The sequence below is a fragment of the Anabrus simplex genome, chromosome 4 (assembly GCF_040414725.1).
Source record: "Anabrus simplex isolate iqAnaSimp1 chromosome 4, ASM4041472v1, whole genome shotgun sequence".
NCBI lineage: Eukaryota > Metazoa > Arthropoda > Insecta > Orthoptera > Tettigoniidae > Anabrus > Anabrus simplex.
The window spans coordinates 131,791,307-131,935,485 of record NC_090268.1 but is presented as its reverse complement, the minus strand read 5'-3'; positions in this window follow the sequence as shown (position 1 = coordinate 131,935,485).

Below are 144,179 nucleotides of genomic sequence, written 5' to 3'. Positions count from 1 at the left end.
GCTCATAAACGTTACCGTCGACAGCCTACTGTGGCCAACTTGGTAACATTTAAGAAACTCCGCGCTAAGGCGCGAGTTCTTATTCGACAAAGTAAGAAGGCTTCATGGGAGAGATATGTGTCGTCCATGACGTCACATACTCCATCATCTCAAGTGTGGACGAAACTTCGACGAATTTCGGGTATTCAAGGATCATCTGCTGTACCGGGAATTTCCATTGCAGGCAGTGTCGCCACTGATCCCCTCGCGATTGCTAATCATCTCGCTAGTCATTTCGCGGATGTCTCTGGCTCCGGGAATTACAATCCTGATTTCCTCCCTCTGAAGCGTGAGGCAGAACGTCATCACCTTAGTTTTGCCACCCATGATTCAGAGGACTACAACGTGCCCTTTACGGAGTGGGAACTCCGCAGCGCCTTAGCGCTTTGCAAGGACACGTCTCCTGGACCGGACAACATCCATAACCAGATGTTGAAACACCTTAGTGATGATAGTTTACTATATCTCCTTCGTGTGTTCAACCGAATCTGGACAGAGGGTGATTTTCCGTCTCAGTGGCGAGAGGGCATAGTCATCCCTGTCCTCAAGCCTGACAAAGATCCTAAGTATGCAGGAAGTTACAGACCGATTTGTCTTACAAATTGCCTGTGTAAGCTATTTGAGAGGATGGTAAATCGCAGACTCGTGTGGTGTCTGGAGAAACAAGGACTTTTGTCCGAGTACCAATGTGGATTTCGAGCCGCTCGATCCACTACAGACCACTTGGTACGCCTGGAGAGCTCTATCCAGGATGCGTTTCTCCGCAAACACCACTTGGTAGCTGTCTTCTTTGACTTGGAGAAGGCCTACGACACCACCTGGCGATATGGCATCCTTTCAGTCCTGCATCAATGGAGATTCCGAGGTAACTTGCCGGTATTTATTGCGAATTTTTTGTCCCTCCGTCTATTCCGTGTCCGAGTAGGGAGGACATATTCGCAATACCACGTTCAAGAAAACGGAGTCCCACAGGGATCGGTTCTTAGTGTCACTCTGTTCGCGATTGCCATAAACGGTATTGTCGCTGCTGCTGGTCCAGCCGTAATACCGTCCCTATATGTGGATGATTTTGCTCTGCACTATAGCTCGTGCAGTATGGCAGTCGCAGAGCGACAGTTACAGCAAGCTATTAGGAGGGTGGAGAAGTGGACCTTAGAACATGGCTTTCGGTTTTCTGCCGCAAAGACCTCCGTTGTCCACTTTTGTCGTCAACGTACTCTTCACCCTCATCCTGAGCTTTATCTAGGAAATGTCGTTCTTCCAGTTGTTGACACCTACCGATTTCTTGGGCTCCTTTTTGACAGTAAATTATCGTGGGAGCCACACGTGCGGGAGCTAAAAGTGCAATGCACCAAGAGGCTTAACCTCTTGAAGTTTCTTAGCAGCACTAATTGGGGGGCTGACCGCGTGGTGCTCCTGCGATTCTATCGGGCACACCTTTTATCCCGGTTAGACTACGGCAGTGCAGCATATGGCTCCGCAAGACCAAGCGTTCTTGCGAAGCTGAACAGTATCCACCACAGCGGGGTTAGGTTGGCGACGGGAGCTTTTCGTACTAGCCCCATCGCTAGCCTGCTCGCTGAGTCTGGTGTGCTGCCTCTACACCTGAGGCGCCAGCAACTACTACTTACATATGCTGCAAATTTGCGACAGATGCCACTTCATCCGAGCTATCCCTGCGTGTTCAACAATGGCAACCGCTTGTTGTACGTTGCTCATCCACGTGCGACGCGGCCGGTTGGGATACGCTTGGATAGCAGTTATGAATTGTTTGACGTACCTTCGATTCCTTGCCTTGTCAGACAACCAAGTTGGGTACCTCCGTGGGTTGTGCGACGACCTGAAATCATCCTGGACTTGCACACTGGCCCGAAAGGAGACACGGACCCTTCGATTTATCGGAGGATCTACCTGTCCGTTCTTGGCCGCTATCCAGGTTCAGTCGTCGTTTACACGGATGGTTCACGGACAGATACGAAGGTGGGCTGTGCGTTCGTTGTCGACAATGATCGGTTTCTTTTTGCTCTCCCGGATACCTGTAGTGTGTACACGGCAGAGCTCTATGCTATCTGTGAGGCTCTGCGGTACGCATTAGACAATGAGCGCCGACACTTTCTTGTGTGTACTGACTCCTTGAGTTCGCTTCAGTCTATTGATACCTGTTTCCCTCGACACCCTCTGGTGCAGCGGATCCAAGACCTGCTGGCCGGGTGTTCGGATGCCGGCACCAGAATTACGTTTGTGTGGCTCCCCAGCCACATGGGCATAGAGGGAAACGAGTTAGCAGATCAGGCTGCCAAGGAGGCAGTTACACTGCCCCCGTTGCCTTTCAAGGTTCCAGCAAGTGATATTCGCTCTCAGCTGAGACATCTGGTTATGTCTCATTGGGAGATGGAGTGGCAGGCCATCCCACTTCACAATAAGCTGAGAGCGATAAAAGGAACAACGAAGGTATGGAGGACTTCCCTGCGGGCTTCGCGGAGGGAAGCCGTGGTATTATGTCGCCTTCGGATCGGCCACGGTATCTTGACGCACTCCCATCTACTGAAAGGAGAACCCCCTCCGGTGTGTACCTGCGGCGACCATCTTACCGTGGTACACATCCTTACGGAGTGCGTGGACCTGGTCGATCTGCGCCGTAGTATTAACCTTCCGAGTACTATCTCCCTTATCTTGCGCGATGACGAGCAGTCAGCAGACCTCGTCATCCGCTTTATGAGGGATAGCGGTCTGTTTTATCGTGTGTGATGTTGTCCTTTGTCCTAGTGTTGTTTATGTCAGTTGCGCTTTTATTTCATTGACTTCATTTTATTTTGTGTTGCGCATTTTAATGTGTTATTTGAACGTCTAACGTAAATTATGTGTTAATATCTGTATTACTGGGCAATGCCTTATTCCTTCAATTTCCTGTCCTTTCTCTTATTTTAATAGAACATAAGGCATTGCGTATTAGATCCACTGACTGTTTTAATCTCACCCTCATTTTTCTTCATCACCATTCTTTTTTAACTCTAGTCAGTGGATACTTTTTAAAATTTTAACTTCATGTCTCATGTCATTCATTTCGTTCCATTAGGGGCCGATGACCTTCGATGTTAGGCCCCTTAAAACAACAAGCATCATCATCAGCAACCTTTCTTTCCCCTTGTTTTGAATTTAGCCAATCCCGAATTTCTTTAATTAATTTATGACCAATCAGGTGTATCTTCTCCAAAGGGGATATATTGCTTAACCCTAGCCAATAAAGTTTTTGTGGGAGGGTGTTCTCATTCCTGAAACGCCTCGAACTTACCGCGAGAGTATATAAACTGCTTATTTTCGGGTCTCCGCGCCACTTCAGTAACATCTGTCAGTGTGTAAAGTACGTAGCAGGGGGCGGGAAGCGCCTCTTTCTTCGGGCAGCAGTTCATCCACAAGGTAATGGCCTTTTAATAACTTCTTTTCTTGCTAGCTCAGCAGTTTAACTCTCGGGGCAGGTCCGAAGCCTTTTCCATGTAACTTTCCTTTAATAATGTAAAGACACTCGGTGTCAATTCTTTCTGTTTTAACTACATATTGGGATAGAGAGTGCTTAACCCTCTCGAGCTCCCACTCATATTGTATTGAGGTGAACTTATTTTCTCAACCGGTTCTTCCTTAACGTAATGTAAATTGTTTCCTTCTAAAAGTCACCTCTTTAGTATGGGATTAGCCCTTGCATTAACGGCCTAGTGCCAAGTAGGTTTTAAACAAATGTATTAGGAGTGCAGATCGCCTCCTCTCAAATTGGTATTTTAGAGGCCATGTAATTAACCTTTTCTCACTTAATAGGCCTCAGTAGGTTGGGTATTTTACCCCTGTGTTTACGTCCTTAGAGGACAGCTTGAAGGTGGATTTTGGTGTGGCCTTTGACAGGCTCAAATTTTGAGAGCGAGTTGCTCTTTCTTGAAAATTTTGTTTTCTGCGCGCCTCAAGGAGGCTTTACTGTGTAATTTGGAGCAAGTGCTCCTGGGCATGAATGGGGTTTTCTGCCCCTCTGTTGAAACTTGTTTTGGGGTAAAGTTGGGCTAATTGCTCAAGAATTGTGTGTCTGGCTCTCGGAGCCCAAATCCTGTAACTCTGTAATTGTACATTCTTGAACAGTGGCTTTGCTACTCTGTACCTGCCATGCTTGTTATTTCTTGATTTTGAAAAGAAAATATAACCTTGTTAAATTTTATCTTAACGTTAATTTCGTATTATGAGGCCCGTTCACCCCCGCACCTTCTTTCACCTCTGCTGTTCCATAGATACCTCGGAACACTAGCAATTGTACCCGTGCTTCGCTACGGTATTCCAGATTGTATACGGATATCGAAGTAAATTACTGTACATGAAGTTAATAATAATTTTTAAATTGCATGTAAATTGGCGTTATCCGAGAAAAAGCATAGGGAGGTCCGCAGACGATGTTTCCAATGTAAAGTGCGAGTTGTGGAGTTGTGATGATAACGACAGGTGCACTTGTCTACCACAATTCATTATGTTTTAGAGACGTTGAATAGGGTGAAATTTGTGTAAGATTTTCACACAGTGCATTACTTTTCTGATACTTATGCGACAGCTTCAAACATAGAATTTGGCTCACATATGGCTACTGGGTGGGCCAATATTCGTGTAGAACTTGATGATCCCATCTTTCCTATAAGTGAATCAAACCATCAATTGTACGTGTACAAAGTGCAAAATTTAGGTAAATCCAGAAATAGAGAAACATTTAATGTATAAGGGATAGAGATACGACGAAAGGTCATTGTGCCATCCATTTTGTGATACGACTTACCGTTTAGCCACAAAATACATCGAAAGGAAGGACTGCACCGTAATTAAAATTGCCTCCATATTTCGATACTTTTCGGGGGTAAAAAAATAAAATTTGTTAGCATCTCGTAAATTTTCCGTCGGTTACATCCTAAAGCTATAATTTTGCAAAATTTCAGTTTTCTAACTGGTCTTGGAGATTGTGCTGCGATCTTGATATGGGGGAGTGGGTTAAAAATCAAGACTTTAAGGAAACTTTTAAGCCTATGAAACCTGTAGGTTCTGGATAAATATCACCGACTGTGCTCTTATGCAAGTTTGAAATTCCCAGCATGTATCCCTCAGAGAATTATGAGAATTTGAGATTTTTCTAGGGATCCTGAAGTCATCAGGTTGTCTGGTACCAAGTTTTAAATTTCTAAGATGCCTAGAATGGTCTCACTAATTTACGTCTGTTTTCATTTTTATGTCTTAATTTATATATATATAGATCGCGCCAAACAGACTTCCATTTATTAGTGTGGATAATATTTTACCCGCTTCCCTAGTGGTTCTAAGGGCGTCTTACTCCCACAGTACGTTTTCCAGTTAGTACACTAAGTCATACTAAAGTCATACAGGAACATACACACGTCCATTATCTCGGTCATTTCTGACAATTTATTTTTTCACCCTTTCTCACCCCCTATGCCAAAGGGGGCTGAAGTTAGACTTTAAACATCCGGAATGTTACTATTCATCTCAGCGACCCGGAAAACTATGGATTCGGCAGTATATTCGATTACTCTTATACCTCACTCACCCTTCCCCCACCCTGTCGGGGGCTAAACTTTGAGTTTAAAAATCGGAATGTTACTATTCATCTCAGCGACCCCGAAAAGTATGGATTCGTCACTACTTTCGGTGATTTGTATATCTCAGTCCCCTTGCCCCTCCCCCCCGCCCCTAAGGGTTCCTGGGGTGTTTTGCTCCCATGTGGTTTGTCTCCTGATACTAAAAATTCAGAGTGTCACTATTCGCCTCAGCGACTATGTATTCGACACTATTATTTCTATATATCATTATTATTTCTATATATCACACTCTCATCGCCCCCCACCACGAAGGGGGCTGAACGTGGACTTCAAAAAATTCCGGAGTGTCACTGTTCATCTCAGCGACCCCATGAAATATAGATTCGACACTATTTTCGATGATTTTTATATCTCAGCCCCTCGCCCCCCCTGCCCCTAAGGGTTCCTGGGCTGTCTTACCCCCACGTGGTTTGTCTCTTGATACTAAAAATCCGGAGTGTACAATTCACTTCGGCGACCCCGAAAACTATGTATTCGACACTATTTTCGTTTAATTTTATCTATCACTCCCCCCTCGCCCCCCATGCGAAAGGGAGCTGAACTTTGACATTTGAAAAATGGGGAGTGTCACTGTTCATCTCAGCGACCCCGAATGTGGATTCGGCACTTTTTTCGATTATTTTTATACCTTGCCCCCCTGACCCCCCACCCCTAAGGGAGCTACGGATGGCTTTACCCCCACAGTGCTCGTCTCCAGATAGTAAGTCATAAGTGTACCAAGTTTGAATGAAATTGCTCCAGTGGTTTAGGAGATGTGTCATTTACACACACGCATACATCGATTTTTATATATAGTAAGAAGAAGAAGATTATGCTTGCTTTCTTACTACATAGAGAAATATTATTTTGGACACTAGAGAGATCTAAACTTAAACTGTATATCCGAAGAAATTATTCGAATCCGAGGAATGAATATTACTTCGCTCACGGCATGCCCAATCATGAGAATGGCTTCAATAATATTAGTCATCAGTTTCAGAGTCCCACGAACCTGCTACGAAGGCGTAGCAGTGGGAGAGGTGATACTCCCACGTGGCGCGTCCCAGGTGGCGGATAGGGGGGTCCTAACCGGCTTGCCGGCGGACTTGAGGGAAATAAAATACCTCTCGCGGACCAAACACACTACCCCCTGCGGGTGGGGGACGCACATGTAGAATACACCCGCAGTACCCCCTGCCTGTCGTATGAGTCGACTAAAAGGGGTGACCTAGGCGCGGACATGGATTGCGGTTTGGTATAACGTGTTGGACCTCCTGTGGATGGGAGGGGTCGAGTACATTCACAGGTAATCCCTGCCTGTCGTAGAAGGCGACTTAAAGGGTCATGTGGCCATGGTCCCCTCTTTATTTTATTATTATTTTTCCGAGGGTCAGATGTAGACCATTCTAAATTTTGATGTGCGTGCTGCCCGGAGATGGGCCTCTTACGTGTGCGATTACGCCCAAAAGCCCGCAAATGTCCACCCAGGACCATTGCGTGGTGGGAGCGCCATGTACCTTGGCAGTGGTATCCGCCTGACAACACAGGTCCCCGCACAGCCGAATGCCAGAAGGACATATTATTATTAATTATTTTTATTTTTTCTCTATATTTAGTGCTCTGTAAACGCTATGGGGTACATGCTATTGCGGGTGACTGGAGGAAGGGAGTCTTAGTGCTCATTGCCTCAGTCATGCCGTATTAGGCATCGTTCAACATCGGACCCCGGGCAGTACCTGCTATGACCAGGTGGGTATTGCCTTGGCTGCTTGGTTCGGCTACAGAGACCCCTGATCGCAGTGGGTGGCATTCGGGGAGGATGCTATCGGGCATGGCTTCCAAACGAAGTCTGCTCTCTCAAGGTGGTCCCCCACCTAAGTCTTTAACTTTTGCTTCCCTGAGAGGTTCAACTCCCTGGGAACATGCGCAGCGTGAAGGAATGGGATCCAGCTTCCCTAGGTTTCTGGTCGCTACCAGAACCGATGGGCACGATTTTAAGCTGGTGAAGTCGATCCTTTTTAGTCGGCACATCGAAGGCGTCTATGGCGAACTGGAGGAACTTAAGAAAATGCGCAACGGTAGTTTGCTTATGAAGACTCGTACAGCACTGCAAGCTGATCAGTTGCTTAAGTGCGAGCACTTTGGCGAAATCCCCGTCAAATTGGAGGAGCATAAGTCCTTGAAACTGGTTCGCGGAGTCATCTTTCACCGCGACCTTATTTTGAACACTGACGACGAGTTGATGGAAGACATGAAGAACCGTGGCGTGACACACGTCCGGCGCATTACGCGCAAGGTCAACGGTGAAGACGTTGCCACTGGTGCCTTCATTATCTCTTTCAAGTTGTCAGTGTTACCAGAGAAAGTCAAGGTAACAACTTATCGTTGCGATGTGAGGCCGTACATCCCGCCCCCTATGCGATGCTATCAATGCCAGCGATTCGGACATATGGTATCTCGCTGTTCGAATCAGGCTGTATGTGGTACATGTGGACGAGTAGCTCACGGCGCGGAGGAGTGCACACCTCCATACAAGTGCACTAACCGCTCCGGTTTTCATTCTCCTCGGGATCGGAATTGTCCGACATACCTGAGTGAGAAGAAGATCCAGGAGATCAAGACCCTGGATGGTCTTTTCTACCAGGAAGCGCGCCGTAAGTTTCATTCTACGAATACACCTGCCCGTACACTCGACTATAGCTTGATAGCTCAGAGTCTTCCAGGTTCGTCATTTACGACCAAGACACCTGTCCAGACCGCTGCGCCCAAGGCGACTGTTGCTGCTCCCAGCAACGTCGCAAATAGTCAAAGCTCGACGGGGGGGACCACCCCCCTTCGACCAATCAGAAGTCTGTGCAGGCTGGCAGTTGCCAGCCGGCACAGCAAGGGGGGAAGACCAAGTCTCCCCCCCCCCCTAGGAGGTCGACGAAAGTCGTGCCCCAGCCGGCGGAGGCGGCATCGTCGACCAGAGCTGGGAAACCATCTCCCAGCCCGTCTAAACCTGAAAAAAAGAAGGGGAAGAAGAGCGCCCGTTCTGAGCGCTCTCGGACTTCCCCTGCGAAGGAGAAGTCATGCCCCCCATCTGGGGGATATGAGTCTGCGCCGGGAGGCACTCCTGCTCCCAAACCTGCGCGCTCTCCTCGTAGGGGACCCCCTCGCGCCCGAAAAGTGTCGAAGTTCTGGGCGGCACCCCTGCCATCTTTTGATGACGGGATGGATGTCGCACTGTCCTCTACATCTACGGATGTTGAATTAGATAGTGTTTAGGCTAACGAGCATTTTTTCGCTCATAACCTAACACTCCTTTTATAGTCCACACTATGACACTGTTACAGTGGAATTGTAATGGTTATGACAGGCATCTTGCTGAGTTACGTCAGCTCATTAGTGAGTACGCAGCGAGTATAGTCTGTATTCAGGAGACCAACTTCAGACCTGGTCATCATACGGTCTTGAGAAATTTCAGACTATCCTCGACAGAACGGTACTATGCTCACCGGGCGTCCGGTGGTGTTGGGATTTTTGTACGTTCTGATACCTACAGCGAAGAGGTTCCATTAAGAACTCCCCTCGAGGCTGTAGCTGTTCGCGTTCCGCTGCCTGTCATAACAACAGTGTGTAATGTTTATTTTCCACCAGGTCACGCTCTTAACATAACTGATGTCACTGATCTTATAGATCAGCTTCCACCTCCCTTCCTCTTGTTGGGAGATTTTAACGCCCATCACCCTATCTGGGGCTCTGAGACGCCTTGCCCCAGGGGGAGAGAGCTGGAAGCATTAGTTACCGTGCTGGATTTATGTATTTTGAACATGGGGGAACCAACTCACTTTAGTGTGTGTTACGGCACATATTCTCGCATAGACGTAAGTCTATGCAGCCGAACGTTGGTTCCACTGTTTCGGTGGCATACACACGATGATCTCTGTGACAGGGACCATTTTCCCATCATTCTTACTTTGATGAACCAAAAATCCGTCGAGGCTCCCCCTCGATGGATTTTGAAACATGCTGATTGGCCAAAGTACACATCATTAGCTGCCTTTAACGATGATATCAGGCAGACCGTCGGCGAGGAAATAACTTATATCACCCGAGTTATTCTTGCTGCTGCTGCGGAGTCCATTCCGTTGTATTCGGGGACTCCTCGCCGAAAGCTCGTTCCTTGGTGGAACGAAGAAATAGCAGCAGCTATCAAAGAACGCCGTCGCGCTCACAAACGTTACCGTCGACAGCCTACTGCGGCCAACTTGATTACATTCAAGAAACTCCGCGCTAAGGCGCGAGTTCTTATTCGTCAAAGTAAGAAGGCTTCATGGGAGAGATATGTGTCGTCTATGACGTCACATACTCCATCATCTCAAGTGTGGACTAAGCTTCGACGTATTTCGGGTATCCATGGATCATCTTCTGTACCGGGAATTTCCATTGCAGGCAATATTGTCACTGAATCCCTCCTGATTGCTGACCATCTAGCCAGTCATTTCGCGGATGTCTCTGGCTCCGGGAATTACCATCCTGATTTCCTCGCTCTGAAGCGAGAGGCAGAACGGCATCACCTTAGTTTTGCCTCTCAAGCTTCAGAGGACTACAACGTGCCCTTTACGGAGTGGGAACTCCGCAGCGCCCTAGCGCTTTGCAAGGACACGTCTCCTGGACCGGACAACATCCACAACCAGATGTTGAAACACCTTAGTGATGATAGTCTCCTATATCTCCTTCGTGTATTCAACCGAATCTGGACAGAGGGTGATTTTCCATCTCAGTGGCGAGAGGGCATATTTATCCCTGTCCTCAAGCCTGACAAAGATCCTAAGTATGCAGGAAGTTACAGACCGATTTGTCTTACATATTGCCTGTGTAAGCTATTTGAGAGGATGGTAAATTGCAGACTCGTGTGGTGTCTGGAGAAACAAGGACTCTTGTCCGAGTACCAATGTGGATTCCGAGCCGCTCGATCCACCACAGACCACTTGGTACGCCTGGAGAGCTCTATCCAGGATGCGTTTCTCCGCAAACAGCACTTGGTAGCTGTCTTCTTTGACTTGGAGAAGGCCTACGACACCACCTGGCGATATGGCATCCTTTCAGTCCTGCATCAATGGAGATTCCGAGGTAACTTGCCGGTATTTATTGCGAATTCTTTGTCCCTCCGTCTATTCCGTGTCCGAGTAGGGAGGACATATTCGCAATACCACGTTCAAGAAAATGGAGTCCCACAGGGATCGGTTCTTAGTGTCACTCTGTTCGCGATTGCCATAAACGGTATTGTCGCTGCTGCTGGTCCAGCCGTAATACCGTCCCTATATGTGGATGACTTTGCTCTGCACTATAGCTCGTGCAGTATGGCAGTCGCAGAGCGACAGTTACAGCAAGCTATTAGGAGGGTGGAGAAGTGGACCTTAGAACATGGCTTTCGGTTTTCTGCCGCAAAGACCTCCGTTGTCCACTTTTGTCGTCAACGTACCCTCATCCTGAGCTTTATCTAAGAAATGTCGTTCTTCCAGTTGTTGACACCTACCGATTTCTTGGGCTCCTTTTTGACAGTAAATTATCGTGGGAGCCACACGTGCGGGAGATAAAAGTGCAATGCACCAAGAGGCTTAACCTCTTGAAGTTTCTTAGCAGCACTAATTGGGGAGCTGACCGCGTGGTGCTCCTGCGATTCTACCGGGCACACATTTTATCCCGGTTAGACTACGGCAGTGCAGCATATGGCTCCGCAAGACCAAGCGTTCTTGCGAAGCTGAACAGTATCCACCACAGCGGGGTTAGGTTGGCGACGGGAGCTTTTCGTACTAGCCCCATCGCTAGCCTGCTCGCTGAGTCTGGTGTGCCGCCTTTACACCTGAGGCGCCAGCAACTTCTACTTACATATGCTGCAAATTTGCGACAGATGCCACTTCATCCGAGCTATCCCTGCGTGTTCAATCATGGCAACCGTTTGTTGTACGCTGCTCATCCTCGTGCGACGCGGCCGGTTGGGATACGCTTGGATAGCAGTTATGAATTGTTTGACGTACCTTCGATTCCTTGCCTTGTCAGACAACCAAGTGGGGTACATCCGTGGGTTGTACGACGACCTGAAATCATCCTGGATTTACACACTGGTCCGAAAGGAGACACGGACCCTTCGATTTATCGGAGGCTCTACCTGTCCGTTGTTGGCCGCTATCCAGGTTCAGTCGTCGTTTACACGGATGGTTCAAGGACAGATACGAAGGTGGGCTGTGCGTTCGTTGTCGGAAATGATCGGTTTCTTTTTGCTCTCCCGGAAACCTGTAGTGTGTACACAGCGGTGCTTTATGCTATCTGTGGCGCTCTGCGGTACGCACTGTACAATGAACGCCGACACTTTCTCGTGTGTACTGACTCTTTGAGCTCGCTCCAGTCTATTGATACCTGTTTCCCTCGGCACCCTCTGGTGCAGCGGATCCAGGACCTGCTGGCCGGGTGTTCGGATGCCGGCACCAGAATTACGTTTGTGTGGCTACCCAGCCACATGGGCATAGAGGGAAACGAGTTAGCAGATCAGTCTGCCAAGGAGGCAGTTACACTGCCCCCGTTGCCTTTCAAGGTTCCAGCAAGTGATATTCGCTCTCAGCTGAGACATCTGGTTATGTCTCATTGGGAGATGGAGTGGCAGGCCATCCCACTTCCCAATAAGCTGAGAGCGATAAAAGGAACAACGAAGGTATGGAGGACTTCCCTTCGGGCTTCGCGGAGGGAAGCCGTGGTATTATGTCGTCTTCGGATCGGCCACGGTATCTTGACGCACTCCCATCTACTGAAAGGAGAACCCCCTCCGGTGTGTACCTGCGGCAACCATCTTACCGTGGTACACATCCTTACGGAGTGTGTGGACCTGGTCGATCTGCGCCGTAGTCTTAACCTTCCGAGTACAATCTCCCTTATCTTGCGCGATGACGAGCAGTCAGCAGACCTCGTCATCCGCTTTATGAGGGATAGCGGTTTGTTTTATCGTGTTTGATGATGTCCTTTTTCCTAGTGTTGTTTATGTCAGTTGCGCTTTTATCTCATTGACTTCATTTTAGTTTGTGTTGCGCATTTTAATGTGTTATTTTAACCTCTAACGTAAATTATGTGTTAATATCTGTACTACTGGACAATGCCTTATTCTTTCGATTTCCTGTACTTCCTCTTCTTTTAAGAGAACATAAGGCATTGCGTATTAGATCCACTGATTGTTTTAATCTCACCCTCATTTTTCTTCATCACCACTCTTTTTTAACTCTAGTCAGTGGATACGTTTTAAAATTTTAACTTCATGTCTCATGTCATTAATTTCGTTCCATTAGGGGCCGATGACCTTCGATGTTAGGCCCCTTAAAACAACAAGCATCATCATCATCATCATCATCAGTTTCAGAGTCGTGTTCATTGCACAGGGCGGGATTCTTATTCTTAAGAAGGATAATTGGTGCCACAATCGTCCGCTCTAAGATATTCGAGCGTACTCCAGGTGACTCCAAGTCTTTCGAAGCACTGCCGTGTAGTCGATAGACTTGTAACTGTGTAGAACATCGGGTAATTCTTGTAAAAGTTGCTTGTTGAAAGAAATGAATGACATGATATATATGATAGCAAGAATGAAGAGGATGAAACCCGGCGCCGGCACATATGCCACTCCTCTCGAATAGCTCAAAACTTAACGTCCCCATCCTATGGACGAATCATCATCAACACCGTCATATGCCCTCACACCATATAATACCAAGAACAGCTTGCTACGTCCTGGACGTAAAATGGCTCCTTGCATATTGTGTTCTCTACCTATCTTATGTAGGTTGCCTAGCGACAGCGACTCTATGCATTTAATCTTTGTAACAGCACGTTGGATTGTCATATCCCAATGCACGTTTTCCGATGGTTTTTCGTTCATAACTCACCAACAAAAGCGAAAATGAAAATTCCGGCTTCGAGGCGCATTCGGACCCCTTTCCATCTACAGATGTTCAAAATTTCAGATCTCTACGTGCTGTAGATTTTGCTGGGCATCGCGCACAGACAGACAGACAGACAGACAGACAGACAGACAGACAGACAGACAGACAGACAGACAGACAGACACTTCCTTTTATAATTATAGAGATAAGATGCTTAATATTCAAGCTCCTTTATCTTCGTCCTTATGTGAATCATAATGTTCCTGTAAAAGAAAAGTTAGAACACATTTTCAGTTTTAATTTGTTCTCAGAAAATCTCCTTTCAGTTCGAGTTTATAAAATCAGTAGGGCTAATATTGGTATTTAAAATGAGAATAGTATGAGAGGGAATTTTGCAACCTAAATGAGATATGTTTCCTCTCTTAAATTTAACCAACTGGTAAAACTATATTTAATTCAGAGAAACTTAAACTAAGTTAGGTATTCTTTTCATTGTTAGATACATTTAGAATTATGAGGTAGAGTAGCACTAGTGTAATGAGTTTTTTCAGGAAGAATGTTTTCAAAATGTAAAATAATGTAGTGAAATGTGAATGATTGCTGGCTCCACCGCTCTGTTATGAAATATATCACATGAGGTTCTGTTTATAAAGCAGAAGAATATATTATGATAAATCACTGGGAGAATGTTCTGTCATTGTACCAGGAATGGTTGGGGAAAAAGGAGGAGATAGAAATATATACACATCTTTGATTTCGAATACATAGCTTTTAGTTTTAGACATATTGCTTACAGATTTCCATTGAATAAGCCTGAACTTCTGTCGAAGTGGCTTGTTGCGGTTGAAAGAGACAAGTTTGTTCCAACTTATTCGCATAGACTATGTTCAATTCACTTCACAGAAGTAAGGTTTTGGCAATCTGAAGGGAACAAAATTCTGAAAGATGATGCAGTGCCAACACTGTTTGACTTTCAAGATCATCTAAAAAAAGGTACTTTTAGTTCAAGTAATTTGGATTAGATATTGTATTACTTCATTTTATTTTTTATTTTTTATCAATGATAACGTTTTGCTTATGGTAGACCCAATAGGCCTATGTATTTTTAGATTTTCAGACTGAAAAGGCTTCCTGTAGGATTTTAAAAAAGGAAGTTAAATTTTTGAGAGACAAATCCACAGAATAACACCATAGATCCCAGTCCATGTAGCAGTTCAGTCAGTACTGTTACACAGTTCATTTCATCTGAGCACAATTATTTTAGTGCAGAAAGCCCCAGAAAACATAAAAATCTCAGTGTATCTCAGTAGATTTTAGATAACTATTTTCCAAACCATACAGAAATCATAATTAAAGGTATACTCATCCTGGTGTACTATTTCACATCCTGGAAATGATAAAGAAAGAAAAATATCATTCAGATGGAAATTAGTAAGGTAAGTATTGTTACTTGTGGTGAACACTGGGCATAGCTTAATTTTTTACAGATTTCTGCAGTCATGTACCTTTTTAACAATCTGTTCATAGTAATGAATAACACCTGCTGTGATTACTCATCAGAAAGAAAAGATCTGCTACGTAACTTTCATAGAAAACATTCTATTTCACAGGTTTTCTTTTTGTCAATATTACAGATTCTTGCTTTTGATACAACTGTTTGTGAAAACTGTAAACATTGAAAGAATTGATGGATTACTGATGTTCTCCAGTCTCCTAAGTCACAGGTAAAAGATTGTTTTTCTCCTCATGATCTGGAAATCATACTGAAGTTGTAAACTGCTGTGATTTGGAAATATCTTGGTATTTTCATAAAAGCTTAACTACCGGGCGAGTTGGCCGTGTGCGTAGAGGCGCGCGGCTGTGAGCTTGCATCCGGGAGATAGTAGGTTCGAATCCCACTATCGGCAGCCCTGAAAATGGTTTTCCGTGGTTTCCCATTTTCACACCAGGCAAATGCTGGGGCTGTACCTTAATTAAGGCCACGGCCGCTTCCTCCCAACTCCTAAGCCTTTCCTATCCCATCGTCGCCATAAGACCTATCTGTGTCGGTGCGACGTAAAGCCCCTAGCAAAAAAAAAAAAAAAAAGCTTAACTGCTGAGTGTAGGATTTAATTGCATGTGTCTATTCCGAATATACAAACAAATCATTTACAAACATGATCATAATAGTATGCTGCAAATTTGCGACAGATGCCATTTCATCCAAGCTATCCTTGCGTGTTCAACAATGGCAACCGTTTGCTGTACGCTGCTCGTCCTCGAGCGACGCGGCCGGTTGGGATACGCTTGGATAGCAGTTACGAATTGTTTGATGTACCTTCGGTTCCTTGCCTTGTCAGACAACCAAGTGCGGTACCTCCGTGGGTCGTACGACGACCTGAAATAATCCTGGATCTGCACACTGGCCCAAAGGGAAACACGGACCCTTCGATTTATCGGAGGCTCTTCCTGTCCGTTGTTGGCCGCTATCGAGGTTCAGTCGTCGTCTACACGGATGGTTCAAGGACAGAAACGAAGGTGGGCTCTGCGTTCGGTTTCGACAATGATAGGTTCCTTTTTGCTCTTCCGGCAACCTGTAGTGTGTACACAGTAGAGCTCTATGCTATCTGTGAGGCTCTGCGGTACGCACTGTACAATGAACGCCGACACTATCTTCTGTGTACTGACTCCTTGAGTTCGCTCCAGTCTATAGATACCTGTTTCCCTCGGCACCCTCTGGTGCAGCTAATCCAGGACCTGCTGGCCGGGTTTTGGGATGCTGGCACCAGAATCACGTTTCTGTGGCTCCCAAACCACATGGGCATAGGAAACGAGTTAGTAGATCAGGCTGCCAAGGAGGCAGTTACACTGCCCCCGTTGCCTTTCAAGGTTCCAGCAAGTGATATTCGCTCCCAGCTGAGACATCGTGTTATGTCCCATTGGGAGATGGAGTGGCAGGCCATTCCACTTCCTAATAAGCTGAGAGCGATAAAGGGAACAAGGAATGTATGGAGGAATTCCCTTCGGGTTTCGCGGAGGGAAGCCGTGGTATTATGTCGTCTTCGGATCGGCCACGGTATCTTGACTCACTCGCATCTTTTGAAAGGAGAACCCCCTCCGGTGTGTACCTGCGGCGACCATCTTACCGTGGTGCACATCCTTACGGAGTGTATGGACCTGGTCGATCTGCGCCGTAGTCTTAACCTTCCGAGTACAATCTCCCTTATCTTGCGTGATGACGAGCAGTCAGCAGACCTCGTCGTCCGCTTTATGAGGGATAGTGGACTGTTTTCTCGTGTGTGATGCTGTCCTTTGTCCTAGTGTGTTTTGTGTCACTTGCGCTTTTATCCCATTGACTTCATTTTAGTTTGTGTTGCGTAGTTTAATGTGTTATTTTAACGTCTCACGTAAATTGTGTACTACCAGGCAATGCCTTATTCCTTAGTTTTCCTATATATTCTCTTATTTTAGTAGAAAATAAGGCATTGCGTATTAGATCCACTGATTGTTTTAATCTCACCCTCATTTTTCTTCATCATTTTTTTTAAACTCTAGTCAGTGAATATTTTTTTTTTAAATTTTAACTTCATCTCTCATGTCATTTATCTCGTTCCATTAGGGGCCGATGAACTTCGATGTTAGGCCCCTTTAAACAACAAGCATCATCATCATCATCATCATCAAAATCTGGAATAAAATTTGTGGTTGCTTTACAAATATTGTGTCGTTCCCGTCTTAGAAAATTATACCGGCGCCGTCGGTGAGCTGCGTGTTAACGGTTCGTAAAGAAAAACTAGGGCGATAAATAATCCAATATCTAAGGACATGAATATCATGGATATATGAACTGGTAAGAGCAACACATGTACGTGAATAATAAGCAAAATAGGCGGTAAGATGGATTTATTAACTAAGATCATTATCGGCAATTCATTCTACATTCGAAATAAACAAATAAAAACGCTTGAAATAGGCTAAAATAAATTCCAAAGAAATAAAATGTGCTGAGCACTTCATAAGCAAATTAAATACAAAATACATGGAAAGTCGGGCAACGTCCCGCATATAAGGTAAAATATAGGCTACACAAATTGAATCTTGGAGAACACTACACTTTGCTTTGAATCGGCGTAGTTAAGCTCAATATGTCTAATATCCCGCATGGGTTTAGTTTCAGATAAACGTCCTTTAAGTCATACCACGACAGAAGAAAACTATACTAGATCCGATCCATAATTACATACGTATTTACACAACAGTTACCAACAAATCAAGTGTATCCAGCGGTCCCTATCTTATCACTACACTGAATTTACAGACAGACCGTTCTGTCGCAAATTGGACAGCATGAAACCAACATCCCCTTAAAAATTAGCTTCGGGCTAATATTTAAAATGCAAATATTTAAACAACGTTGAAACAATGAGACATTGACATCAATAAAATAACTTGACACAATCAAACATAAACACAAAATCACTTAATTAAACCTGTGAATAAAAATGCAAAACCCAAGGAGAAAATCACTGTGTATCCGTGTAATTGAAATAAATAAACATGAGATAGTGCACTTCTTCTTATCGAGGCCACTGGGAAATCCTGACTCAGTTACATTCACGTCGAGACTAGATTACATCACCGGGCTCATCATGGCATATTTCCGCATTCACTATCATACTACTCCCAGCTGTAAGTCAACCTGCCTAGCAAAAGAATGACATCAGCTAATGATGCTATTCGCTGCTTGCTTGAGAGATACTATCACATTGCGGTTCTACATTTAACGCTGCAACTTTCTGCTCTGTTCATCGTAAAATAACTAGGCCTCTGCTCAATCTCAATGCTCTTCACTATGCATTAATAAGGCATCAGTCACACATTTCTATCAAACACAGCTACATTATAAGACACACGGCACCTCCGGCCTTCTTCCTCGCGGTACAGGAGTTCGACTTCTTGTTGTACCAATGAACAACTTAGGCAATTCAAGCCCTTCTGTATTTACGCAACTATAACACATAACTTCCCCTTTATTGAATTTTCACAGGCATCTCAGTCCTGTCTTAACACTCCTGTAATACATATGTCTCTCACGCTATTCCTGCCTTCCTCTCGTATTTCTCATACACCACATTCCAGTTTAGCTTGTCCTCTTTGCATGGTTGAAAGACACTATCTGTAGAACGTCGCACGTTCATACTGGATACATCTGCCATGTAAAGACACCTGTAAAGCACGCTTCATGCATTAAAAAATAATCTATTCCCTACTGAAATACGTTCCCTATCAATCTGAGGGCTGCAGAGCCTCCGCATTAAAGAATCTATCATTTGTCTCATGCCACATAATGCAATACACTGAAATAACATATCAGACACACACTCCTAACTATATCTAAAAATTTCCCTCTTTCTCATCTAATAAAAAGGAAATACAATAAAAGAAAAAAACAAGGGCTCATACAGGCATATCCCCTGGAATCAACCACCACATTACTTAAAATTAAAACCCAGCTCAGCCCCAAAAAGGCTGACACTTAACATTAATTCAATATTTAAAAAGGATCGAACTAGGTTAATTCTTCTATCTAAGGCATGCTTATAACTTAAGATATCTTGAACTTAAATTGTGCCGGTCTCTGCTTTCATAACGGTCACCAGATCGCTACGTCTCATCGTCTAACCCATCATTGCAACACACTCATTGCAACACACTGCATGACGTTAGAAAACACACTGCTGGTCCTGGTTGCTGTCATCACCGTCTTTGAAATGTGGTGCTCCTATAATGAAAATGTTGTTAGGTTCTCTTCTCCGCTCAAAGTACAGTACACGTATACTTATGCATATGCCTAAAAGAATGGCTGGATTTAAGTAAGAGCATATATATGAAATGGTCCCGTTTGCACACCGTTAGTTCAGGGTTCGAGTCCTAGGCATAGAAATATACCTAGCGGTAAGAAATGAAACGCACTCGCAATTCTCGCGACCACGATACGCGAATCGATTATAGTTTATGCATCGCACGAATGCAAAATAAATCAACGGGATTTTTAATGCCGATAATATATACCGTCTTATACCGTCTTTCACAGTTAATTGTTCCCGTGCCAACCCTGCACTTTGCCATTACCGTCACGTAACACACATAGCAGAGGCAACTGCATCATAAATTGTACTTTTCACTCCCGTATTTAAATAAGTTCAATTGCACAGGGATAATGCATATTAATTAGTCTGAAAATAAGTCTCACAATTATCGAAACATAGTTCTTTACGCCTAGCTTGAATAAGGCGTTACTTGTAAAACTACAAAGCACAAGATGGAACTGGCGCATCGACTGCCTACCAGCACAACCGAGAATCAGAAGTAGAATGAGGCTGAGGACGCGTCCCCCGCTACGCGCTCTTCTGAAGACTTCCAGGCTTCCATCAAACGCGGGGAACTCCCACGATACACTGTCTCGACTATCCAACCGTCTACTGGGGACAAAGCGCTGATTCGTTAACAAGTGTTATTTCTTTACTAGAATCAAAATTAATCAATATTCATGCATACAAGTTGTTGTAAATTTATAAATTCATAACTAACTCCTTGGACATATCAAAACCGTGGGGTGTGTCTTGATGACAGATTTCATACGTAAAATGATGATGGTCCAGCACTGCAGAAATCGAAGTTGGTAGATTTGGATTCATTTGTTCTGGGGATCCCTGCCGCCAGTACCTCCACCTCCAAGCTCGCGATTGGTCTCTTTCAAATGTGCCGCACACAAACGATCTCGTGCCATTCCCAGCTAACTTATTTGAAATATTCAAACTGAACGCTGTTACTAGGCAAGATACCGGCTGGTCTCCAACTTCGCGCGGTCCAGAAAGCTTCCGTTGTGTAACTTCCTCCTACACCAAGCCATCCCTCTTACAATGAGCCCACAGTGTTACGTAATATTGCACGTGATATTCGTGGGGCATATATGATATATCACAATATGCTGTCTGAAAACAGTGCCGAACTCAGAGCTAGTGTAGTTGATGGAATCAATTTTGTATTCCAGAAATTTGACTGTATTGGTTTCCAAACAGTCACATAAACTTCCCCAGTAATTACTCTATGTATGGGGACATGTTGTTACTCTCCATAAAAATGAAGCACCGTAATGGTGAGTCTGATCGTCTCTTTTTAAAAAAATAAGAGGAGAAATGGGAATGTATTTTATATAATAAGAGGAAAGTAGTGCAATTCATTACACCATAATTTTAACAGTAAAACTGTAGATCTCCCCCCTCCCCCAAAGAATGATGTAATCAACAAATTTTTTAATATTGATATTTCATCGGAAATAGGGTGTATTGTCACGCCTCTATGCTGTGTTGTCATCTTATGTCTTACATTTGAAATTCAAGCTAGTTTACAGAAAGCAGAACTTCGTCCTCCGTATTGTAAGGATGAAATATTAGTCTAGATAGTGGACAATGCTTATGTTGGTTCATCATCGGGTGTAATAGATTACGTTATTTAAATAAAGGCCGTAGACGAATAACATAAACATTTTGAAATATTTTCTTGACTTCATTTGTTATTGTTGTTACCCCATGTGGGTGGGGTACGAAGACGAATACACCCACGATATATCTGCCTGTCGTAAGAGGCGACTAAAAGGGGTGACCAAGGGATGATTGTATTAGAACCATGAAACTACTTGTAATTAGTACCATTACGTGAGGAACACCATGGGTCACCTTCACTTGCGCGTAGTACCACTATGTTAGGTAAAAATATGTTTGTGATTAGTAGCAACAGAAGGTGAGTCTGTATGGGTTTTCCAGTACCCGTGATTAGTACCATTGTGAGAAACACCACGGGTCTGGGCGTTGCCTGTGATTAGTACCACTCTATCAGCGACAGCGTGTGTCTGCGTTGCCTGTGATTAGTAGACCTACCCACTATATGAGGAACACCACGGGAATACCTGCGCCCGTGATTAGTACACCTAGGTGAGGAACACCATGGGTTTGCGTTGCGTTTGAGTGGCACCATTATGTGAGAAACACCATAGGTCTGCGTTACCTGTGCGACGTGCATTACTTGTGAGTAGTATAATGTGCGGAATACCGCGAGTCTACGCTACTTTTGATTTGTATTGCGACGTGACAAATACCATGGTTTTACTTTACTAGCGTTAAGTACCGTTATGAGGAGCCTTTTACTTGGATTTTGGAACCCTTTAGGCAACAAGCAATTTCGATTCAGGATTGTGCTGAAGAAGCCGTCCCTAGGTCAGTAATACTATTATTTATGATAGTTTCTGCGTCAGACCTACTGATTGTTTTAAATTTATATCCATCCATTCTTTTCATCATCACGTTCCTTTACTCTGATTAGTGGATAATTTTGAACTTTTGAATTATCATGACATTTCGTCTCATTTCGTACCATTAGGGGCTGATGACCTAGATGTTAGGCCCTTTAAACAACGAGCATCATCATGATCATCAACTAATTAGGTTAACTGAATCTAGAGGTAGAAAGAGAGTGGCCATGGCCTATCTTAGGTTCCATCCCAACTTTCACTCGGAGTAGAAGTGACAAACCATATATAATAATACTGGCATGGCCGAGAATGGGATTTGAACCCATTTTCTGCTCTAAAATCTTACTCATTTTGAACACATACTATTACAGACAATCAAATTGACCTTAAATAGAAATGAAATAAGAGACAGTACGAAACGAAAAGGAAAAAAGGGAGAAAAAGTGGATACACAACGTTATATGTTCATTGATTTATTTTCATGACTACTTTAAAGTGGTGAAGTTAGGACACCTGGATCTCTATCTGTTACACTTAACAACATTTTCTGGCAATAATAATAATAATAATAATAATAATAATAATAATGGCGTATGGCCTCCGGAGAGGCCTGGTACAGGTCTTCTTCTAGAAGACAGCCTATAGGCGACTTGCATATCTGAGGATAGGGCCCTAAAGAAGATGATATGAAGATGGCACACACACACACACCCAGCTCATGGGCCAGACGAAATAACCAATTAAAGTCAGAATGCACGACATGGCTGGGAATCGAACCCGCAGCCGCCTGGACCGAATGTCAGATCGCCAACCATTTTCCCTTTTTTACAAATTGCTTTACATTGCACCGACACAGATAGGGCTTATGGCAACGGTGGTATATGGACGGGCTATGAGTGGGAAGAAAGTGGCCGTAGCCTTAATTAAGATACAGTCTGAGCATTTGCTTGGTTTGAAAATGGAAAACCATCTTCAGATCTGCCGACATTGGGGTTAGAACTCACTATCTCCCGAATGCAAGGCCACGAACCTACTACGATGGCGTAGCAGGGGGAGAGGTGATACTCCCACGTGGCGCGTCCCAGGTGGCGGATAGGGGGGTCCTAACCGGCTTGCCGGCGGACTTGAGGGAAATAAAATACCTCTCGCGGACCAAACACACTACCCCCTGCGGGTGGGGGACACACATGCAGAATACACCCGCGGTATCCCCTGCCTGTCGTAAGAGGCGACAAAAAGGGGCGACCTTGGCGCGGACATGGATTGCGGTTGGTATAATGTGATGGACCTCCTGTGGATGGGAGAGGCTGAATACATCCATAGGTTATCCCTGCCTGTCGTAGAAGGCGACTTAAAGGGTCATGTGGCCATGGTCCCCTCTTTATTTTTTATGATTTTTCTGAGGGTCAGATGTAGACCATTCAAAATTTGATGTGCGTGCTGCCCGGCGATGGAGCTCCTATGTGTGCGACTACGCTCGAAAGCCCGTGCCAGCAACCACCCAGGACGCGGCGGGTGGGAGTATCATGTACCCGGGCAGTGGTATCCGCCTGACAACGCAGGTCCCCGCACAGCCGAATGCCAGAAGGACATATTATTATTAATTATTTTTATTTATTTTTTTCTATTGTTAGTGCTCTGTAAACGCTATGGGGTACATGCTATTGCGGGTGACCGGAGGAAGGGAGTCCTAGTGCTCATTGCCTCAGTCATCCCGTATTAGGCATCGTTCAACATCGGACCCCGGGCAATACCTGCTACGACCAGGTGGGTATTGCCTTGGCTGCTTGGTTCGGCTACAGAGACCCCTGATCGGAGTGGGTGGCATTCGGGGAGGATGCTATCGGGCATGGCTTCCAAACGAAGTCGGCTCTCACAAGGTGGTCGCCCACCTAAGTCTTTAACTTTTGCTTCCCTGAGAGGTTCAACTCCCTGGGAACATGCGCAGCGTGAAGGAATGGGATCCAGCTTCCCTAGGTTTCTGGTCGCTACCAGAACCGATGGGCAGGATTTTAAGCTGGTGAAGTCGATCCTGTTTAGTAGACACATCGAAGGCGTCTATGGCGAACTGGAGGAACTTAAGAAAATGCGCAACGGTAGTTTGCTTCTAAAGACTCGTACAGCACTGCAAGCTGATCAGTTGCTTAAGTGCGAGCACTTTGGCGAAATCCCCGTCAAAGTGGAGGAGCATAAATCCTTGAACCTGGTTCGCGGAGTCATCTTTCACCGCGACCTTATTTTGAACACTGACGACGAGTTGATGGAAGACATGAAGAACCGTGGCGTGACACACGTCCGGCGCATTACGCGCAAGGTCAACGGTGAAGACGTTGCCACTGGTGCCTTCATTGTCTCTTTCAAGTTGTCAGTGTTACCAGAGAAAGTCAAGGTAACCACTTATCGTTGCGATGTGAGGCCGTACATCCCGCCTCCTATGCGATGCTATCAATGCCAGCGATTCGGACATATGGTATCTCGCTGTTCGAATCAGGCTGTATGTGGTACATGTGGACGAGTAGCTCACGGCGCGGAGGAGTGCACAACTCCATACAAGTGCACTAACTGCTCCGGTTTTCATTCTCCTCGGGATCGGAATTGTCCGACATACCTGAGTGAGAAGAAGATCCAGGAGATCAAGACCCTGGATGGTCTTTCCTACCAGGAAGCGCGCCGTAAGTTTCATTCTATGAATACACCTGCCCGTACACTCACCTATAGCTTGATACCTCAGAGTCTTCCAGGTTCGTCATTTACGACCAAGACACCTGTCCAGACCGCTGCGCCCAAGGCGACTGTTGCTGCTCCCAGCAACGTCGCAAATAGTCAAAGCTCGAAGGGGGGGACCACCCCACCTTCGACCAACCAGAAGTCTGTGCCGGCTGGGAATTCCCAGCCGGCACAGCAAGGGGGGAAGACTAAGTCTCCCCCCCCTAGGAGGTCGACGAAAGTCGTGCCCCAGCCGGCGGAGGCGGCTTCGTTGACCAGGGCTGGGAAACCATCTCCCAGCCCGTCTAAACCTGAAAAAAAGAAGGGGAAGAAGAGCGCCCGTTCTGAGCGCTCTCGGCCTTCCCCTGCGAAGGAGAAGTCATGCCCCCCATCTGGAGGGTATGAGTCTGCGCCAGGAGGCACTCCTGCTCCCAAACCTGCGCGCTCTCCTCGTAGGGGACCCCCTCGCGCCCGAAATTTGTCGAAGTTCTGGGCGGCACCCCTGCCATCTTTTGATGACGGGATGGATGTCGCGCTGTCCTCTACATCTACGGATGTAGAATTAGATAGTGTTTAGGCTAACGAGCATTTTTCGCTCATAACCTAACACTCCTTTTACAGTCCACACTATGGCACTGTTACAGTGGAATTGTAATGGTTATGACAGGCATCTTGCTGAGTTACGTCAGCTTATTAGTGAGTACGCAGCGAGTATAGTCTGTATTCAGGAGACCAATTTCAGACCTGGTCATCATACGGTCTTGAGGAATTTCAAACTATACTCGACAGAACGATACTATGCTCACCGGGCTTCCGGAGGCGTTGGCATTTTTGTACGTTCTGATAGCTACAGCGAAGAGGTTCCATTACGAACCCCTCTAGAGGCTGTAGCTGTTCGCGTCTCGCTGCCTGTCATAGCAACAGTGTGTAATGTTTATCTTCCACCAGGCCAGCATCTGAACATCAATGATGTCGCTGATCTTATAGATCAGCTTCCACCACCCTTCCTCTTATTGGGCGATTTTAACGCCCATCACCCCATATGGGGCTCTGAGACGCCTTGTCCCCGAGGAAGAGAGTTGGAAACACTTCTAACAGATCTGGATTTATGTATTTTGAACACAGGGGAACCAACTCACTTTAGTGTACGTTACGGCACCTACTCTCGCATAGACGTAAGTCTATGCAGCCGAACGTTGGTTCCACTGTTTCGGTGGAATGCACACGATGATCTCTGTGACAGTGACCATTTTCCCATTATTCTTACTTTGTTGAAACATAAACCCGTCGAGGCTCCCCCTCGATGGATTCTTAAACATGCTGATTGGCCAAAGTACACATCACTAGCTGTCTTTCACGATGATGTCAGGCGGACCGTCGGCGAGGAAATAACTTACGTCACCCAAGTTATTCTTGCTGCTGCTGAGGAGTCCATTCCGTTTTTCTCGGGGGCTCCTCGCCGAAAACTCGTTCCTTGGTGGAACGATGAAATAGCAGCAGCCATCAAAGAACGCCGTCGCGCTCATAAACGTTACCGTCGACAGCCTACTGTGGCCAACTTGGTAACATTTAAGAAACTCCGCGCTAAGGCGCGAGTTCTTATTCGACAAAGTAAGAAGGCTTCATGGGAGAGATATGTGTCGTCCATGACGTCGCATACTCCATCATCTCATGTGTGGACGAAACTTCGACGAATTTCGGGTATTCAAGGATCATCTGCTGTACCGGGAATTTCCATTGCAGGCAGTGTCGCCACTGATCCCCTCGCGATTGCTAATCATCTCGCTAGTCATTTCGCGGATGTCTCTGGCTCCGGGAATTACAATCCTGATTTCCTCCCTCTGAAGCGGGAGGCAGAACGTCATCACCTAAGTTTTGCCACCCCAGCTTCAGAGGACTACAACGTGCCCTTTACGGAGTGGGAACTCCGCAGCGCCTTAGCGCTTTGCAAGGACACGTCTCCTGGACCGGACAACATCCATAACCAGATGTTGAAACACCTTAGTGATGATAGTTTACTATATCTCCTTCGTGTGTTCAACCGAATCTGGACAGAGGGTGATTTTCCGTCTCAGTGGCGAGAGGGCATAGTCATCCCTGTCCTCAAGCCTGACAAAGATCCTAAGTATGCAGGAAGTTACAGACCGATTTGTCTTACAAATTGCCTGTGTAAGCTCTTTGAGAGGATGGTAAATCGCAGACTCGTGTGGTGTCTGGAGAAACAAGGACTCTTGTCCGAGTACCAATGTGGATTTCGAGCCGCTCGATCCACCGCAGACCACTTGGTACGCCTGGAGAGCTCTATCCAGGATGCGTTTCTCCGCAAACAGCACTTGGTAGCTGTCTTCTTTGACTTGGAGAAGGCCTACGACACCACCTGGCGATATGGCATCCTTTCAGTCCTGCATCAATGGAGATTCCGAGGTAACTTGCCGGTATTTATTGCGAATTTTTTGTCCCTCCGTCTATTCCGTGTCCGAGTAGGGAGGACATATTCGCCATACCACGTTCAAGAAAATGGAGTACCACAGGGATCGGTTCTTAGTGTCACTCTGTTCGCGATTGCCATAAACGGTATTGTTGCGGCTGCTGGTCCAGCCGTAATACCGTCCCTATATGTGGATGATTTTGCTCTGCACTATAGCTCGTGCAGTATGGCAGTCGCAGAGCGACAGTTACAGCAAGCTATTAGGAGGGTGGAGAAGTGGACCTTAGAACATGGCTTTCGGTTTTCTGCCGCAAAGACCTCCGTTGTCCACTTTTGTCGTCAACGTACACTTCACCCTCATCCTGAGCTTTATCTAGGTAATGTTGTTCTTCCAGTTGTTGACACCTACCGATTTCTTGGGCTCCTTTTTGACAGTAAATTATCGTGGGAGCCACACGTGTGGCAGTTAAAAGTGCAATGCACTAGGAAGCTTAATATCCTTAAGTTTCTTAGCAGCACTTCTTGGGGGGCTGACCGCACGGTGCTCCTGCGATTCTATCGGGCACACATTTTATCCCGGTTAGACTACGGCAGTGCAGCATATGGCTCCGCAAGACCAAGCGTTCTTGCGAAGCTGAACAGTATCCACCACAGCGGGGTTAGGTTGGCGACGGGAGCTTTTCGTACAAGCCCCATCGCTAGCCTGCTCGCTGAGTCTGGTGTGCCGCCTTTACACCTGAGGCGCCAGCAACTTCTACTTACATATGCTGCAAATTTGCGACAGATGCCACTTCATCCAAGCTATCCTTGCGTGTTCAACAATGGCAACTGTTTGCTGTACGCTGCTCGTCCTCGAGCGACGCGGCCGGTTGGGATACGCTTGGATAACATTTCCGAATTGTTTGACGTACCTTCGGTTCCTTGCCTTGTCAGACAACCAAGTGGGGTACCTCCGTGGGTCGTACGACGACCTGAAGTAATCCTGGATCTGCACACTGGTCCAAAGGAAAACACGGACCCTTCGATTTATCGGAGGCTCTTCCTGTCCGTTGTTGGCCGCTATCCAGGTTCAGTCGTCGTCTACACGGATGGTTCAAGGTCAGATACGAAGGTGGGCTGTGCGTTCGTTGTTAACAATGATAGGTTCCTTTTTGCTCTTCCGGCAACCTGTAGTGTTTACACAGCAGAGCTCTATGCTATCTATGAGGCTCTGCGGTACGCACTGTACAATGAGCGCCGACACTTTCTTCTGTGTACCGACTCCTTGAGTTCGCTCCAGTCTATAGATACCTGTTTCCCTCGGCACCCTCTGGTGCAGCTAATCCAGGACCTGCTGGCCGGGTGTTGGGATGCTGGCACCAGAATCACATTTCTGTGGCTCCCAAGCCACATGGGCATAGAGGGAAACGAGTTAGTAGATCAGGCTGCCAAGGAGGCAGTTACACTGCCCACGTTGCCTTTCCAGGTTCCAGTAAGTGATATTCGCTCCCAGCTGAGACATCTTGTTATGTCCCATTGGGAGATGGAGTGGCAGGCCATTCCACTTCCCAATAAGCTGAGAGCGATAAAAGGAACAACGAAGGTATGGAGGACTTCCCTTCGGGCTTCGCGGAGGGAAGCCGTGGTATTATGTCGTCTTCGGATCGGCCACGGTATCTTGACTCACTCGCATCTTTTGAAAGGAGAACCCCCTCCGGTGTGTACCTGCGGCGACCATCTTACCGTGGTGCACATCCTTACGGAGTGTGTGGACCTGGTCGATCTGCGCCGTAGTCTTAACCTTCCGAGTACTATCTCCCTTATCTTGCGTGATGACGAGCAGTCAGCAGACCTCGTCATCCGCTTTATGAGGGGTAGTGGACTGTTTTCTCGTGTGTAATGCTGTCCTTTGTCCTAGTGTGTTTTGTGTCACTTTCGCTTTTATCCTATTGACTTAATTTTAGTTTGTTTTGCGTATTTTAATGTGTTATTTTAACGTCTCTCGTAAATTATGTACTACCAGGCAATGCTTTATTCTTTTGTTTTCCTGTAGTTTCTCTTATTTTATTAGAAAATAAGGCATTGCGTATTAGATCCACTGATTGTTTTAATCTCACCCTCATTTTTCTCCATCATTTTTTTAAACTCTAGTCAGTGGATATGTTTTTAAAATTTTAACATCATCTCTCATGTCGTTTATCACGTTCCATTAGGGGCCGATGACCTTCGATGTTAGGCCCCTTTAAACAACAAGCATCATCATCATCATCACCGAATGCAAGGTCACAGTTCCGCGACCCTAACCCCACGGCCAATTCGTTAACCATGTAGTCATGGAACTGGACAGATTATCAGGTGTCTAGACTTAAAACTTGGACCTACAAACAGAACACTTACTCTTTTGAACTTTTCAGAATGATTGATACATATAACTAATTTACAGTTGGGTAGAATAATTCAAAAGTCGCTTAAGAACATGATGAAAATTTTAACGTGAGGAACATCGTCATGCTGTCTCCTAAAGAGAGAGAACAGAATTTGCAATGCAAATACTTTATCAAACACAGATGTTGTTTCGCCTTGCACGATGAAAATTTCATGTGAAGTATCGGATATTGGGTGAAAATAAAGTTATTCTAACAAACAACGAGGGGTTGCTAATATAGGCTGTAATCGAACAGCGCTCTCACAATGCTGTATTTATTCGTAGCAGCCCTCGAGATTTTTACTGTCAATACTGGAGTTTATTAAGGTGATGGTCTGTCTGAAATACTGTCTAATACTCTGTTCGAAAATGCATTAAGGAAAGTTGGGAATCTTACTTTGATATCAAATTGCATTATTACTACTTGTATGCCACTGTGATTGGAGGCGGTAGATTAACACACACGGTAGCCCCTGCTTGTCGCGAGAGGCGACTAAAAGGGAGCCCAGGGCCTCTAAATTTGGGAGCGTAGTTTGGCGACCACGTGTCCATACCTAAGTCCTGGCATTGCTTCTACTTATTTGTGTCAGGCTCCTCACTTTCATCCACGAACCTGCTACGCAGGCGTAGCAGGGGGAGAGGTGATACTCCCACGTGGCGCGTCCCAGGTGGCGGATAGGGGGGTCCTAACCGGCTTGCCGGCGGACTTGAGGGAAATAAAATACCTCTCGCGGAACAAACACACTACCCCCTGCGGGTGGGGGACGCACATGTAGAATACACCCGCGGTATCCCCTGCCTGTCGTAAGAGGCGACTAAAAGGGGCGACCAAGGGCTGACTGAATTAGAACCATGAAACTAATTTTGAATCGTACCATCACCCGGGGAACACCATAGGTTGCCTGTACTTGCGAGTAGTACCACTGTATTAGGTATGAAATAAGTTTGTGATTAGTAGCAGCTGGAGGGGGTTCTCCTGTGGGTTTCCAGTACCCGTGCGTCGTACTCATGTGAGCAACACCGCGGGTCTGGGCGTTGCCTGTGAGTTGTACCACTGTATGAGCGACACCGTGGGTCTGCGTTGGCTGTGATTGGTACCCACTCTGTGAGGAATACCACGGGATGTGTGGTTAGTACACCTAGGTGAGGAACCTTATCGGTCTGCGTTGGCTATGAGTGGCGCCATTGTGTGAGAAACACCATAGGTCTGCGTTCCCTGTACGAAGTGCAAACCTTGTGAGTAGTACCTTCTTGTGTGGAACACCGTGAGTCTTCGCTGCTTTTGATTAGTACCCCGACATGACTAATACCATGGTTCTACTTTACTCGCGACATGTACCATTCTGTGGGGCCTTAGACATGGATTTTGCACCCCTTTAGACATCAAGCATCCTGATGCTTTATAAGTGGTCCCTTGGTCAGTAATACTATTATTTTCGATCTTTTTTTTAAAGTCTGATCCACTGTTTTGTTTGTTTGTTTGTTTGTTTGTTTGTTTGTTTGGTTGGTTGGTTGGTTGGTTGCTTGCTTGCTTGCTTGCTTTTTGTTGGGTTCATGTCCATCAAATCATTGTTCATGACAATTTTTATTTTATTTTGGTCAGTGGATGTATTTGACCTTTTTGTTATTTCATTTCGTACCATTAGGGGCCGATGACCTCGATGTTAGATCCCTTTAAACAACAAGCATCATCATCATCATCCTCACTTTCATCTATCCTATCTGACCTCCCTTGGTCAGCTATATTAGGTTGCGAGGGCTAAGGCGTCTTTCATTTCACGCCCTTCGCGGCCCTCATATTTCTTTGGCTAATACCTTCGTTTTTCGAAGTGTCGGATCCCTTCCTTTTTTTCCCTCTGATCAGTGTCATATAGAGGACGGCTGCCTAGTTGTACTTCCTCTTAAAACTATAATGACCACCACCATCAGCACTCACTGCTTATAATGACGACATACCACTGTTGGCTAATAGTGAAGAGAACCTGGTGGATATCTTGATAATTTTTTTTGCTAGGGGCTTTACGTCGCACCGACACAGATAGGTCTTATGGCGAAGATGGGATAGGAAAGGCCTAGGAGTTGGAAGGAAGCGGCCGTGGCCTTAATTAAGGTACAGCCCCAGCATTTGCCTGGTGTGAAAATGGGAAACCATGGAAAACCATCTTCAGGGCTGCCGATAGTGGGATTCGAACCTACTATCTCCCGGATGCAAGCTCACAGCCGCGCGCCTCTACGCGCACGGCCTACTCGCCCGGTGATATCTTGATTAAAGAAACTGAATGTTTAGATCTGAAGACCAATAACAAAACAAAAATAAAGTTCATGCACTTCAGTGGGAATTGTATTCTAGAAGATTAACGAATATCCTTTGAGGTACGTATTAAACGTCTCATTTGAATCGAACACGCCTTTACCACCTGGACTAGACATTCTCTGATAATTATTTAAGGTAGGAGTAGAAGTTACGGAGAGCAAAGAAGAAGAAGAAGAAGCAGAAGAAGAAGAAGGAGGAGGGAGAGAAGAAGACTACTTCAAATGTGCACTCGCAAATGGTGAAAGAAATGCTTTTTTACATTTAAGAAGTTACTAAGCTCAAAATTATCTAGAAGTATAAAATACAGTATTAACAATACAATTATTATATACTGTAGTTGTGTCAATTTCCTTGTTAACGACCGGCGACTCAATCGTTAAGCAGTACGAGTATCGACAGTAACCAGATTTGTAACTGTCTACAATCGCCTCTGTTGTGACCAATAGCAGATGGATCTTGACCAATAGCATGATTACTTTGTCAGTGCCACGAACGTGCTACACTGGCTTAGCAGGGGGAGAGGTGATACTACCACGTGGCGCGTCCCAGGTGGCGGACCACGAACCTGCTACGCAGGGGTAGCAGGGGGAGAGGTGATACTCCCACGTGCGCGTCCCAGGTGGCGGATAGGGGGATCCTAACCGGCTTGCCGGTGGACTTGAGGGAAATAAAATACCTCTCGCGGGCCAAACACACACCCCCTGTGGGTGGGAGAGGCAGACGAAGAATTCACCCACGGTATCCTCTGCCTGTCGTAAGAGGCGACTAAAAGGGGCGACCAAGGGATGATCCAATTAGAACCATGAAACTACTTTTGATTCGTACCATCACGCGGGGAACACCATAGGTTGTCTGTACTTGCGAATAGTACCACTATATTAGGTACAAAATAGGTTTGTGATTAGTAGCAGCAGAGAGTGGTTCCCCTGTGGGTTTCCAGTACCCGTGCGTCGTACCCATGTGAGCAACACCGCGGGTCTGGGCGTTGCCTGTGAGTTGTACCACTATATGAGCGACACCGTGGGTCTGCGTTGCCTGTGATTAGTATCCACTATGTGAGGAACACCATGGGGCCCGTGGGACCGGCACCCGTGCCTAGTACACCTAGGTGAGGAAACTCATCGGTTTGCGTTGGCTATGGGTGGCGCCATTGTGTGGGAAACACCATAGGTCTGCGTTACCTGTACGAAGTACAATACTTGTGAGTAGTACCATCTTGTGTGGAACACCGTGAGTATTCGCTACTTTTGATTAGTAGTACCCCAACATGACAAGTACCATGGTTCTACTTCTCTAGCGATAAGTACCACTTTGAGGGGCCTTAGACCTGGATTTTGAACCCCTCTAAACATCAAGCATACTCGATTCAGGATTGCGCTTTTTAAGTGGTCCCTTGGTCAGTAATATTGCTTTTCATGATCTTTTTTTGCGTTGGATACACTGTTTTTGTTTGTTTTTTTGTTTTTCTTGGTTTCATGTCCATCCGTTCATTCTTCATGACATTTTTCTTATCTTGGTCAGTTGATGATTTTGAACGTTTTGTTGTAATTTCATTTCGTACCATTAGGGGCCGATAACCTCTATGTTAGGCCCCTTTAAGCAACAAGCATTATCATCATCACCAAGTGGCGGATAGGGGGGTCCTAACCGGCTTGCCGGCGGATTTGAGGGAAATAAAATACCTCTCGTGGACCAAACACACACCCCCTGTGGGTGGGGGAGGCAGACGAATGATACATCCACGGTATCCCCTGCCGGTCATGAGAGGTGACTAAAAGGGGCGACCAAGGGATGATTGGATTAGAACCATGAAACTAATTTTGATTAGTACCATCACGCGCGGAACACCATCGGTCGCTTTTACTTGCGAGTAGTACCACTCTGTAAGGCACTCCATATTTTTGTGATTCGTAGCACTCGAGGGGGGGTTCAGTGTGGGTTTCCAGTACCCGTGAGTCGTGCCCGTGTGTGCAACACCACGCGTCTGGGCGTAGCCTGTGAGTTGTACCACTGTACGAGCGACACCGTAGGTCTGCGTTGCCAGTGATTAGTACCCACTATGTGAGGAACACCACGGGAATGTCGGCGCCCGTGATTAGTACACCTAGGTGAGGAACCTCATCGGTTTGCGTTGGCTGTGTGTGGCGCCATTTTGTGAGAAGCACCATAGGTCTGCGTTACCTGTACGAAGTACAATACTTGTGAGTAGTACCGTCTTGTGTGGAACACCGTGAGTTTCGCTACTTTTGATTAGTACCCCAACATGCCAATACCATGGTTCTACTTTACTCGTGACATGTACCATTCTGTGGGGCTTTAGACATGGATTTTGCACCCCTTTCGACATCAAGCATCATCGTGCTTTATGAGTGGTCCCTTGGTCAGTAATCAATTATGTATGATCTTTGAGTCTGATCCACTGTATTTTGGTTGTTTGTTTCCTTTCTTTTTTTTGGTTTGTTTTGTTGGGTTCATGTCCATCCATTCATTCTTCATGACGACATTATTTTTTTTGGTCATTGGATGATTTTGACATTTTTGTTGTTTCATTTCGTACCATTAGGGGCCGATGACCTCGATGTTAGGCCCCTTTAAACAACAAGCATCATCAAAATAGGAAACCACGGGAACAATCTTCAGGGCTACCAACAGTAGGGTTCGAACCCAGTATCTCCCGAATGCAAACTGATATCTACGCGACCCAAACCGCGCAGCTCGATGAAGAGGAAATTAAAGTGATTCAGGAGTGAAATAGAACAAATCGTTTCTCTGCCAGCGAGAATACGGGAAAATCTTTCTAATACTGTAAAATAAAGGAGAAAGTACACTTAAGTTTCTGAGTGTCATGTTTAGCGATAAGCGAGTGTGTTTCCACTTGCTTCTGGAACTCTCCAGATGCTGTTCTCGTCGTTATCTGATAGCGACGGTCTAGGGTGACTACTAAGAGGTTACTTGCCCATTGTAGAGAGCACGCGCCTCATTACTTCATGGAAACTGGGTCATACCACACACGTTGACAGAGCGCAGGAATACAGTGCACCTACCCTATATTACCTTTATTTTACTTTATGAGTAGCTATAAAACACCGGTATACGATTCTACGCTTCTTGACAACAGCTATGTAAATTATCAAAAAATGTTTGCAAAGACCTAGGGGAAGAAATTACTCTGTGGTTTTTAAACCTGGTTTAAGGAGTAGAGTAGGTGTACCCACCGTCGTAATGGAATCCTAGATATCATTCGCAGCAATCCAATCCAAGGAATTGATAGGCGCTGCAGGGGAAGAGGTGATACTCCCAAGTGGCGGATAGTGGGGCCCTAACCGGCTTGCCGGCGGATTTGAGCGAAATAAAATAGCTCTCGCGGACCAAACACACAACCCCCTGTGGGTGAGGGACGCAGACGAAGAATACACACACGGTATCCCCTGTCTGTTGTAAGAGGCGGCTAAAAGGGGCAACCAAGGGATGATCAAATTAGAGTCATTATGTTCGTGGATTGGCCGTCTTGTGTCGCAGTAGTGCACTATGGTGGAGAGTTTGCACCACACGATGTTTCCATGACAGTTCTTCGATATCTCCCTGTATTTTCTCTTATTTTATTAGAAAATAAGGCATTGCGAATTAGATCCACTGCTGTTTTAATCTCATACTCATTTTCTCATCACAATTTTTAATTTTTTAAAACTCTTGTCAGTGGATACATTTTAAAATTTTAAATATCATGTATCATGTCGTCCATCACGTTCCATTAGGGGCCGATGACCTTTGATGTTAGGCTCCTTAAAACAACAAGCATCATCATCATGATGTTCTTCGATAGCCCAGCAAGAGGCAGTTGCTTGCATGCAGTATAAACAGAACTACGGTCTCTGTTGTGAAGGGTAGTTGAATGTCAACGGCAGAACTTGAGCAACGGGAAAATTTCAATTTCTTTCAAAAATTAGGCAAATCTACTAGTGAAACATTTGAGATGATCAAGTTAAAATATCCCACATCACCACGACGGGGAAAGGACAGGTGAAAGGACTATGTGATCCTTGACCTGTTAGCGCCAGTCCACGAACTTAGTGCTGGGTTGAGTGGCTCAGACGGTTGAGGCGCTGCCCTTCTAACCGCAACTTGTCAGGTTCGATCCTGGTTCAGTCCAGTGGTATTTGAAGGTGCTCAAATACGTCAGCCTCGTGTCGCTAGATTTACCGGCACCTTAAAGTACTCCTGCGTGACTAAATTCCGGCACTTAGGGGTTTCCGAAAACCATAAAAGTAGTTAGTGGGACGTAAAACCATTATTATTATTATTATTATTATTATTATTATTATTATTATTATTTACCAACTAATCGACTGTAGTCACCCCCTGTGGGTGGGCGACGCAGACGAAAAACACACCCACGATATCCTCTGCCTGTCGTAAGAGGCGACTAAGAGGGGCGACCAAGGGATTATCAAATTAGAACCATGAGACTACTTGTAATTAGTTCCACCACGCAGGGAACACCATGGGTCGCTTTTACTTGCGCGTAGTACCGCTATGTTTTTTTCTTGTCAGTTGCTTTACGTCGCACAGTCACAGATAGGTCTTTTGGCGACGATGGGACAGGGAAGGACTAGGAGTGGGGAGGAAGCGGCCGTGGCCTTAATTAAGGTACAGCCCCAGCATTTGCATGGTGTGAAAATGGGAAACCACGGAAAACCATTTTCAGGGCTGCCGACAGTGGGGTTCGAACCTACTATCTCCCGAATACTGGATACCGGCCGCACTTAAGCGACTGCAGCTATCGAACTAGGTACCACTATGTTAGATACAAAGTAGGTGTGTGATTACTAGCGACAGTATGTGCTCAGGATACATTTCACAGTACCTGAGATTCGTACACTACATGAGCGACACCATGGGTGAGCCACACCATGGTTCTGGCATGCCTATATGAGGAACACCACGGGGTAGTACGAGTCCCTGTGGTTAGTAGACTTATGTGATGAACACCATAGGTTTGCGTTGCCTGTAAATAGTGCCGCAATGTGCGAAACACTATAAGTCTATGTTACATCACCTGTGACTAGGACCATAATGTGTGGAATACCGCGAGTCTACGCTACTTTTGATCAGTACCGCAACATGACAAATAGCATGGTCATTTTCTAGCGATAAGTACCATTATGAGGCGCCGGTGATCTGGATTTTGGACCCGGTTCGACTACAAGCATCATCGACTCAGTATTGTGCTTTAGAAGCAGTCCTTGTTCAGTTCCTAGTTCCTGGGAATGTGGGGCATTGCGGGTCGGATCCCATCGCAGGAAACACAAAGTCACGGCCGCTTCCATCCCATTCCTAAGCCTTTCCTATCCCATCGTCGCCATAAGACGGATCTGTGTCGGTGTGACGTAAAATAAATAGCAAAGAAAAAAAAGAACGTTCCTGAGAAATGCGTAATGGATAAGAAAACAATTCACAGTTCCTACCATAGTCTACAATAAGCAATTGTAATGTCCTATAATGATCATTTTTTAACTCTAGTGAGTTCGGATTTTCCACTGGTACATACCTAACATAGACCTATAGTGTACAAGACCCGATTTTGAAATATTCTTCCTTTCCCTGATAATTGCATTCTTTCATGAATGTGTAAATAATGAATTGTACAGCATAAAGGTGAAGATTATTTGGTCAGGAATAAGTACTATTGATCTAAAGACGTGGATAAAGTTGAACTTCTCTTTTCTTTCAATAAAACGCAGCCTGAAGGTTGAAAGGTGGTGATGCAATAAAGAAGTAAAACAGTCACATGCACACGTAATGAGATTCGGGAGCCTGATATTTGCACAAGCAAAAGGATTTGCTAGACTCACCTTCACACGTTATGAATACTAAACTATTTTCCCCAGAGAGCCAGAAATGAAATGTGGGAACGTTCTTCAGTCAAGAGGGACTCCAGAGGTGAAAAGAGAATTCGTGCTCTAGGATTCGTAAGGCAGGGATATTTTTTAGTTGAAGAGGTCTATAGACACTAGAAGATTCGGTTCAGGGTGATTGATCATGGATCGAGTTTTTATTGTACCTGATATATATGCGTAAATTAATGGTTCTGATTACAACAGTATAGTATATTTATACATTGAAACCAATATACTAGACTTCTCTCAGACGGCCGCACGGATTATTTAGAAATATAAGCTATGAGCTGTTTACCCGCCGTTGATGGGTTAGGTTTGTATTATAGTCCTATTATCATCTAGGGAAAATGGGTGGTAACAGAAGAAATAGAACACATTTCAACTAACTAGAGATAGTACGTCAGTACAATGTTATTTCATACAATAATTTTCTGAAGCTTAGAACTCACTGTGAGTGGGGGACGCAGACGAAGACTACACCCATGGTATTCCCTGCGTGTCGTAAGAGGTGACTATAAGGGGTGACCAAGGGAGAACCATGAAACTACTTATGATTTGTACCATTACGTGCGGAACACCATGGGTCGACGTTACTTGCGACTAATACCACCTTGCGAGGAAAAGGATGAGTCTACGTTACATACAAGCAGTACCATTATATGAGGAACACTACGGGTCTGGGCGTTGCTTGTGATAAGTGTGCATTCCGTCGGTCGGTTGCAATGTGTTCAAAATGGGTCTGCGTTACCTATGAGTAGTGCCACTTTATGAGAAACACCATGGGTATACGCTGCCTGTGATTTGTGTCACTATGTGAGGAAAACCATGGGTTTGGCTGGCGTCCGTGATTTGTGTCACTATGTGAGAAACACCATAGGTTTGGCTGGCGTCCGTGATTTGTGACACTATGTGAGGAAAACCATGGGTTTGAGTTGCCTGAGAGTAGTGTCATTATGTGAGGAACACTATGGGTTTGTGTTGCCTGTGGGTGTTACCATATTGTGTGATACACCGTGGGTCTACATTGCCTATGGTTAGCAGCACTATGTGAGCAACACCATGAGTATACGTGGCCTGTGATTAATTCCAATAAGTGAGAAACGCAACGGGAATACCGAAGCCTGTGATTAGTCTCACTATTTGAGGAACAGTACGGATCTGCGTTGCTTGTGAGTTGTGCCGCTATGTGCGAAACACCATGAGTTTGTGTTACCTGTGAGTGGTACCACTGTGCTTGACATGCAACGGGTCTACATTGCCTGTGATTAGTACCACCACGCGAGAAGCACCATGAGTCTACGTTACCTGTGTTCAGTATCACTGTAGGAGGAATGCATTGGTTCTGCTTTATCAGTGATTAGTACCATTATGAAGGTCCAGTGACCTGGGTTTTGGATCCCTTTAGACAAATATCATCCCGGTAATTATGGCATTTCGAATTGGATCCACTGATTGTTTTTCTTTCACGATCATATTTCCATTATCATTCGTTTCATATTCTAGTCAGGGGATATATTTTGAAGTGAGGAACCTTATCGGTTTGCGTTGGCTATGAGTGGCGCCATTGTGTGAGAAACACCATAGGTCTGCGTTCCCTGTACGAAGTGCAATACTTGTGAGTAGTAACATCTTGTGTGGAACACCGTGAGTCTTCGCTACTTTTGATTAGTACCCCAACATGACAAATACCATTGTTCTACTTTACTCGCGACATGTACCATTCTGTGGGGCCTTAGACGTGGATTTTGCACCCCTTTAGACATCAAGCATCATTGTGCTTTATAAGTGGTCCCTTGGTCCGTAATATTATTATCTACGATCTGTTTTTGAGTATTATCCATTGTTTTGTTGTTTTTTTGTTTTTTGTTGGGTTCATGTCCATCCATTCATTCTTCAGGACATTTTTTGTTTTATTTTGGTCAGTGGATGAATTTGAACTTCTTGTTATTTCATTTCGTACCATTAGGGCCCGATGACCTCGATGTTAGGCCCCTTTAAACAACAAGCATCATCATCATCATCACCATTTTCACACCAGGAAAATGCTGGGTCTGTACCTTATATAAGGCTGCGACCGCTTCCTAAACACTCCTAGACCTTTCCCATTCCATCGTCACTGTAAGACTTATCTGTTTCGGTGTAACGTAAAATGAATTGTTAAAACAGTTTTCTTTCAATTAATAAATATAAGAAAATAAAACTGACTATTTATATTGATCGAAGTATAAATCAAACCGGAATATCGTGAAATGTTTAGATTTTTTGTTCCGATTATAGTTTTATTTTGAATAATGTACCCCCGAATAGCATTTCGCTGGGGAGTAGAGGAGAGCTTCGTACCCACAATCGAAATTCAATGCACCCTCGCTTTCTTACAAAGTGTATTCGTTTTCTTGCTTCACAGTGACGTTTGCTTGCTGCGTAAGCTGCCCGCATTTAACGTCAGGTCAGCCGGGCCGCACTGGGCTAACCTCAACGGGCACCCAGCTGAGCACCTCTGACGTAGCCTGTACGCTAAATACTATCAACGTGTGAGACGTGTATAAGTACCGTGCGAACCATCTTAGCCTAGCATCATTTTTACTTACTTGTGTCCTGTTCTTCTTTTCCATCTGGCGTAGCCGACACCTTTTGGTTACTTCTTGTTATCTCCTGATTCCGGCGGTAGTGCAATTGATGAGTGTTTGTTCAAGAGGTGCTATTTCCACTTCGAAGAAGTACATCAGTATGTCATCCACATCCATTAGAGTAACTGAATATTATCAATTGCTATGAACAATCCAGACCAGACAGAGGTAATTTCTTAAAAGTTGTAGCAAACCACGTTCCACGTGCCTTTTATTTTTCATTTCTTCTGCTTTTTACACAAATTTCTTTGGGTGGAAATAACACGTTTTGAATAAATACTCCTCAATTGTGAGAACGTGGCGTATTTAATTTTCCCACCTTTCTCATTCTTAGATAAAATCTCTTCTTCTTTGGATTTCTTTCGCTATTTGACTCCTACTATCAAAACCTGTATATACATTCTAAGACCCCAATTCCTCCATTAGCCGGAAGAGACCATATTGCTTACCTTGTCATCTTCGTTGATCTCAGAAACCTAGTTCCAATCCCACTTGTCAATGACCTCTGGGTGTATAGTCAACCCATCGTGCACTCTGTTTGGTGGGACCTCTTAAACCTGGGCCTTTCAGGGTGCATGCACCAGTGCATTGCACTGTGCACGGTGCAAAAGACGACTTCGTTTGGTAGACCAGAGTACAGACCCCCACTCCTCGATTTGGAGGAATAGCACTGTCTCCCTCTTTCCCCACGCTTGTCTCGCTCGCTCCGCCTGTCCCCCCTTCCTTATTTGCTCCATAGTGCACAGGAAGTCTGCGCCTCAGTTTGCACGCGTGAGATTTTAATGCGAGGAAAGGAACATTTTATGATTTTTTTTATGTAGTTCCTCCGTACTTGTATAGCTCCCTGTCAATGTAGTAGTCTATTTCCTGTATTACTATCTGTAGTTTTTTCCTCCGTGGGTTGATAAATTGATGCTCCCTGGAGGTTTACCGCCTGGCAGTTTGAGGCCTGCTCATCGTGTCCTTTCTTTTCCTACTGCAGTTTCGTTAAATAATTTCTATTGTCTCCCTCTCTTTTGTAGCCGTCCTGAGAGTAAATTGTTCTTCTTCCAACAAGTAATACAAGTGAATGGCCCCATAATTTTCTTCCCGGTTGTGTGAGAGGTGGGTAAGTGGAATTGAGTAAGCTGATCGCCATGCTGCTATCGTTCTATACTCCAAGTGAACCGCCTGAACGTTACGATGTTCATAAATTTCTACTTTATGCTGCGATATAAAATTACTATTCTCTTTGTCTCTCATTTTAACATTGCACTTCCTTGCTTCAAACAAGCGAGCAAGTTTGTACTCTCGTGTGACTGTTAATATCATGAAATATCGAGCGAGTTGTCTGTGCGATTAAGGTCGGGTAGCTGTGAAATTGCATTCGGTAGATGGTGAGGTTGAATCACACCATCGGCAGCTCTGAAGGTGCTTTTCCGTAGTTTCCCATTTGCACAACAGGCAACCGAACCATAATTAAAGCCACGGCCGCTACCTTCCCAGTCCTGTCACTTTCCCATCCTTCCGTCGCCGAAAGCCTTCGAACTGTTAGTGCGACGTTAAAACACTAGCAGCCGGGCTGAGGTGACCAGACGGCTCCCACCTGTGGGTGGCGGCAGTAGAATAACACCCACGGTATCCCCTGCCCGTCGTAAGAGGCGACTAAAAGGGGCCCCAGGGGCTCTGAACTTTGGAGCGTGGGTTGGCGACCACGGGTCCCTTAGCTGAGTCGCTGCATTGCTTCCACTTACTTGTGCCGGGCTCCTCACTTTAGTCTATCCTATCCGACCTCCCTTGGTCAACTCTTGTTCTTTTCCGACCCCGACGCTATCAGGTTTGCGAGGGCTAGGGAGTCTTTCATTTTCATGCCCTTCGTGGTCCTTGTCTTCATTTTTCGAAGTGTCGGATCCCTTTCGTTTTTCTCTCTGATTAGTGTTAGATAGAGGATGGTTGCCTAGTTGTACTTCCTCTTAAAACAATAATCACCACCACCTGATCAGACGGCTGAGGCGGTGGTCTTCTCACCCCAACTTGGCAGATTCAATCCTGACTCAGGCCGGTGGTATTTGAAGCTGCTCAAATACGTCAGCCTCGTGTCGGTATATTTACTGGCACATACAAGAACTCCTGCGGGACTAAATTACGGCACCTCGGCGTCTCCGAAAACCGTAGAAGTATTTAGTGGGACGTAAAGCAAAAATAATATTATTATTGGCAATATCCAAACACCAATATCCAAGATACCATCTATCCTGGTACATATCCAAAACTGCGTTCGAATAGGCCGATCTTTATTATTCATAAATGAAAGGGTTGATGAATGGATGGTATTAGCTTGAAGTATTCAGATGAATGGTTGTTAATAATCAATGGTGATATATTGCATAACTCCACTGAAGAGGATATAATGGCCGTAGTGTAAGATGTATAAAATATTAATAACCATTTCAATTAATGCACTGCATTACCGTGATGTTCAGCATTGCCAGCATTAACAAAACGAAATTATTAACTATTCTCAGATGAAAAATCTAAATAATTAAAACAGAAAAAAACATGAATGAATAAATGTTATTTACTATTGTAGACCACCAATTATATATAGACTGGATATCAGTAATGAATGATGAGATTACGAGCAGTGGAATTCTCAAACTTCCATACTGAAAAGAACTTTATGGCCTGAATAGAAATGGCTTTATAGTCAGTCTTCTTGGGTGAACCGTCAGCGTCATGGTCCTAGGTTCAGAGGATCTGGGTTCTATTCCCGCTCGGGATAGAGATTATTGTCAAGTCTGGGTAATTCCTCTAGTTTGAATACTACCGGGCGAGTTGGCCGTGCGGTTAGGAGCGCGCAGCTGTGAGCTCGCATCTGAGAGATAGTGGGTTTTCCGTGGTTTCCCATTTTCACACAAGGCAAATGCTGGGGTTGTACCTTAATTAAGGCCTTGGCCGCTTCCTTCCCATTCCTAGGCCTTTCCTGTCCCATCGTCGCCATAAGACCTATCTGTGTCGGAGCGACGTAAAGCAACTAGCAAAAAGGAAAAAAAAAGTAAGAATATTGAGTCTTTGTGTTTGTTTTAAATACATATCATTCCTCTTCATATGCACAGCACGCTAACGACCACAGAGAAACACGTAATAGTGAATAAATCTTTCCGCATCAAGAAGGGTATCTAACCGTAAAACAGGCCCAAGTCTACATGTGTGACGAAGATAGCACCCATGAACCCACAGCGGAGTTGGTCAAGTGGTGGAAGAAGAAGATTGAGATGGCTGCTTTGTGGTATGTTATGCACAGTCTTCTTTACATTCACCAATCAACCAAACACGAGGCATGCACCACGAACCTACTACGCTGTCGTAGCAGGGGGAGAGGTGATACTCCCACGTGGCGCGTCCCAGGTGGCGGATAGGGGGGTCCTAACCGGCTTGCCGGCGGACTTGAGGGAAATAAAATACCTCTCGCGGACCAAACACACTACCCCCTGCGGGTGGGGGACGCACATGTAGAATACACCCGCGGTACCCCCTGCCTGTCGTAACAGGCGACAACAAGGGGCGACCTTGGCGCGGACATGGATTGCGGTTTGGTATAATGTGTTGGACCTCCTGTGGATGGGAGAGGTTGAATACATCCATAGGTAATCCCTGCCTGTCGTAGAAGGCGACTTAAAGGGTCATGTGGCCATGGTCCCCACTTTATTTTTTATTATTTTTCCGAGGGTCAGATGTAGACCATTTCAAAATTTTGATGTGCGTGCTGCCCGGAGATGGGCTTCTTACGTGTGCGATTACGCCCAAAAGCCGGCAACTGTCCACCCAGGACCATTGCGTGGTGGGAGCGCCATGTACCTTGGCAGTAGTATCCGCCTGGCAACACAGGTCCCCGCACAGACGAATGCCAGAAGGACATATTATTATTAATTATTTTTATTTTTTTCTATATTTAGTGCTCTGTAAACGCTATGGGGTACATGCTATTGCGGGTGACTGGAGGAAGGGAGTCTTAGTGCTCATTGCCTCGGTCATCCCGTATTAGGCATCGTTCATCATCGGAACCCGGGCAGTTCCTGCTATGACCAGGTGGGTATTGCCTTGGCTGCTTGGTTTGGCTACAGAGACCCCTGATCGGAGTGGGTGGCATTCGGGGAGGATGCTATCGGGCATGGCTTCCAAACGAAGTCGGCTCTCTCAAGGTGGTCCCCCACCTAAGATTTTAACTTTTGCTTCCCTGAGAGGTTCAACTCACTGAGAACATGCGCAGCGTGAAGGAATGGGATCCAGCTTCCCTAGGTTACTGGTCGCTACCAGAACCTATGGGCACGATTTTAAGCTGGTGAAGTCGATCCTTTTTAGTCGGCACATCGAAGGTGTCTATGGCGAACTGGAGGAACTTAAGAAATGCGCAACGGTAGTTTGCTTCTAAAGACTCGTACAGCACTGCAAGCTGATCAGTTGATTAAGTGCGATCACTTTGGCGAAATCCCCGTCAAAGTGGAGGAGCATAAGCCCTTGAACCTGGTTCACGGAGTCATCTTTCACCGCGACCTTATTTTGAACACTGACGATGAGTTGATGGAAGATAAGAAGAACCGTGGCGTGACACACGTCCGGCGCATTCCGCGCAAGGTCAACGGTGAAGACGTTGCCACTGGTGCCTTCATTGTCTCTTTCAAGTTGTCAGTGTTACCAGAGAAAGTCAAGGTAACAACTGATCGTTGCGATGTGAGGCCGTACATCCCGCCTCCTATGCGATGCTATCAATGCCAGCGATTCGGACATATGGTCTCTCGCTGCTCGAATCAGCCTGTATGTAGTACATGTGGACGAGTAGCTCACGGCGCGGAGGAGTGCACAACTCCATACAAGTGCACTAACTGCTCCGGTTTTCATTCTCCTCGGGATCGGAATTGTCCGACATACCTGAGTGAGAAGAAGATCCAGGAGATCAAGACCCTGGATGGTCTTTCCTATCAGGAAGCGCGCCGTAAGTTTCATTCTACGAACACACCTGCCCGTAACACACCTGCCAGCAACGTCGCAAATAGTCAAAGCTCGACGTGGGGACCACCCCTCCTTCGACCAACCAGAAGCCTGTGCAAACTGGTAGTTCCCAGCCTGCACAGCAAGGGGGGGAAGACTAAGTCTCCCCACCCTAGTATCCCCCCCCCCCCTAGGAGGTCGGCAAAAGCCGTGCCCCTGCCGGCGGAGGCGACATCGTCGACCAGGGCTGGGAAACCGTCTCCCAGCCCGTCTAAACTCGAAAAGAAGAAGGCGAAGAAGAGCGCCCGTGCTGAGCGCTCTCGGACTTCCCCTGCGAAGGAGAAGTCATGCCCCCCACCTGGAGGGTATGAGTCTGCGCCAGGAGGCACTCCTGCTCCCAAAACTGCGCGCTCTCCTCCTAGGGGACCTTCTCGCTCCAGAAAAGCGTCGAAGTTCTGGGCGGCATCCCTGCCATGTTTTGATGACGGGATGGATGTCGCGCTGTCCTCTACATCTACGGATGTAGAAGTAGATAGTGTATAGGCTTACGAGCATTTCGTCGCTCATAACCTAACACTCCTTTTATAGTCCACACTATGGCACTGTTACAGTGGAATTGTAACGGTTATGACAGGCATCTTGCTGAGTTACGTCAGCTCATTAGTGAGTACGCAGCGAGTATAGTCTGTATTCAGGAGACCAACTTCAGACCTGATCATCATACGGTCTTGAAAAATTTCAGATTATACTCGACAGAACGGTACTATGCTCACCGGGCTTCCGGTGGCGTTGGCATTTTTGTACGTTCTGATACCTACAGCGAAGAGGTTCCATTAAGAACTCCCTTCGAGGCTGTAGCTGTTCGCGTTCCGCTGCCTGTCATAACAACAGTGAGTAATGTTTATTTTCCAGCGGGTCAAGCTCTTAACATAACTGATGTCACTGATCTTATAGATCAGCTTCCACATCCCTTCCTCTTATTGGACGATTTTAACGCCCATCACCCCATATGGGGCTCTGAGACGATTTGCCCCAGGTGGAGAGAGCTGGACACATTAGTAACAGAGCTGGATTTATGTACTTTGAACACGGGGGAACCAACTCACTTTAGTGTGCATTACGGCACATATTCTCGCATAGACGTAAGTCTATGCAGCCGAACGTTGGTTCCACTGTTTCGGTGGCATACACATGATGATCTCTGTGACAGTGACCATTTTCCCATCATCCTTCCTTTGTGAAACATAAATCCGTCGAGGCTCCCCCTCGATGGATACTTAAACATGCTGATTGGCCAAAGTACACATCACTAGCTGTCTTTAATGACGATATCAGGCGGACCGTCGGCGAAGAAATAACTTACGTCACCCAAGTTATTCTTGCTGCTGCTGAGGAGTCCATTCCGTTCTTCTCGGGGACTCCTCGTCGAAAACTCGTTCCTTGGTGGAACGATGGAGTAGCAGCAGCCATCAAAGAACGCCGCCGTGCTCATAAACGTTACCGTCGACAGCCTACTGTGGCCAACTTGGTAACATTTAAGAAACTCCGCGCTAAGGCGCGAGTTCTTATACGACAAAGTAAGAAGGCTTCATGGGAGAGATATGTGTCGTCTATGACGTCATATGCTCCATCATCTCAAGTGTGGACGAAACTTCGACGAATTTCGAGTATTCAAGGATCACCTGCTGTACCGGGAATTTCCATTGCAGGCACTGTCGCCACTGATCCCCTTGCGATTGCTAACCATCTCGCCAGTCATTTCGCGGATGTCTCTGGCTCCGTGAATTATCATCCTGATTTCCTCCCTTTGAAGCGGGAGGCAGAACGCCATCACCTTAGTTTTGCCACCCAAGCTTCAGAGGACTACAATGTGCCTGTTACGGAGTGGGAACTCCGCAGCGCCTTAGCGCTTTGCAAGGACACGTCTCCTGGACCGGACACCATCCATAACCAGATGTTGAAACACCTTAGTGATGATAGTTTACTATATCTCCTTCGTGTGTTCAACCGAATCTGGATAGAGGGTGGTTTTCCGTCTCAGTGGCGAGAGGGCATAGTCATCCCTGTCCTCCAGCCTGACAAAGATCCTAAGTATGCAGGAAGTTACAGACCGATTTGTCTTAAAAACTGCCTGTGTAAGCTATTTGAGAGGTTGGCAAATCGCAGGCTCGTGTGGTGTCTGGAGAAACAAGGACTCTTGTCCGAGTACCAATGTGGTTTTCGAGCCGCTCGATCCACCACAGATCACTTGGTACGCCTGGGAAGCTCTATCCAGGATGCGTTTCTCCGCAAACAGCACTTGGTAGCTGTCTGCTTTGACTTGGAGAAGGCCTACGACACCACCTGGCGATATGGCATCCTTTCAGTCCTGCATCAATGGAGATTCCGAGGTAACTTGCCGGTATTTATTGCGAATTTTTTGTCCCTCCGTCTATTCCGTGTCCGAGTAGGGAGGACATATTCGCAATACCACGTTCAAGAAAATGGAGTCCCACAGGGATCGGTTCTTAGTGTCACTCCGTTTGCGATTGCCATAAACGGTATTGTCGCTGCTGCTGGTCCAGCCGTAATACCGTCCTTGTATGTGGACGATTTTGCTCTGCACTATAGCTCGTGCAGTATGGCAGTCGCAGAGCGACAGTTACAACAAGCTATTAGGAGGGTAGAGCAGTGGACCTTAGAACGTGGCTCTCGTTTTTCCACCACAAAGATCTGTGTTGTCCACTTTTGTCGCCAACGTTCTCTTCATCCCCCTCCTGAACTTTATTTAGGAAATGTAGCTATACCTGTAGTTGAAACTTACCGATTTCTTTTCGATAATAAATTATCGTGGGAGCCACATGTGCGGCAGTTGAAAGTGCAATGTGCTAAGAAGCTTAATATCATGATGTTTCTTAGCAGCACTTCTTGGGGGGCTGACCGAGCGGTGCTCCTACGATTCTATAGGGCACATATTTTATCTCGCCTAGACTACGGCAGTGCAGCATATGGCTCAGCAAGACCAAGCGTTCTTGAGAAGCTAAACAGCATTCACCACTGCGGGGTTCGGTTGTCGACGGGAGCCTTTCGTACAAGCCCTATAGCTAGCCTGCTCGCCTTTACACCTGAGGCGCCAACAACTGCTTCTTACCTATGCTGCTAATTTGCGACAGATGCCACTTCATCCAAGCTATTCTAGCGTTTTCAACAATGGCAACCATTTGCTGTACGCCGCTCGTCCCCGAGCAACGCGGCGGTTGGAATACGTTTAGATATCAGTTACAGATTGTTTGACGTACCTTCGGTTCCTTGCCTTGTCAGACAACCAAGTGGGGTACCTCCGTGGATAGTACGGTGACCTGAAATAATCCTGGACCTACACACTGGCCCGAAGGAGAACACGGACCCTTCGATTTATCGGAGGCTCTTCCTGTCCGTCGTTGGCCGCTATCCAGAAGACTGAGTCGTCGTCTACACGGATGGTTCAAGGATGGACACGAAGGTGGGCTGTGCGTTCGTTGTCGACAATGATAGGTTTCTTTTCGCTCTCCTGGAAACCTGTAGTATGTACACAGCAGAGCTCTATGCTATCTGTAGAGCTTTGCGGTACGCACTGTACAATGAACGCCGTCACTTTCTCGGGTGTAATGACTCCTTGAGTTCATTCCAGTCTATTGATACCTGTTTCCCTCGGCACCCTCTGGTGCAGCGCATCCAGGACCTGCTGGCCGGGTGTTCGGATGCCGGCACCAGAATTACGTTTGTGTGGCTCCCAAGCCACATGGGCATAGAGGGAAACGAGTTAGCAGATCGGGCTGCCAAGGAGGCACTGCCCCCGTTGCCTTTCAAGGTTCCAGCAAGTGATATCCGCTCTGAGCTGAGACATCTGGTCATGTCTCATTGGGAGATGGAGTGGCAGGCTATTCCACTTCCCAATAAGCTGAGAGCGATAAAAGGAACAACGAAGGTATGGAGGACTTCCCTTCGGGCTTCGCGAAGGGAAGCCGTGGTATTATGTCGTCTTCGGATCGGCCACGGTATCGTAACTCACTCGCATCTTTTGAAAGGAGAACCCCCTCCGGTGTGTACCTGCGGCGACCATCTTACCGTGGTACACATCCTTACGGAGTGTATGGACCTGGTCGATCTTCGCCGTAGTCTTAACCTTCCGGGTACCATCTCCCTTATCTTGCGAGATGACGAGCAGTCAGCATATATATATATGCACCACCAGGCAATGCCTTATTCCTTTTCTCCTTATTTTATTAGAAATAAGGCATTGCGAATTAGATCCGCTGCTGTTTTAATCTAATACTCATTTTTTCAACACCATATTTTCTAACTCTTGTCAGTGGATACATTTTAAAATTTTAAATATCATGTATCATGTCGTCCATCACATTCCATTAGGGGCTGATGACCTTCGATGTTAGGCCCCTTAAAACAACAAGCATCATCATCAGCAGCACGAGGCATGCATTGCATTTTTGGGGTTTTTGATCTGTCGAGACCCAGGTGCCTAGCATTGGTATTTTGGAGTGCCACGATGTCAGCGTCACGACTTTCTAAATCGTACTGCTTGGCTTTCGTAAACGTAACCGAGGTACTGGTCAGTTCATTAGAAGATTAAGAGAAAGAAATTGTTTCGAATTTTATGAGGAACAGTGCTCCGTTTTATCGTATATAAACGTAGTGGTTCGTAGTAGTCTTTATATTATTGTTCACTACGTTTTTTTAATTTGACTCATTTTTAGTTTGCGTTTGTCTATTTTAACGAGTTTTTAAAATATTAATGTGCATGATATATTATTGCATTTTAAGACAATGTCTATTGTACCATAATCTATCATCTATTATTTTGTCGAAAATAAGGCATTGCGAATTAACTCCACTGATTATTTTAAATTCACAGTCATTGTTCATCTTCATTTGTTTTAAATTCTAGCCAGTGGATACTTTTTAAAAGTTTAATCATCATATCATGTCGTCCATCTTGTACCATTAGGGGCCGATGACGTTAGATGTTAGGCCCCTTTAAAGAACAAGCATCATCATCATCATCATCATCATCATCATCATCATCATCATCACCTTTAGCAAAATCAAATGATCATAAATATGTCTTCAATAAATGAAACTCTAATTGATGATTAATGTGTTTGCATCTAACGAGTCGTTTTCCTGACACATCCGTATAGAATTTAGGGTCGACAAGTATAGGACTCAGTGCATCGGAGAGAACTGATTCCTATGAAAATATCACTAATGAATCAGTTCTCTACAGTATGAAGAGATGAGGCCTTTGATAAAATGTGGCCTATATGTCTCTCAGTCATGGCCATTCATCAATACTTCATATCACAGCCTGCACGGTTGCTAGGTAACAACACTAATATTTTAACTCAAATTTTAAAATGACCCCCAGCAATAAAACACATTTATGCCAAAATGATGCACTGATCGGTCGAAAATAAATCTTTCTTGAATTCGTCACAAGGGCTAAATTTCGGGAGTTCATTGGCCGGACAACTACTGCGTTGGGTGTGTGTGTTTAGTTTATCTCTGACGGATTTCTCTTTGTTCTTAGGATGGGTTAATTTGAACATTTATGCAGTCAAGAATGAATAACATAAGCAGCATGATGAATGGATAGGAAAGTTAACAAAAAAACGTACAAAGAAAGTAACAGTTTAGGCCCCTTCCCCTAGACTATCATTTCATGCCGCGTGCATAAAATTATGTATAGCCTAGACTGTAGCGCCTTATTCCCCGAATTAGCATGCTGATTTTTATTAAATTCTGTTCACCCATTCTCTCGTCGCTCGGCGTTAATCTGGACTTAGCAACAAAAATCGAAATTCATGAATTTCTCAGTTATGATAGCCGGTATAGTAAAAATGTATAAGGCAAAAATGGTCGTAAATTTTATTCTATATAACTTTTTAATGTATTATTTAACAGTAGGGCCTCTAATAACATACAGTATATATTTCAGGATTACATTTTACGCCTTCATCTAATCTACCATTTCACTCAGCGTGAATTAACTTTTTACAGCCTAGATTATAGTGTATCATTCCCCGACTTTCCATACCGATTTTCCGACAGACAGACAGACAGACAGACAGACAGACAGACAGACAGACAGACAGACAGACAGACAGACAGACAGACAGACAGACAGACAGACAGACAGACAGACAGACAGACAGACAGACAGACAGACAGACAGACAGACAGACAGACAGACAGACAGACATTTAAAAAGTGCATTTCCTTGTTGCAGTGGACATGACCCATAGAGAAATACCATTCTTTTTAAATAATTCTGAGCAGTGTATACACAAAACTTTTCTTTTGTGTATATGTAGATAGATTACGCTTATGAGTAGATCTACAAGTTAACCCCACGAAAATCTAGTTCCTGTAGAAGGAACCTGAATTTAAGTTGCCGCTTTATATACGTATAAGCAATCTTTAAATTTCATTTAGTGTGTATTGTTTGACTAGCCACATGCCATAGCATCTTAATGGTACTGCGAATCGCAATCTTGAGTAGCCGCTGTTTAAAATCCTACTTTAGGCTACTTCGCAACAGTCAGCAAGCTGTTGACAGTACGGGGTTGTGTCTAAGTTTGGCTGTTCATGGCTGGCTGGCTTGGTTAAGCCCTGGCCAGATTTTGCAGCTTTATTCAAGGACAGGCATCAGTTGGTGAGGACATGTTTGGTGCTATCAATATGATAGAGAAACTTGAAGAGAATGCAATATTGAAAACGGTAAAGGAAACTTACGAACTTCTCTTCAATACGAATTTGTAAGTATCCAAAATGAGAATATTCCATATGAAGGTCTAATATGGCTGTTTTTGAAACACAGACTTGTAGATGCAGATAAAATATAGTTACATTGGTCGACCCGAAGTAGTTTGCGCACGTTATCCTGTACCTCGAGTAATCGATAACTCGAAGCGATTTAAGGCTCCACAAGCACTTAGATATCGAAGTTCGACTGTATTTAATAAATTTATATCCAGAATATATTAATAAAACATTTCTAAGACGCTTCTTTTGTATTCTGTATTATAATTATACTTGTAAGGAAATGATCCTATCGTTAATACTCGTAGTTCGTTCATAATACTTCTGCAAACAATGAAGTATCCAAAAAATATTCCACAGTATATTCAACATTTAATACAATTAAGAAATTGAACTGAGGAAAATGATATTGCGCAGAGATGAATATCTCAAACAACTTCATTTCATATTAATTCAACAATTTTTAAAAGTACTCATTTTTTGCTATATGTTCTCACACGGAATGCTGTGTATAAACATAAAATGAGATAACCGGATAAGTATTGCAGTGCCATACTCAACTCATGTCCACGTTCTGCTTTGTTATGACGTAACTGCTCTCATATTCGAGCTATATTTGCCATTTGCACGATCGTTTGTTTCTCTTCATTACCATAAACTTAACAGCACATTCTCCGCTATGCCCTTTTTATGTATGGATTTATCACGAAGTCTTTTATAGAGTTTCTTGGAATTCTCTACAGGCTTATTCTAAAGAATGAAGTCACAGCTGAGGCTTGAGCTTATCGTGGATTTTCTAAAAATTGTATGTTTCAAGTTAATTCGTCCAGAGACGCAGAAGGGAAACCAACGTCGCGTGCTTCGAACGTTGCGTGCTTCTGCCACGTGGAATGGGCCTTTATTGAAACTACATATATAATACCCTTAGTTAGTGAAAAATACATTGCTACGAATGTTCATCTTCTGACACTGCCCGACTCGTTGTCTGAATGGTCAGCGTACCGGCCTTCGGTTCAGGGGGTATTGGTTAATTCCAATGGCTCGGGGGGGTGGGTGTCTGTGCAGTCCCCAACATCCCTGCTTCTCACACACCACTTATAACACTATCCTCCACCACAATAACACGCACTTACATACACAAGGCAGATGCCCCCACCCTCATCGGAGGGTCTGTCTTACAAGGGCTGCATCAGCTAGAAATAGCCACAAGAAACTGTCTTCTGACACAGGGAAGTCACCTTCGCACTGTGTTCGTACTGAGCAGGTATTTAATTAATTATAGTTTCACACAGTAAATTTACGTGGTACCCGTTTTCTGAATCACGGTCTGGCTCCATGGCTAAATGGTTAGCGTGCTGGCCTTTTGTCACAGTGGTCCCGGGCTCGATTCCAGGTAGGGTCGGGAATTTTAACCAACATTGGTTTTAAAAAACGGGCGCTGGGTGTAAGTGTCGTCTTTATCATAATTTCATCCTCATCACGACGGGCAGGTCGCCTACGGCGTCAAATCGAAAGACCTGCACCTGGCGAGCCGAAGTCCTCGGACACCTCCCGGCCATTTCATTTATTTTAATCAATCACTTCCGGCGAATACTTGACGAACGAGTGCAGTTGACTGAAGTGTTCTGTTTGGGAGGCTGTGGGTGGGGGATGCAGACGAAGAATACACCCAAGGTATCCCCTGTCTGCCGTAAGAGGCGACTAAAAGGGGCGACCAAGGGATGATCAAATTAGAACCATGAGACTACTTGTGCTTTGTACCACCACGCGGGGAACACCATGGGTCGCTTTTACTTGTGCGTAGTAGCACTATGTTAGGTACCATATATGTTTGTGATTAGTAGCAATAGAGTACGTTGGCGGCTTCTACAGTACCTGTGATTCGTACCCCTATATGAGCTACACCATGGTTCTGCCTTGCCTATGCTTAGTACCCACTATGTGAGGAACACCCGGGATAGCGCGGGTCCCTGTGGTTAGTCCAATTTTTTTAGGAACATCATAGGTTTGCGTTGCATGTAAATAGCGCCGCAGTGTGCGAAACACCATAGGTCTGTATTCCCTGTGCAAGTAGAGTACCGCAAAATGACAAATGCCATGGTTCTACTTTCCTAACGTTAAGTACCATTATGAGAGGCCGATGACTTGGATTTTGGACCATTTTGGACTAACAGCGTTGTCAATTTCGTATTATGCTATAGACGCAGTCCCTTGGTCAGTAATACTATTGTTTCACGCCAGTTTTTGTGAATGCGAGACTTTGCGTGTCGGATCCACTGATTGTTTTAAATTCATCTCCATCCATGCATTCTTCGCCCTAATGTTTTGAATTCTGGTCAGTGGAGGCTTTTGGACTTTTAATTTATCATTTCATTTCGTCTCATTTCGTACCATTAGGTGCCGATGACCTCGATGTTAGGCCCCTTTATACAACAAGCATCATCATCATCATCTTTATCTTTTTGGGAGGAGATCCTATGTGCGCGATTGTACACGTAAGCAAACCGTTCACCAGGTCACATCGTATGCATCGGATGGATCGGGTCGGGCTGGAAGTAAAAATAAATTAATATAATGAATTAATGACAAACAAGTGTACTATCGTTCACTTCATCGTACCCCACACACCACTTCACAGGGAATCTCAATAAGATGGTCGAGATAAGCATGAGCGGTTTTAACTTTACGGGATGTTTGAAAATAAGTTGGTACCGGGCGAGTTGGCCGTGCGGTTAGGGGCGCGCAGCTGTGAGCTGCATCCGAGAGATAGTGGGTTCTAACCTCGATTTATCGGATGCTCTTCCTGTCCGTTGTTGGCCAGTATCCAGATTCAGTCATCGTTTACACGAATGGTTCGAGGGCAGAAACGAAAGCGGGCTGTGCGTTCGTTGTCGACAGTGAGAGAATTCCTTTTCCTTTCCCGGAAACCTGTAGTGTGTACACAGCAGAGCTCTATGCTATCTGTGAAGATCTGGGGTACACGCTGTCCGATGAGGACCGACACTTTCTACTGTGTACCGACTCCTTGAGCTCGCTACAATTTATTGATACATGTTGTCCTCGGCACCCTGTAGTGCAGCGGATCCAAGACCTGCTGGCCGGGTGTTAGGATGCTGGCACCAGAACCACGTTTCTGTGGCTCCCAAGCCACATGGGTGTAGAGGGAGGCTGCCAAGGAGACTATTACATTGCCTCCGTTGCCTTACAAGGTTCCAGCAAGTGATATTCGCGCTCAGCTGAGACAATTGGTTATATCCCAATGGGAGGCCACTCCGCTGTCAAATATTCTGAGAGCGATAAAAGGAACAATGAAGGTGTGGAGGACCTTCTTTCGGGCTTTTCGGAGGGAAGCAATGGTATTATGTCGTCTTCGGTTCGGCCACGGTAAAGTAAGGCACTTCTATTTACTGAAAGGAGAACCCTCTCCGGTGTGTACTTGCGGCGATCATCTTACCGTGGTACACATCCTTACTGAGTGCGTGGACCCGGCCTATCTGCGCCGTAGTCTAAAACTCCCGAGTTCCATCTCCCTCATTCACGAGATGGCGAGCAGTCAGCAGACCTCGTCATCCGTTTTATGATGGACATTGGTTTGTTTTCTCGGATATAAATGTAGTGTTTCGTATTAATCTTTGTATTATTGTTTACTATGTTTTATTAAATTGACTCTATTTTAGTTTGTGTTTGTATATTTTAATGTGTTTTTAAATGAATAATTTGCATGGTATATTGTTGCATTTTAAGACGATGTTTTATTCTACTGTGCTATAATCTAATCATCTTACCGAAAATAAGGCACTGCGAATTAGATCCAATGATTATTTTAAACTCATAATCATTGTTCATCATCATTTGTTTTAAATTCTAGTGAGTGGATCCTTTTTAGGAATGTAATTATCAGCATCTCGTCCACCTCGTACTATTAGGGGCCGATGACCAAGATGTTAGGCCGCTTTAAACAACAAGCATCGTCATCGATAGTGGGTTCGAGTCCCACCATCGGCAGCCCTGAAGATGGTTTTCCGTGGTTTCCCCATTTTCACACCAGGCAAATGCCGGGGCTGTACCTTAATTAGGCCACGGCCGCTTCCTTTCCACTCCTAGCCCTTTCCTATCTCATCGTCGCCATAAGACTTATCTGTGTCGGTGTGACGTAAACAAATGTAAAAAAGAAAAGAAAAAAGTTGGTTAGCCATTTTATTGTGGCGGGTCCACAGTTATTGAAGTGATCGAGAAATTCAGGATAGATTTCGCCGAATCCCGGAGGCCTTTCAGGAGTAGGATTGTCTTCATGTTGCTTGAGTGTTCGGTTATTCTCTTCACTCCATTCGCGGATGTATTCTAAACGTAGCCTATGGAGAGATAATTCACCCTTAATCATCATCAATGAATCTATCACACTTCTCACAAGATAGCTTGATCCACCCGATAGTGGTATCTGTTTGATTTGCAAGTTCAGCCCAGTTAGCCTTCTTTAAGTTCCATCTTGGTCTGGGGCGTGATTGTATTACAGGTATGCATGTTGAGCGTGTTGGTAATGGGGGAAGCTGTTGAGTACTGAATGGTGATCCTGGCAGTGAGAGTTTTGAATCTGGATCACAAAGCACAGGTCTGGAGTGTATCCCCGAGTCCAGCGAGCGAGAGTGAAAAGCAGATAGGTCTTTAGGACCGTAAATGAATTTGAGGTTTTCATTCTCCATCTAGTCGGAAGCCCTCCAACTGGTGACCATGTTACTTAAAGCGTTAAGTCTATATGGTCGGACACCATGGTTAGGCGTTTCGAATCGCGTTGTTAGAAAAATGTCACCGTTAGAATGTTGGCTGGCAAGATTTACAATTTCTAATCACTAGATCACGTACCAAAAGTCTGTATTCATTTACAATCCCATCTTGATTGTTCATATGGAGTGAGGCCATATGACGCTGTTGATCGTGTTTCATCCGTCGAATGGAGACGTTAAGCCTTGAGCTGATCCTTAGTGCTTGGCGCTATACGAATAGGCTATGTGCCGCCATTGCGTCTCACCCTCTCCCTTCCGTCCGTCATATATCACGTGATTCATTTCATCTCATTAATCCACGAACCTACTACGCTGGCGTAGCAGGGGCAGAGGTGATACTCCCACGTGGCGCGCCCCAGGTGGCGGATAGGAGGGTCCTAACCGGCTTGCCGGTGGACTTGAGGGAAACAAAATACCTCTCGCGGACCAAACACACTATCCCCTGCGGGTGGGGGACGCTCATGCAGAATACACCCGCGGTATCCCCTGCCTGTCATAAGAGGCGACTAACAGGGGCCCAAGGGGCTCCCAACTTTGGAGTGTAGATTGATGACCACGGGGTCCTTAGCTGAGTTTTGGCATTGCTTGCACTTACTTGTGCCAGGCTCATCACTTTCGTCTATCCTGTCCGATCTCCCTTGGTCAACTCTTGATCTTTTCCGACCCCGACGGTATTAGAGCATTGAGGCCTAGGGAGTCTTTCATTTCATACCCCTCGTGGCCCTTGCCTTTCTTCGTCCGTTACTTCATCTTTCGAAGTGACGGATCCCTTCTTTCTTCCTCTTTTCCCTCTCTCCTTACCCCCTGTGGGTGGGGGACGTAAATGTAGAATACACCCGCGGTATCCCCTGCCTGTCGTGAGAGGCGACTAAAAGGGGCGACAAGGGATGATTGAATTAGAACAATGAAACAACTTGTGATTAGAACAATCACGCGGTGAGCACCATGGACCGCCTTTATTTGTGATTAGTACCACTATATTTGGTACACGATAGGTTTGTGATTAGTAGCAGCAGAGATTGGTTCACTGTGGGTTTCCAGTACCCGTGATTAGTACCATTGTGAGAAACACCACGGGTCTGGGCGTCGCCTGTGATTAGTATCCACTATGTGAGGAAAACCACGGGGCCCGTGGGACCGGCACCCGTGACTAGTACACCTAGGTGAGGAAACTCATCGGTTTGCGTTGACTGTGTGTGGCGCCATTGTGTGAGAAACACCATAGGTCTGCGTTACTTTTACGACGTACAATACTTGTGAGTAGTACCTTAATGTTTGGAATACCGTGAGTTTACGCTACCTTTGATTATTACCGCAGCTTGAGCAATATCATGGTTCTACTTTACTCGCGACATGTACCATACTGAGGGGCCTTAGACCTGGTTTTTGGACCCCTTTAGACATCAAGCATAATCGCTTCAGGACTGTGCTTTATCAGTGGTCCCTTGGTCAATAATACTATTATTTTTGACCGTTTTTGAGTCGGATCCACTGTTTTTTTTTGTTTGTTTCTTGTTTTCTTTGGGTTCATGTCCATCCATTCATTTTTCATGACATTTTTATTTATTTTGGTCAGTGGATTTTTTGAACTTTTTGTTGTCATTTCATTTCGTACCATTAGGGACCGATGACCTCGATGTTAGGCTCCTTTAAACAGCAAGCATCATCATCATCACCAATTTTCAAATTTCGTGGCAGAGCTGCGAATCGAACCTGCAATTCCGAGGTGGCAGCTAATCACGCTAACCACTACACCACAAAGGCGGACCAGCATATACTTTTACAAATCTGAATTTGGCCTATTTGTAAAGAGAACATTATTACTTCACTCATTATATGTGCATTTCAGTACACAGAATAAATATCTGATAATACGATAATTTTTGAAATAGAAATTATGGACTTGATACATAATTCATATGGACTGAAAATTATTACAAACCATTCAGTACAAAATATATTTTCATTTGAAGTTTGTAATTGACAAAATGCATCTTAAAACTACATCATTCCAATGTTTCCAATCGCAGTTCTTGTATTGATTATACCGGGCGAGTTGCCCGTAGGGTTAGGGGTGCGTGGCTGTGAGCTTGCGTCCGGGAGATAATGGGTTCGAATCCCACTGTCGGCAGCCTTGAAGATGGTTTTCTGTGGTTTCCCCATTTTCACACGAAGCAATGCTGGGACTGTACCTTATTTAAGGCCACGGTCGCTTCCTTCCAACTCCTAGGCCTTTCCTATCCCATCGTCGCCATAAGACCTATCTGTGTCGGTGCGACGTAAAGCCGCTAGCAACAAAAAATAAAAATGTATTGATCACATTTCTTTACACATTCACACATAGATCAATCCGTCATTGTCTTAAGCACCTACGTCTTTTTGAACAAGCATAACATTAATCTGAAAAATTAGTTGCATCTAATTTAAAATTCTCCCTAGCCTGAGCAGTTCTTATTAAGTGCATTTTTCTTTCCTGTTTAAAAGACATCAGTTTACCTTTATTGTGTTCCAACCCCCTGCGGGTGCGAGACGCAGATGAAGAATACACCCACGGTATCCCATACCTGTCCTAAGAGGAGAATACAAGGGGCTCAAGGGGCTCTCAACTTGGGAGCGTAGGATGGCGACCACGGGTCCCATAGCTGAGTCCTGGCATTGCTCCCACTTACTTGTGCCAGGCTCGTCGCATTCGTCTATCCTGTCCGAACTTCCTTGATCAACTCTTGTTCTTTTCCGATCCCGACGGTATTACAGCATTCGAGGCCTAGGGAGTCTTTCATTTTCACGCCCTTCGTGGGCCTTGCCTTTCTTCGTCCGTTACTTCATTTTTCCAAGTGACGGATCCCTGCTTTTTACTTATTTTTTCTCTCTCTCTCTACCCCCTGTGGGTGGGGGATGCAGACAGACGAAGAATATACCCACGGTATCCTCTGCCTGTCGTGAGAGGCGACTACAAGGGGCGACCAAGGGATGATTGAATTAGAACCATGAAACTACTTGTGATTAGTACCATCACGCGGGGAACACCATGGGTCGCCTTTACTTGCGAGTAGTACCACTATATTAGACACACCAGAGGTTTGTGGTTAGTAGCAGCAGAGATTGGTTCACTGTGGGTTTCCAGTACCCGTGGTTAGTACCATTGTGAGAAACACCACGGGTCTGGGCGCCGCCTATGATTAGTTCCCACTATACGAGGAACACCACTGGAATACCGGCGCCCGTGATTAGTACACCTAGGTGAGGAACCTGATTGGTTTCCACGTACCTGCTGCGCAGGCGTAGCAGGGGGAGAGGTGATACTCCCACGTGGCGCGTCCCAGGTGGCGGATAGGGGCGTCCTAACCGGCTTGCCGGCGGACTTGAGGGAAATAAAATACCTCTCGCGGACCAAACACACCACTCCCTGCGGGTGGGGGACGCACATGTAGAATACACCCGCGGTATCCCCTGCCTGTTGTAAGAGGCGACCACAACGGGCGACCAAGGGATGATTGAATTAGAACCATGACACTACTCTTGATTCGTACCATCATGCGGGGAACACCATGGGTTGCATGTACTTGCGAGTAGTATCACTAACTTGGTACGAAATAGGTTTGTGATTAGTTGCAGTAAAAAGCCATGCACCCGTGACTAGTACACCTAGGTGAGGAAACTCATCGGTTTCCGTTGGCTATGAGTGGCGCCATTATGTAAGAAACACCATAGGTCTGCGTTCCAGTACGACGTACAATACTTGTGAGTAATACCTTAATGTTTGGAACACCGTGAGTCTACGCTACTTTTGATTAGTACTTCAACTTGACAAATACCATGGTTCTACTTTACTAGCGACAAGTACCATTATGAGGGACCGTTGACCGGATTTTGGATCCGTTTAGACAATACGCATCCTCGATTCAGGATTGTGCTTTAGAAGTGGTCCCTTGGTCAGTAATACTATTTTTTATGATAGTTTTTGGGTCGGGTCCACTGATTATTTTAAATTCATATCCATCCATTTATTCTTCATGGCGTTTTTTATTTTGGTCAGTGGATGATTTTGAACTTTTGATTTGTCATTTAATTTCGTACCATTAGGGGCCTATCATCTAGATGTTAGGCCCCTTTAAACAACAAGCATCATCATCATCATCATCATCATCATCATCATCATCATTCTGTTCCACTGAAATCCTGATGTTAATGGCGATGAAATCTGTTCGCGAAAACATAGAATTTTTGTTTAACTGGTGTTTTCTATTCTTCTTTACATTCCTGCACGTACATATTGTCCATTTTACAGACACAAATCTGGGTATAATATTTTTTACATTTTTTTGTTTCAAGTGTAATGACTCTGATAGGCAGGAAGTGATTTCATATGATTAATAACATGTTTTGAAACTTACCTTAATTTTCTTCCGAACACTCTTCTCTGTCCATAATAATGATTAACTGGTGTTATAGTAACTGAACATCAAAACGCGACATGGAGTGGGGACTTGCTTCACTTTTATTCTGAAATAATGAACACCTCCTTCAGTGATCGTGTAAAATGCTGCCACCTGGAGAAAACCAATTCACCTATGAACTTCATTCACTAGTCCTCTGAAAGAGCCCCGTACTGGGCTGTAGAAAACGCTTCTGTTCTCAAAAAACAATAATTTTTGGAATTACACTACTTGTATTCTAAAAAAATCCAAACCCCATGGCACTACAGCCCTTGAAGGGCCTTGGCCTACCAAGCGACTGCTGCTCAGCCCGAAGGCCTGCAGATTACGAGGTGTCGTGTGGTCAACACGACGAATCCTCTCCGTCGTTATTCTTGGCTTCCTAGACCGGACTTGTATTCTGAGCGCCTCATATATAATGCGAACGACCAATCTTATCTTGTGTTAATATTTTCTGGGTAGACTTCGCTTTTCATCCACCCCAAGAGTACGGCTCCATGGCTAAATGATTGGCGTATTGGCCTTTGGTCACAGGAGTGCCGGGTTCGATTCCCGGTAGGGTCGGAAATTTTAACCATAATTGGTTTATTTCGCTGACACGGGGGCTAGGTGTATGTGTCGTCTCCATCATTTTATTCTCATCACGACGCGCAGGTCACCTACGGGAGTCAAACCAAAAGACCTGCACCTGGCGAGCCGAACTTGTCCTTGGATACTCCCGGCACTAAAAGCCATACGCCATTTCATTTCATTCCATCCACCCCAAGAGAACATAAGATTTGTAGGTACATCAGTAAGTCATTAATGTGTCTAATAATTGCTATAACATTGTTCTTACGCGTGCTACACAAACAGCTGTAATTCCAATCACATCGAAAATTGTACGCAAGTTATATGATTTTTCTTACACTAATCAGTCCAAACTAATTCCTCTCGACCACGAACTTACTACGCTGGCGTAGCAGGGGGAGAGGTGATACTCCCACGTGGCGCGTCCCAGGTGGCGGATAGGGGTGTCCTAACCGGCTTGCCGGCTGACTTGAGGGAAATAAAATACCTCTCGCGGAACAAACACACTGTCCCCTGCGGGTGGGGGACGCACATGTAGAATACACCCGCGGTATCCCCTGCCTGTCGTAAGTGGCGACTAAAAGGGCCCAAGGTGCTCTCAACTTGGGAGTGTGGATTGGCGACCAGGGGGCCGTTAGCTGAGTCTTGGTATTGCTTCCACTTACTTGTGCCAGGCTCCTCACTTTCGTCTATCCTGTCCGACCTTCCTTGGTCAACTCTTGTTCTTTTCCGACCCCGACGGTATTAGAGCATTCGAGGCCTAGGGAGTCTTTCATTTTCACGCCCTTTGTGGCCCTTGCCTCTCATCGTCCGTTACTTCATTTTTCGAAGTGACGGATCCCTTCTTTCTTCTTTTTTCTCTCTCTCTACCCCCTGTGGGTGGGGGATGCAGACGAAAAATACACGCGCGGTATCCGCTGCCTGTCGTGAGAGGCGACTAAAAGGGGCGACCAAGGGATGATTGTCAGAGAACCATGAAAGTACTTTTGATTCGTACCATCACGTGGGGAACACCATGGAATGCCTGTACTTGCGAGTAGTACCACTATATTAGGTACGAAATAGGTTTGTGATTAATAGCAGCAGAGAGTGGTTCACTGTAGGTTTCCAGTACCCGTGAGGCGTACCCACGTGAGCAACACGACGGGTCTGGGCGTTGCCTGTGATTAGTACCACTACATGAGCGGCGCCGTGGGTCTCCGTTGCCTGCGCTTAGTACTCACTATATAGAAACACCACGGGATTACCCTCGCCCGTGATTAGTACACCTAAGTGAGAAAGACCATCGGTTTGCGTTGCCTATGTGTGGCGCCATTATGTGAGAAACACCATAGGTCTGCGTTACCTGTACGACGTCCAATACTTGTGTGCAGTACCATCATATGTGGAACACCGTGAGTCTACGCTACTTTTGATTAGTACCCCAACATGACAAATACCATGGTTCTACTTTACTAGTGATAAGTACTATTATGAGGGGCCGTTAACCTGGATTTTGGACCCCTTTAGACAATATGCATCATCATCATCATCATCAGGATTGTGCTTTAGAAGTGGTCCCTTTTCGGTAATGCTGTTTCTTTATGGTAGTTTTTGGGTAGGATCCAGTGATTGTTTAGGGTTCATGTCCAACCATCCATTCTTCATGCCATTGTTTATATTGGTCAGTGGATGATTTAACATTTTTGTTTTGTCATTTCATTTCGTACCATCAGGGGCCGATGACCTAGATGTTACGCCATGAAAACAACAAGCGTCATCATCATCAATTCCTCTCGACATATGTACTATTCCGGAGAAATGTCCTTTATATCATCTTATTATTTTACCGAGTGAGTGTGGGCGTGAGATTAGGGGCGTACATCTGTGAGCTTGCATTCAGGAGATAAGGGGTTCGGACCCCACCGTCGGTACCGTTGAAGATGGTTTTAAATGGTTTGCCATTTCACACCAGGCAAATGCTAGGACAGTACCTTAATTAAAGCCACGGCCTCTTCCTTCCCACTCCTAGGCCTTTCCTATCCCATCGCCGTCGTAAGACCTATCTGTGTCGGTATGACGTAATGCAACCTGTACAAAAAACCCACACAACCACCACCTTCCTATTTAGAAGCAGATACAATTCGATTCACATCACCCATTTTCATTGTTTGCGTATGTACAAGTTTTCCCATTAGCAGCTAAAGTTGTTTGACCCTTGCAATGATATCAGCAACACGAGCTTTCGCGACCTCAAATTGTAATGGGCTCTTCGTACGGACTTATGTTTAAAATGGACAAACTAACTTCCAGTAATAAGACGTGACATGTTGGTTTATTTCTCGCTGTGAGTAACAGGCGTGATTTACTGCATGAATAGTTACTGGAGGTTTGGCTCATGATACGTAATTAGTTCTCACAAAAACATTGTCACCGAAGAATTGCTTCCATTTACATTCCACACTTCTCGAATATATCACTTATTTAACAGCGCCGGGCCTTCCAACGTCCTGCAAAAGACAAGACGCGCCATCCACATTTGTCTAACATACTGAAAGGAGAATTGAATTGCGATGGTATTACTCTAATTAATCATGCTGACCATGTTTGGCGGGGGCAGATCAATGAACACAGAAACTGGTAGCGTTAAGCATCAAGGAACACCACGGGATAGTACGAGTCCCTGTGGTTAGTACACCCAGGTGAGGAAACTTATCGGTTTGCGTTGGCTATGAGTGGCGTCTGTGTGTGAGAAACAACATAGGTTTGCGTTACCTGTACGAAGTACAATACTTGTGAGTAGTACCATCGTGTGTGGAACACCGTGAGTCTTTGCTACTTTTGATTAGTACCCCCAACATGACAAATACCATGGTTCTACTTTACACGCGACATGTACCATTCTGAGGGGCCTTAGACCTGGATTTTGGACCCCTTTGGACATCAAGCATCCCCGATTCAGGACTGTGCTTTGTAAATGGTCCCTTAGTCAGTAATACTATTATTTATGGCCTTTTTTTGAGTCGGATCCACTGTTTTTGTTTGTTTCTTGTTTTTTGGGTCATGTCCATCCATTCATATTTCATGATTTTTTTAAATTTTGGTTAGTGGATTTTTGAACTTTTGTTGTAATTTCATTTCGTACCATTAGGGGATGATGACCTCGATGTTAGGCCCCTTTAAACAACAATCATCATCATCATCATCATCATCATCATCATCAGAACCATGAGATTACTTGTGATTAGTACCATTACGTGCGGAACCCCATGGGTCAACGTTACCTGCGACCAGTACCACATTGCGAGGGTCTACGTTATATAGCAGCAGTGCCATTCTGTGCAGAACATTATGGATCTGAGTTTTGCTTGTGAAAGAGATCGTCATGTGTATTCCACTGGTCCTTTCCACTGTGTTCAGTATGGTCTACGTTACCTATAAGTAGTACCAGTCTATGTACAACGCCATGCGTCTACGTTGCCTGCGGTTAGTACTACTATGTGAGAAACACCACGGATATAGTGGTGCCCGTGATTAGTACCACAATTTGAGGAAAACCATTGGTCTGCGCTGTCAGAGAGTAGTAGTACTGTGTGAGGAACACCATGGGATTGTGTTTCCTGTGAGCTATACCATAAGGTGTGATGCACGGTGAGTCTCCATTGCCCACGAATCTTCTACGCTGGCGTAGCAATGGTAGAGGTGATACTCCCACGTGGCGCGTCCCAGGTGGCGGATAGGGGGTTCTACCCGGGTTGCCGGCGGATTTGAGGGAAATAAAATACCTCTCACGGACCAAACACACAACCCCGTGTGTGCGGGGGACACAGAAGAACAATACACCCACAGTATCCCCTGACTGTCGTAAGAGGCGACTAAACGGGGCGACCAAGGGATGATTGAATTAGAACCATGAAACTACTTGTGATTAGTACCACCACGCGAGGAACACCACGGGTCGCTTTTACTTGCGCGTAGTACCACTATGTTATGTACCAAATAGGTTTGTGAGTAGTAGCGAAAGAGTACGGTGCCGGCTTTTACAGTACCTGTGATTAATACCACTATTTGAGCGATACCATGGAATGAGCGAAACCATGGTTCTGGCTTGCCTATGATTAGTACCAACTATATGAGGATCACCACGGGATAGTGCGAGTCCCTGTGGTTAGTACACTTATGTGATGAACACGATAGGTTTGCGTTGTCTGTAAATGGCGCCGCAATGTGCGAAACACCATAGGCCCGCATTACATGTGCGAATTTCATTACCTGTGAGTAGTACCGTACTGTGTGGAATACCGCGAGTCTACGCTACTTTCGATTAGTACCGCACCATGACAAATACCATGGTTCTACTTTCCAAGCGATAAGTACCATTATGAGGGGCCGATGATAAGGATTTTGGACTCCTTTAAACTAAAATTATCATCGATTCAGTATCATCTGCGCTAAGGCGCAAGTTCTTATTCGCCAAAGTAAGAAGGCTTCATGGGAGAGATATGTGTCGTCTATGACGTCACATACTCCACCATCTCAAGTGTGGACTAAGCTTCGACGAATTTCGGGTATCCCAGGATCATCTCCTGTACCGGGAATCTCCATTGCAGGCAGTGTCGCCACCGAACCTCTCGCGATAGCGAACCATCTAGCTCGTCATTTCGCGGATGTTTCTGGCTCCGGGAATTATCATCCTGACTTCCTCGCTCTGAAGCGAGAGGCAGAACGCAGTCATCTTAGTTTTGCCACTCAAGCTTCAGAGGACTACAACGTGCCCTTTACGGAGTGGGAACTCCGCAGCGCATTAGCGCTTTGCAAGGACACGTCTCCTGGACCAGACAACATCCATAACCAGATGTTGAAACACCTTAGTGATGATAGTTTACTATATCTCCTCCGTGTGTTCAACCGAATCTGGATAGAGGGTGATTTTCCGTCTCAGTGGCGAGAGGGCATAGTCAATCCAGTCCTCAAGCCTGACAAAGATCCTAAATATGCAGGAAGTTACAGACCGATTTGTCTTAAAACTGTCTATGTAAGCTTTTTGAGAGGATGGTCAATCACCGACTTTTGTGGTGTCTGGAGAAACAAGGACTCTTGTCCGAATATCAGTGTGGTTTTCGATCCGCTCGATCCACCATTGACTACTTGGTCCGCCTGGAGAGCTCTATCCAGGATGCGTTTCTCCGTAAACAGCACCTGGTAGCTGTTTTCTTTGACTTAGAGAAGGCCTACGACACCACATGGCGATATGGTATCCTTTCAGTCCTGCATCAATGGAGATTCCGAGGTAACTTGCCGGTATTTATTGCGAATTTTTTGTCCCTCCGTCTATTCCGTGTCCGAGTAGGTAGGACATATTCGCAATATCACGTTCAAGAAAATGGAGTCCCACAGGGATCGGTCCTTAGTGTCACTCTGTTCGCGATTGCCATAAACGGTATTGTTGCTGCTGCTGGTCGAGCAGTAATACCGTCGCTATAAGTGGACGATTTTGCTCTGCACTATAGGTCGTGCAGTATGGCAGTCGCAGAGCGACAATTACGGCAAGCAATTAGGAGGGTGGAGAAGTGAACCTTAGAACATAGCTTTCGGTTTTCTGCCGCAAAGACCTCCGTTGTCCACTTTTGTCGTCACCGTACTCTTCACCCACATCCTGAGCTTTATTTAGGAAATGTCGTTCTTCCAGTTGTTGACACTTACCGATTCCTTGGGCTCCTTTTTGACAGTAAATTATCGTGGGAGCCACACGTGCGGGAGCTAAAAGTGCAATGCACCAAGAGGCTTAACCTCTTGAAGTTTCTTAGCAGCACTAATTGGGGAGCTGACCGCGTGGTGCTCCTCCGATTTTATCGGGCACACCTTTTATCCAGGTTAGACTACGGCAGTGCAGCATATGGCTCAGCAAGGCCAAGCCCACGAACCTGCTACGCAGGCGTAGCAGGGGGAGAGGTGATACTCCCACGTGGCGCGTCCCAGGTGGCGGATAGGGGGGTCCTAACCGGCTTGCCGGCGGACTTGAGGGAAATAAAATACCTCTCGCGGACCAAACACACACCCCCTGTGGGTGGGGGAGGCTGACGAATAATACACCCACGGTATCCCCTGCCTGTCGTGCGAGGTGACTAAAAGGGGCGACCAAGGGATGAATGAATTAGAACCATGAAACGACTCTTGATTCGTACCATCATGCGGGGAACACCATAGGTTGCATGTACTTGCGAGTAGTATCACCAACATGGTACGAAGTATGTTTGTGATTCGTTGCAGTAAAAAGCCTCACCTGGTGGATTCCAGTACCCGTGCGATGTACCCATGTGGGCAACACCGCGGGTCTGGGCGTAGCCTGTGAGTTGTGCCACTATATGAGCGACATTGTGGGTCTGCGTTGCCTGTGATTAGTACTCACTATGTGCGGAACACCACGGGGCCCTTGGGACCGGCACCCGTGACTAGTACCCTACGTGAGGAAACTCATCGGTTTGCGTTGGCTGTGGGTGGCGCCATTGTGTGCGAAACACCATAGGTCTGCGTTACCTGTACGAAGTACAATACTTGTGAGTAGTACCATCTTTTGTGGAACACCGTGAGTCCTCGCTACTTCTGATTAATACCCCAACGTGACACATACCATGGTTCTATTTTACTCGCGACATGTACCATTCTGTGGGGCCTTAGACGTGGATTTTGCACCCCCTTTAGACACCAAGCATCATTGTGCTTTATGAGTGGTTCCTTGGTCGGTAATAATGTTATTTTCGTTCTCTGTTGAATCCGATCCACTGGTTTTTGTTTTTGTTTGTTTGTTTTGTGTTTTGTTAGGTTCATGTCCATCCATTCATTCTTCATGACATTTTTTATTTTTATTTTGGTCAGTGGATGCCTTTGTAATTTTTGTTCTTTCATTTCGTACCATTAGGGGCCGATGACCTTCGATGTTAGGCCCCTTAAAACAACATATAAAAAAAAGCAAGGCCAAGCGTGCTTGGGACGCTGAACAGCATCCACCACAGCGGGGTTAGGTTGGCGACGGGAGCTTTCCGTACTAGCCCCATCGCTAGCCTGCTCGCTGAGTCTGGTATGCCGCCTTTACATCGGACGCGTCAGCATATGCTTCTTTCGTATGCTGCAAGTTTGCGACAGATGCCACTTCATCCAAGGTATCCTTGAGTGTTCAACAATGCCAACCGTTTGCTGTACGCTGCTTGTCCCCGATCAACGCGGCCGGTTGGAATACGTTTAGTTAGCAGTTACAGATTGTTTGGCGTACCTTCGGTTCCTTGCCTTGTCAGGCAACCAAGTGGGGTACCTACTTGAGTAGTACGGCGACCTGAAATAATCCTGGACCTACACACTGGCCCGAAGGAAAACACGGACCCTTCGATTTATCGGAGGCTCTTCCTGTCCGTTGTTGGCCGCTATCCAGGTTCAGTCGTCGTCTACACGGATGGTTCGAGGACAGATACGAAGGTGGGCTGTGCGTTCGTTGTCGACAATGATAGGTTTCTTTTTGCTCTCCCGGAAACCTGTAGTGTGTACACAGCAGAGCTCTATGCTATCCGCGAAGCTCTGCGGTACGCACTGTACAATGAGCGCCGACACTTTCTCGTGTGTACTGACTCCTTGAGTTCGCTCCAGTCTATTGATACTTGTTTCCCTCGGCACCCTCTGGTGCAGCGGATCCAGGGCCTGCTGGCCGGGTGTTCGGATGCCGGCACCAGAATCACGTTTCTGTGGCTTCCAAGCCACATGGGCATAGAGTGAAATGAATTAGCAGATAAGGCTGCCAAGGAGGCAGTTACACTGCCCCCGTTGCCTTTCAAGGTTCCAGCCAGTGATTTTCGCTCTCAGGTGAGACATCTGGTTATGTCCTATTGGGAGATGGAGTGGCAGGCCATTCCACTTCCCAATAAGCTGCGAGCGATAAAAGGAACAACGAAGGTTTGGGGGACTTCCCTTCGGACTTCGCGGTGGGAAGCCGTGGTATTATGTCGTCTTCGGATCGGCCATGGTATCGTGACTCACTCGCATCTTTTGAAAGGGGAACCGCCTCCGATGTGTACCTGCGGCGAACACCTTACCGTGGTTCACATCCTTACGGAGTGTGTGGACCTGATCCATCTGCGCCGTAGTCTTAACCTTCCGAGTACAATCTCCTTTATCTTGCGAGATGCCGAGCAGTCAGCAGACCTCGTCATTCGCTTTATGAGGGATAGCGGTCTGTTTCATCGTGTGTGATGATGTCCTTTGTCCTAGTGTTTTTGTGTCAATAGGGCTTTTATCCCATTGACTTCATTTTAGTTTGCGTTTCGCATTTTAATGTGTTCTTTTAATGTCTAATGTTAAGTACGTATATATATCTGTCCTAGCAAGCAATGCCTTATTTTTTATCTACTGTATTTTCTCTTTTTTTATTACAAAATAAGGCATTGCGCATCAGATCAACTGATTGTTTTAATCTTATGCTCATTTTGCATTCCCATTTTTTAAACTCAAGTCAGTGGATACTTTTTAAAAGTTTAACTGTCGTGTATCCTGTCGTCCATCTCGTTCCATTAGGGGCCGATGACCTTCGCTGTTAGGCCCCTTAAAACAACAAGCATCGTCATCATCAATCTGTTCGCGATTGCCATAAACGGTATTGTTGCTGCTGCTGGTCCAGCAGTAACACCGTCCCTATATGTGGACGATTTTGCTCTGCACTATAGCTCGTGCAGTATGGCAATCGCAGAGCGACAATTACAGCAATCTATTCGGAGGGTGGAGCAGTGGACCTTAGAATATGGCTTTCGGTTTTCTGCCGCAAGGACTTCTGTTGTCCACTTTTGTCGTCAACGTACTCTTCACCCGCATCCTGAGCTTTATTTAGACAATGTCGTTCTTCCAGTTGTTGATACCGATTTCTTGGGCTCCTTTTTGACAGTAAATTATCGTATGAGCCACACTTGCGGCAGTTAAAGGTGCAATGCATTAAGAAGCTTAATCTCATGAAGTTTCTTAGCAGCACTTCTTGGGGGGCTGACCGCACGGTGCTCCTACGATTCTATAGGGCACATATTTTATCTCGCCTAGACACGGCAGTGCAGCATATGGCTCAGCAAGACCAAGCGTTCTTGCGAAGCTGAACAGTATCCACCACAGCGGGGTTCGGTTTGCGACGGGAGCCTTTCGAACAAGCCCCATAGCCAGCCTGGTCGCTGAGTCTGGTGTGCCGCCTTTACACCTGAGGCGCCAGCAACTGCTTCTTACATATCTGCTAATTTGCGACAGATGTCACTTCATCCAAGCTATCCTTGCGTTTTCAACAATGGCAATCGTTTCCTGTACGCCGCTCGTCCCCGAGCAACGCGGCCGGTTGGAATACGTTTAGATAGCAGTTAGAGATTGTTTGACGTACCTTCGGTTCCTTGCCTTGTCAGGCAACCATGTGGGGTACCTCCGTGGGTAGTACGGCGACCTGAAATAATCCTGGACCCACACTCTGGTCCGAAGGAAAACACGGACCCTTCGATTTATCGGAGGCTCTTCCAGTCCGTTGTTGGCCGCTATCCAGGTTCAGTCGTCGTCTACACGGATGGGTCGAGGACAGACACGAAGGTGGGCTGTGCGTTCGTTGTTGACAATAATAGGTTTCTTTTTGCTCTCCCGGAAACCTGTAGTGTGTACACAGCAGAGCTCTATGCTATCTGTAGAGCATTGCGGTACGCACTGTACAATGAACGCCGACACATTCTTGTGTGTACTGACTCCTTGAGTTCACTCCAGTCTATTGATACCTGTTTCCCTCGGCACCCTCTGGTGCAGCGGATCCAGGACCTGCTGGCCGGGAGTTTGGACGCCGGTACCAGAAATCACGTTTCTGTGGCTCCCAAGCCACATGGACCACGAACCTGCTACGCAGGCGTAGCAGGGGGAGAGGTGATACTCCCACGTGGCGCGTCCCAGGTGGCGGATAGGGGGGTCCTAACCGGCTTGCCGGTGGACTTGAGGGAAATAAAATACCTCTCGTGGACCAAACACACACCCCCTGTGGGTGGGGGAGGCTGACGAATAATACACCCACGGCATCCCCTGCCTGTCGTGAGAGGCGACTAAAAGGGGCGACCAAGGAATGATTGTACTAGAACCATGAAACTACTTGTGATTAGTACCACCACGCGGAGAACACCAAAGGTTGCTTTTACTTGTGCGTAGTACCGCTACATTGGGTACGAAATTGGTTTGTGATTAGTAGCACACAGGAGCACCGCGCGGTCGGCTTTTGCAGTACCTGTGAATAGTACCACCATATGAGCAGGACCTTGGGATGATAGCTACCATGGTTCTGCCTTGCCTATGATTAGTACCCACTATATGAGGAACACCACGGGATAGGGAGAGGTCCCTGTGGTTAGTACTCTTCTGTGATGAACACCATAGGTTTGCGTTGCCTGTAAATGGCGTTGCAAAGTGGGAAAACATAGGTCTGTATTAAATGTCGAATTTCATAAGCTCTGAGTAGTACAATAATGTGTGGAATGCCTCAAGTCTCTGCTACTTTTGATTAGTACCGTAACAGGACAGCTACCATGGTTCTATTTTGATAGCGATCAGTACCGTTATGAGGGGCCGATAACTGCGATTTAGGACCCCCTTTTGACTGCACGCATAATCGATTGTGTTATGCTATAGCAGTAGTCCCTTGGTCAGTAATACGATATTGTCACGTCTGTTTATGTGAATGTGAGACATTGCGGGTCGTAACCACTGATTGTTTTAAATTCATGTCCATCCATTCATTCTTCGTTGTCACATTTTTGAATTCTGGTCAGTGGAGAATTTTAGACTTTTAATATGTCATTTCATTTCGTCTCATTTCGTACCATTAGGGGCCGATGACCTAGATGTTAGGCCCCTTTAAACAACAATCATCAATCAATCAATCAAGCCACATGGACATCGAGGGAAACGAGTTAGCAGATGAGGCTGCCAAGGAGGCAGTTACACTGCCCCCGTTGCCTTTCAAGGTTCCAGCCAGTGATATTCGCTCTCAGCTGAGACATCTGGTTATGTCCCATTGGGAGATGGAGAGGCAGGCCATTCCACTTCCCAATAAGCTGAGAGCGATAAAAGGAACAACGAAGGTATGTAGGACTTCCCTTCGGGCTTCGCGAAAGGAAGCCGTGGTATTATGTCGTCTTCGGATCGGCCACGGTATCGAAACTCACTCGCATCTTTTGAAAGGAGGACCCCATCCGGTGTGTACCTGCGGTGCCATCTTACCGTGGTACACATCCTTACGGAGTTTATGGACCTGGTCGATCTTCGCCGTAGTCTTAACCTTCCGGATACCATCTCCCTTATCTTGCGAGATGACGAGCAATCAGCAGACCTCGTCATCCGCTTTATGAGGGATAGTGGTCTGTTTTATCGTGTCTAGTGATGTCCTTTGTTTTCGTGTATTTGTTTCAGTTGCGCTTTTATCCCATTGACTTCTTTTTAGTTTGTGTTGCGTATTTTAATGTGTTATTTTAACGTCTAATGTAAATGAAGTCTTTATTTTCTCTTATTTTATTAGAAATAAGGCATTGCGAATTAGATCCACTGCTGTTTTAATGTCATACTCATTTTTTCATCACCATATTTTTTAACTCGTGTCACTGGATACATTTTAAAATTTTAAATATCAAGAGTCATTGTCGTCCATTACGTTCCATTAGGGGCCGATGACCTTCGATGTTATGCCCCTTAAAACAACAAGCATCATCATCATCATCAGTATCATCTATAGAGGCAGTCCCTTGGTCAGTAATACTATTATTTCACGTCAGTTTCTGTGAATGTGAGACATTGCGTGTCGGATCCACTGATTGTTTTAAATTCATATCCATCCATTCTTTCTTCGTCCTCACGTTTTGAATTCTGGTCTGTGGAGGATTTTGTACTTTTAATTTGTCATTCCATTTCGTTTCATTTCTTACCATTAGGGGCCGATGACCTAGATGTTTTGCCCCTTTAAACAACAAGCCTCATTATCATCATCTGCGGTCTGCATTGCCTATGATTAGTACCACTATGTGAGAAAACCCTTGAGTATACGTGTCCTGTGATTAGTTCCACCAAGTGAGGAAGACCACGGGAATACCGGCGTCCGTGATTAGTACACTTAGGCGAGGAGCACCATGGGTCTGCGTTGGTTGTGAGTGGTGCCCTTATGGGTGAAACGCTATGGGTTTGTGCTACCTGCGAGTGCTGCCATTGTGTGTGACATACCATGGGTCTACATTACCTGTTATTAGTACTACCATGCGAGAAACATCATCAGCCTACGTTACCTGTAATTTGTACCACTGTAGGAGAAACACCATGGTTCTGTTTTACTAGTGATTATACCATTGTGAGGGGCCGGTGATGTAGATATCGGACCGCTTTAGATAATAAACATCATACCAGTTATTAAGACATTGTGAATTGTTTCTGTTTCACGATCATTTTCTCATCACCATTCGTTTTAGATTTTAGTCAGTGGATACATTTCGAAGTTTTAATTTAATTTCGTTTCACCTCGTACCATTAGGGGCCAGTGACCTAGCTTTTAGACCCCTTTAAACAACAAACATCATCATTGTCATCATCATAACTTACCACTGGAAGTTTCGTTCTGGACCAGAGGTGGTCACGTTGGACATTTTGTGGCGCGGGCGCACAGCACTGTAAGCGGGTGGGCAGGCAGACAGGCGATGAGCGTATTCTATTCAGCCACAGTGACGTTGCGATAACGTCACAGGTCGTAAAGGTTGGGAAAAGATATCTCAGGCACTCTCGATCAGTGCAGCGATACCCGAGTTTTAAATGGAGGCAGAAAATAACGAAAAAATGAGGCCAGAAATCCACGTCCTTTTCAATTTAATTTTGTAAGAAATAAATTATTTATGTTCATTGAAGTATATGTATTTTGACTGGATCCAATAAAGAGTTAGGCCTATAACTTCAAATATTTTTTTACTGTGTTTAATGAATTTCAATTTTTAGAATGCTTTAGAAATATTTCTTATATAATACGGAGTTAAGGTGGATAAGCTCTGGCTTGTGGTTGCTTTGGTTTAAATTATCTGATAATCCCACCAACAATCCAATCATGCTTATCGGGAATAATATCAGTTAGGTTATTTATTTGTTTGGTCCACGAACCTGCTAAACAGGCGTAGCAGGGGGAGAGGTGATACTCCCACGTGGCGCGTCCCAGGTGGCGGATAGGGGGGTCCTAACCGGCTTGCCGGCGGATTTGAGGGAAATAAAATACCTCTCGCGGACCAAACACACTACCCCCTGCGGGTGGGGGACGCACATGTAGAAATGAAACTACTCTTGATTCGTACCATCATGCGGGGAACACCATGGGTTGCATGTACTTGCGAGTAGTATCACTAAATTGGTACAAAATAGGTTTGTGATTAGTTGCAGTAAAAAGCCTGGCCTGGTGGATTCCAGTACCCGTGCGTCGTACCCATGTGAGCAACACCGCGGGTCTGGGCGTAGCCTGTGAGTTGTATCGCTATATGAGCGGCACCGTGGGTCTGCGTTGCCTGTCATTGGTACCCACTATGTGAGGAACACCACGGGAATACCGGCGCCCGTGACTAGTACACCGAGGTGAGGAGCCTTACCGGTTTGCGTTGGCTATGAGTGGCGCCATTGTGTGAGAAACACCATAGGTCTGCGTTCCCTGTACGAATTGCAATACTTGTGAGTAGTACCATCTTGTGTGAACCACCGTGAGTCTTCGCTACTTTTGATTAATACCCCAACATTACAATTTTTTTTGCTAGTGGCTTTACGTCGCACCGACACAGATAGGTCTTATGGCGACGATGGGATAGGAAATGCCTAGGAGTTGAAAGGAAGCGGCCGTGGCCTTAATTAAGGTACAGCCCCAGCATTCGCCTGGTGTGAAATTGGGAAACCACGGAAAACCATCTTCAGGGCTGCCGATAGTGGGATTCGAACCTACTATCTCCCGGATGCAAGCTCACAGCCGCGCGCCTCTACGCGCATGGCCAACTCGCCCGGTAATATGAAAAAAATGGCATGGTTCTACTTTACTCGCGACATGTACCATTCTGTGGGGCCTTAGACGTGAATTTAGCACCCCTTCATACATCAAGCATCATTGTGCTTTATAAATGGTCCCTTGGTCAGTAATACTCTAATTAAGTACCTTCTTTTTGAGTCTGATCCACTGTTTCTGTTTGTTTGTTTGTTGTTTTTTTTTTTTTGTAGGGTTTATGTCCATCCATTCATTCTTCATGACATTTTGTATTTTATTTTAGTCAGTGGATGAATTTGAATTTTTGTTATTTCAATTCGTACAATTAGGGGCCGATGACCTCGATGTTAGGCCCCTTTAAACAACAAGCATCATCATCATCATCATCATCAAATATCTTTTTATTGTGCTTAATGAATTACAATTTTTAGAATGCTTTAGAGACATTTCTTATATAATACGGAGTTAAGGAGGATAAGCTGTGACTTGTGGTTGCTTTGGTTTAAGTTATCTGATAATCCTACTAACAATCCAATCATGCTTACCGGGAATAATATCAGTTCGGTTATTTATTTGAAGGCATACTGTACATCTGTTTGGTGGATACATTTACATTATTGTTGTACTTTAAATTTGGATAGTAAATATCTGTATTCTCACACGCGATGAAACTCCCTCACCATTAAGAGACAAGCTTTTATCATAGGACGCCTGATAAGTTTTAAATATTATTTTCAGAAAATTCGGCGGGGAGGGAAATTCAGATAACACTACAACACTGCAAAATCAAGCAGTAAAGTTGTTGAATCATTAAATATATTACGTTTTTTTGAATTAATCACGAGAGGTGATACTCCCACGAGGCGCGTCCCAGGTGGCGGATAGGGGGTGTCCTAACCGGCTTGTCGGCGGACTTGAGGGAAGTAAAATACCTCTCGCGGACCAAACACAGACCCCCTGTGCGTGGGGGAGGCAGACGAATAATACACCCGCGGTATCCCTTGCCTGTCGTGAGAGGCGACTAAAATGGGCGACCAAGGGATGATTGTACTAGAACCATAAAACTACTTTTGATTCGTACCATCACGCGGGCAACACCATGGGTCGCCTTTACTTGCGAGTAGTACCACTCTGTTAGGTACTGAATAGTTTTGTGATTCGTAGCACTCAAGCGGGTTTCATTGTGGGTTTCCAGTACCCGTGAGTCGTACCCATGTGAGCAACAGCACGGGTCTGTGCGTAGCCTGTGAGTTGTACCACTATATGAGCGACACCGTGGGTCTGCGTTGCCAGTGATTAGTACCCACTATGTGAGGAACACCACGCGAATACCGGCGCCCGTGATTAATACACCTAGGCGAGGAACCTCATCGGTTTGCGTTGGCTATGGGTGGCGCCATTGTGTGAGAAACACCATAGGTATGCGTTACCTTTACGACGTACAATACTTGTGACTAGTACCTTACTGTTTGGAACACCGTGAGTTTACGCTACCTTTGATTAGTACCGCAGCTTGAGAAATACCATGGTTCTCCTTTACTAGCGATAAGTGCCATTATGCGGGATCGTTGACGTAGATAATTTCCCATTTACACAAGCATCAACGATTCAGGATTGGGCTTTGGGAGCAGTCACTTGGTCAGTAATATTGTTTCTGGGAATGTTAGGCATTGCGCGTCTTATCCACTGATTGTTTTAAATTCATATTCATCAATTCATTCCTCATCATCACGTTTTGAATTCGGGTCAGTGGATGAATTTTGTACTTTTAAATTGTAATTCCATTTCGTCTCATTTCGTACCGTAAGGGCCGATGACCTAGATGTTAGGCCCCTCTAAACAACAAGCATCATCATCATCATCATCATCATCATCATCATCATCATCATCATCATCATCATCATTGTTGAATTAATAACAGGAATTTTACTTGGTTAAATTGAAATACTGTCATTGACATCCAAGGATTTGTAAATAGTAGCATGCACGCTACACAAAAATTGTGACGTCTCAGTTCTTTTTGAATGCATAAACACTGACTGTTTATATCGAGCGCAGTATAAATCAAACAGGAATATCTTGAAAAGGTAAGTTTCCTTGCGATAGTAGCGTATTTAAAAAAAATACTATCCCCCAATCAGTATTTTGCTGAGTCGCGGAGGAGATCTTCGTCATCACAATCGAAGGTCACTGCTCCCTTCGCTGCTAATAATGTGTTCGCCCTCTCGCTTCACTGTGACATATAGTATGCTTGCCCGGCCTCACTGGGCTAGCCTCATCGGGCGCCCAGGGGAGCACCTCAGGTCTGGACGTTTTGACGCAAGCACAACAGAAAATTTGTAAGGATGCAGATGCAAGTCCTTTTTGAATATGTTTCGACACGACAGTCTCTTAATTCTCACTTGTACAGATAAAGTCTGGACATTAAGTTTTGAATGCTGACTTGTAAAAATCACATACTTATTTAAGAAATATGTATTTATATGTACTTATAATGTATCCTTGTGTTGCCACGAACCTACTACGATGGCGTAGCAGGGGGAGAGGTGATACTCCCACGTGGCGCGTCCCAGGTGGCGGATAGGGGGGTCCTAACCGGCTTGCCGGCGGACTTGAGGGAAATAAAATACCTCTCGCGGACCAAACACACTACCCCCTGCGGGTGGGGGACACACATGTAGAATACACAAGCGGTATCCCCTGCCTGTCGTAAGAGGCGACAAAAAGGGGCGACCTTGGCGTGGACATGGATTGCGGTTGGTATAATGTGATGGACCTCCTGTGGATGGGAGAGGCTGAATACATCCATAGGTAATCCCTGCCTGTCGTAGAAGGCGACTTAAAGGGTCATGTGGCCATGGTCCCCTCTTTATTTTTTTATTATTTTTCCGAGGGTCAGATGTAGACCATTCAAAATTTGATGTGCGTGCTGCCCGGCGATGGAGCTCCTATGTGTGCGACTACGCTCGAAAGCCCGTGCCAGCAACCACCCAGGACGCGGCGGGTGGGAGTATCATGTACCCGGGCAGTGGTATCCGCCTGACAACGCAGGTCCCCGCACAGCCGAATGCCAGAAGGACATATTATTATTAATTATTTTTATTTATTTTTCCTATTGTTAGTGCTCTGTACACGCTATGGGGTACATGCTATTGCGGGTGACTGGAGGAAGGGAGTCCTAGTGCTCATTGCCTCAGTCATCCCGTATTAGGCATCGTTCAACATCGGACCCCGGGCAATACCTGCTACGACCAGGTGGGTATTGCCTTGGCTGCTTGGTTCGGCTACAGAGACCCCTGATCGGAGTGGGTGGCATTCGGGGAGGATGCTATCGGGCATGGCTTCCAAACGAAGTCGGCTCTCCCAAGGTGGTCGCCCACCTAAGTCTTTAACTTTTGCTTCCCTGAGAGGTTCAACTCCCTGGGAACATGCGCAGCGTGAAGGAATGGGATCCAGCTTCCCTAGGTTTCTGGTCGCTACCAGAACCGATGGGCACGATTTTAAGCTGGTGAAGTCGATCCTGTTTAGTAGACACATCGAAGGCGTCTATGGCGAACTGGAGGAACTAAAGAAAATGCGCAACGGTAGTTTGCTTCTAAAAACTCGTACAGCACTGCAAGCTGATCAGTTGCTTAAGTGCGAGCACTTTGGCGACATCCCCGTCAAAGTGGAGGAGCATAAGTCCTTGAACCTGGTTCGCGGAGTCATCTTTCACCGCGACCTTATTTTGAACACTGACGACGAGTTGATGGAAGACATGAAGAACCGTGGCGTGACACACGTCCGGCGCATTATGCGCAAAGTCAACGGTGAAGACGTTGCCACTGGTGCCTTCATTGTCTCTTTCAAGTTGTCAGTGTTACCAGAGAAAGTCAAGGTAACAACTTATCGTTGCGATGTGAGGCCGTACATCCCGCCTCCTATGCGATGCTATCAATGCCAGCGATTCGGACATATGGTCTCTCGCTGTTCGAATCAGGCTGTATGTGGTACATGTGGACGAGTAGCTCACGGCGCGGAGGAGTGCACAACTCCATACAAGTGCACTAACTGCTCCGGTTTTCATTCTCCTCGGGATCGGAACTGTCCGACATACCTGAGTGAGAAGAAGATCCAGGAGATCAAGACCCTGGATGGTCTTTCCTACCAGGAAGCGCGCCGTAAGTTTAATTCTACGAATACACCTGCCCGTACACTCGACTATAGCTTGATAGCTCAGAGTCTTCCAGGTTCGTCATTTACGACCAAGACACCTGTCCAGACCGCTGCGCCCAAGGCGACTGTTGCTGCTCCCAGCAACGTCGCAAATAGTCAAAGCTCGAAGGGGGGGAACACCCCACCTTCGACCAACCAGAAGTCTGTGCCGGCTGGGAACTGCCAGCCGGCACAGCAAGGGGGGAAGACTAAGTCTCCCCCCCCTAGGAGGTCGACGAAAGTCGTGCCCCAGCCGGCGGAGGCGGCTTCGTTGACCAGGGCTGGGAAACCATCTCCCAGCCCGTCTAAACTTGAAAAGAAAAAGGGGAAGAAGAGCGCCCGTCCTGAGCGCTCTCGGACTTCCCCTGCGAAGGAGAAGTCATGCCCTCCACCTGGGGGATATGAATCTGCGCCGGGAGGCACTCCTGCTCCCAAACCTGCGCGCTCTCCTCGTAGGGGACCCCCTCGCGCCCGAAAAGCGTCGAAGTTCTGGGCGGCACCCCTGCCATCTTTTGATGACGGGATGGATGTCGCGCTGTCCTCTACATCTACGGATGTAGAACTAGATAGTGTTTAGGCTTACGAGCATTTTGTCGCTCATAACCTAACACTCCTTTTATAGTCCACACTATGGCACTGTTACAGTGGAATTGTAACGGTTATGACAGGCATCTTGCTGAGTTACGTCAGCTTATTAGTGAGTACGCAGCGAGTATAGTCTGTATTCAGGAGACCAATTTCCGACCTGGTCATCACACGGTCTTGAGGAATTTCAAACTATACTCGACAGAACGATACTATGCTCACCGGGCTTCCGGAGGCGTTGGCATTTTTGTACGTTCTGATAGCTACAGCGAAGAGGTTCCATTAAGAACCCCTCTTGAGGCTGTAGCTGTTCGCGTCTCGCTGCCTGTCATAGCAACAGTGTGTAATGTTTATCTTCCACCAGGCCAGCATCTGAACATCAATGATGTCGCTGATCTTATGGATCAGCTTCCACCACCCTTCCTCTTATTGGGCGATTTTAACGCCCATCACCCCATATGGGGCTCTGAGACGCCTTGCCCCCGAGGAAGAGAGCTGGAAACACTTCTATCAGATCTGGATTTATGTGTTTTGAACACAGGGGAACCAACTCACTTTAGTGTACGTTGCGGCACATATTCTCGCATAGACGTTAGTCTATGCAGCCGAACGTTGGTTCCACTGTTTCGGTGGAATGCACACGATGATCTCTGTGACAGTGACCATTTTCCCATCGTTCTTACTTTGTTGAATCATAAACCCGTCGAGGCTCCCCCTCGATGGATTCTTAAACATGCTGATTGGCCAAAGTACACATCACTAGCTGTCTTTAACGATGATGTCAGGCGGACCGTCGGCGAGGAAATAACTTACATCACCCAAGTTATTCTTGCTGCTGCTGAGGAGTCCATTCCGTTTTTCTCGGGGACCCCTCGCCGAAAACTCGTTCCTTGGTGGAACGATGAAATAGCAGCAGCCATCAAAGAACGCCGTCGCGCTCATAAGCGTTACCGTAGACAGCCTACTGTGGCCAACTTGGTAGCATTTAAGAAACTCCGCGCTAAGGCGCGAGTTCTTATTCGACAAAGTAAGAAGGCTTCATGGGAGAGATATGTGTCGTCCATGACGTCACATACTCCATCATCTCAAGTGTGGACGAAACTTCGACGATTTTCGGGTATTCAAGGATCATCTGCTGTACCGGGAATTTCCATTGCAGGCAGTGTCGCCACTGATCCCCTCGCGATTGCTAACCATCTTGCTAGTCATTTCGCGGATGTCTCCGGCTCCGGGAATTACAATCCTGATTTCCTCGCTGTGAAGCGAGAGGCAGAACGTCATCACCTTAGTTTTGCCTCTCAAGCTTCAGAGGACTACAACGTGCCCTTTACGGAGTGGGAACTCCGCAGCGCCCTAGCGCTTTGCAAGGACACGTCTCCTGGACCGGACAACATCCACAACCAGATGTTGAAGCACCTTAGTGATGATAGTCTACTCTATCTCCTTCGTGTGTTCAACCGTATCTGGATGGAGGGTAATTTTCCGTCTCAGTGGCGAGAGGGCATAGTCATTCCTGTCCTCAAGCCTGACAAAGATCCTAAGTATGCAGGAAGTTACAGGCCGATTTGTCTTACCAACTGCCTGTGTAAGCTATTTGAGAGGATGGTAAATCGCAGACTCGTGTGGTGTCTGGAGAAACAAGGACTCTTGTCCGAGTACCAATGTGGATTTCGAGCCGCTCGATCCACCACAGACCACTTGGTACGCCTGGAGAGTTCTATCCAGGATGCGTTTCTCCGCAAACAGCACTTGGTAGCTGTCTTCTTTGACTTGGAGAAGGCCTACGACACCACCTGGCGATATGGCATCCTTTCAGTCCTGCATCAATGGAGATTCCGAGGTAACTTGCCGGTATTTATTGCGAATTTTTTGTCCCTCCGTCTATTCCGTGTCCGAGTAGGGAGGACATATTCGCAATACTACGTTCAAGAAAATGGAGTCCCACAGGGATCGGTTCTTAGTGTCACTCTGTTCGCGATTGCCATAAACGGTATTGTCGCTGCTGCTGGTCCAGCCGTAATACCGTCCCTATATGTGGATGATTTTGCTCTGCACTATAGCTCGTGCAGTATGGCAGTCGCAGAGCGACAGTTACAGCAAGCTATTAGGAGGGTGGAGAAGTGGACCTTAGAACATGGCTTTCGGTTTTCTGCCGTAAAGACCTCCGTTGTCCACTTTTGTCGTCAACGTACACTTCACCCTCATCCTGAGCTTTATCTAGGTAATGTCGTTCTTCCAGTTGTTGACACCTACCGATTTCTTGGGCTCCTTTTTGACAGTAAATTATCGTGGGAGCCACACGTGCGGGAGCTAAAAGTGCAATGCACCAAGAGGCTTAACCTCTTGAAGTTTCTTAGCAGCACTAATTGGGGAGCTGACCGCGTGGTGCTCCTGCGATTCTATCGGGCACACATTTTATCTCGGTTAGACTACGGCAGTGCAGCATATGGCTCCGCAAGACCAAGCGTTCTTGCGAAGCTGAACAGTATCCACCACAGCGGGGTTAGGTTGGCGACGGGAGCTTTTCGTACTAGCCCCATCGCTAGCCTGCTCGCTGAGTCTGGTGTGCCGCCTTTACACCTGAGGCGCCAGCAAATGCTTTTTTCGTATGCTGCAAATTTGCGACAGATGCCACTTCATCCGAGCTATCCCTGCGTATTCAGCAATGGCAACCGTTTGTTGTACGTTGTTCATCCTCGTGCGACGCGGCCGGTTGGGATACGCTTGGATAGCAGTTATGAATTGTTTGACGTACCTTCGATTCCTTGCCTTGTCAGACAACCAAGTGGGGTACCTCCGTGGGTTGTACGACGACCTGAAATCATCCTGGATTTGCACACTGGCCCGAAAGGAGACACGGACCCTTCGATTTATCGGAGGATCTATCTGTCCGTTCTTGGCCGCTATCCAGGTTCAGTCGTCGTTTACACGGATGGTTCAAGGACAGATACGAAGGTGGGCTGTGCGTTCGTTGTCGACAATGATCGGTTTCTTTTTGCTCTTCCGGACACCTGTAGTGTGTACACGGCAGAGCTCTATGCTATCTGTGAGGCTCTGCGGTACGCACTGTACAATGAGCGCCGACACTTTCTCGTATGTACTGACTCCTTGAGTTCGCTTCAGGCTATTGATACCTGTTTCCCTCGACACCCTCTGGTGCAGCGGATCCAGGACCTGCTGGCCGGGTGTTCGGATGCCGGCACCAGAATTACGTTTGTGTGGCTCCCCAGCCACATGGGCATAGAGGGAAACGAGTTAGCAGATCAGGCTGCCAAGGAGGCAGTTACACTGCCCCCGTTGCCTTTCAAGGTTCCAGCAAGTGATATTCGCTCTCAGCTGAGACATCTGGTTATGTCTCATTGGGAGATGGAGTGGCAGGCCATCCCACTTCCCAATAAGCTGAGAGCGATAAAAGGAACAACGAAGGTATGGAGGACTTCCCTTCGGGCTTCGCGGAGGGAAGCCGTGGTATTATGTCGCCTTCGGATCGGCCACGGTATCTTGACGCACTCCCATCTACTGAAAGGAGAACCCCCTCCGGTGTGTACCTGCGGCGACCATCTTACCGTGGTACACATCCTTACGGAGTGCGTGGACCTGGTCGATCTGCGCCGTAGTCTTAACCTTCCGAGTACTATCTCCCTTATCTTGCGCGATGACGAGCAGTCAGCAGACCTCGTCATCCGCTTTATGAGGGATAGCGGTCTGTTTTATCGTGTGTAATGATGTCCTTTGTGCTTGTATCTTTGTGTCAATTACGCTCTTATCCTATTGACTTCATTTTAGTTTGTGTTGCGTATTTTAATGTGTTCTTTTAACGTCTGATGTAAAGTATGTATATATATCTGTACTAGCAAGCAATGCCTTATTCCATTATCTCCTGTAATTTTTCTTCTTTTGTTCCAAAATAAGGCATTGCGAATTAGATCCACTGATTGTTTTAATTTCATACTCATTTTTCATCGCATTTTTTTTAAAAACTCTAATCAGTGGCTACGTTTTAAATTTTAACTATCATATGTCATTTCGTCCATCTCGTTCCATTAGGGGCCGATGACCTTCGATGTTAGGCCCCTTTAAACAACAAGCATCATCATCATCATCCTTGTTTTGCCATACGTAATAATAATAATAATAACGGCGTTGAGATTTCTTCGGACTTCGTTCCAGCCTTTCCTTCATTCAAGCAATTTTTTCTGGTGTTCAAACTCTGTTCGGATAGTTACGGCTTTTTGTTTTCTCCACACAGCCCGTTTCACGCCATTTTGCCACTAAGTTTTGCATTGCAGACTTTGTTGGAAGTTTTGCCAAAACACTTCCAGTCTTAAACTCTTGCGCAAACATTTCCGCACATGTTTTCCACGAATTGTTCTTCGCATAACACTCGACAATGTACACGCGCTGTTTTATCGTGAACACCATTTTGTGTTGCATTCAAATGATCTCTAAACACCTGTGCTCCTCTCAATCACTCACGCGTAATGACACAGCGACGCACTCGGGAGATGGGCACGCGCACACATGTGACAGCAACCGGCTGATGCATTGAAATCATTGTTTCCAGCATTTCCTGTAATGAGCAATTCTGTTCAACAAGGGTCAGTTCTGCGCCAGTCTTGTAAATATATTCCGGGTCAGTTTTAATTTGCCCACTCTGTATTTTCGCAACACAATATGACACACTTGCAGACTCTTAAAATTAAATTCCTGGAGATATACTCAGCAAAAATTTCTTTCCAAACATCCGCTTTCCTTTTGGTAGCGACGCTGTCGGATTTTTCATTCTCCGTTACTGCTTTATGCATGGGAGCAGGATCGATTAACATTTCTCCCCCATCTTTTCTGAAGTTCGCTGTACGCAATCTTTTGTTCGCCATTCTTTATTTTGTTTATGCGGAACTACTGTACGTAATTGAGATATACAAAAATCAAAGACCATCGAAATCTGCAGAGTGGTCGCGCATGATAATGCACTGCGGCTATGGAGTCAAACTCTTGATTTGAGAGGCGAATGGGATCGAACCTCACCGTCGACTGTCCTGAGAATGGTTTTCCGTGGTTTCTGCTTTTCACTTCCAGACATATGCCGGGAGAATTCCTATTTATAGCCCACAGCCGTTTCCTTCCGCCTCATCACTAAATTTTATTCAACTTCATTCATTTCATCCACATGTCCGACTACACCTGTGGGTGGGGGACACCGACGAAGAATACACCCACGGTATCCCCTGCCTGTCGTAAGAGGCGATTAAAAGGGGAGACCAAGGGATGATTGTCTTGGAACCATGAAACTACTTGTGATTAGTACCATCACGCGGAGAACATCATGGGTCGCTTTTACTTGCGCGTAGTACCACTATATTATGTACCAAATAGGTTCGTGATCAGTGGCACACAGGTGCACCGTGCGGTCGGCTTTTGCAGTACCTGTGATTAGTACCCACTATATGAGGAACACCACGGGATAGTGGAAGGTGCCTGTGGTTAGTACTCTTGTGTGATGAACACCATAGGTTTGCGTTGCCTGTAAATGGCGCCGCAAAGTGAGAAAAGCATAGGTCTGTATTATATGTCGAATTTCATAACCTCTGAGTAGTACAATAATGTGTGGAATACCGCAAGTCTCTGCTACTTTTGATTAGTACCGCAACAGGACAAATACCATGGTTCTACTTTCCTAGCGATCAGTACCGTTATGAGGGGCCGATAACTTGGATTTTGGACCCCCTTTAGCCTGCAAGCATCATCGTTTCAGTGTTATCCTATAGCAGCAGTCCCTTGGTCAGTAATCCTATTCTTTTACGACAGCCGGGCTGAGTGGCTCAGACGGTTAAGGCGCTGGCCTTCTAACCCCAACTTGGCAGGTTCGATCCTGGCTCAGTCCGGTGGTATTTGAAGGTGCTCAAATTCGACAGCCCCGTGTCGGTAGATTTACTGGCACGTAAAAGAACTCCTGCGGGACTAAATTCCGGCACCTCGGCGTCTCCGAAGACCTTAAAAAGTAGTTAGTGGGACGTAAAACAAATAACATTATTATTATTACTTTTACGTCAGTTTGTGTGAATGTAAAGCATTGCGGGTCGCATCCACTGATTGTTTTAAATTCATGTCCAACCATTCATTCTTCGTTCTCATGCTTCGAATTCTGGTCAGTGGAGAATTTTAGACTTTTAATTTGTCATTCCATTTCGTTTCATTTCGTACCATTAGTGGCCGATGACCTCGTCATCATCAACATGTCCGACTCATTGGCTGAATGGTCAGCGAACTAGCCTTCAGTTCAGAGGGTACCGGGTTTGATTCCCGGCCGCGTCGAGGATTTTAACCTTTATTGGTTAATTCCAATGGCCCGGGAGCTGGGAGTTTGTGCTGTTCCCAATATCTCTGCAACTGAAACACCACATATAACACTACCTTCCACCACAATAACACGCAGTTACCTACACATGGCAGATGCCACCCACCCTCATCGGAGGGTGTGCCTTACACGGGCTGCCCTCGGCTGTAAATTATTATCATTTCATCCCCATCAGTTCCTCAACTGAGATTGGTGTCTGGAGGGGCATCCAGCCGTAAAATGTGACAAAATATGACCTCTCGTCACCACAAAACCTGTATCACTTAGGGGGAGTAATGACTTAAATGTTGCGAGTTTTGTCCAAAGAATGGAATTTTCAATTTTAACCTTAAAAATTTCTCCAATTCTTTCAAATCCTTTTATCAGTTTTCCCTAATCCATTTTTAAAACTCTAAATACTGCATTGAAATGGTAGTGAATCGGCGTATGTAGATCAACCCCACGACCCTTTCGCTCACGCTTGAGCTTAACCCAGCCCCGAGACAGAGGAATTAACCAATGAAAGTTAAAATCCCAGACCTATCCGGGAATCGAATCCAGGACCTGTCGGGCCAAGGACCAGCGTGCTAACTATTTAGCCATGGAGCTGAATTATTACGACGAATAAAAACACGTTAATGAAAAGGATATTGAAATACATGTGTCAGAGAAAGTCAGCATCCTAGATTCAACAGGTCAGGAAAGATTTGAAACGAAGTAATATAAGAAAAAGTCAAAAAATAGTTACCTGGACTTCTAGAGATCAAATATGGAAGGATTCAAAGGCAAAAAGGAAAATAAAATTGGAAGAGAGAAAGACGATACACAACGAAAGGATAAAGGAGTATTAGGAAGAAATTAAGACGTAACATCAAAAGTTGAGTAACTGAAATTGGCATGAGGTCCCTAGCAGGCCACAACGATAATAATAATAATAATAATTGTACCGGGCGGTACACCTCCACGCCGCTAATTCAAAAAGTGCGCCAGTTGAAACTCCTCTGCTGGAGGAAGTCTGAACTTTATTGACGGTATTAATTTTCTACTTTCTCAGAAGATGTCACTACCTGGAAATTTTGGAGTTTTTGAACTGTGTCATTTTCGACGTATTTTTGTTTTGCTTGTAGTAAGAAGTGTGAACTTTCTCTTCTAGAGGACACTACTGAAGAACTACAATGGTGCACCCTAGTGTGAAGTGAAAGAACTATGCTTTTGGAGAAATTTTGAATTCATAAGTTTGTTCTTTGTTAAATTTCTTTCAGTCATTGTTTAAGTTGGCAATATTAACCCTTTCTTTCCCCTTCTTTTGAATTTAGCCAATCCCGAATTTCTTGAATTAATTTTCCACCAATTATGTGTTTCTTCTTCATATTGTGTAGGGGTTTTCTTGGTTAGCCAATAAAGTTTTTGTGGGAGGGTGTTCTCATTCCCCAAACGCCTCGAACTTTCCGCGAGAGTATATAAACTGCTGATTTTAGGGTCTCCGGGCCACTTCTGTTCCATCTTTCGGTGTGTAAAGTACATAGCAGGGGGCGGGAAGCGCCTCTTTCTTCGGCGGCAGTCAACAACCAGGTAATGGCCGATTAATTACTTCTTTTATTGCTTGCTCAGCAGTTTAACTCTCGGGGCGGGTCCGAAGTTTTTCCATTATGTAACCTTCCTTAAAATGTAAAGAAACTTGTATCTATTCTATCTTTTAAACTACATATTGGGATAGAGAGTGCTTAACCCTCTCGAGCTCCCACTCATATTGTTTTGAGGTGAACTTATTTTCTCAACCTATTCTTCCTTAACATTATGTAAATTTGTTTCTTTTCTAAAGTCACCTCCGTAGTATGGGATTAGCCCTTGCATCAGTGGCCTAGAGCCAAATTAGGTTTTGAAACAAAGCGTATTAGGAGCGCAAGTTCGCCTCCCCTCAAATTGTTATTTTAGAGGTCATGTAATTAATCTTTTTCTCACTTAATAGACCTCAGTAGGTTGGGTATTTTACCCCTGTGTCTATGTCCAGAGAGGACAACTTGAAGGTGGAGTTTGGTGTGGCCTTTGAGAGGCTTAAAGTTTGAGAGCGAGCGGCTCTTTCTTGAAAATTGTGTGTTGTATGCCTCGAGGAGGCTTTTCTGTGTAATTTGGAGCAAGTGCTCCTGAGCATGAATGGGGTTTTCTGCCCCTCTGTTAAAACTTATTTTGAAGTAAGATTGGGCTGATTGCCCAAGCATTGTGAAGTCGGGGCGCGAAGCCCAAATCCAGTAAATATTGTAACTACATTTTGTTGACTTGCTACTCTGTATCTGCCATGCTATTTATTTCTTTATTTTGAAAAGAAAATATAACCTTGTTAATTTTACATGAACTCTAATTTCGTAGCTTGAGACCCGTTCACACCCGCACCTTCTTTCAACTCTAACTACCGCAAAAACACGGTAATAATAATAATAATAATAATAATAATAATAATAATAATAATAATAATAATAATAATAATAATGTTTTTCGGAGACACCGGAATGTTGTCCCACAAGAGTTATTTTACGTGCCAGTAAATCTACCGACGTGGCTGGCGTGTTTGAGCACCTTCAAATATCACCAGGGATTGAATCCGCCAACTGCCAACACCCTACCGCCGGAGCTACTCAGCGTAGGCATTGTACACAAAAGATAAAGCGGAAAGGAATGAAATGTAACCTGAGACATACCTTCCAGCCTCTGGCTGTCCACTAATATATATGACGGAGATTTCCTACTAGAGTTCTCGAGCGTTCTTTAACCTATAAATGTATTTTTCCTTCATCCATTTCGATCTATATCTTCAGCCAACTCATTCACAACTACTTAACTTGCAGACCGCTTTTTTCTTTGCTCACTAGTAAAACTGCTAAACCTTGATTTGCTCGCTGGAGAAGAAAGCCTGCCCATTTCTTATGCACATTTCTTATGCAATAAGAGAAGTAAAGCAGAATAACCCAATTCTCTCGTCCGCCATCTACACCCTACCACTTAGCCGCATTCAGTCGATAAATAATGGATCTCGAAGGAAAAGTACTTCTCGATGACTGACTCCAGAAGTTAAATGCTTGGTAATATTTTCATTCTCTCCGCACTCTTTTCGCAACTCGTCATAATATTTGACGTCAGGCAGAAGGATCTTTGAGTTAATGCAACCGTACGGAGCGAATTCAACGGGGTCCACTCAGCCTCGGGAGATCACCTGAGTAGAGAGGGGTTCGAGTCCCACCTCAGCCATCCTTGAAGTAGTATTCCGTGGTTTCCCACTTCTCCTCCATGCAAATGCAGGGATGGTACCTAACTTAAGGCCACGGCTGCTTCCTTCCCTTTTCCTTGTCTAGCCCTTCCAATCTTCCCATCCCCCAACAATGCCCCTTTACTGCATAGCAGGTGAGGCGTCCTGGGCAAGGTACTGGTCCTCCCTCCCAGTTCTATTCCCCAAACCAAAGTCTCACGCTCCAAGACACTGACCCTGAGGCGGTAGAGGTGGAAACCCTCGCTGAGACCGAGGGAGAAACCAACCATGGAGGGTAAATAGATTAAGAAAGAAAGAGGGAACGAACTCTGTAATTCGCATGTGATAGAACACATATGGTGCAAGTTTGGTGAAGTTAGTTTAGACTTCTCAACGGTCGGAGTATAATACAATACATAGATCCGTGTAAAGAAATGCAGAATCTTAGTCCTCACGTTTCCACCTATTTTCGGAATTTTTACAAAAAATTTAAACGTCAATGGTAATACGCCGTATTGTTTCGGCTGTTAGTGAAGGGAGAGAGTCTCTATCAGGTGGTAGTGATTATTCTTTTAAGAGGAAGTACAACTAGGCAACCATTCTCTATCCAACACTAATCAGAGAGAAAAATTGGAAGGGGTCCGATACTTCGAAACATGAAGGTTCGGCCAAGGAAAGACAAGGGCCAGGAAGGGCGTGAAAATTAGACTCCCTAGGTCTCGAATGCTCTAATACCGGCAGGGTTGGAAAAAAGACAGGAGTTGACCAAGGGAGGACGGACAGGATATGTGAAAGTGAAGAGCGTGCCACATAAAAGTGGAAGTGTTGGCACAACTCAGCTGAGGAACCCGTGGATCAACCCACGCTCCCAAGTTAAGAGCCCCTGTGGCCCCGTTTTGTCACCTCTTACGACAAGCCGGGGATATCGCGGATGTTATTCTGCCACCAACACCCACAGGGGGATTGTAGGCAGATCCTCTGACGACAGTGGGCTGCATCTACCGAATATGGGAAACTGCGTGTTACTGTGGTGGAGTTTGGTGCTGTTCGTGAGTCGCAGGGATATTGAGAACAGCACAGATACCCATTCCCCAAGCCAAGAGAATTAGCCATTTTATATTAAAAAAAACCCTTATCCAACCGGAAATCGAACCCGGGGTCCTCCGAACCGAAGGGCACTACATTGACATTTCAGCCAAGGTGTTGGATGGTACTCGAATGAAAATTGGCTCCTATGTTAACCGAAGGTACGAGCTAAAACCTTGCCAAATTTGAGCTTGATTGATCATTTCCTCATTCGTTTTCAGTTGAAAGAAAGTAAGAAAGAAAGAAAGAAAGAAAGAAAGAAAGAAAGAAAGAAAGAAAGGAAGGAAGGAAGAAAGTAAGTTAAAGTCGTGTCATCATTCCGAGGTGAGGCAGCTCTTTTCATGCACATCTCCAATGGCGGTGTGCTGTGTATAGCATTTTAACCATACACCAGCCCTCCTGCCTATCTTAAAATCTCTGGCAATACCATAAATTGAACTCGTGCCACCGCGGACGGCAGCTAATAATACTATTACGCTAAGGAGACAGACAGACAGACAGACAGACAGACAGACAGACAGACAGACAGACAGACAGACAGACAAATTTATAGGTATACTAGTTGTAATACCCGGCTCTACTCGGGTACGTACTTGAATGTTTAATTTTACCATTTGAATGACCTTTTTAAAGTGAATTTCTCTTTTTGACTGATACTTTACAAGCACTTATTTATTGTTATTGTTATCCACGAACCTGCTACGCAGGCGTAGCAGGGGGAGAGGTGATACTCCCACGTGGCTCGTCCCAGGTGGCGGATAGGGGGGTCCTAACCGGCTTGCCGGCGGACTTGAGGGAAATAAAATACCTCTCGCGGACCAAACACACACCCCCTGTGGGTGGGGGAGGCAGACGAATAATACACCCACGGTATCCCCTGCCTGTTGTGAGAGCCGACTAAAAGGGGCGACCAAGGGATGGTTGTATTCGAACCATGCAACTACATGTGATTAGTACCACCACGCGGAGAACACCAAGGGTTGCTTTTACTTGTGCGTAGTACCACGATATCAGGTACGAAATAGGTTTGTGATTAGTAGCACACAGGAGCACCGCGCGGTCGGCTTTTGCAGTACCTGTGATTAGTACCACCATATGAGCGGGACCATGGGATGATAGCTACCATGGACCTGCCTTACCTGTGATTAGTACCCACTATATGAGGAACACCACAGGATAGGGAGAGGTCCCTGTGGTTAGTACTCTTATGTGATGAACATCATAGGTTTGCGTTGCCTGTGAATGGCGCCGCAGGGTGAGAAAAACATAGGTCTGTATTAATGTCGAATTTCATAAGCTTTGAGTAGTACAATAATGTGTGGAATACCGCAAGTCTCTGCTACCATTGATTAGTACCGCAACAGGACAGATACCATGGTTCTACATTACTAGCGATAAGTATCATTCTGAGGGCCTTTGACTTGTATTTTGGACTCATTTTGCCACGAACCTACTGCGATGGCGTAGCAGGGGGAGAGGTGATACTCCCACGTGGCGCGTCCCAGGTGGCGGATAGGGGGGTCCTAACCGGCTTGCCGGCGGACTTGAGGGAAATAAAATACCTCTCGCGGACCAAACACACTACCCACTGCGGGTGGGGGACACATGCAGAATACACCCGCGGTATCCCCTGCCTGTCGTAAGAGGCGACAAAAAGGGGCGACCTTGGCGCGGACATGGATTGCGGTTTGGTATAATGTGATGGACCTCCTGTGGATGGGAGAGGCTGAATACATCCATAGGTAATCCCTGCCTGTCGTAGAAGGCGACTTAAAGGGTCATGTGGCCATGGTCCCCTCTTTATTTTTTATTCTTTTTCCGAGGGTCAGATGTAGACCATTCAAAATTTGATGTGCGTGCTGCCCGGCGATGGAGCTCCTATGTGTGCGACTACGCTCGAAAGCCCGTGCCAGCAACCACCCAGGACGCGGCGGGTGGGAGTGTCATGTACCCGGGCAGTGGTATCCGCCTGACAACGCAGGTCCCCGCACAGCCGAATGCCAGAAGGACATATTATTATTAATTATTTTTATTTATTTTTTCTATATTTAGTGCTCTGTATACGCTATGGGGTACATGCTATTGCGGGTGACTGGAGGAAGGGAGTCCTAGTGCTCATTGCCTCAGTCATCCCGTATTAGGCATCGTTCAACATCGGACCCCGGGCAATACCTGCTATGACCAGGTGGGTATTGCCTTGGCTGCTTGGTTCGGCTACAGAGACCCCTGATCGGAGTGGGTGGCATTCGGGGAGGATATTTTCGGGATGGCGTCGAAACAACTTCCGCCAGCAACCTCGGGTAGTTCGCTACCCAAGTCTTTAACTTTGGATTCTCTAAGGGGGGCAACCCCTTGGGAACAGGCGCAGCGATTGAATTTGGGATCCAGCTTCCCTAGGTTCCTGGTTGCTACCAGAACCGATGGGCAGGACTTCAAGCTGGTTAAATCCATTCTATTCAGTAAGTACATCGAAGGTGTATATGGCGAACTTGCGGACCTGAAGAAAATGCGCAATGGTGGTTTGCTACTGAAGACGAGCACTGCGCTCCAGGCCGATCAATTGCTTAAGTGCGACCATTTTGGCGACATCCCCGTCAAAGTGGAAGAGCACAAAACATTGAATCTGGTTCGTGGAGTTATTTTCCACCGTGATCTCGTCCTGAACACTGACGATGAATTGATGGAAGACATGAAGCACCGTGGCGTGACCCACGTCCGGCGAATCACACGCAAAGTCAACGGTGAAGACGTTGCCACGGGTGCGTTCATAGTCTCCTTCAAATTGTCAGTGTTGCCCGAGAAAGTCAAGGTAACAACCTATCGTTGCGATGTGAGGCCGTACATCCCGCCTCCTATGCGATGCTATCAATGCCAGAGATTCGGACACATGGTATCTCGTTGTTCGAATCCGTCAGTGTGTGGTACATGTGGGAAAGTAGCTCACGGCGCGGAGGAGTGTACACCTCCGTTCAAGTGCACTAACTGCTCTGGTCTTCATTCTCCTCGGGATCGGAATTGTCCGACCTATCTGAGCGAGAAGAAGATCCAGGAGATCAAGACCCTGGATGGTCTTTCCTACCAGGAAGCGCGCCGTAGGTTTAATTCTCTGAATGCACCGGCCAAGACACTTGACTTCAGCTTGATAGCACAGTCCCTGCCAGGTTCCTCATTTTCAACTGGAACACCTGCCCAGAAGATCGCTGCGCCCAAGCCAAAGAGAACCAGCTCGAAGGTGGGTCCGTCCCGGCCTTCGACCACCAACATACCTGTGCCGGCTAGGAAACCTACGCCGGCACAAAAGGGGAAGGAGACAACGTCTCCTTCCCTCCCGAGGTCGGCGACAGCCGAGCCCAAGCCGGCGGAGGCGGCATCGTCGACCAGGGCTGGGAAACCACCTCCCAGCCCGTCTCAACAAGAATCGACTGTGGGGAAGAAGAGCGACCTTAGCAGGCGTTCTTCCACTTCTCCTACGAATGGGGCTTCACGCCCTCCACCCGGAGGGCCTGATTCCACGCCAGCGGGTCTTCCTCCTCGAAGACCTGCGCGCTCCCCTCGTAAGAGGAAACCCCACCCCAAAACAACGTCGAAGAAATTGAAGGCATGCTTCACCTCGTCTAGTGGCGGGGAGATGCACGTGGAGCATGAATCTCTATCCTCGGATGGGGAGGTGAGTGTAGGTTAGGTTAGGTGGCATTACGCTGCTCCTAACCTAAACCACAATAGTCCACACTTACATTATGGCACTGTTACAATGGAATTGTAACGGTTATGATAGGCATCTTGCCGAGTTGCGCCAGCTCATTAGCGAATATTCGGCGAGTATAGTCTGTATTCAGGAAACAAATTTCCGACCTGGTCATCATACGGTACTGAGAAATTTTCGACTATACTCGACAGAACATTATGCTCACCGGGCTTCCGGTGGCGTTGGCATTTTTGTCCGTTCTGATACCTACAGCGAGGAGGTTCCAATACGAACCTCGCTGGAGGCAGTAGCTGTTCGCGTACCGCTGCCTGTCATAACTACAGTGTGTAATGTTTATTTTCCACCAGGTGAGGCTCTTAACATCAATGATGTCACTGATCTTCTAGATCAGCTTCCACCTCCCTTCCTCTTGTTGGGCGATTTCAACGCCCATCACCCCATCTGGGGCTCTGAGTCGCCTTGCCCCCGGGGAAGAGAGCTGGAAACATTAGTAACAGAGCTGGATTTATGTATTTTGAACACAGGGGAACCAACACACTTCAGTGTACGTTACGGCACTTATTCTCGCATAGACGTAAGTCTGTGCAGCCGAACGTTGGTTCCGCTGTTTCGGTGGAACACACACGACGATCTTTGTGACAGTGACCATTTTCCCATAATTCTTACTTTGCTGAACCACAAATCCGTCGAGGCTCCCCCTCGATGGATTTTTAAACATGCTGATTGGCCAAAGTACACATCACTAGCTGTCTTTAACGACAAAATCAGGCGGACCGTCGGCGAGGAAATAACTTACATCACCCAGGTTATTCTTGCTGCTGCTGAGGAGTCCATTCCGTTCTTCTCGGGGACTCCTCGCCGAAAGCTCGTTCCTTGGTGGAACGAAGACATAGCAGCAGCTATCAAAGAACGCCGTCGCGCTCACAAACATTACCGTAGACAGCCCGCTGCGGCCAACTTGGTAACATTTAAGAAACTCCGCGCTAAGGCGCGAGTTCTTATTCGCCAAAGTAAGAAGGCTTCATGGGAGAGATATGTGTCGTCTATGACGTTACATACTCCATCATCTCAGGTGTGGACTAAGCTTCGACGTATTTCGGGTATCCAAGGATCATCTTCTGTACCGGGAATTTCCATTGAAGGCAATATCGTCACTGAACCCCTCCTGATTGCTGACCACCTCGCTAGTCATTTCGCGGATGTATCTGGCTCCGGGAATTACCATCCTGATTTCCTCGCTCTGAAGCGGGAGGCGGAACGTTCTCACCTTAGTTTTGCCTCTCAAGCTTCAGACCACGAACCTACTACGATGGCGTAGCAGGGGGAGAGGTGATACTCCCACGTGGCGCGTCCCAGGTGGCGGATAGGGGGGTCCTAACCGGCTTGCCGGCGGACTTGAGGGAAATAAAATACCTCTCGCGGACCAAACACACTACCCCCTGCGGGTGGGGGACACACATGCAGAATACACCCGCGGTATCCCCTGCCTGTCGTAAGAGGCGACAAAAAGGGGCGACCTTGGCGCGGACATGGATTGCGGTTGGTATAATGTGATGGACCTCCTGTGGATGGGAGAGGCTGAATACATCCATAGGTAATCCCTGCCTGTTGTAGAAGGCGACTTAAAGGGTCATGTGGCCATGGTCCCCTCTTTATTTTTTATTATTTTTCTGAGGGTCAGATGTAGACCATTCAAAATTTGATGTGCGTGCTGCCCGGCGATGGAGCTCCTATGTGTGCAACTATGCTCGAAAGCCCGTGCCAGCAACCACCCAGGATGCGGCGGGTGGGAGTATCATGTACCCGGGCAGTGGTATCCGCCTGACAACGCAGGTCCCCGCACAGCCGAATGCCAGAAGGACATATTATTATTAATTATTTTTATTTATTTTTTCTATTGTTAGTGCTCTGTACACGCTATGGGGTACATGCTATTGCGGGTGACCGGAGGAAGGGAGTCCTAGTGCTCATTGCCTCAGTCATCCCGTATTAGGCATCGTTCAACATCGGACCCCGGGCAATACCTGCTACGACCAGGTGGGTATTGCCTTGGCTGCTTGGTTCGGCTACAGAGACCCCTGATCGGAGTGGGTGGCATTCGGGGAGGATGCTATCGGGCATGGCTTCCAAACGAAGTCGGCTCTCACAAGGTGGTCGCCCACCTAAGTCTTTAACTTTTGCTTCCCTGAGAGGTTCAACTCCCTGGGAACATGCGCAGCGTGAAGGAATGGGATCCAGCTTCCCTAGGTTTCTGGTCGCTACCAGAACCGATGGGAACGATTTTAAGCTGGTGAAGTCGATCCTGTTTAGTAGACACATCGAAGGCGTCTATGGCGAACTGGAGGAACTTCAGAAAATGCGCAACGGTAGTTTGCTTCTAAAGACTAGTACAGCACTGCAAGCTGATCAGTTGCTTAAGTGCGAGCACTTTGGCGAAATTCCCGTCAAAGTGGAGGAGCATAAGTCCTTGAACCTGGTTCGCGGAGTCATCTTTCACCGCGACCTTATTTTGAACACTGACGACGAGTTGATGGAAGACATGAAGAACCGTGGCGTGACACACGTCCGGCGCATTACGCGCAAGGTCAACGGTGAAGACGTTGCCACTGGTGCCTTCATTGTCTCTTTCAAGTTGTCAGTGTTACCAGAGAAAGTCAAGGTAACAACTTATCGTTGCGATGTGAGGCCGTACATCCCGCCTCCTATGCGATGCTATCAATGCCAGCGATTCGGACATATGGTATCTCGCTGTTCGAATCAGGCTGTATGTGGTACATGTGGACGAGTAGCTCACGGCGCGGAGGAGTGCACAACTCCATACAAGTGCACTAACTGCTCCGGTTTTCATTCTCCTCGGGATCGGAATTGTCCGACATACCTGAGTGAGAAGAAGATCCAGGAGATCAAGACCCTGGATGGTCTTTCCTACCAGGAAGCGCGCCGTAAGTTTCATTCTATGAATACACCTGCCCGTACACTCGACTATAGCTTGATAGCTCAGAGTCTTCCAGGTTCGTCATTTACGACCAAGACACCTGTCCAGACCGCTGCGCCCAAGGCGACTGTTGCTGCTCCCAGCAACGTCGCAAATAGTCAAAGCTCGAAGGGGGGGACCACCCCACCTTCGACCAACCAGAAGTCTGTGCCGGCTGGGAACTGCCAGCCGGCACAGCAAGGGGGGAAGACTAAGTCTCCCCCCCCTAGGAGGTCGACGAAAGTCGTGCCCCAGCCGGCGGAGGCGGCTTCGTTGACCAGGGCTGGGAAACCATCTCCCAGCCCGTCTAAACTTGAAAAGAAAAAGGGGAAGAAGAGCGCCCGTCCTGAGCGCTCTCGGACTTCCCCTGCGAAGGAGAAGTCATGCCCTCCATCTGGGGGATATGAGTCTGCGCCGGGAGGCACTCCTGCTCCCAAACCTGCGCGCTCTCCTCGTAGGGGACCCCCTCGCGCCCGAAAAGCGTCGAAGTTCTGGGCGGCACCCCTGCCATCTTTTGATGACGGGATGGATGTCGCGTTGTCCTCTACATCTACGGATGTAGAACTAGATAGTGTTTAGGCTAACGAGCATTTTGTTGCTCATAACCTAACACTTCTTTTATAGTCCACACTATGGCACTGTTACAGTGGAATTGTAACGGTTATGACAGGCATCTTGCTGAGTTACGTCAGCTTATTAGTGAGTACGCGGCGAGTATAGTCTGTATTCAGGAGACCAATTTCCGGCCTAGTCATCACACGGTCTTGAGGAATTTCAAACTATACTCGACAGAACGAAACTATGCTCACCGGGCTTCCGGAGGCGTTGGCATTTTTGTACGTTCTGATAGCTACAGCGAAGAGGTTCCTTTAAGAACCCCTCTTGAGGCTGTAGCTGTTCGCGTCTCGCTGCCTATCATAGCCACAGTGTGTAATGTTTATCTTCCACCAGGCCAGCATCTGAACATCACTGATGTCGCTGATCTTATAGATCAGCTTCCACCACCCTTCCTCTTATTGGGCGATTTTAACGCCCATCACCCCATATGGGGCTCTGAGACGTCTTGCCCCCGAGGAAGAGAGCTGGAAACACTCCTATCAGATCTGGATTTATGTATTTTGAACACAGGGGAACCAACTCACTTTAGTGTACGTTACGGCACATATTCTCGCATAGACGTTAGTCTATGCAGCCGAACGTTGGTTCCACTGTTTCGGTGGAATGCACACGATGATCTCTGTGACAGTGACCATTTTCCCATCATTCTTACTTTGTTGAATCGTAAACCCGTCGAGGCTCCCCCTCGATGGATTCTGCAACATGCTGATTGGCCAAAGTACACATCACTAGCTGTCTTTAGCGAAGATGTCAGGCGGACCGTCGGCGAGGAAATAACTTACATCACCCAAGTTATTCTTGCTGCTGCTGAGGAGTCCATTCCGTTTTTCTCGGGGACTCCTCGGCGAAAACTCGTTCCTTGGTGGAACGATGAAATAGCAGCAGCCATCAAAGAACGCCGTCGCGCTCATAAGCGTTACCGTAGACAGCCTACTGTGGCCAATTTGGTAACAATTAAGAAATTCCGCGCTAAGGCGCGAGTTCTTATTCGACAAAGTAAGAAGGCTTCATGGGAGAGATATGTGTCGTCTATGACGTCACATACTCCATCATCTCAAGTGTGGACGAAACTTCAACGAATTTCGGGTATTCAAGGATCATCTGCTGTACCGGGAATTTCCATTGCAGGCAGTGTCGCCACTGATCCCCTCGCGATTGCTAACCATCTCGCTAGTCATTTCGCGGATGTCTCTGGCTCCGGGAATTACCATCCTGATTTCCTCCCTCTGAAGCGGGAGGCAGAACGTCATCACCTTAGTTTTGCCACCCAAGCTTCAGAGGACTACAACGTGCCCTTTACGGAGTGGGAACTCCGCAGCGCCTTAGCGCTTTGCAAGGACACGTCTCCTGGACCGGACAACATCCATAACCAGATGTTGAAACACCTTAGTGATGATAGTTTACTATATCTCCTTCGTGTGTTCAACCGAATCTGGACAGAGGGTGATTTTCCGTCTCAGTGGCGAGAGGGCATATTCATCCCTGTCCTCAAGCCTGACAAAGATCCTAAGTATGCAGGAAGTTACAGACCGATTTGTCTTACAAATTGCCTGTGTAAGCTATTTGAGAGGATGGTAAATCGCAGACTCGTGTGGTGTCTGGAGAAACAAGGACTCTTGTCCGAGTACCAATGTGGATTTCGAGCCGCTCGATCCACCACAGACCACTTGGTACGCCTGGAGAGCTCTATCCAGGATGCGTTTCTCCGCAAACAGCACTTGGTAGCTGTCTTCTTTGACTTGGAGAAGGCCTACGACACCACCTGGCGATATGGCATCCTTTCAGCCCTGCATCAATGGAGATTCCGAGGTAACTTGCCGGTATTTATTGCGAATTTTTTGTCCCTCCGTCTATTCCGTGTCCGAGTAGGGAGGACATATTCGCAATACCACGTTCAAGAAAATGGAGTCCCACAGGGATCGGTTCTTAGTGTCACTCTGTTCGCGATTGCCATAAACGGTATTGTCGCTGCTGCTGGTCCAGCCGTAATACCGTCCCTATATGTGGATGATTTTGCTCTGCACTATAGCTCGTGCAGTATGGCAGTCGCAGAGCGACAGTTACAGCAAGCTATTAGGAGGGTGGAGAAGTGGACCTTAGAACATGGCTTTCGGTTTTCTGCCGCAAAGACCTCCGTTGTCCACTTTTGTCGTCAACGTACACTTCACCCTCATCCTGAGCTTTATCTAGGTAATGTCGTTCTTCCAGTTGTTGACACCTACCGATTTCTTGGGCTCCTTTTTGACAGTAAATTATCGTGGGAGCCACACGTGCGGGAGCTAAAAGTGCAATGCACCAAGAGGCTTAACCTCTTGAAGTTTCTTAGCAGCACTAATTGGGGAGCTGACCGCGTGGTGCTCCTGCGATTCTATCGGGCACACGTTTTATCTCGGTTAGACTACGGCAGTGCAGCATATGGCTCCGCAAGGCCAAGCGTTCTTGCGAAGCTGAACAGTATCCACCACAGCGGGGTTAGGTTGGCGACGGGAGCTTTTCGTACTAGCCCCATCGCTAGCCTGCTCGCTGAGTCTGGTGTGCCGCCTTTACACCTGAGGCGCCAGCAACTACTACTTACGTATGCTGCAAATTTGCGACAGATGCCACTTCATCCGAGCTATCCCTGCGTATTCAACAATGGCAACCGTTTGTTGTACGTTGCTCATCCTCGTGCGACGCGGCCGGTTGGGATACGCTTGGATAGCAGTTATGAATTGTTTGACGTACCTTCGATTCCTTGCCTTGTCAGACAACCAAGTGGGGTACCTCCGTGGGTTGTACGACGACCTGAAATCATCCTGGATTTGCACACTGGCCCGAAAGGAGATACGGACCCTTCGATTTATCGGAGGATCTACCTGTCCGTTCTTGGCCGCTATCCAGGTTCGGTCGTCGTTTTCACGGATGGTTCAAGGACAGATACGAAGGTGGGCTGTGCGTTTGTTGTCGACAATGATCGGTTTCTTTTTGCTCTCCCGGACACCTGTAGTGTGTACACGGCAGAGCTCTATGCTATCTGTGAGGCTCTGCGGTACGCACTAGGCAATGTACGCCGACACTTTCTCGTGTGTACTGACTCCTTGAGTTCGCTTCAGTCTATTGATACCTGTTTCCCTCGACACCCTCTGGTGCAGCGGATCCAGGACCTGCTGGCCGGGTGTTAGGATGCCGGCACCAGAATTACGTTCGTGTGGCTCCCCAGCCACATGGGCATAGAAGGAAACGAGTTAGCGGATCAGGCTGCCAAGGAGGCAGTTACACTACCCCCGTTGCCTTTCAAGGTTCCAGCAAGTGATATTCGCTCTCAGCTGAGACATCTGGTTATGTCTCATTGGGAGATGGAGTGGCAGGCCATCCCACTTCCCAATAAGCTGCGAGCGATAAAAGGAACAACGAAGGTATGGAGGACTTCCCTTCGGGCTTCGCGGAGGGAAGCCGTGGTATTATGTCGCCTTCGGATCGGCCACGGTATCTTGACGCACTCCCATCTACTGAAAGGAGAACCCCCTCCGGTGTGTACCTGCGGCAACCATCTTACCGTGGTACACATCCTTACGGAGTGTGTGGACCTGGTCGATCTGCGCCGTAGTATTAACCTTCCGAGTACTATCTCCCTTATCTTGCGCGATGACGAGCAGTCAGCAGACCTCGTCATCCGCTTTATGAGGGATAGCGGTCTGTTTTATCGTGTGTGATGATGTCCATTGTCCTAGTGTTGTTTATGTCAGTTGCGCTTTTATCTCATTGACTCCATTTTAGTTTGTGTTGCGCATTTTAATGTGTTATTTTAACGTGTAACGTACATTATGTGTTAATATCTGTATTACTGGGCGATGCCTTATTCCTTCGATTTCCTGTACTTTCTCTTATTTTAATAGAACATAAGGCATTGCGTATTAGATCCACTGACTGTTTTAATCTCACCCTCATTTTTCTTCATTACCATTCTTTTTTAACTCTAGTCAGTGGATACTTTTTAAAATTTTAACTTCATATCTCATGTCCTTCATTTCGTTCCATTAGGGGCCGATGACCTTCGATGTTAGGCCCCTTAAAACAACAAGCATCATCATCATCATCAAGCTTCAGAGGACTACAACGTGCCCTTTACGGAGTGGGAACTCCGCAGCGCCCTAGCGCTTTGCAAGGACACGTCTCCTGGACCGGACAACATCCATAACCAGATGTTGAAACACCTTAGTGATGATAGTCTACTCTATCTCCTTCGTGTGTTCAACCGAATCTGGATGGAGGGTGATTTTCCATCTCAGTGGCGAGAGGGCATAGTTATTCCTGTCCTCAAGCCTGACAAAGATCCTAAGTATGCAGGAAGTTACCGACCGATTTGTCTTACAAACTGCCTGTGTAAGCTGTTTGAGAGGATGGTTAATCGCCGGCTTGTGTGGTGTCTGGAGAAACAAGGACTCTTGTCCGAGTACCAATGTGGATTTCGAGCCGCTCGATCCACCACTGACCACTTGGTACGGCTGGAAAGGTCTATCCAGGATGCGTTTCTCCGCAAACAGCACTTGGTGGCTGTTTTCTTTGACTTAGAGAAGGCTTATGACACCACATGGCGATATGGTATCCTTTCAGTCCTGCTTCAATGGAGATTCCGAGGTAACTTGCCGGCGTTTATTGCGAATTTCTTGTCCCTCCGTCTATTCCGTGTCCGAGTAGGGAGGACATATTCGCAATACCACGTTCAAGAAAATGGAGTCCCACAGGGATCGGTCCTTAGTGTCACTCTGTTCGCGATTGCCATCAACGGTATTGTTGCTGCTGCTGGTCCAGCAGTTATACCGTCGCTATATGTGGACGATTTTGCTCTGCACTATAGCTCGCGTAATATGGCAATTACAACACGCTATTAGGAGGGTGGAGCAGTGGACCTTAGAACATGGCTTTCGGTTTTCTGCCGCAAAGACCTCTGTTGTCCACTTTTGTCGTCAACGTACTCTTCACCCCCATCCTGAGCTTTATTTAGACAACGTCGTCCTTCCAGTAGTTGACACTTACCGATTTCTTGGGCTCCTTTTCGACAGTAAATTATCGTGGGAGCCACACGTGCGGCAGTTAAAAGTGCGATGCACTAGGAAGCTTAATATCCTTAAGTTTCTTAGCAGCAGTTCTTGGGGGGCTGACCGCACGGTGCTCCTGCGATTCTATCGGGCACACATTTTATCCCGGTTAGACTACGGCAGTGCAGCATATGGCTCCGCAAGACCAAGCGTTCTTGCGAAGCTGAACAGTATCCACCACAGCGGGGTTAGGTTGGCGACGGGAGCTTTTCGTACAAGCCCCATCGCTAGCCTGCTCGCTGAGTCTGGTGTGCCGCCTTTACACCTGAGGCGCCAGCAACTTCTCCTTACATATGCTGCCAATTTGCGACAGATGCCACTTCATCCAAGCTATCCTTGCGTATTCAACAATGGCAACCGTTTGCTGTACGCTGCTCGTCCTCGAGCGACGCGGCCGGTTGGGATACGCTTGGATAGCATTTCCGAATCGTTTGACGTACCTTCGGTTCCTTGCCTTGTCAGACAACCCAGTGGGGTACCTCCGTGGGTCGTACGACGACCTGAAGTAATCCTGGATCTGCACACTGGCCCAAAGGAAAACACGGACCCTTCGATTTATCGGAGGCTCTTCCTGTCCGTTGTTGGCCGCTATCCAGGTTCAGTCGTCGTCTTCACGGATGGTTCAAGGACAGATACGAAGGTGGGCTGTGCGTTCGTTGTTAACAATGATAGGTTCCTTTTTGCTCTTCCGGCAACCTGTAGTGTGTACACAGCAGAGTTCTATGCTATCTATGAGGCTCTGCGGTACGCACTGTACAATGGGCGCCGACACTTTCTTCTGTGTACCGACTCCTTGAGTTCGCTCCAGTCTATAGATACCTGTTTCCCTCGGCACCCTCTGGTGGAGCTAATCCAGGACCTGCTGGCCGGGTGTTGGGATGCTGGCACCAGAATCACGTTTCTGTGGCTCCCAAGCCACATGGGCATAGAGGGAAACGAGTTAGTAGATCAGGCTGCCAAGGAGGCAGTTACACTGCCCCCGTTGCCTTTCAAGGTTCCAGTAAGTGATATTCGCTCCCAGCTTCGACGTCTTGTTATGTCCCATTGGGAGATGGAGTGGCAGGCCATTCCACTTCCCAATAAGCTGAGAGCGATAAAAGGAACAACGAAGGTATGGAGGAATTCCCTTCGGGCTTCGCGGAGGGAAGCCGTGGTATTATGTCGTCTTCGGATCGGCCACGGTATCTTGACTCACTCGCATCTTTTGAAAGGAGAACCCCCTCCGGTGTGTACCTGCGGCGACCATCTTACCGTGGTGCACATCCTTACGGAGTGTGTGGACCTGGTCGATCTGCCCCGTAGTCTTAACCTTCCGAGTACTATCTCCCTTACCTTGCGTGATGACGAGCAGTCAGCAGACCTCGTCGTCCGCTTTATGAGGGATAGTGGACTGTTTTATCGTGTGTGATGCTGTCCTTTGTCGTAGTGTGTTTTGTGTCACTTTCGCTTTTATCCTATTGACTTAATTTTAGTTTGTGTTGCGTATTTTAATGTGTTATTTTAATGTCTCTCGTAAATTATGTGCTACCAGGCAATGCCTTATTCTTTTGTTTTCCTGTAGATTCTCTTATTTTATTAGAAAATAAGGCATTGCGTATTAGATCCACTGATTGTTTTAATCTCACCCTCATTTTTCTCCATCATTTTTTTAAACTCTAATCAGTGGATATGTTTTTTAAATTTTAACATCATCTCTCATGTCGTTCTTCTCGTTCCATTAGGGGCCGATGACCTTCGATGTTAGGCCCCTTTAAACAACAAGCATCATCATCATCATCATCTGGACTCATTTTTACACCAAGCATCCTCGATTTGCTTTGGAAGTGGTCCCTTGGTCAGTAATACTATTAACTATGATAGTTTTTTGAGTCGGATCCACTGATTGTTTTTAAATTCATGTTCATTCATCCATTCATTCGTTCATTCATTCTTCATGACATTTTTTTATTTTGGTCAGTGGATAATTTTGAACTTTTACTTTGTCGTTTCATTTCGTACCATTAGGGGCCGATGACCTCGCTGTTAGACCCCTTTAAACAACAAGCATCATCATCATCATCATTTATTGTTATGTGTTTAATTTTAAGTTATAATTTCAGAATATTTAGTTTCGCGTTAAACATTTTCCTTGTGGCAGCTCAGATTGCCTGGGAAGTAATTGACCCTTTCAAATTAATAAAATTAATTTATAACTGTATGAATTTACGCGTCGCGCTATACATATGCATAACACGATTCGAACTCTCACTGGGACTGCCACCAGTCAGCCTAGCGATCCTGAAATCGTGGATTCAACATTAATCTCCCTCATTTTGGAATGTTATTTTTTAATCTCTTCTCAACCCACATGTCGATGGAGGCTGAAACTTTGATTTAAACAGCATCCAGAATGCCATAGTTCTTCTCAACGATCGTTCAATCAACAACACTAATATTGGTCATTTTCTGTTATTTTTATTTTTCACTCCCTTCCCTTAGGTAAGATGGATGTCTTAACCATATAGTAGGTCTACTTCTTTCCCAGACAGTAAGTTATGTATGTACCAAGATTGGTTGAGAGGTATACTGGAACATACACACGTTCATCCCTAATCTCGGTCGTTTGGACATTTTATTTCACCCTTTCTAAACCCCCATTCCCACTGCATTTGAATTTTAAATTAAACGGCATCCAAAGTGTCACTGTTCGTCTCAGAGACACCGAAAATTATGGATTCGACATTAATATAGGTCGTTTTAATATATTTTTAAATTTCATCGCCTCCCATAGGGCTAGGGTGTCTTACCGCCAGTGTAATTTTCCCGGATATTAAGTCATATACGTACAAAGTTTGGTTAAATTGGTAATTTTGGACATTATTTCTCGCCTTTCTCAACCCCCACGGCGATGGGAACTGAACTTGGATTTAAGCGGCATCTGGATTGTCATTATTCATCTCATCGACCGAGAAAACTATGGATTCGACATGATATTATAATTATTATTTATTATTATTAATTATTTTTACATTTATCTCTGTCCATATCCCCACCCCTAGGGGTACCAGCTGTGTCTTACCCTTCAAGGTATTTTTTTTTACAAAAAATAAGGCATATGTGTACGAAGTTTGGTTGAGAGCTATGCTGGAATATCCCTAATCTCGGTGGTTTTGGGGGTTCTTTTTAATCCCATTCTAACTTCATTCTGACTGGGGCTGAAGTTTGACTTCAATGGAATTCAGAGTGTCACAGTTCATCTCAGCCACCCCGAAAACTATGGATTCGACAATAATGTGGGTCGTTTAAGATTAATTTTTAATTTTTTTCACCCCCGTCCCTACGGGTGATAGGTATGTCTTACACCCACAGTGCTTTGGTTTTCCAAACAGTAAGATATTAGTAAGGATGAGTTTGAGAATACCGCGCCGCAGCAGCTGCGATGGTTGGTCCCGGGTTGTCCACAGCTGGTCTAAAATGTACAAGACGTAATTGCGTTCTCCTACACTTTATCAAATAAAATAATTGTATACCGATGACGATGAATTAAGGGACCTCGACGCCTGTAGTACCCCAACAAGTACCTGTAAACTACTGTAAACAAGTATAGGGGTTTCTCTTTCCTCTGAAAGTGCTATTTGCTGCGGAATGACAGTTGTAGAACAAACAACTAACTCTCAGTTGTGGAAGGATTTGAAATGACCACAAGATACGCAGACCGAGACAAAGGATTAAGAAGTTTACGTCTCCATTTTACGGGGTTATGGTCGAGATAAGAGAGTTGGCTCAAGTTGTATTGATATTATGGCTTATGAGGAAAGATAAAACTTCACTAAAAGTGAGGACCACTTTCTAGGATGATTTGCTACAAGCCAGCTCAGGCATTTCCAGCACAACTTTTCACTATTTGAATTCCAATTATTAATTCTTTTTAATGCATGACATTTTCGCATGTCTTCTTAGCACCGAGGGAGTTGACCGTGCGATTAGGGGCGCGCAGCTGCGAGCTTGTATTATGGAGATAGTGGGTCCGAACCCCACTGTCGGCAGCCCTGAAGATGGTTTTCTGTGGTTTCCCATTTTCACACCAGGCAAATGCTGGGACTACACTAAATTAATTTAAATTCTTTCAAAGTCCACCTATTCAATACAATGATGTTTTATTGTGATTCAATCACATGTCAATTGGTCAAATGGTATTAGTTTCGGCATCTCCACGAACCTGCTACGCAGGCGTAGCAGGGGGAGAGGTGATACTCCCACGTGGCGCGTCCCAGGTGGCGGATAGGGGGGTCCTAACCGGCTCGCCGGCGGACTTGAGGGAAATAAAATACCTCTCGCGGACCAAACACACACCCCCTGTGGGTGGGGGAGGCTGACGAATAATACACCCACGGTATCCCCTGCCTGTCGTGAGAGGCGACTAAAAGGGGCGACCAAGGGTTGATTGTATTAGAACCATGAAATTACTTGTGATTAGTACCACCACGCGGAGAACACCAAGGGTTGCTTTTACTTGTGCGTAGTACCACTACATTAGGTACGAAATTGGTTTGTGATCAGTAGCACACAGGAGCACCGCGCGGTAGGCTTTTGCAGTACCTGTGATTAGTACCACCATATGAGCAGGACCATGGGATGATAGCTACCATGGTTGTGCCTTGCCTATGATTAGTACCCACTATATGAGGAACACCACGGGATAGGGAGAGGTCCCTGTGGTTAGTACTCCTATGTGATGAACACCATAGGTTTGCGTTGCCTGTAAATGGCGCCGCAAAGTGAGAAAAGCATAGGTCTGTATTATGTCGAATTTCATAAGCTCTGAGTAGTACAATAATGTGTGGAATGCCGCAAGTCTCTGCTACTTTTGATTAGTACCGCAACAGAACAAATACCATGGTTCTATTTTGATAGCGATCAGTACCGTTATGAGGGGCGGATAAATGCTATTTAGGACCCCCTTTTGACTGCACGCATATACGATTCCGTGTTATGCTATAGCAGTAGTCCCTTGGTCAGTCATACGATATTGTCACGTCTGTTTATGTGAATGTGAGACATTGCGGGTCGCAACCACTGATTGTTTTAAATTCATGTCCATCCATTCATTCTTCGTTCTCACGGTTTTGAATTCTGGTCAGTGGAGAATTTTAGATTTTTAATGTGTCATTCCATTTCGTCTCATTTCGTACCATTAGGGGCCGATGACCTAGATGTTAGGCCCCTTTAAACAACAATCATCAATCATCAATCATCAGTTTCGGCATCTATGTGCCATCATCAGCCTTAAGTACAAATTAAACAATTATATATATTCTTAAAACATCTACCCCTGCGGGTGGGGGACGCACATGTAGAATATACCCGCGGTTTCCCATGCCTGTCGTAAGAGGCGACTACAAGGCGCCCAAGGGGCTCTCAACTTGGGAGTGTGGATCAGCGACCATGGGGCACTTAGCCGAGTCTTGGCATTGCTTCCACTTGTTTGTGCCAGGCTCCTCACTTTCGTCTATCCTATCCGACCTTCCTTGGTCAACCCTTTTCTTTTCCGACCCCGACGGTATTAGAGCATTCGAGGCTAAGGGAGTCTTTCATTTTCACGACCTTCGTGGCCCTTGCCTTTCTTCGTCCGTTACCTCATTTTTCGAAGTGACGGATCCCTTATTCCTTCTCTTTCCTCTCTCTTTACGCCCTGCGGGTGGGGGACGCAGACGAATAATACACCCACGGTATCCCCTGCCTGTCGTGAGAGGCGACTAAAAGGGGCGACCAAGGGATGATTGAATTAGAACCATGAAACTACTTTTGATCCGTACCAACATGCGGGGAACACCATAGGTTGCCTGTACTTGCGAGTAGTAGCACTAAATTGGTACGAAATAGGTTTGTGATTAGTAGCAGTAAAGAGGCTGGCCTGGGGGTTTCCAGTACCCGTGCGTCGTACCCATGTGAGCAACACCGCGGGTCTGGGCGTAGCCTGTGAGTTGTACCACTATATGGGCGACACCGTGGGTCTGCGTTGCCTGTGATTAGTACCCACTATGTGAGGAACACCACGGGAATACCGGCGCCCGTGATTAATACACCTAGGTGGGGAAACTTCTTGGTTTGCATTGGCTATGAGTGGCGCCATTGTGTGAGAAACACCATAGGTCTGCGTTCCCGGTACGAAGTGCAATACTTATGAGCAGTACCATTTTGTGTGGAACACCGTGAGTCTTCGCTACTTTTGATTGGCACCCCAAAATGACAAATACTATGGTTCTACTTTACTCGCGACATGTACCATTCTGTGGGGCCTTAGACGTGGATTTTGCACCCCTTTAGACATCAAGCATCATTGTGCTTTATAAGTGGTCACTTGGTCAGTAATACTATTATTTACGATATTTTTTGAGTCTAATACACTGTTTTTTGTTTGTTTGTTTTTGTTGGGTTCATGTCCATCCATTCTTTCTTCATGACATTTTAAATTTTATTTTGGTCAGTGGATGAATTTGAATTTTCGTTATATCATTTCGTACCATTAGGGGCCGATGACTTCGCTGTTAGGCCCCTTTAAACAACAAGCATCATCATCATCATCATCATCCTAAAACATCTAAAGCACATTTTAACACATTATAAAATACATTGTATTAATGATACATGAGATAAGTTAAAATTATGTTACAATTGATTGCTGTAATATACAATTCTTAAAATTCTGGCTGTTCGATATATAGTTCAGTCTGTGTGCATCTGGGATAAATGAATTTGTGCTGTTGTATGCTGTCTATGTGAGTGACACTTATTCACTTCATATTAGGTGGTTCCGGGGAAGTTTACTTTGCCATGAACCTGCTATGCAGGCGTAGCAGGGGGAGAGGTGATACTCCCACGTGGCGCGTCCCAGGTGGCGGATAGGGGGGTCCTCACCGGCTTGCCGGCGGACTTGAGGGAAATAAAATACCTCTCGCGGACCAACCACATACCCCTGTGGGTGGGGGAGGCAGACGAAGAATTCTCCCACGGTATCCCCTGCCTGTCGTAAGAGGCGACTGAAAGGGGAGACCAAGGGATGAATGAATTAGAACCATGGCACTACTCTTGATTCGTACCATCATGCGGGGAACACCATGGGTTGCATGTACTTGCGAGTGGTATCACTAACTTGGTACGAAATATGTATGTGATTCGTTGCAGTAGAAAGCCTGGCCGGATGGATTCCAGTACCCGTGCGTTGTACCCATGTGGGCAACACCGCGGGTCTGGGCGTAGCCTGTGAGTTGTACCACTATATGAGCGACACCGTGGGTCTGCGTTGCCTGTGATTAGTACTCACTATGTGAGGAACACCACGGTGCCCTTGGGACCGGCACCCGTGACTAGTACACCTAGGTGAGGAAACTCATCGGTTTGCGTTGGCTGTAGTGGCGCCATTGTGTGCGAAACACCATAGGTCTGCGTTACCTGTACGAAGTACAAGACTTGTGAGTAATACCATATTTTGTGGAACAACGTGATTCTTCGCTACTTCTGATTAATACCCCAACATGACACATACCATGGTTCTATTTTACTCGCGACATGTACCATTCTGTGGGGCCTTAGACTTGGATTTTGCACCCCGTTTAGACACCAAGAATCATTGTGCTTTATAAGTGGTTTCTTGGTCGGTAATAATGTTATTTTCGATCTCTATTGAGTCCGATCCACTGTTTTTTGTTTGTTTGTTTGTTTTGTGTTTTGTTGGGTTCCTGTCCATCCATTCATTCTTCATGACAAATTTTATTTTTATTTTGGTCAGTGGATGCCTTTGAAATTTTTTTCTTTCATTTTGTACCATTAGGGGCCGATGACCTTCGTTGTTAGGACCCTTAAAACAACAAGCATCATCATCATCATCATCAGTTTACTTTGATCATGTAAGATCGTAATATAAATAAAGATGAATTCCCACTTCAATTTGAACCTGAAGGAGAAAAATAGCCAAGTTAGACGTTGTAAGTAAAGTATGGATGTTACTAGAATCATTACAATCATTGAATTATGATTCACTCACCTTGAGCAGCATGTTGAATGTGTTGTTACACAGACGGAACCCACGAACCTGCTACGCAGCCACGAACCTACTACGGTGGCGTAGCAGGGGGAGAGGTGATACTCCCACGTGGCGCGTCCCAGGTGGCGGATAGGGGGTCCTAACCGGCTTGCCGGCGGACTTGAGGGAAATAAAATACCTCTCGCGGACCAAACACACTACCCCCTGCGTGTGGGGGACGCACATGTAGAATACACCCGCGGTATCCCCTGCCTGTCGTAAGAGGCGACTAAAAGGGGCAACCAAGGGCTGACTGAATTAGAACCATGAAACTAATTTTGAATCGTACCATCACGCGGGGAACACCATAGGTTGCCTGTACTTGCGAGTAGTACCACTAAATTCGGTACGAAATAGGTTTGTGATTAGTAGCAGTAAAAGCCTGGCCTGGTGGATTCCAGTACCCGTGCGTTGTACCCATGTGTGCAACACCGCGGGTCTGGGGGTAGCCTGTGAGTTGTACCACTATATGAGCAGCACCGTGGGTCTGCGTTGCCTGTGATTAGTACCCACTATGTGAGGAACACCACGGGAATACCGGCGCCCGTGTTTAGTACACCTAGGTGGGGAACCTTCTCGGTTTGCGTTGACTCTGAGTTGGGCCATTGTGTGAGACACACCATAGGTCTGCGTTACTTGTACGTATTGCAATACTTGTGAGTAGTACCATCTTTTGTGGAACACCGTGATTCTTCGCTACTTCTGATTAATACCCCAACATGACACATACCATGGTTCTATTTTACTCGCGACATGTACCATTCTGTGGGGCCTTAGACGTGGATTTTGCACCCCCTTTAGACACCGAGCATCATTGTGCTTTAAAAGTGGTTCCTTGGTCGGTAATAATGTTATTTTCGATCTGTATTGAGTCCGATACACTGGTTTTTGCTTGTTTGTTTGTTTTGTGTTTTGTTGAGTTCCTGTCCATCCATTCATTCTTCATGCCATATTTTATTTTTATTTTGGTCAGTGGATGGTGAGTGGATGCCTTTGCAATTTTTGTTCTTTCATTTCGTACCATTAGGGGCCGATGACCTTTGATGTTAGGCCCCTTAAAACAAAAAGCATCATCATCATCACCTGCTACGCAGGGTAGCAGGGGGAGAGGTGATACTCCCACGTGGCGCGTCCCAGGTGGCGGATAGGGGGGTCCTAACCGGCTTGCCGGCGGACTTGAGGGAAATAAAATACCTCTCGCGGACCAAACACACTACCCCTGCGGGTGGGTGACGCACATGTAGAATACACCCGCGGTGCCCCCCTGCCTGTCGTATGAGTTGACATGGATTGCGGTTTGGTATAATGTGTTGGACCTCCTGTGGATGGGAGGGGTCGAGTACATTCACAGGTAATCCCTGCTTGTCGTAGAAGGCGACTTAAAGGGGCATGTGGCCATGGTCCCCTTTTTATTTTATTATTATTTTTCCGAGGGTCAGATGTAGACCATTTCAAAATATTGATGTGCGTGCTGCCCGGAGATGGGCCTCTTACGTGTGCGATTACGCCCAAAAGCCCGCAACTGTCCACCCAGGACCATTGCGTGGTGGGAGCGCCATGTACCTTGGCAGTGGTATCCGCCTGACAACACAGGTCCCCGCACAGCCGAATGCCAGAAGGACATATTATTATTATTTTTTTAATTTTTTTTCTCTATATTTAGTGCTCTGTACACGCTATGGGGTACATGCTATTGCGGGTGACTGGAGGAACATCGGACCCCGGGCAGTACCTGCTATGACCAGGTGGGTATTGCCTTGGCTGCTTGGTTCGGCTACAGAGACCCCTGATCGGAGTGGGTAGCATTCGGGGGGATGCTATCGGGCATGGCTTCCAAACGAAGGCGGCTCTCTCAAGGTGGTCCCCCACCTAAGTCTTTAACTTTTTCCTCCCTGAGAGGTTCAACTCCCTGGGAACATGCGCAGCGTGAAGGAATGGGATCCAGCTTCCCAAGGTTTCTGGTCGCTACCAGAACCGATGGGCACGATTTTAAGCTGGTGAAGTCGATCCTTTTTAGTAGGCACATCGAAGCTGTCTATGGCGAACTGGAGGAACTTAAGGAAATGCGCAACGGTAGTTTGCATCTAAAGACTCGTACCGCACTGCAAGCTGATCAGTTGCTTAAGTGCGAGCACTTTGGCGACATCCCCGTCAAAGTGGAGGAGCATAAGTCCTTGAACCTGGTTCGCGGAGTCATCTTTCACCGCGACCTTATTTAGAACACTGACGACGAGTTGATGGAAGACATGAAGAACCGTGGCGTGACACACGTCCGGCGCATTACGCGCAAGGTCAACGGTGAAGACGTTGCCACTGGTGCCTTCATAGTCTCTTTCAAGATGTCAGTGTTACCAGAGAAAGTCAAGGTAACAACTTATCTTTGCGATGTGAGGCCGTACATCCCGCCTCCTATGCGATGCTATCAATGCCAGCGATTCGGACATATGGTATCTCGCTGTTCGAATCAGGCTGTATGTGGTACATGTGGACGAGTAGCTCACGGCGCGGAGGAGTGCACAACTCCATACAAGTGCACTAACTGCTCCGGAAGTCTGTGCCGGCTGGGAACTCCCAGCCGGCACAGCAAGGGGGGAAGACTAAGTCTCCCCCCCCTAGGAGGTCGACGAAAGTCGTGCCCCAGCCGGCGGAGGCGGCTTCGTTGACCAGGGCTGGGAAACCATCTCCTAGCCCGTCTAAACCTGAAAAAAAGAAGGGGAAGAAGAGCGCCCGTTCTGAGCGCTCTCGGCCTTCCCCTGCGTAGGAGAAGTCATGCCCCCCATCTGGAGGGTATGAGTCTGCGCCAGGAGGCACTCCTGCTCCCAAACCTGCGCGCTCTCCTCGTAGGGGACCCCCACGCGCCCGAAAAGTGTCGAAGTTCTGGACGGCACCCCTGCCATCTTTTGATGACGGGATTGATGTCGCGCTGTCCTCTACATCTACGGATGTAGAATTAGATAGTGTTTAGGCTAACGAGCATTTTTCGCTCATAACCTAACACTCCTTTTACAGTCCACACTATGGCACTGTTACAGTGGAATTGTAATGGTTATGACAGGCATCTTGCTGAGTTACGTCAGCTTATTAGTGAGTACGCAGCGAGTATAGTCTGTATTCAGGAGACCAATTTCAGACCTGGTCATCATACGGTCTTGAGGAATTTCAAACTATACTCGACAGAACGATACTATGCTCACCGGGCTTCCGGAGGCGTTGGCATTTTTGTACGTTCTGATAGCTACAGCGAAGAGGTTCCATTACGAACCCCTCTAGAGGCTGTAGCTGTTCGCGTCTCGCTGCCTGTCATAGCAACAGTGTGTAATGTTTATCTTCCACCAGGCCAGCATCTGAACATCAATGATGTCGCTGATCTTATAGATCAGCTTCCACCACCCTTCCTCTTATTGGGAGATTTTAACGCCCATCACCCCATATGGGGCTCTGAGACGCCTTGTCCCCGAGGAAGAGAGTTGGAAACACTTCTAACAGATCTGGATTTATGTATTTTGAACACAGGGGAACCAACTCACTTTAGTGTACGTTACGGCACATACTCTCGCATAGACGTAAGTCTATACAGCCGAACGTTGGTTCCACTGTTTCGGTGGAATGCACACGATGATCTCTGTGACAGTGATCATTTTCCCATTATTCTTACTTTGTTGAAACATAAACCCGTCGAGGCTCCCCCTCGATGGATTCTTAAACATGCTGATTGGCCAAAGTACACATCACTAGCTGTCTTTCACGATGATGTCAGGCGGACCGTCGGCGAGGAAATAACTTACGTCACCCAAGTTATTCTTGCTGCTGCTGAGGAGTCCATTCCGTTTTTCTCGGGGGCTCCTCGCCGAAAACTCGTTCCTTGGTGGAACGATGAAATAGCAGCAGCCATCAAAGAACGCCGTCGCGCTCATAAACGTTACCGTCGACAGCCTACTGTGGCCAACTTGGTAACATTTAAGAAACTCCGCGCTAAGGCGCGAGTTCTTATTCGACAAAGTAAGAAGGCTTCATGGGAGAGATATGTGTCGTCCATGACGTCGCATACTCCATCATCTCATGTGTGGACGAAACTTCGACGAATTTCGGGTATTCAAGGATCATCTGCTGTACCGGGAATTTCCATTGCAGGCAGTGTCGCCACTGATCCCCTCGCGATTGCTAATCATCTCGCTAGTCATTTCGCGGATGTCTCTGGCTCCGGGAATTACAATCCTGATTTCCTCCCTCTGAAGCGGGAGGCAGAACGTCATCACCTTAGTTTTGCCACCCAAGCTTCAGAGGACTACAACGTGCCCTTTACGGAGTGGGAACTCCGCAGCGCCTTAGCGCTTTGCAAGGACACGTCTCCTGGACCGGACAACATCCATAACCAGATGTTGAAACACCTTAGTGATGATAGTTTACTATATCTCCTTCGTGTGTTCAACCGAATCTGGACAGAGGGTGATTTTCCGTCTCAGTGGCGAGAGGGCATAGTCATCCCTGTCCTCAAGCCTGACAAAGATCCTAAGTATGCAGGAAGTTACAGACCGATTTGTCTTACAAATTGCCTGTGTAAGCTCTTTGAGAGGATGGTAAATCGCAGACTCGTGTGGTGTCTGGAGAAACAAGGACTCTTGTCCGAGTACCAATGTGGATTTCGAGCCGCTCGATCCACCGCAGACCACTTGGTACGCCTGGAGAGCTCTATCCAGGATGCGTTTCTCCGCAAACAGCACTTGGTAGCTGTCTTCTTTGACTTGGAGAAGGCCTACGACACCACCTGGCGATATGGCATCCTTTCAGTCCTGCATCAATGGAGATTCCGAGTTAACTTGCCGGTATTTATTGCGAATTTTTTGTCCCTCCGTCTATTCCGTGTCCGAGTAGGGAGGACATATTCGCAATACCACGTTCAAGAAAATGGAGTACCACAGGGATCGGTTCTTAGTGTCACTCTGTTCGCGATTGCCATAAACGGTATTGTTGCGGCTGCTGGTCCAGCCGTAATACCGTCCCTATATGTGGATGATTTTGCTCTGCACTATAGCTCGTGCAGTATGGCAGTCGCAGAGCGACAGTTACAGCAAGCTATTAGGAGGGTGGAGAAGTGGACCTTAGAACATGGCTTTCGGTTTTCTGCCGCAAAGACCTCCGTTGTCCACTTTTGTCGTCAACGTACACTTCACCCTCATCCTGAGCTTTATCTAGGTAATGTCGTTCTTCCAGTTGTTGACACCTACCGATTTCTTGGGCTCCTTTTTGACAGTAAATTATCGTGGGAGCCACACGTGCGGCAGTTAAAAGTGCAATGCACTAGGAAGCTTAATATCCTTAAGTTTCTTAGAAGCACTTCTTGGGGGGCTGACCGCACGGTGCTCCTGCGATTCTATCGGGCACACATTTTATCCCGGTTAGACTACGGCAGTGCAGCATATGGCTCCGCAAGATCAAGCGTTCTTGCGAAGCTGAACAGTATCCACCACAGCGGGGTTAGGTTGGCGACGGGAGCTTTTCGTACAAGCCCCATCGCTAGCCTGCTCGCTGAGTCTGGTGTGCCGCCTTTACACCTGAGGCGCCAGCAACTTTTACTTACATATGCTGCAAATTTGCGACAGATGCCACTTCATCCCAGCTATCCTTGCGTGTTCAACAATGGCAACCGTTTGCTGTACGCTGCTCGTCCTCGAGCGACGCGGCCGGTTGGGATACGCTTGGATAACATTTCCGAATTGTTTGACGTACCTTCGGTTCCTTGCCTTGTCAGACAACCAAGTGGGGTACCTCCGTGGGTCGTATGACGACCTGAAGTAATCCTGGATCTGCACACTGGTCCAAAGGAAAACACGGACCCTTCGATTTATCGGAGGCTCTTCCTGTCCGTTGTTGGCCGCTATCCAGGTTCAGTCGTCGTCTACACGGATGGTTCAAGGTCAGATACGAAGGTGGGCTGTGCGTTCGTTGTTAACAATGATAGGTTCCTTTTTGCTCTTCCGGCAACCTGTAGTGTGTACACAGCAGAGCTCTATGCTATCTATGAGGCTCTGCGGTACGCACTGTACAATGAGCGCCGACACTTTCTTCTGTGTACCGACTCCTTGAGTTCGCTCCAGTCTATAGATACCTGTTTCCCTCGGCACCCTCTGGTGCAGCTAATCCAGGACCTGCTGGCCGGGTGTTGGGATGCTGGCACCAGAATCACGTTTCTGTGGCTCCCAAGCCACATGGGCATAGAGGGAAACGAGTTAGTAGATCAGGCTGCCAAGGAATCAGTTACACTGCCCACGTTGCCTTTCCAGGTTCCAGTAAGTGATATTCGCTCCCAGCTGAGACATCTTGTTATGTCCCATTGGGAGATGGAGTGGCAGGCCATTCCACTTCCCAATAAGCTGAGAGCGATAAAAGGAACAACGAAGGTATGGAGGACTTCCCTTCGGGCTTCGCGGAGGGAAGCCGTGGTGTTATGTCGTCTTCGGATCGGCCACGGTATCTTGACTCACTCGCATCTTTTGAAAGGAGAACCCCCTCCGGTGTGTACCTGCGGCGACCATCTTACCGTGGTGCACATCCTTACGGAGTGTGTGGACCTGGTCGATCTGCGCCGTAGTCTTAACCTTCCGAGTACTATCTCCCTTATCTTGCGTGATGACGAGCAGTCAGCAGACCTCGTCATCCGCTTTATGAGGGATAGTGGACTGTTTTCTCGTATGTAATGCTGTCCTTTGTCCTAGTGTGTTTTGTGTCACTTTCGCTTTTATCCTATTGACTTAATTTTAGTTTGTTTTGCGTATTTTAATGTGTTATTTTAACGTCTCTCGTAAATTATGTACTACCAGGCAATGCCTTATTCTTTTGTTTTCCTGTAGTTTCTCTTATTTTATTAGAAAATAAGGCATTGCGTATTAGATCCACTGATTGTTTTAATCTCACCCTCATTTTTCTCCATCATTTTTTTAAACTTTAGTCAGTGGATATGTTTTTAAAATTTTAACATCATCTCTCATGTCGTTTATCACGTTCCATTAGGGGCCGATGACCTTCGATGTTAGGCCCCTTTAAACAACAAGCATCATCATCATCACCTCCCCTAGGAGGTCGACGAAAGTCGTGCCCCAGCCGGCGGAGGCGGCATCGTCGACCAGGGCTGGGAAACCATCTCCAAGCCCGTCTAAACTCGAAAAGAAGAAGGGGAAGAAGAGCGTCCGTGCCGAGCACTCTCGGACTTCCCCTGCGAAGGAGGCACTCCTGCTCCCAAACCTGCACGCTCTCCTCGTAGGGGACCCACTCGCGCCCGAAAAGCGTCTAAGTTCTATGCGGCACCCCTGCCATCTTTTGATGACGGGGTGGATGTCGCGCTGTCCTCTACATCTACGGATGTAGAACTAGATAGTGTTTAGGCTTACGAGCATTTTGTCGCTCATAACCTAACACTCCTTTTATAGTCCACACTATGGCATTGTTACAGTGGAATTGTAACGGTTATGATAGGCATCGTGCTGAGTTACGTCAGCTTATTAGTGAGTACGCAGCGAGTATAGTCTGTATCCAGGAGACCAATTTCAGACCTGGTCATCATACGGTCTTGAAGAATTTCAAACTATACTCGACAGAACGATACTAAGCTCACCGGGCTTCCGGTGGCGTTGGCATTTTTGTACGTTCTGATAGGTACAGAGAAGAGGTTCCATTAAGAACCCCTCTTGAGGCTGTACCTGTTCGCGTCTCGCTGCCTGTCATAGCAACAGTGTGTAATGTGTATTTTCCACCAGGGCAGCATCTTAACATAACCGATGTCGCTGATCTTATAGATCAGCTTCCACCTCCCTTCCTCTTATTCGGCGATTTTAACGCCCATCATCCCATATGGGGCTCTGAGACGCCTTGCCCCCGGGGACGAGAGCTGGAAACATTAGTGACAGAGCTGGACGTATGTCCTTTGAATACAGGGGAACCAACTCACTTTAGTGTACGTTACGGCACATATTCTCGCATAGACGTAAGTCTATGCAGCCGAACGTTGGTTCCACTGTTTCGGTGAAATACACACGATGATATCTGTGACAGTGGCAATTTTCCCATCATCCTTACTTTGTTGAAACATAAATCCGTCGAGATTCCCCCTCGATGGATTCTTAAACATGCTGATTGGCAAAAGTACACATCACTAGCTGTCTTTACTGACGATATCAGGCGGTCCGTCGGCGAGGAGATAACTTACGTAACCCAAGTTATTCTTGCGGCTGCTGAGGAGTGCATTCCGCTCTTCTCCGGGAATCCTCGCCGAAAACTCGTTCCTTGGTGGAACGAAGAAATAGCACTAGCCATCAAAGAACGCCGTCGTGCTCATAAGCGTTACCGTAGACAGCCTACTGCGGCCAACTTGGTAACATTTAAGAAATTCCGCGCTAAGGCGCGGGTTCTTATTCGCCAAAGTAAGAAGGCTTCATGGGAGAGATATGTGTCGTCTATGACGTCACACACTCCATCATCTCAAGTGTGGACTAAACTTCGGCGTATTTCGGGTATCCATGGATCATCTTCGGTACCGGGAATTTCCACTGCTGGCAATTTCGTCACTGAACCCCTCTCGATTGCTAACCATCTAGCTCGCCATTTCGCGGATGTGTCTGGCTCCGGGAATTACCTTCCTGATTTCCTCGCTGTGAAGCGGGAGGCAGGACGTCATCACCTTAGTTTTGCCACCCAAGCTTCAGAGGACTACAACGTGCCCTTTAGGGAGTGGGAACTCCGCAGCGCCTTAGCGCTTTGCAAGGACACGTCTCCTGGACCGGACAACATCCATAACCAGATGATGAAACACCTTAGTGATGATAGTCTACTCTATCTCCTTCGTGTGTTCAACCGAATCTGGACAGAGGGTGATTTTCCGTCTCAGTGGCGAGAGGGCATAGTCATTCCTGTCCTCAAGCCTGACAAAGATCCGAAGTATGCAGGACGTTACAGGCCGATTTGTCTTACCAACTGCCTGTGTAAGCTATTTGAGAGGATGGTAAATCGCCGACTCGTGTGGTGTCTGGAGAAAAACAGGACTCTTGTCGGAATACCAGTGTGGTTTTCGAGCCGCTCGATACACCACTGACCACTTGGTCCGCCTGGAGAGCTCTATCCAGGATGCTTTCTCCGTAAACAGCACTTGGTAGCTGTTTTCTTTGACTTAGAGAGGGCCTACGACACCACATGGCGATATGGTATCCTTTTAGTCCTGCATCAATGGAGATTCCGAGGTAACTTGCCGGTAATTATTGCGAATTTTTTGTCCCGCCGTCTTTTCCGTGTCCGAGTAGGGAGGACATATTCGCAATATCACGTTCAGGAAAATGGAGTCCCACAGGGATCTGTCCTTAGTGTCACTCTGTTCACGATTGCCATAAACGGTATAGTCGCTGCTGCTGGTCCAGCAGTAATACCGTCGCTATATGTGGATGACTTTGCTCTGCATTATAGGTCGTCCAGTATGGCAGTCACAGAGCGACAATTACAGCAAGCTATTAGGAGGGTGGAGAAGTGGACCTTAGAACATGGCTTTCAGTTTTCTGCCGCAAAGACCTCCGTTGTCCACTTTTGTCGTCACCGTACTCTTCACCCACATCCTGAGCTTTATTTAGGAAATGTCGTTCTTCCAGTTGTTGACACTTACCGATTTCTTGGGCTCCTTTTCCACAGTAAATTATCGTGGGAGCCACACGTGCGGGAGCTAAAAGTGCAATTCACCAAGAGGCTTGACCTCTTGAAGTTTCTTAGCAGCACTAATTGGGGAGCTGACCGCGTGGTGATCCTCCGATTTTACAGGGCACACATTTTATCCAGGTTAGACTACGGCAGTGCAGCATATGGCTCAGCAAGGCCAAGCTTGCTTGGGAAGCTGAACAGCATCCACCACAGCGGGGTTAGGTTGGCGACGGGAGCTTTCCGTACAAGCCCCATTGCCAGCCTGCTCGCTGAGTCGGGTGTGCCGCCTTATATCTGTGGCGCCAGCAAATGCTTCTTTCGTATGCTGCAAATTTGCGACAGATGCCACTTCATCCAAGCTATCTTTGCGTGCTCAACAATGCCAGCCGTTTGCTGTACGCTGCTTGTTTTCGCGCAACGCGGCCGGTTGGAATACGCTTGGATAGCAGTTACAGATTGTATGAAGTACCTTCGGTTCCTTGCCTTGTCGGACAACCAAGTGGGGTAACTCCGTGGCTAGTACGACGACCTGAAATAATCCTGGATCTGCACACTGGCCCGAAAGAAAACACGGGCCCTTCGATTTATCGGAGGCTCTTCCTGTCCGTTGTTGGCCGCTATCCAGGTTCCGTCGTCGTCTACACGGATGGTTCGAGGACAGATACGAAGGTGGGCTGTGCGTTCGTTGTCGACAATGATAGGTTCCTTTTTGCTCTCCCGGAAACCTGTAGTGTGTACACAGCAGAGCTCTATGCTATCCGCGATGCTCTGCGGTACGCACTGTACAATGAACGCCGACACTTTCTCGTGTGTACTGACTCCTTGAGTTCGCTCCGGTCTATTGATACTTGTTTCCCTCGGCACCCTCTGGTGCAGCGGATCCAGGACCTGCTGGCCGGGTGTTCGGATGCCGGCACTAGAATCACGTTTCTATGGTTCCCAAGCCACATGGGCATAGAGGGAAATTAATTAGCAGATAAGGCTGCCAAGGAGGCAGTTGCACTGCCCCCGTTGCCTTTCAAGTTTCCAGCAAGTGATATTCGCTCTCAGCTGAGACATCTGGTTATGTCCTATTGGGAGATGGAGTGGCAGGCCATTCCACTTCCCAATAAGCTGCGAGCGATAAAAGGAACAACGAAGGTTTGGCGGACTTCCCTTCGGACTTCGCGGAGGGAAGCCGTGGTATTATGTCGTCTTCGGATCGGCCATGGTATCCTGACTCACTCGCATCTTTTGAAAGGGGAACCGCCTCCGATGTGTACCTGCGGCGAACACCTTACCGTGGTACACATCCTTACGGAGTGTGTGGACCTGGTCGATCTGCGCCGTAGTGTTAACCTTCCGAGTACAATCTCCCTTATCGTGCGAGATGACGAGCAGTCAGCAAACCTCGTCATCCGCTTTATGAGGGATAGTGGTTTGTTTTCTCGTGTGTGATGATGGCCTTTGTCCTAGTGAGTTTTGTGTCAATAGCCCTTTTATTCCATAGACTTCATTTTAGTTTGTGTTGCGCATTTTAATGTGTTCTTTTAAAGTCTAATGTAAAGTACGTAAGCAAGCAATGCCTTATTCCTTTGTCTCCTGTATTTTTGCTATTGTATTCCAAAATAATGCATTGCGAATCAGATCCACTGATTGTTTTAATCTCATACTCATTTTCCATCACCATTTTTTAAACTCTAGTCAGTGGATACGTTTTAAAATTTTAACTGTCATGTATCCTGTCGTCCATCTCGTTCCATTAGGGGCCGATGACGTTCGATGTTAGGCCCCTTAAAACAACAAGCATCTTCATCATCATCATCATCATCTATGTGGACGATTTTGCTCTGCACTATAGCTCGCGTAATATGGCAGTCGCAGAGCGACAATTACAACACGCTATTAGGAGGGTGGAGCAGTGGACCTTAGAACATGGCTATCGGTTTTCTGCCGCAAAGACCTCCGTTGTCCACTTTTGTCGTCAACGTACTCTTCACCCCCATCCTGAGCTTTATTTAGACAACGTCGTTCTTCCAGTTGTTGACACTTACCGATTTCTTGGGCTTCTTTTTGACAGTAAATTATCGTGGGAGCCACACGTGCGGCAGTTAAAAGTGCAATGCACTAGGAAGCTTAATATCCTTAAGTTTCTTAGCAGCACTTCTTGGGGGGCTGACCGCACGGTGCTCCTGCGATTCTATCGGGCACACATTTTTATCCCGGTTAGACTACGGCAGTGCAGCATATGGCTCCGCAAGACCAAGCGTTCTTGCGAAGCTGAACAGTATCCACCACAGCGGGGTTAGGTTGGCGACGGGAGCTGTTCGTACAAGCCCCATCGCTAGCCTGCTCGCTGAGTCTGGTGTGCCGCCTTTACACCTGAGGCGCCAGCAACTTCTGCTTACATATGCTGCAAATTTGCGACAGATGCCACTTCATCCAAGCTATCCTTGCGTGTTCAACAATGGCAACCGTTTGCTGTACGCTGCTCGTCCTCGAGCGACGCGGCCGGTTGGGATACGCTTGGATAGCATTTCCGAATTGTTTGACGTACCTTCGGTTCCTTGCGTTGTCAGACAACCAAGTGGGGTACCTCCGTGGGTCGTACGACGACCTGAAATAATCCTGGATCTGCACACTGGCCCAAAGGAAAACACGGACCCTTCGATTTATCGGAGGCTCTTCCTGTCCGTTGTTGGCCGCTATCCAGGTTCAGTCGTCGTCTACACGGATGGTTCAAGGACAGATACGAAGGTGGGCTGTGCGTTCGTTGTTAACAATGATAGGTTCCTTTTTGCTCTTCCGGCAACCTGTAGTGTGTACACAGCAGAGCTCTATGCTATCTATGAAGCTCTGCGGTACGCACTGTACAATGAGCGCCGACACTTTCTTCTGTATACCGACTCCTTGATTTCGCTCCAGTCTATAGATACCTGTTTCCCTCGGCACCCTCTGGTGCAGCTAATCCAGGACCTGCTGGCCGGGTGTTGGCATGCTGGCACCAGAATCACGTTTCCGTGGCTCCCAAGCCACATGGGCATAGAGGGAAACGAGTTAGTAGATCAGGCTGCCAAGGAGGTAGTTACACTGCCCCCGTTGCCTTTTCAGGTTCCAGTAAGTGATATTCGCTCCCAGCTGCGACATCTTGTTATGTCCCATTGGGAGATGGAGTGGCAGGCCATTCCACTTCCCAATAAGCTGAGAGCGATAAAAGGAACAACGAAGGTATGGAGGACTTCCCTTCGGGTTTCGCGGAGGGAAGCCGTGGTATTATGTCGTCTTCGGATCGGCCACGGTATCTTGACTCACTCGCATCTTTTGAAAGGAGAACCCCCTCCGGTGTGTACCTGCGGCGACCATCTTACCGTGGTACACATCCTTACGGAGTGTGTGGACCTGGTCGATCTGCGCCGTAGTCTTAACCTTCCGAGTACTATCTCCCTTATCTTGCGTGATGACGAGCAGTCAGCAGACCTCGTCATCCGCTTTATGAGGGATAGTGGACTGTTTTATCGTGTGTGATGCTGTCCTTTGTCGTAGTGTGTTTTGTGTCACTTTCGCTTTTATCCTATTGACTTAATTTTAGTTTGTGTTGCGTATTTTAATGTGTTATTTTAACGTCTCTCGTAAATTATGTACTACCAGGCAATGCCTTATTCTTTTGTTTTCCTGTAGATTCTCTTATTTTATTCGAAAATAAGGCATTGCGTATTAGATCCACTGATTGTTTTAATCTCACCCTCATTTTTCTCCATCATTTTTTTAAACTCTAGTCAGTGGATATGTTTTTAAAATTTTAACATCATCTCTCATGTCGTTTATCTCATTCCATTAGGGGCCGATGACCTTCGATGTTAGGCCCCTTTAAACAACAATCATCATCATCATCATCATCATCATCATCATCATCATCATCAGAACTGAATGAATAGCTGGTGCAGGGATGTGGAGGGTCTCTTCTACCTGCCGATATGTCAACCGCCTCTCTTGCTGCAACATTTTTCTCACAGCTTCAATGTTTTCTTCAGTCACTGATTCAGACGGTCGCCCATAGCGAGGATCGCCTTCAACCCCAAATTTTCCGTTCTAGAACTCTTTTTACCAGCGGAAAATTGATGTCCGATGTGGACAGCCTTTCCCCAGCACAGGAGTCATTTCCTCCAGGCACTAGTTAACAGTTAATCCACGAGCACGACCACACTGACTTCCTAACATTCTTAACATTATTTCAATCCCACTTCTTGGTAACAACTGGTGTGAAGGTCGCGCCTTGCTGTCTTCTAGATTGGTTTTCACTTCTCTTTTCATCCCTCCCACGAACCTACTACGATGGCGTAGCAGGGGGAGAGGTGATACTCCCACGTGGCGCGTCCCAGGTGGCGGATAGGGGGGTCCTAACCGGCTTGCCGGCGGACTTGAGGGAAATAAAATACCTCTCGCGGACCAAACACACTACCCCCTGCGGGTGGGGGACGCACATGTAGAATACATCCGCGGTACCCCCTGCCTGTCGTATGAGTCGACTAAAAGGGGCGACCTAGGCGCGGACATGGATTGCGGTTTGGTATAACGTGTTGGACCTCCTGCGGATGGGAGGGGTCGAGTACATTCACAGGTAATCCCTGCCTGTCGTAGAAGGCGACTTAAAGGGTCATGTGGCCATGGTCCCCTCTTTATTTTATTATTATTTTTCCGAGGGTCAGATGTAGACCATTCGAAATTTTGATGTGCGTGCTGCCCGGAGATGGGCCTCTTACGTGTGCGATTACGCCCAAAAGCCCGCAACTGTCCATCCAGGACCATTGCGTGGTGGGAGCGCCATGTACCTTGGCAGTGGTATCCGCCTGACAACACAGGTCCCCGCACAGCCGAATGCCAGAAGGACAAATTATTATTAATTATTTCTATTTTTTTCTCTATATTTAGTGCTCTGTAAACGCTATGGGGTACATGCTATTGCGGGTGACCGGAGGAAGGGAGTCTTAGTACTCATTGCCTCAGTCATGCCGTATTAGGCATCGTCCAACATCGGTCCCCGGGCAATACCTGCTATGACCAGGTGGGTATTGCCTTGGCTGCTTGGTTCGGCTACAGAGACCCCTGATCGGAGTGGGTGGCATTCGGGGAGGATGCTATCGGGCATGGCTTCCAAACGAAGTCGGCTCTCTCAAGGTGGTCCCCCACCTAAGTCTTTAACTTTTGCTTCCCTGAGAGGTTCAACTCCCCGGGAACATGCGCAGCGTGAAGGAATGGGATCCAGCTTCCCTAGGTTTCTGGTCGCTACCAGAACCGATGGGAACGATTTTAAGCTGGTGAAGTCGATCCTTTTTAGTCGGCACATCGAAGGCGTCTATGGCGAACTGGAGGAACTTAAGAAAATGCGCAACGGTAGTTTGCTTCTAAAGACTCGTACCGCACTGCAAGCTGATCAGTTGCTTAAGTGCGAGCACTTTGACGAAATCCCCGTCAAATTGGAGGAGCATAAGTCCTTGAACCTGGTTCGCGGAGTCATCTTTCACCGCGACCTTAGTTTGAACACTGACGACGAGTTGATGGAAGACATGAAGAACCGTGGCGTGACACACGTCCGGCGCATTACGCGCAAGGTCAACGGTGAAGACGTTGCCACTGGTGCCTTCATTGTCTCTTTCAAGTTGTCTGTGTTACCAGAGAAAGTCAAGGTAACAACTTATCGTTGCGATGTGAGGCCGTACATCCCGCCTCCTATGCGATGCTATCAATGCCAGCGATTCGGACATATGGTATCTCGCTGTTCGAATCAGGCTGTATGTGGTACATGTGGACGAGTAACTCACGGCGCGGAGGAGTGCACAACTCCATACAATTGCACTAACTGCTCCGGTTTTCATTCTCCTCGGGATCGGAATTGTCCGACATACCTGAGTGAGAAGAAGATCCAGGAGATCAAGACCCTGGATGGTCTTTCCTACCAGGAAGCGCGCCGTAAGTTTCATTCTATGAATACACCTGCCCGTACACTCGACTATAGCTTGATAGCTCAGAGTCTTCCAGGTTCGTCATTTACGACCAAGACACCTGTCCGGACCGCTGCGCCCAAGGCGACTGTTGCTGCTCCCAGCAACGTCGCACATAGTCAAAGCTCTAAGGGGGGGACCACCCCACCTTCGACCAACCAGAAGTCTGTGCCGGCTGGGAACTGCCAGGCGGCACAGCAAGGGGGGAAGACTAAGTCTCCCCCCCCCCTAGGAGGTCGACGAAAGTCGTGCCCCAGCCGGCGGAGGCGGCTTCGTTGACCAGGGCTGGGAAACCATCTCCCAGCCCGTCTAAACTTGAAAAGAAAAAGGGGAAGGAGAGCGCCCGTTCTGAGCGCTCTCGGACTTCCCCTGCGAAGGAGAAGTCATGCCCTCCATCTGGGGGATATGAGTCTGCGCCAGGAGGCACTCCTGCTCCCAAACCTGCGCGCTCTCCTCGTAGGGGACCCACTCGTGCCCGAAAAGCGTCGAAGTTCTGGGCGGCACCCCTGCCATCTTTTGATGACGGGATGGATGTCGCGCTGTCCTCTACATCTACGGATGTAGAACTAGATAGTGTTTGGGCTAACGAGCATTTTGTCGCTCATAACCTAACACTCCTTTTATAGTCCACACTATGGCACTGTTACAGTGGAATTGTAACGGTTATGACAGGCATCTTGCTGAGTTACGTCAGCTCATTAGTGAGTACGCAGCGAGTATAGTCTGTATTCAGGAGACCAATTTCCGACCTGGTCATCACACGGTCTTGAGGAATTTCAAACTATACTCGACAGAACGATAATATGCTCACCGGGCTTACGGAGGCGTTGGCATTTTTGTACGTTCTGATGGCTACAGCGAAGAGGTTCCATTATGAACCCCTCTTGAGGCTGTAGCTGTTCGCGTCTCGCTGCCTGTCATAGCAACAATGTGCAATGTTTATCTTCCACCAGGCCAGCATCTGAACATCAACGATGTCGCTGATCTTATGGATCAGCTTCCACCACCCTTCCTCTTATTGGGCGATTTTAACGCCCATCACCCCATATGGGGCTCTGAGACGCCTTGCCCCCGAGGAAGAGAGCTGGAAGCACTCCTATCAGTTCTGGATTTATGTATTTTGAACACAGGGGAACCAACTCACTTTAGTGTACGTTACGGCACATATTCTCGCATAGACGTTAGTCTATGCAGCCGAACGTTGGTTCCACTGTTTCGGTGGAATGCACACGATGATCTCTGTGACAGTGACCATTTTCCCATAGTTCTTACTTTGTTGAATCATAAACCCGTCGAGTCTCCCCCTCGATGGATTCTTAAACATGCTGATTGGCCAAAGTACACATCACTAGCTGTCTTTAGCGATGATGTCAGGCGGACCGTCGGCGAGGAAATAACTTACATCACCCAAGTTATTCTTGCTGCTGCTGAGGAGTCCATTCCGTTTTTCTCGGGGACTCCTCGCCGAAAACTCGTTCCTTGGTGGAACGATGAAATAGCAGCAGCCATCAAAGAACGCCGTCGCGCTCATAAGCGTTACCGTAGACAGCCTACTGTGGCCAACTTGGTAACATTTAAGAAACTCCGCGCTAAGGCGCGAGTTCTTATTCGACAAGGTAAGAAGGCTTCATGGGAGAGATATGTGTCGTCCATGACGTCACATACTCCATCATCTCAAGTGTGGACGAAACTTCGACGAATTTCGGGTATTCAACGATCATCTGCTGTACCGGGAATTTCCATTGCAGGCAGTGTCGCCACTGATCCCCTCGCGATTGCTAACCATCTCGCTAGTCATTTCGCGGATGTCTCTGGTCCGGGAATTACAATCCTGATTTCCTCCCTCTGAAGCGGGAGGCGGAACGTCATCACCTTAGTTTTGCCACCCAAGCTTCAGAGGACTACAACGTGCCCTTTACGGAGTGGGAACTCCGCAGCGCCTTAGCGCTTTGCAAGGACACGTCTCCTGGACCGGACAACATCCATAACCAGATGTTGAAACACCTTGGTGATGATAGTTTACTATATCTCCTTCGTGTGTGCAACCGAATCTGGACGGAGGGTGATTTTCCGTCTCAGTGGCGAGAGGGCATAGTCATCAATGTCCTCAAGCCTGACAAAGATCCTAAGTATGCAGGAAGTTACAGACCGATTTGTCTTACAAATTGCCTGTGTAAGCTATTTGAGAGGATGGTAAATCGCAGACTCGTGTGGTGTCTGGAGAAACAAGGACTCTTGTCCGAGTACCAATGTGGATTTCGAGCCGCTCGATCCACCACAGACCACTTGGTACGCCTGGAGAGCTCTATCCAGGATGCGTTTCTCCGCAAACAGCACTTGGTAGCTGTCTTCTTTGACTTGGAGAAGGCCTACGACACCACCTGGCGATATGGCATCCTTTCAGTCCTGCATCAATGGAGATTCCGAGTTAACTTGCCGGTATTTATTGCGAATTTTTTGTCCCTCCGTCTATTCCGTGTCCGAGTAGGTAGGACATATTCGCAATACCACGTTCAGGAAAATGGAGTCCCACAGGGATCGGTTCTTAGTGTCACTCTGTTCGCGATTGCCATAAACGGTATTGTCGCTGCTGCTGGTCCAGCCGTAATACCGTCCCTATATGTGGATGATTTTGCTCTGCACTATAGCTCGTGCAGTATGGTAGTCGCAGAGCGACAGTTACAGCAAGCTATTAGGAGGGTGGAGAAGTGGACCTTAGAACATGGCTTTCGGTTTTCCTCCTCAAAGACCTCCGTTGTCCACTTTTGTCGTCAACGTATACTTCACCCTCATCCTGAGCTTTATCTAGGTAATGTCGTTCTTCCAGTTGTTGACACCTACCGATTTCTTGGGCTCCTTTTTGACAGTAAATTATCGTGGGAGCAACACGTGCGGGAGCTAAAAGTGCAATGCACCAAGAGGCTTAACCTCTTGAAGTTTCTTAGCAGCACTAATTGGGGAGCTGACCGCGTGGTGCTCCTGCGATTCTATCGGGCACACATTTTATCTCGGTTAGGCTACGGCAGTGCAGCATATGGCTCCGCAAGGCCAAGCGTTCTTGCGAAGCTGAACAGTATCCACCACAGCGGGGTTAGGTTGGCGACGGGAGCTTTTCGTACTAGCCCCATCGCTAGCCTGCTCGCTGAGTCTGGTGTGCCGCCTTTACACCTGAGGCGCCAGCATCTACTACTTACGTATGCTGCAAATTTGCGACAGATGCCACTTCATCCGAGCTATCCCTGCGTGTTCAACAATGGCAACCGTTTGTTGTACGTTGCTCATCCTCGTGCGACTCGGGCGGTTGGGATACGCTTGGATAGCAGTTATGAATTGTTTGACGTACCTTCGATTCCTTGCCTTGTCAGACAACCAAGTGTGGTACCTCCGTGGGTTGTACGACGACCTGAAATCATCCTGGATTTGCACACTGGCCCGAAAGGAGACACGGACCCTTCGATTTATCGGAGGATCTACCTGTCCGTTCTTGGCCGCTATCCAGGTTCGGTCGTCGTTTACACGGATGGTTCAAGGACAGATACGAAGGTGGGCTGTGCGTTCGTTGTCGACAATGATCGGTTTCTTTTTGCTCTCCCGGACACCTGTAGTGTGTACACGGCAGAGCTCTATGCTATCTGTGAGGCTCTGCGGTACGCACTAGACAATGTGCGCCGACACTTTCTCGTGTGTACTGACTCCTTGAGTTCGCTTCAGTCTATTGATACCTGTTTCCCTCGACACCCTCTGGTGCAGCGGATCCAGGACCTGCTGGCCGGGTGTTCGGATGCCGGCACCAGAATTACGTTCGTGTGGCTCCCCAGCCACATGGGCATAGAGGGAAACGAGTTAGCGGATCAGGCTGCCAAGGAGGCAGTTACACTGCCCCCGTTGCCTTTCAAGGTTCCAGCAAGTGATATTCGCTCTCAGCTGAGACATCTGGTTATGTCTCATTGGGAGATGGAGTGGCAGGCCATCCCACTTCCCAATAAGCTGAGAGCGATAAAAGGAACAACGAAGGTATGGAGGACTTCCCTTCGGGCTTCGCGAGGGAAGCCGTGGTATTATGTCGCCTTCGGATCGGCCACGGTATCTTGACGCACTCCCATCTACTGAAAGGAGAACCCCCTCCGGTGTGTACCTGCGGCGACCATCTTACCGTGGTACACATCCTTACGGAGTGCGTGGACCTGGTCGATCTGCGCCGTAGTATTAACCTTCCGAGTACTATCTCCCTTATCTTGCGCGATGACGAGCAGTCAGCAGACCTCGTCATCCGCTTTATGAGGGATAGCGGTCTGTTTTATCGTGTGTGATGATGTCCTTTGTCCTAGTGTTGTTTTTGTGAGTTGCGCTTTTATCTCATTGACTCCATTTTAGTTTGTGTTGCGCATTTTAATGTGTTATGTTAACGTCTAACGTACATTATGTGTTAATATCTGTATTACTGGGCGATGCCTTATTCCTTCGATTTCCTGTACTTTCTCTTATTTTAATAGAATATAAGGCATTGCGTCTTAGATCCACTGACTGTTTTAATCTCACCCTCATTTTTCTTCATTACTATTCCTTTTTAACTCTAGTCAGTGGATACTTTTTAAAATTTTAACTTCATATCTCATGTCCTTCATTTCGTTCCATTAGGGGCCGATGACCTTCGATGTTAGGCCCCTTAAAACAACAAGCATCATTATCATCATCATTTTAAAAACTTGATAAAGGAAATATTCAATTAACAACGGAAAGACGTATTCCGTCCTTGAAAGAACATCATCCGATTCTATCAAATAACACTTTATTATTATTATTATTGTTATTATTATTATTATTATTATTATTATTATTATTATTATTATTATTATTATTATTTACAATCTGCTTTACGTCGTACGGACTTTCTGGGCCAGAGGAGAACACAATTTGACCAATGGATGTTTCCGATAAGAAATATGAAATCGAGGAGCCTAGCACAAGTAAGGGGAAGCAACGCGACTCTCAGCTAGAGGTTCCGTGGTTACCAACCAACGCTCCCAAATTGAGAGCACCTGTGGGTGAATCGGTGGCCTGGGTAGAAGCATAGAGCTCGCTAGCAAGAAGACGATGGTATATGGAGTTTTTCGTTGTATATTTTCATTCCCCTTGTGGGTGGAGTGGTAGATAAACACCCACGGTATCTCCTGCATGTCGTAATAGGCGACTAAAAGGGACAACCAAGGGATGATGACGTTAGGACCATAAGACTACTTGTGATTAGTAGCATTACGTGCGAAACACCATGGGTGACTTGTGAGTAGTACCATCTTGCGAGGAAAACCATGGGTCTAAGTTATAGAGGAGCAGCACCATTATGCGAGAAACACTTCGGGTCTGGGCGTTGTTTGTGACAATGTTCATCGAGTGATTTCCACCGGTCGGTTCCACTGTGTTCAGAATGGGTCTGCATTATCTATGAGTAGTACCACTTTATGAGAAGCAGCATGGGTCTAAATTGCCTCTGATTAGTGCCACTAAGTGAGAATCACCACGGGTTTGGGTGGCACCCGTGATTAGTATCCACGAACCTACTACGCAGGCGTAGCAGGGGGAGAGGTGATACTCCCACGTGGCGCGTCCCAGGTGGAGGATAGGGGGGTCCTAACCGACTTGCCGGCGGACTTGAGGGAAATAAAATACCTCTCGCGGACCAAACACACACCCCCTGTGGGTGGGGGAGGCAGACGAATAATACACCCACGGTATCCCCTGCCTGTCGTGCGAGGCGACTAAAAGGGGCGACCAAGGGATGATTGTATTCGAACCATGCAACTACATGTGATTAGTACCACCACGCGGAGAACACCAAGGGTCGCTTTTACTTGTGCGTAGTACCACTATATTAAGTACGAAATAGGTTTGTGATTAGTAGCACACAGGAGCACCGCGCGGTCGGCTTTTGCAGTACCTGTGATTAGTACCACCATATGAGCGGGACCATGGGATGATAGCTACCATGGACCTGCCTTACCTGTGATTAGTACCCACTCTATGAGGAACACCACGGGATTGGGAGAGGTCCCTGTGGTTAGTACTCTTATGTGATGAACATCATAGGTTTGCGTTGCCTGTGAATGGCGCCGCAGAGTGAGAAAAACATAGGTATGTATTAATGTCGAATTTCATAAGCTTTGAGTAGTACAATAATGTGTGGAATACCGCAAGTCTCTGCTACCATTGATTAGTACCGCCACAGGACAGATACCATGGTTCTACATTACTAGCGATCAGTATCATTCTGAGGGGTCTTTGACTTGTATTTTGGACACATTTAGACACCAAGCATCCTCGATTTGCTTTTGGAAGTGGTCCCTTGGTCAGTAATACTATTAACTATGATAGTTTTTTGAGTCGGATCCACTGATTGTTTTAAATTCATGTTCATTCATCCATTCATTCATTGATTCATTCGTTCATTCATTCTTCCTGACATTAATTATTTTGGTCAGTGGATAATTTTGAACTTTTACTTTGTCGTTTCATTTCGTACCATTAGGGGCCGATGACATCGATGTTAGGCCCCTTTAAACAACAAGCATCATCATCATCATCATCATCGTGATTAGTATCACTATGCGAGTAAAACCATGGGTCTGCGTTGCCTGAGGGTAGTAGTACCATTATGTGGGGAACACGATGGGTTTGTGTTGCCTGTAGGAGTTGCCATTATGTGTGATACACCGTGGGTCTACATTGTCTGTGATTAGTACCACTATGTGAGCAACACCTTGAGTATACATGGCCTGTGATTATTTCCAATAATTGGGGAACTCCACAGGAATACCGGCGCCCGTGATTAGCCCAACTATGTGAGGAACACCACGGGTCTGCGTTGCTTGTGAGTAGTACCCTTATGTGCAAGACATAATAGGTTTGTGTTACCTGTGAGTGGTGCCATTGTGTGTGATATACCATGTGACTACATTACCTGTGATTAGTACCACCTTGCGAGAAACGCTATGAGTCTACGTTGCCTATGATTAGTACCTCTATAAGAGGAACATCATGGTCCTGCTTTACCAGTGATTAGTACCGTTGTGAGGAGCTGTTGACCTGGTTTTTGGAACCCTGTAGATATTGAGTATCATCCCAGTAATGAATGCTTTGTGAATTGTGTCCACTGATTGTTTTCGTTTCACGATCATTTTTTTATCATCATCCGTTTTAAATTCTAGTCAGTGGATACATTTTGAAGTTATAATTTTCCTTTCGTTCACTCGTACCAATAAGGGCCGATGACCTAGCACCCTTAAACAACAAACATCATCATCGCATTGCTTCCACGTACTTGTGCCACCTCCTCACTTTCAACTATCCTATCAGACTTCCGTTGGTAAACTCTTGTTCTTTTCCGACCCCAACGGTATTAAGTTTGCGAATCCCAGGGAGTCTTTCATTTCGACGCCCTTCGTGGACTTTGTCTTTCTTTGGCCGATACCTTCATTTTTCGAAATGTTGGATCCCTTCCATTTTCCCTTCTGATTAGTGTTAATACAGGATGGTTGCCTAGTTGTACTTCCAGTTAAAACTATAACCACCACCAACGCCTGTATATTTTCATGCTTGTCTTTGTCACTTCTTTCTGTTTCCCCTAAATCCCACAGCAACATCTTGTTTCATTGTTTATGTATGTTTCAATCTTCTTGCCTAGTTTCCCATTGTGATGTGTAATGTGAAATGTACAAACGTAACATTTTAATTCTTAGAGGGTGAAAGTATGGAAATTATTTAGGAGATTCTCTGGACACCATGAAGTGGGGTATTCACCCCAACCATTGAAACAGTGTGAGCTTTAGTGCTGGACCAAACATGGCAGCCAGCTGGTATCGATCGCTCGACACGTGCGAGAAGAGCCTTCGTCCGAGGGTCGTTCACTTCCTATCGATCACATTCTGCGTCTTAGACTTGTTACATAGTAAACAGTAGCATTTGCATGTCTGGAATATTGGCAAACCACTTGTTCTGAATTAAATATATCGTAACTTATTTTTAAATTTATGTAAACACATTTTTCCATAATAACCAATCGACGACTCTTAAGGAAAATTTGCTAAATAATGGGAATTAATTGATCACTGTTTTGATGATGATGATGATGATGATGATGATGATGATGATGATGATGATTATTATTATTATTATTATTATTATTATTATTATTACCTACTCAGGTGGTTTTTTTATATCTTGGATGTATTGGTCTTGCCCAAGTTCCTTCTCCGTCTCGTTTTGGGTCACCTTGCGATGGTTGGCCATCTATACTAAAAGCCGCTCCCCACGAACCTGCTACGCAGGCGTAGCAGGGGGAGAGGTGATACTCCCACGTGGCGCGTCCCAGGTGGCGGATAGGGGGGTCCTAACCGGCTTGCCGGCGGATTTGAGGGAAATAAAATACCTCTCGCGGACCAAACACACACCCCCTGTGGGTGGGGGAGGCAGACGAATAATATACCCACGGTATCCCCTGCCTGCCGTGAGAGCCGACTAAAAGGGGCGACCAAGGGATGGTTGTATTCGAACCATGCAACTACATGTGATTAGTACCACCACGCGGAGAACACCAAGGGTCGCTTTTACTTGTGCGTAGTACCACTATATTAGGTACGAAATAGGTTTGTGATTAGTAGCACACAGGAGCACCGCGCGGTCGGCTTTTGCAGTACCTGTGATTAGTACCACCATATGAGCGGGACCATGGGATGATAGCTACCATGGACCTGCCTTACCTGTGATTAGTACCCACTATATGAGGAACACCACGGGATAGGGAGAGGTCCCTGTGGTTAGTACTCTTATTTGGTGAACATCATAGGTTTGCGTTGTCTGTGAATGGCGCCGCAGAGTGAGAAAAACATAGGTCTGTATTAATGTCGCAGTTCATAAGCTTTGAGTAGTACAATAATGTGTGGAATACCGCAAGTCTCTGCTACCATTGATTAGTACCGCAACAGGACAGATACCATGGTTCTACATTACTAGCGATAAGTACCATTCTGAGGGGCCTTTGACTTGTATTTTGGACCCATTTAGACACCAAGCATCCTCGATTTGCCTTCGAAGTGGTCCCTTGGTCAGTAATACTATTAACTATGATAGTTTTTTGAGTCGGATCCACTGATTATTTTAAATTCATGTTCATTCATTCATTCGTTCATTCATTCTTCATGGCATTTTTTATTTTGGTCAGTGGATAATTTGGAACTTTTACTTTGTCGTTTCATTTCGTACCATTAGGGGCCGATGACCTCGATGTTAGGCCCCTTTAAACAACAAGCATCATCATCATCATCAAAAGCCGCTCCACACTCTGAGCCTCATATTCTTCTAACCGTCATTGGTGGTGACCAAATTATCTTAAACCGATTTCTTTGAATTTTTCTGAGATTGGCGTTTCTCTCATAGATTTCTTGAGGGCGTCGTTTCAAATTTTGTCGAGCCTGCTCACTCCATGGGCCCATCGTAACATTCTCATCTCAGCTACATGGAGTTCTGTTTGATTATTTTTGGTATTCTCCTTCTTATTATTAATAGTATTCCTTCTTCTACTTAATTTTGGCCAGCTCTGGACCACTTTATTTCAACTGTTTTCATCCTTTATCTTTAATTCTCTTCCAGTATTCCTGCATTCGCTTTCAGCGAGCCTCCTTTTTCCACGTCTTGCCTGTTTTCGTCTTCGGCTTTTTTTGGAATCGCTGGTCCGCTCGAACTTCCTTCTGGAGAGTAACACGTTCCTGGATGAATTCATATGCGATCCCTATATCATTAAGGTCTTTTACAACTTCAGTGAACCAGCGTCCCTTGGTTTTCTTGTTTACAAAGTAGGAAAAGATCCGAGTAGTCAATCTCTGCGAGCTCGTACGGGTAATGTCTTCATATAAATTAATCTTCCGTTTCCACGTGCAACTACAGTTCACTGTTATGCCGTCTCCTGTATTCCCCATTTTTTCTGATCGGTCCAGGAACTTTTTCGGGACTTTTCTTTCTAATTAGACGTTTCTTGGTCAACGCAAGGCAATTTTCTGCGTGCAGGGCCTCTGGGTGAACGACTGAACAAAAATACCTAAGTTTGGCGTTGGCCGATGACCTACATGTTAGGCCCCTTTAAATAACAAGCATCATATTCATCATCATCATCATCATCGAAATATGAGCACGAACTTGCAGATTTATGATATTAGGCAATTAAATGGATGGAGTTGATCACCAACAATTTCATACTGGAAAACGAGGGTCGCATGGACAAGAGGCTTCGCAACGGCTGTAATGTAGCATAGTGAGCCATTTGGTGACGTATGAGAATATTATTTCATCAGCAGAGAAACGGCCAATGAATTCAAACCTCTCGTCGTTATTAGAAAAAAGTGGAAGTCTAGCTGCTCGTATGGTGAAGAAGAGAGGGTGGTGTTGCTTTTTACTTTATTTTTTATAATTTATTATTTCTACCATCGCGACGACGGGAAAGGGAAGGACCTTGATTAAGCTACAGTCCCAGCATTTGCCTGGTGTGAAAATGGGGAAACAGGTACGTAAAAAAAACACGCAGCCACTCAATCGATGATGTTTATTTGAAGAGGAAGTGTGAATAGGTAACCATCCTCTCTCAACAAATTAAATGGAAACACTAATGAAAATAAAATAAAACTCTTTATTTAAAGGGGAAATAAAGTGTACGTGAAATATGAGGTTTTCTAGTTGTTTGTCTTTCATACGGCGAAACCCCAAAAATATATTATGTGTGATAATTTTCTGTTTGAAATATCTGACCAAAGTACCAGTATTTGCGCACAGTTCTACCTCATGCAAGGATCACGTTCGATGGAATGGGCAGATTCGAGACAAATATTTAGCCTGAATCTGGCTTCAGGGGATTTCAAAGATTAGTTTGTGTGAAGTTCCAGAGATTATTAACTGCTTGAGCTGGTGGAATTCTTGGCTGGGCAAGCTACATCATAAGAACTTTTTAGTTTCACAGGTTCTACAGTCTTTATAGATGTGTCATTATTTTTAATACGTACTATAGTAAATTCCAGAGATTATTAACTGCTTGAGCTGGTGGAATTCTTGGCTGGGCAAGCTACATCATAAGAACTTTTTAGTTTCACAGGTTCTACAGTCTTTATAGATGTGTCATTATTTTTAATACGTACTATAGTAAATTCCAGAGATTATTAACTGCTTGAGCTGGTGGAATTCTTGGCTGGGCAAGCTACATCATAAGAACTTTTTAGTTTCACAGGTTCTACAGTCTTTATAGATGTGTCATTATTTTTAATATGTACTATAGTAAATTTCAATCTCGCCTTACTGAAGAGAACCTTACCCACTATCTGGAACTATGCTGATCTAGGGGAGTAAAAAACATTGAAGAGAAAAGTTTAATTTTAATTTTTAATTGCGTGTGGCTATTTCTAGCCGAGTGCAGCCCTTGTAAGGCAGACCCTCCGATGAGGGTGGGCGGCCTCTGCCATGTGTAGGTAACTGCGTGTTATTGTGGTGGAGTATAGTGTTATGTGTGGGGTGTGAGTTGCAGGGATGTTGGGGACAGCACAAACACCCAGCCCCCTGGCCACTAGAATTAATCAATGAATGTGAAAATCCCCGACCCGGCCGGGAATCGAACCCGGGACCCTCTGAATCGAAGGCCAGTACGCTGACCATTCAGCCAACGAGTCGGACAAGAGAAAAGTATTCTTGTTATTACTAACTTCGATTCTAATTCATTGTTTCGTAGTATCGATGTAGTATACTGTTTTCCAATCCATTCCTGCCCTAAATAATACAGTCATCTCTGGCTGTAATAAACCTCTACGGACTCAAATGCGCAGTACAGTCATTAATGCTGGAACCACAGACTCTTCCAAAATGTTGGCACATGGTGTATTGGGTAGCCACTGGCCCTTGAGAGTTGATACTTCTGCTATTCATATGCTGTTTTCTTTGTCGGCCAGAAGTTTTCTCCGTTGTAGTTCAAAGGATAGATGTCTTTGGTGGATGACATGACGCCATTCTACATGAGTGGATGCCACAACCTCCCAATTTTCAGGGTCAATTTGACATTTTTTTAGATTAGCCTTCAGAACGTCTTTATAGCGTTTTTATTGTCCACCCTGTTTTCTCTGTCCGTCCTTCAACTGACAGTACATGATTAGTTTTGGGAGACGTGACTCAGGCATGCAAATTATATGACCTGTACCTAGAAGCTGGCGTTTTATTATGACAGCCTCGATGCTGGTTGTATTAGCTTGCTCCAAAACGCTTATGTTAGTGCGTCTTTATTGCAGTTTTATTCCTAAGATTCTCCTAACGCGGCGTTGATGGTATTTTTCCATGCATACTATGTGCCTTCTGTATGTAACCTAAGTTTCACAACCATAGAGTAGAGTTGAAACAACGACGACTTGGTATACATACAGCTTAGTTTGAGTACTGATGTTACGGTTGTCAAACACCCTAATTCGCATACGACCATAGGCTGCTGTTGGCACATTTGAGACGATATTGAATTTCAGCGTCAATGTTTGCATTTGTTGAAAGGAGACTGTCCAGATAGGGAAAGTGTTCAATACTTTTTAAGCTAGTTCCATTAACCGTGATAGCAGGAGCAGCAGCGTTACAGGTTGGTTCCAGTTGATGTAAAATTTGGGTTTTACTGGTGTTTATGCCTCCTTAAATGCCGACGTTCATCTTCAGAGTTTGCCAATATAATACTATCGTCAGCATACTGAAGTTCAAGAATGGAAGTAGTAGATAATTTAGTGTTTGCTCTCAGTCTGCTAAGTGTGAATAGTCCTCCATCTATCCCGTATACAATTTCTACCCCCTTTGGAATTTTGTCTTTGACCAAATAAAGTATGGCACCAATATATATGGAAAATAGTGTGAGGGTTTTACATCCGTTGCGATCTTAAATGGTTCTCCAGGTCCACTGCTGTTAAGGACTGCTCCATTCATATTATCATGCAGTAATCGAAGAATTTGTATGAATTTTGATGGGCAACCAATTATGGATAGGATCCTCAAAAGAGTTTCTCAATTGACTGAATCGAAGGCCTTAACAATATCAATGAACGCCATATATTGAGACTGACCTTGTTCTCTTGATTGTTCCTGCAATTGCCTGGCACAGAAGATCATATCAGTTGTGCCTCAATTTGGTCTAAAGCCACTTTGAGTTTCAGGCAACACTGTTGCGGCTAATCACGAACTTACTACGATGGCGTAGCAGGGGGAGAGGTGATACTCCCACGTGGCGCGTCCCAGGTGGCGGATAGGGGTGTCCTAACCGGCTTGCCGGCGGACTTGAGGGAAATAAAATACCTCTCGCGGACCAAACACACACCCCCTGTGGGTGGGGGAGGCTGACGAATAATACACCCACGGTATCCCCTGCCTGTCGTGAGAGGTGACTAAAAGGGGCGACCAAGTGATGATTGAATTAGAACCATGAAACTACTTTTGATTCGTACCATCACGCGGGGAACACCATGGGTTGCCTGTACTTGCGAGTTGTACCACTATGTTCGGTACGAAATGGGTTTGTGTTTAGTAGTAGTCATGAGCGTGGCCTGGGGGTTTCCAGTACCCGTGCGTCGTACCCATGTGAGCACCACCGCGGGCCTGGGCGCAGCCTGTGAGTTGTACCACTATATGAGCGACACCGTGGGTCTGCGTTGCCTTTGATTAGTATCCACTCTGTGAGGAACACCACGGGGCCCGTGGGATCGGCATCCGTGCCTAGTACACCTAGGTGAGGAAACTCATTGGTTTGCGTTGGCTATGAGTGGCGCCATTGTGTGAGAAACACCATAGGTCTGCGTTACCTGTACGAAGTACAATACTTGTGAGTAGTACCGTCTTCTGTGGAACACCGTGAGTTTCGCTACTTTTGATTAGTACCCCAACATGCCAATACCATGGTTCTACTTTACTCGCGACATGTACCATTCTGTGGGGCCTTAGACATGGATTTTTGCAGCCCTTTCGACATCAAGCATCATCGTGCTTTATGAGTGGTCCCTTGGTCAGTAATCAATTATGTATGATCTTTGAGTCTGATCCACTGTATTTTGGTTGTTTGTTTCCTTTTTTTTGTTTTTGTCTTTTTTGTTGGGTTCATGTCCATCCATTCATTCTTCATGACGACATTATTACTTTTTTTGGTCAGTGGATGAATTTCACATTTTTGTTCTTTCATTTCGTACCATTAGGGGCCGATGACCTCGATGTTAGGCCCCTTTAAACAACAATCATCATCATCATCATCATCATGTTTCGGCTAAGGGTTTCGGGCGGTTGGTCAATATTCTGAGGAGAATTTTTCCACCAGCAGAAAGCAACGGTATCCCTCAATAGTTGCCAAATTGCGCCCTATCAGCCTTTTCAAATATGGTTTCTATCAGGGCATTGCTTAGATAGTTTCCAGTTTTCCATATCCTGTCAATGAGCTTGTGCATGTGGTGAACTGGTGATCTATTCCCTTCCTTGAAGAACTCAGCAGGAATTCCATCCATGCCTGGAGCCTTATTCTTGAGTTGAGTGGTGGAAATTTTCACTTCTAATGGACTGGGAACTCCGTCAAGGTGGTCCTGTATAGGGCTCTGAGGAATTTGGGTAAAGTTGTTGTCATCATTTTGTGTGCCCCTGTTCAGTATTTCTTCAAAATGTTCTTTACAACGGGAGTTGTTGGAGTTCGTATCTCTAAGAAGTTCAGTATCATCTTTCAATTTTATGGGATGTATTCCATGGTGAGATGAACCATTTACAGTTTCAGTTGCGTTGAAGAAAGCTAGGGTGTTATTTGTGTCAGCTAGATGCTGCATTACACGGGATTTGGATATCCGCCATTGGTTTTTCATGACCCGAGTTTTCCTCTGGACTTCAGCTTTTGCATTTCGATACATTTTCCTTTTGGAGGTAGATTTAGCCATACATTGAATGTTTTCCTTTTCGTTTCTATGAGATACCGAATTTCTTGGTCATTCTCATTAAACCAATCTGCATGTTCCTTTTTGGCGAAACCAGCAGATTCTTCACAGTCTGAGAGCATTGCTGACTTGAACGTTAGCTAATTGTCTTCGACATTCTCTGGATAATTCTCAGGCAGCTTTTCATCAAGGAGTAGGTGTAATTTCGATTTAACGCTATCGTCTTTGAAACTTTCGGTGATAACCCTACATGTGATATGCTTTCACTGCCTCCTGTGTTTCTGATTAACTTGCAGATCCATAACAGACCATATCAGTCGGTGGTAAGTGCAGGAGTCATCAGCACTTATCAAGGCCTTTGTGATGAATACGTCACGTTTGCCTCGGGCACGCACAATAACGTAATCGATTAGATGTCAGTAGTTTGATCTGGGATGTAGCCATGAAGTCTAAAATTTGTTCTTTTGTCGGAAGAGTGCGTTCGTGATTACAAGGTTATGACCAGAACATTTGGTTAAGAGAAGAGTTCCATTAGAGTTGCTTTCGCCGACACCTTCTTTACCAATTACACCAGACTATAATGCTGAATTCCTGGCAACTCGGGCATTGAAGTCTCCTAGAAGGATAATTTTTCTGACTGTGGTCAATTTTTAGACACACATCGAGTTGGGAATAGAATTCCTCCTTCTGGTTGTCATCGAAGGTGAGAGTTGCACTAATTATTGTAACTCGCTGGTTATTAGTGATCTTAAGGCGAAGGATCATAAGCCTTTCATTTATATCACTTGGGAGCTCATTAAGATGATCAACAATTTTATTCTTGATAGCAAAAACAACTCCATGGATGTGGGGTTCATTCGAATTCTTCCATTTCCGAAATAAAGTATAACCTCGACCACGTTCCTTCAGTTGTCCTTCATTTGCAAGCCTTGTTTCACTGAGTGGAGCAATGTCAATGTTGAACCTTTTCGGTTCACGAGCAACAATTGTTGTTCGTCTTTGTGGTCGATTATCTGTGTCACTGTACCTCAGAGTACGTATGTTCCAAGTAGAAAAATTCATTCTCATTTTGGTTCGACGTGGTTATCCAGTCGGGTGGAAATAGGCTGACTATGTTTAGAGCATCTTTTTTAGCCCTCTCATCATTCAGGTTAAGCACAATGGATTCTTAATAGGCCTGCTTAGTCACGAATACAGCATGCGAATTGCTCTACAGCCCATTCTCGAGCAAAGCGAAGGTCACACATTCGCCGCCTACGTGCCGGTTTGTTGCTAAGAGCTGCCATATAACACAATCATGCTCCCGTCACAACTCCCTGATCACCGCGGTGCTTGCAGTCATGCATGAAGAGATGGTACAGTTCTTCGGAAGAGGCCTGTACGTGACATCTATTATTGTGGGTATGTTGTTGCACACCAACAGTCACACGATCCTTGACAGTTACAGGGCCTTGGCCCAGTGACATAGCAAGTACGACGACTGGAGGTCCCGAACTGCTGCAGCCTTCATCCGTCTTCCCAGCAGTTGGAGCTACAGTAGTTGCTCATGCTCCTGGTCCGCCGTTGAGGTCTACTTCTATGCTGTTGACCTTTATTGGTTCATCCGCCTTTAGAGGTAGTTTCCTACCTCAAGGGCAATAGAGTGCCCTAAACCTGCTCCTTCGCCTTCCAAAGAAGTCGTTGGCATAATAGCTGGGGGTGCTCCTTATCCCAGGAGTCACTCACTCGCCAGAGCATCGTCAGTTGAAAGCAGAGTGCACCGCGAGCAGGTGAGTTTGACATTTGAGTAGAAGATTTCTACTCCTTCCACTCATGTAGTACATGAGTGTACGCCGTATTGCTTACACTCTAGGCGCCAGTTCACGAACTTATTGACTGTAGTAATATTTGGTTCACTGTAATCGAAGTACACTAT